The sequence below is a fragment of the Leucopleurus acutus genome, assembly GCF_964270905.1.
Source record: "Leucopleurus acutus genome assembly, chromosome: 11".
Classification (NCBI taxonomy): Eukaryota; Metazoa; Chordata; class Mammalia; order Artiodactyla; family Delphinidae; genus Leucopleurus; species Leucopleurus acutus.
This window is the reverse complement of record NC_139152.1, coordinates 14346203-14490381: the sequence shown is the minus strand read 5'-3', so window position 1 is coordinate 14490381 and position 144179 is coordinate 14346203.

Sequence of the window (144179 nt, the reverse complement as noted above, 5' to 3'; positions counted from 1 at the left end):
TCTGTCCTAACCACTCAACTCTGCTGTTGCTGTGCAAAAGCATCCACAGATAATACATAAATAAATGGGTGTGGCTGTTTTCTGATAAATGATATTTATGAAAACTGGTGACAGTTCTAATTTAACCCATGGACCAAAGTTTGTCAAAACCTGGTCTAGAGTTCCCTGTGCTGTACAGTAGGTCCTTGTTGATTATCTATTTTATATATAGTATTGTGTATATGCTAATCCAAACCTCCTTATTATCCCTCACCCCCACCTTTCCCTTTTGGTTACCATAAGTTTGTTTTCTAAATCTGTGAGTCTGTTTCTGTTTTGTACAAGTTCATTTGTATCATTTTTCTGGATTCCACATATAAATGATATCATATATTTATCTTTCTCTGACTTACTTCACTTAGTTTGATAATCTGTAGGTCCATCCATGTTGCTGCAGATAGCATTATTTCATTCTTTTTTTAGCTGAGTCGTATACCATTATATATATGTACCACATCTTCTTTTTCCATTCATCTATTGATAGACATTTAGGTTGCTTCCATGTCTTGTTTATTGTAAATAGTGCTGCAATGAACATTGGGGTACATGTATCTTTTTGAATTATGGTTTTCTCCCGGTATATGACCAGGAGTAGAATTGCTGGATCATATGGTAGTTCTATTTTTAGTTTTTTAAGTAACCTCCATACTGTTATCCATAGTGGCTGTACCAGTTTGCATTCCCACAAACAGTGTAGGAGGGTCCACTTTTCCCCACACCCTCTCCAGCATTTATTATTTGTAGACTTTTTAAAAATATTTATTTATTTATTTGGTTGTGCCGGGTCTTAGTTGCGGCAGGTGGGCTCCTTAGTTGTGGCATGCGTGTGGGATCTAGTTCCCTGACCAGGGATCGAACCCGGGTCCCCTACATTGGGAGTGTGGAGCCTTATCCACTGCGCCACCAGGGAAGTCCCTATTTGTGGACTTTTCGATGATGGCCATTCTGACTGGTGAGAAGTGATACCTAATTGTAGTTTTGAGTCCCATTTCTCTAATAATTAGTGATGTTGAGTATCTGTTCGTGTGCTTTTTGCCCATCTATATGTCTTCTTTGGAGAAAAGTCTATCTAGATCTTCTGCCCACTTTTTGATTGGGTTATTTAATTTTTTTGATATTGAGCTGCATGGGCTGTTTTTATATTTTGGAGATTAATCCATTGTCAGTCACATCATTTGCAAGTATTTTCTCTCATTCTGTGGATTGTCTTTTCATCTTGTTTGTGGTTTCCTTTGCTGTGCAAAAGCTTTTAAGTTTCATTAGGTCTCATTTGTTTATTTTTGTTTATATTTTCATTACTCTAGGAGATGGATCCAAAAAGATATTGTTACAATTTATGTCAAAGTGTTCTGCACTCTTTGTTCTACTCAATACTCTGTAATAACCTATATGGGAAAAGAATCTGAAAAAGAATAGATATATGTATATGTATAGCTAAATCACTTTGCTGTACACTTGAAGCTAACACAACGTTTTAAATCAACTTTACTCCAATATAAAATAAAATTTTTAAAAAATAAAAGGAAAAGAAAAAAACCTGGTCTAGAGCATTTGGGAGCTAAAGAGGAACAGGTTGCTATAAGAACTGTGGAATTGGTGGCTTTGATAATCATCATTGATTCATTGAAGAGAAAAAAATGACAGACTCAGATCTACTAATTAACAATTTCAATAAAAATGTCAGTGTCGAAGGGCTTCCATGGTACAATGTAAAGATACCTTTATCTCCCAGCATAGGAAAACAGACTCAGGTGATGATTAAGCCCTTGATTTAATTATGAGTGGCAAATTCACAGAAGACTAAATTCTCATTATAGGTGAGCTTCGTATATCAAAGCCAGGGGGCTGATAGGAAAGAAATGGGACCTCGAGGCTTGGAAAGGCATATCTAGATTGGTGCACGAGGGAATTTTGAATATCCTGATTCCACCAGACCTTCTGGGCACCTCGAAGTATTCTAAACCCCATTTTCTAGAAGTGAAAGCCCAATCTCCTCAGTAGGATACTCTTCAGGAACTTCAGATGAAGTGTAAATCTTGTAAGTACATGTCCATCTTCCTCAGGATCTGCCACCATTTTCTCTTTTGTTCATTAGAGCTGTAACTTCTAATGGTGTCAGCATATCCAGACTGGGTAAGTGCTAGGCTTCTAAGAAATAAAATATAAGACAATGGAGCTTATAATATAAGGATCTAGCTAATATATACCAGTAGGAACCAGGAAGCTATACTTTATCAAAGGGCAGTGTAGAATATAAAGCTGGATAAGTGGGCACTTTCCAATGATAGGACATAACACGCTGAAATGGGCACTTGGAGATGGTTTGAATTTGCTGTTTGGAAACTTGGAAAAAGCTTTACCAGAACTACCGTGGCCAACTGTGGAGGAGGGGATCAAAAGGATCAGAAAAGTGGGCATGCTAGAATGGGTCTTCTGTAGAGACTGGAAAATACATGAGATGATGATATTACAGAATACCCAAGGCACATTCTGTTTACAAAGATGTTAAGTAAGATTCTGATGATGAGATCCCCAGTATTGTTAAGAGCTCAGTAACGGCTGTCCTCTGAAGCTTGGAAGAATGCTGTTACAGAACTGCACTATCTGGTAGCAATGGAGAAGATTGACTCTTCCTGAGAGAGAGACAGAGACAGAGAGAAAGAGACAGAGACAGAGAATAAATGAGTAGGTTGAGAGCTACCTTTAGCTAACCCAGTGAAATTCACAGTCTTAATTTCCTGATTTGAATCTTTTTTCGGACCCAGACCCCATCAACTAACTGAAAATCCATTTTTCCATGAGGAAGAACCTGGAGACACCATACAAAAAAAAAATAATTACAGTAGTGATTGGTTTCCCCAATCTTTCCTTAAAGAGACATAAGACCATTTACTTTCTTGTCATATACTGGAGAAACCAGATCTATTGGAGGTTATTTGATTCAGGGCCAGAGCTTTTGCTGAAATCTGGAGACCTCAATTTTTTTTTCACCCGTCATTATAAGTAGAGATACATAGGGGGCAGGTAACAAGTGCAGTGATAGTCTAGGACTTTTTCAACAGTGGGTCTGTTAAATCTGTAAACCCATTCAGTTCATTTCCTAAACTTCTATTTGAAAAGGCATTGTTAGAAGTTTTCAAAATCCATCACATCTGTTCCTTGACCTAGAGAATAGCAGTTATTATAATAGGAAAGGCCAAAAAAAAAAAAAAAGCTCTGAAATATTTCCTAAACCTAATGGCAGAGATTCTTTCACCTCCTCTATTTATTTATATCATGGGCCACTCAATGAGCCACTCAATGTAGTAAGTGATTATATACTGCTTTTACTTGTTATCTGATTATTTTCTTCATTATACTATACATGCATATAGATTATTTCATTATTTTCCTGCCATAAATCATCACATTTTAAAATTTTCTGTCTCTTTTAACTGCAACACCATTCAGCCTAAGCCAGAAATATCGGAGTCTGTTTCACTCATTTTTCATGTTTAATTCATTCACGTGGTCCTAACAGTTCTATTACTGAAATAGTAATCACACTCCTTTTTATCCATTCTTATTGACAGTGGTCCAATTTAGGTCTCTATTATACTTCACATGACTAGTGTAAGTGCACCATTCTCCTTCCTCTTACTCTAATCCATCCTCCATATTGCAGCCAGAATTCTCCTTATAAAATGTAGGCAATTAAGTCATTCCTCCATTTGCAAACTTTCAGGAGCATTCCAAGGCCCATAGAATCAAGTATAAATGTTGAAGTAAGAATTCAAAGCTCTTTAGAACCTGGTCTCAGGATAAATTTCCAACCTTATCTCCCACTGCTTCCCTTCTATCCATTCTAATTGTTTCTGCTCTACTTTCATCCATCATTATTCAAAATACATTATTCTTTTCCTCCTCCCTTTTTTATCCATGTAAATCTTATTCAGACTTCAACCTGCAAGCTCTCATATTATCTCCATTTGAGAATATTTCTATTTCCCTCTCTCCTCCTTCACCTTTACTCTCTCTCTATTCTCCCAACCCCATCTGCCTTTTTCCACAATACATCTGTGTACCAAAAGAGAAAATCAAAGTTGATTGATTGGGTGAATTGGTTATGGATACAGTGGCTGGGGTTGGGTAGACCTTGTTGATTCTCTGCTTACATTTGTGACCAATTATATATGTGTGACCTTTAAGGAATTTCTAAGCCTCTGTGACTGTTAGTTTTCTCCTCATAGGAATATAGATTAAAATATATCCCCCTCATAAGAATATTATAAAGATTACATGAAGTAATGAAGATCAAGCAGTTTGCATTGATGCATAGAAATTGTACAATTTAGCTATTATTAATGTGTTTGTATGTTTCATACACACATATAATATTTATCATGCATGCACATATTTATGCATAGACAGAGAGAGAGTATTTATCTTCTAAACTGTGACCTTTCTGAAAGTTTCATATTTCACTCTTATTATCCCAGTTTTTAAATGCTTGGGACAAAGTAAGAACTCAATAGATATTTGGTAAAGCAATATCACTTTTTATACCACCATTATTTTTAAGGTATAGTAGGTATTTAGTAAAGCTAGTTTACTTATTGAGACATGCTTGAGCAAATGTAGGGCCAAGGTCTAATTCATGGAAGTTACATTGGGAAAGGGTGGCTACATAGTCAAACACCTATACTGAGCAAAGCAAAAAAATGAAAACAAAAGCTCTGCTTGTACAGAAATGATGGGTATAGCACATTATTTCAGATACATAGAAGTATAGAATCATGGCATTGATATATATGCCATTAAGAAGTACAAGAAGTATAAGGATGCAATGTTAATAAAATTATAATGAAAAGGAGCATGAAACATCTCTTGAAGTTTTCTGTAATTTTAAGTGCTAGCTCATTATTAGCATGTATTTCCCATAACTGATAAAAATAGAAAAAAGTTTAATTTTTGAATTATAAATCTGTCCCCAAATACTTAATAAGAGTACAAAAATTAGAAATTATTTTCAGTTTAAGTGGGAAGAAGAATGCCTTCTAATTTTAATATCAAAGAAATATATGATCTAAACATCTTAACGCTAACACTCTAATGGAAAGAGGAGACTTGATCTGATGGAGCTTGGTATGTGAGTGGATCAAAGTGTGTCGTCTTCTTTGAAAGGCCCACATGCTAAATATTTATTTTTGGAGTCTCCTGAGTGTTGCTGCGTCATCCTCTCTCTCAATCTCAAACACACTTGCAAATTGTCACATTGGTCCTCTGATGCCACTTTTCTCCTGACCTTTAGTAAATTTAACTAAAATAGGATATTTGCTTAGTTCAGTGTGACAAAAAATCTTTACGTTAGTAGTGTATGCATGATCATAAGACACTTTCACATTTTTAGAATATTGCACAAAATTTCAAGTGGGACAATATACATTTATTGAACATTTTGCAAATCACATATCTACCTTGTTACTATAAAAAAGCAGGTAAAAGTGTATCTATAAATGTAGTATTGATGGGTATTAATACTGAAAAATCTACGTAGATGACTTATTGAGGAAACACCCTAAATTGGGTAAAATTCACGTATATTTCCAAACTTGCTCTAATTTAAAGATTTTTTTGTTATAGCTAGCATAGCCCCAATGGTGATGAATCATTGAATCTTTAGAACAGTGACCAACTTCACTACACAGACACATGCACATGCACACACACAAATTGCATATATTACTCTTTCAGCAAACTTTTAAAATTTATCTTTTATTGAGGTAACATTGGTTTATAGCATTATATAAATGTCATACGCACAACAATAAATTTCTACTTCTGTATACACTACAGCTTGCTAATCACCAAACATTTAATTTCCACCCATCACCATCCACTTGATGCTCTGTACACATTTTGCCTTCCTTCACCCCTTGCCCCCTGAAATCACTACTCTGTTCACTGTATCTACATGCTTGTTTTTGTTTGATTTGGTTTGTTCATTTATTTTGTATTCTTTTTTGTTTGTTCTTTTTATATTCCACAATGAGTGAAATCATATGGTATTTGTTTTTCTACATCTATTTATTTCATTTAACATAATGCCATCAAGGTCCATCCATATTGTTGCAAATAGTAAGATTTCATCTTTTTTATGGCTGAGTCGTACTCTATTGTGTGTGGGTGTGGGTGTGTGATATACATATACAAACATCCTCTTTATCTATTTATCTGTTGATGGCACTTAAGTTCTTCCCATACCTTGGCTATTGTAAACAATTTTGTGATGAACATAGAGGTGCACATATTTTTTCAAATTAGTGTTTTCATATTATTGGGATAAACACTGAGACGTGGGATAGCTAGATCATATGGTGGTTCTACTCTTAATTGTTTGAGGAATCGCCATACTATTTTCCATAGTGGCTGCACCAGTTTACATTCCCATTCACAGTGTATGAGGGTTCTCTTTTCTCCATATCCTCACCAACATTTGTTATTTCTTGTCTGTTTGATAATAGCCATTCTAACAAGCATGAGATGCTATCTCATTGTGATTTTGACTTGTATTTCCCTAATAATTAGTGATGTTGAACATCTTTTCATGTGCCTGCCAGTCATCTGTATGTCTTCTTTGGAGAAAAAAAATGTCTATTTAGCTCCTCTGCCCATTTTTTTTTTTTTTTTTTTTTTTTTTTTTTTTGCGGTACGCGGGCCTCTCACCGCTGTGGCCTCTCCCGTTGCGGAGCACAGGCTCCGGACGCGCAGGCTCAGCGGCCATGGCTCAGGGACCGAGCCGCTCCACGGCATGTGGGATCCTCCCGGACCGGGGCACGAACCCGCGTCCCCCGCATCGGCAGGTGGACTTCCAACCACTGCGCCACCAGGGAAGCCCAGCTCCTCTGCCCATTTTTAAATCTGGTTGCATATGAGTTCTTTACATATCTTGGATAATAACCCTTATCAGATACATGATTTGCAAATATCTTCTCTCATTTGGTAGGTCGTCTTTTTACTTTGTTGATGGTTTCTTTGGTTTTTATTTTGAAGTAGTCCTATTCGTTTATTTTTGCTTTTGTTTCCCTTGCCTGAGGAGACATATCTAGAACAATATTAAGACAAAGATAGGGATTACATTGAATCTGTGAATTGCTTTAAGTAATATGGATATTTTATGCTGCTAATTATTCTATCCATGAGCACAAAATATCTTTCCAATCATTTTGTTTTCTTCAGTTTCTTTCAGCAACGTTTTATAGTTTTCACTGTATAGGTCTTTTAGCTCCTTGATTAAATTTATTAATATGTTTTATTGTTGCAATTTTAAATGAGATTGTTTTCTTAATTTCTATTTCTGCTAGATGGTTGTTAGCATATATAAATGCAACACGTTTGTGTATGTTGATTTTGTGTCCTGCAACTTTATTGTATTTATTATTTCTAATAGTTTTTTTGGTGGAATCTTTAGCATTTTATATATATATATATATAAAATTATCATCTATGAATAGTAATAGTTCTTCTTCTTTTCCAATTTACATGCCTTTTATTTCTTTTACTTGCCTAATTGCTCTGGCTAGGACTTTCAATACTATGTTGAATAACAGTGGCGAGAGTGGGCTTCCTTGCCTTTTTCCTAATTTTAGAGAGAGAGCTTTCAATTTTTTCCCTTTGAATATGATGTTAGCTATGGGTTTGTCACATATGGCCCTTACTATGTTGAGGTATGCTCCTTCTACACCCACTTTATTGAGATGTTTTATCATAATGGGTATTGAATCTTGTCAAATTATTTTTTTCTGCATCTACAGAGATGATCATATGATTTTTATCTTTCATTTTGTTAAAGTGATGTATCATGTTAAATGATTTGCAGATGTTGAACCATCCTTGAATCCTTGGAATAAATCCCACTTTATTATGGTGTATGATTCTTTTAATATACTGTTGTGTTCGGTTTCATAATACTGTGTTGAAGATTTTTGAATCTATGTTCATCAGAGATCTTGGCCTGTAATTTGCTTTTTTTAGGTTGTCTTTATCTGGTTTTGGTATCATGGTGATTTTGATCTCTTAAAATGAGTTAGGAAGTGTCTCTACCTCTTCAGTGTTTTTGGAAGAGTTTGCAAAGGATAGGTATTAAATTTTCTTTGAATATTTGGTAGGATTCATCTGTAAAGCAATCAGGTCCTGAACTTTTTTTGGTGGGGAGTTTTTGATTACTATTTCAATCTCTGTACTGATGATCAGTCTTGAGAGGTTGTATAATTCTAAGAATTCACCTTTTCTTCTAGGTTATCAAATTTGTTGGTGTTAAGCTGTTCATAATATCTTTTATAAGCTTTTACATTTCTGTGGTATCTGTTGTTATTTCTTTTCTTTCCTTTCTGATTTTATTTCAGGGCCTTCTCTCTTTTTTTCATAGTGAGTCTAGCTAAGATTTTTCAGTTTTGTTCATCTTTTCAAAGAATCACCTCTTAGTTGCATTGATCTTTTGTATTGTGTTTTTAGCCTCTATTTTATTTACTTCTGCTCTGATCTTTATTATTTCCTTTCTTCTATGGACTTTGAGCTTCATTTGTTTTTCTTCTTCTAGTATAGACTCAGTTTCTATGTCCAGAGGGCAAGGATTGTAGGCACCGCCTTCACTGTTCCTCTGGTTCTGTCTCCTTTATGTATTCCAATTCACCTACCTTTAGATGTACAGATGTGTGGAATTCTCTGGCATCCTGGTGTGTTGGGCAGAGGTACCTTTGCTGAGTTGTGGATGTTTTATTGGTTGTACATTGAAGAGGAGAGACAATGGGAGTGTCTCAAACTGCCATGATGCTGACATCACTCCTACAGATCTTTTAGCAAACATAAATTCAGCTAGTGAGTATTATTACTTACTGATCTTTAAAATCTTCATTTTAAATCACAATATGAGGGCTTCCCTGGTGGCACAGTGGTTGAGAGTCCGCCTGCCGATGCAGGGGACGTGGGCTTGTGCCCCGGTCCGGGAAGATCCCACATGCCACGGAGTGGCTGGGCCCGTGAGCCATGGCCGCTGAGCCTACGCGTCTGGAGCCTGTGCTCCGCAACGGGAGAGGCCACAACAGTGAGAGGCCCGCGTACCACACACAAAAATCAATAAATCACAATATGAAAATATTATTAAAAACACTAGACTGGTAGTAATTCAGCTATCATGATATCCTATTTAAAAATAAAACTGTATATATCATTGTAGTGAAGAAAATTCACAGTTGGGTTGAGCTGACAGTATATTATTGTCTGATTGATTTACTGGTCAGCAAGGTTCTGGTAGAAAAACTTCACACTGGTCAAAATGGTGGGCAAAGTTTATGGGAAGAGAAAGCCAGAAAAATATTTTTTTAATTTGCTTATTCGTATTATTTCTAACATTCAAAGAAATGAGTGTAACTAAACTAAACAGTGATTTGTTGAATGAAGTTATAATCCTTTTGTCAGAAGGTCATCTAAATTTAGGACTACATTGTATAGCTACCCCATCTTCAACCAGGTCTTTGAAAAAATCCTTACTATGTGTAGGCACTATTCTAGAAACCTCTCTGCCTGGCTTCTTTCTCCTTTTTCTCTCATTCTGTATGTGTATGTGTGCATATATATACATACATACATATATATGCATACATATATATGTTACATTTTATATAAATATATACCCATTACATATTTCAGAGTTTTTATGTGGGTTATGTAATATTTTTAACAGAAAAATTATAGAGTTTATAGGGATTATTTAGAGTTCCCAAAGCAATAAAATAAGTGGTGCCAGAGGGTTCAAATTCAGCAGCCAGGTGGACTCAGAGTCTAGACTCTTACCACTAATGGTGGAAATGGCTAAAATTCTAGCATTCTATTTTCAAAGGTAGATTTTTAGAAAAATCAAGATAATCTAATTAGAGCAGGAACTTGTTCCCAGGTATCACAGTGACAAACGCTAGTTGCTAGTAATGAAGCATGTCCCAGGAAAGGCAAAACAGAGCCAAATACTTTTCTCACTAATAATGAGGAGGACCTTTACAGCTCACAAAAAATAAGAGAGAAAATTGTTCACTTCTTGGAGGATTATAATATTTTGTCTCTAAGGGAAATAAATGTGTGCTAATGACAGGAAGAATGGGTTTATTTTCACAAGTAATTAATACTTATTGTTGAGGGACTGAACAGGAACAGGCACATCCACCTTCACTTTTGTACCAGATTAGAGTCCCTAAGGAGACTATGAAAATATGTTCACTATATCTTAAAGAACCACTAGGAATTTCAAAACTCATGTAGGAATCAAGGGGAAAAAATCCATGGAGAGACTAAGATGTTTTTCAAGGCAGGATGGAGTGGTCCTATCCTGCCTTAAAAGAGACTGTAGTGAGTTTGGAGGACCCAGAAGAGCAAAAGTCAAGCAGGTTCTAAGTGAATATACACAGGAGACCCCTCCTTGCAAAAGTTTACATCTATCTTTATGCAGCCCAAGGAAAAGTTTAAATTTGCATGTAAATTTTTAGTTCCATTGTGATATTGTGATGCTCTTTTGAGATTTGTTGAAGCTTCATTTAGAGCATCCTGTATCTACATCTACAGCCTAGCATATACTGATGAGATGGTGGCCGCCAGGCAAACAAGGCACTGCATCTCCTGTGAGCTTTGGCAAAATGTACTGAGAGGGTGATGGCTCTTTTCAGTGGATTAGGACATGGTATCAGTCAACTTCAGGTGAAAAATCCATTTCTTGGGAAGTGTTAGAGAAATCACATACTCACAAAAGTAAGTAAAACAATTCTTTTTGATTGCTGCCTACACCCATCTGACCCATACCCAACATATGTAATAGGGATCCCCCTTTCAACATGAAGACACCACAGGAGAGTGTTCAATCCCATTTAAAAACAAAAAAACAAACAAAAAAAATAAAAAAACCTGTTCTTTTATAGCGTAGGTTTTCATTTGTTTAGAGTAGCTTAGATGAATTAAATTTGCACAATCTGGCAATCTTTCATAGCTTCATTTAGCTCTGTGTTTCCAATACTATTTAGTAATTTTCCCAGTACTGTCAGACCAGTAAAAATCAGAAGTTATCATCTCATGCTCTCAATAACCCTTTATCATGGGATTGTAGGTTAATTTATTAGACTGAAGTGACTTTCCTTTGCAAAAAAAATAAATCTACCACATTTGTCATTTTCACACTAATTTAATAATTTCTCTTCAACTATATATCGGTGATTGGAAGAGGTGATCAAGTAGAATATTACACGCTGGAAAAAATCACAATGAAAGGAGAAGGGAACTAACCCCTGCCTAAGTGCTTCCCAACAGAGGATTCTATTTTTACTTCTCTAAACAAAGAAATGATTTTCCTACCTTCCTATGACATCTTATCCTGTGGGTAAGGGTAACTTTTATGAATGGAACTGGAAATGAAGAAATTAACAGCGCACACCATTGTTAATTGTACATGTGTATGTATGTGTTGTGTGTGTGTGTATTTGTGGGGAGATAAGAAATGGAAAGCACAAGAAAGAAGAGAGTATGAAATATATCCTGGCACTGATATGTTGACACAATAAGACTAAACAAATTGCACTTACCTTATTTTTGTTGAAAGTATTTTAACCAGTGAAGTCATTAAGACCATGGAGGTTACTCTAGTTTGTCTTTTTGCTGAAAGTCTCTGCTTTCCAAGCAGACAAATTACAATCCATATTAAAGAGTTCATGCCCCGAGTTATCCCTGTTATCTTCGACTCAAACGTCAACCCTCCATCTATGGCATAATTAAAGATTAAATATCTCTTAATCACAGCACTAACTAGTAAGATATATACAGACATAATTACATACTGAAATTGTTTAGGCTCTGCTAATTCCAATATTAAGATATTTCAAAAGAATGTGGCAAAAAACAATGTGACATTATATCTTCAATTCATTAATAAGCATGTGTTTTTATACCCACTTTTTTCATGTTGTATTAACATGTGACAGGGGTTAAGATTACATTAAATTATAGAATAAATTACTACAGTTAACAGTGCCACTTGACAGCTTTGTGGGTAACTGCTGTTCTTAAACTTGTACTGAACAAGTTCTATTTTTCAATCTATTTAAGTGTTTTTTTTTTTAATTGGGGTATAGGTGCTTTACTATGTTGTGTTAGTTTCTGCTGTACAATGAAGTGAACCAGCCATATGTATACATATATCCCCTCCCTCTTGGACCTCCCTCTCCTACCATCCCACCCACCTAGGTCACCACAGAGCACCGAGCAGAGCTCCCTGCGCTATACAGCAGGTTATAGAAAGCCCAGAGACAAACCCACACACCTATGGTCACCTAATCTATTTAAGTGCTTTTTACTTTTAATTTTTTTTTCACCTAGAAGAGCTGATTTTACCTAAAGTAAATATAATATGCTGGCATTTAGGTTGTTTAGATTGTACCACCTTGTGAAACTACAGTAATGTTAATAGAAGGGAAAGATTCTGAGTAGTGGCTTCACTAAATTCCTTGATTATAAATAAAGAGACAATTATTTAAAATATTAAGTATATTTTTATTTTAAAGATGACTTCCTAATTGTGTACCTAGAAGGGTGACTTTTACAGAGAATATTTATGCTGTATGGATGTGTGGTCCAATGTGAACTTTAGACTTTTAACAATGTTAAAACAGATATATGCCCAATGCTTGAAGTAAAATATTGAATATACAATGCTAATAATATTTAGAAGGGTCTTACTAATCTTGTTAGTATAGACTAAGACTCAAATTGAAATTTAAAATAATAGCATAATTGTATGCTACTTTGTAGAAACTAATGTATTTGTGTGTGTATATCTATATAGCTATGTTTATAAGTATACATACATATATAGATATATTAAAATAGCTATAACTGCTTTAAAATATATTAGAGGATTATCACAAAGCTCTGGATTTTCTTTGTTGTTTATATTGAACATCTGACTTGACCATTTTTCGTTTGCCATAGTTAACTGAGCACAGCTTTTGACCTTAAAAGGGTAGCATTTACATAGGAAAGCTCATCTTACCAGGATGCATAATGATATTCCCCTAAAGGAATAATACATATTGCAAATTACTACAAAAAGGTCATTATTGTATTAAGTTAAATACTGTGTTTTTTTTTTAAAATCAGATAGGTATTAGCTTCTGAGTTAGAAAACTTTAAATTATATTTTTCTAGCCTTTCCTAATCTACAGAAGTAAAGACTGCTTTAGAGCCCATTAAAAATTGAAAGTTTTATTTGCCAGAGTTTAACAATTTTGCATGTTTTTAGGTCTACATGTGTAGTATAAGGCACTCAACATGAACCTAGTGAGTTATGAGCAAAAAAATCACAGAATCTCTTTGGAAAAAGTCTAACAAATTATTCATTTTTAAAAAAGGCTTGGAAACCTTTTTTTCTTAAGGTATTATTATCATCAAATCTTATTGCTATATTTTTAAGAGCAATGAGAGATAAGCATCACTAATCATAGAGTTTAGTAGAAGTGAAATAACAAACTATGAGCAATTTTATCTAATATTGCTTTCTAATTTCTAATAAATATTCTGTAAGTATTACATGAAACCTTCCATCTACAGTTGGATTTTTCACCTTTTTTTTTGGTTAGTTTTGTGATTTTGTATATTACCAGTGTAAGAATAGAGAAGATTCAACTTTCTTATTTAGATATATATATATTTGATACACTTTTCAATAATAATGCACTCCAAAATTTTATAGTTGAATTTTATGCAATTTCCAAATTGCATAAAAGTGTAGAATATTATGCTTAAGAAAAAATAGTGGCATTTTTTAAAGCTGATAGTAGTGAAATAGCTGGGAGAAGGCATTGTAAGTTTCAGTTTTTGATTTCCTGTTCTTAAACTGAATGAAAAGCATAGACAATGGTTGGTGTTTTTTAAAATAAACATATAGTAAATTTAAATGTGAACTTCATTGATTACTTTCCTTCATTCAATAAATATTCATTAAGCAACTTCTTGTATGAAATGCTGAGTTAGAGGTTGGGAATGAGTGATAAAGTCCTCAGAAATCTCACAAACTAGTGGAGGAGTCAAACATAAAAGCAAGTTAAGATGAAACATATGTTGTAAGTGTCTTAATATGTAGATGCACCCAATAGAATGTTATTGACTAGAAAGAGTCTTACAATAATCTTCAGTGACTCTTGGACTACAATGTCAATACTGGCAAGAGTTTTCTTTTAAAAAATTTTTTTTAACCTATAACAAAAACAATAACTGGTAATAGGACAAAATCACCAGTATACTTTAAAATTCTAATTGCCACCTTGAAGGCACCATCCAAGGTTTAGACAACAGCTTATATTTTGATTCTAAACATCCAGTAACTTCTTGAGTGGAATGGTAAGGGAGACATTAGAGGAGTATTAGGTAATTATCAGATTAAATAGTGTGATTTAGAGAAAAGAAGCCATCCTCCTGGCAATTTCTAGAAAAGCAATGGATTATTTGGGAAGTTCTAACTTCATTTATTAACTGCACAGGTTAAGAAGCTGAGAATTTTCTCTGTATCACTTCCATAGACCCCACACACCTAATCCCTCCTAATCTCTGTCTCTTTGTTTTCTTCTGCCTTGTGCAATGTTGTTTTTTGCCTCTTTTAAAATGGTTTTAATAGTTTTTTTGCATTATCTTCAAATACCCAATATGAATAATTGGATTGGATTTTAAATACAAGTTTTAAGATCATAATAATTTTAAGAAAAATAAAATAATATTTCTACAATAGAAGAAACATTCAAGTTATGACTAAGATTCTGCCCATGTAAGCAGATGAGATCCTATCTACTCAATCCTCATAGCCATTGCTGATTATGTTCATCACATTTGGTTTGCAGCCAGTGATCTGAAATATCTTTAATCAATAGGCATTTTACTAGGCACAAACATCTCAATATTACTTGTTGACTTTTTGCATAAATATCTAAAGAGTAAAGTTCTGAAATTCACTTTGGTTGTCTCATGACTTAGCAACATCTATATTTTACAGCTTTCAAAAAAGTATTTTCTGTTATGGAAATAATTTTGTTCATGTCTTTGACTTATATACTTCATTGAGTTTTGACTTCTGTTATTTTCCAGATCTGTGACTCTTCTGCCATTATTTTCATCACTTTAATTATGTTTATGGGCTGCTTATATGTCTATGTTTCAGCTATGGTCTACACGAGCAAAACCAAAAACTTTTTGGTGTATCTGCATGTGGTACTATGCACAATGTAGGCATATAAACATAGCTACTCACAAACATCAAAAAGTCGATATATTGGGGCTTCCCTGGTGGCGCGGTGGTTGGGAGTCCGCCTGCCGATGCGGTGGACGCGGGTTTGTGCCCTGGTCTGGCAGGGTCCTGCATGCCGCGGAGCGGCTGGGCCCGTGGGCCATGGACCCTGGGCCTGCGTGTCCAGAGCCTGTGCTCCGCGGCAGGAGAGGCCACAATGGTGAGAGGCCCGCGTACAGGAAAAAAAAAAAAGTCGATATAAATGTAGTGCTTTGACTTGCAGGCTCAGCTTCTCATTTAGACATTAGCAGATAGATGGCTATTCTTAAACATCAGATGAAGCAGGTTGATTCAAGAGTGTGAAAAGTCACCTTGCCAGATCTGCTCTGCTGGCGAAGATGGGTAGTTACAGATTCCACTAGTTGTCTTCAAACCGTTATTTGCCTCATTACCATTTACTTGACATGTGCAGTCAGCTAAACCCTATACTTAGAACTTACCTCAAACAGCTTTAAGTCTATAACACAAAAGAATTCTAGCAGATGCCAGTATAAAATAATTTCTCATTTTTTTGTCATTTTAAATGGCAAGGAATATGGAATAAAATGTATGTGTGTATGTGTGTGTATGTATATATATATATAATTCCTTTATATAGATAGATATATATCCCTTGTTATACACACACACACAAACACACATATATATAGAAAGAGAAAGAGAGCAAGAGAGGAAGAAATGGGCAAATAAGGAGACATAGATCATTCTAAGAAGTTCTGAGAGAAACAAATGCAAAACAATTTCACCTGATCACTCAACTCCATTTCTTCTCTAACCTCCCACTCTCACCCCAAGAAAGTGAAATAAAACACTGACTTAAGTGAATAGAAGACTGCCAGTATTAGAAGTCCGGGTAAAATCAATTCCTTTCCACAGTCACTGAGATCCAGAGAAACTGTATAGGTCAGGAAATGGTAGTGCAAATACAATAAAGACTAAAAGTGAAAAAGTACACATTATTCCACTCTGGCTTGGATGCTTAAAGTTGTGCAAACTCATGACACTGTCCATTTATATAAGGTCTTTAGCTGTATTATTAGTGCACTATGAACATAAGCATGATGTAAAAGGTCTAATGCTTCAAATTATATTATTGGCCATGCATTTGTGATCAGATGCTGTTGGTCTCTGATATCAAATATGTCATATTAATCTCTATTATGATGCCTTTCTTATACATAACAAGTGTTATGTACACACATCCTCACTTAAATACACTCTAATAAGCAAAGTTATACTTGTTTTCTGAAAGAAAAATTTGATGTATTTTACAGTTTTGATGCAAAATTGCATTTCTTAATAGAACTGTATGTTAACCCGCTAAGAAAAATTTTATTCCTTTATCTCCACTATTGGTGCAGAAATCTCTGTTAAAAATGGACAATTTTTAGAAAAAAAAATTAAACTGGTATGTTTTTAATTGCATGAGAAAACTTTGTAGTTGTCTCTTGTCTTAAAAATGTCTATGCTACCATCAGTTATAAAATGTAGCATAGAAAAATGGCATTAAATTAAATGAACTAGCATTTACATTGCACCATACATGTATTACCTATAACACTTTTAATGTATACATATATAATAAAATGACACTACATATAAACTATTTATATGCATATAAAATTACAAAATGTCATGTTTTATTTGGTATCTGTTTGACTTCTGTTTGTGAAGAAGGCAACATTTTTGCATGATCTCCTCCCTGACTCCCAGAGCTGCCTGTGGATATGCCTTTGCTGCAGCCATCCTTGGTACACCCGTGTCAGTGATACAGTTTTCAACATTAGCAGTGGCAAGTGTATATGAAAGTATGTCAAACTTTAAACATTTATTTGTCTAGAACCAACCTAATGATACAATAAAACTTTTTAAAAGAAATATTTAAATGTACAAAATATTTTGTACTCTGTGAGTATGTGGTAATATAATACCTTTACAATATTTTTATTTGATTCTGTGTTATGGAAGGCAGAAATTCACTAATCATATATTTCAGAAAGCAGATTCCTTTCGGAATGGATTGATTGGATTATTTCTGTGAAAGAAGCACATTTATACCTTTTCAGCCTATAATTTTAAGGAGGGAACAAACGAAATCATGTTTAGATCAACTTGAACAACATAGTCAGAGTATCTTCATTTTTTCCCAGATTCCATATTTGTGAATTCACCTACTTGCTGAAATGTATTTGTAAAGCCAAAATCAATACTATCAGGGCTGTCATCCACCAACACGCGCAGAGCAGTGAGAAATTAAGAGTTGTGAGAAATTTGCGTTGCCTGACTGCACGTTCAACGCTGCAGTCAAAGCAACGTTCTGCCTTTTTTGTTTTAGCTCGGCTAGCTCTTATACTGAAACAAGTATCTCTTTTGCAGCTTATTTAGTGCCGCGTTCTTAACTTTTCATTGTTTGTGTGTGTGTGTGTGTGTGTGATTTAGCTCTTTTTAAGTGTCTCCAAGCATAAAGTGTTAAAGTGCTGCTTGGTGTTCCAAAGTGCAAGAAAGCTGTGATGTGCCTTACAGAGAAAATACGTATTAGATAAGCTTCATTCAGACATGAGTTATACTGCTGTGGGCCATGAGCTCGATGTTAAATAACAATATATATTAAGTGAAGTTTCTTTAAAGAGAAACTCATATAAAACAAGATTATATATTGATTGACCAATTGATGAAAATGCTGTGACCAGAGGCTCTCAGGAACTTAACCCTCTATCTTTTCTAGGAGCAATGGCTCAATATTTGCTAATTCAGTGTTTGTGGCAGCCTTGTAGAACATAACTACCAAGAATTAGGAGAAAGGACTGTAATTTATTTTCCATCCTTTTTACTAACCTGACCGGGACACAGTAACCTTCTTCCTACAAACTTAGAGCTTCCATTCTAAACTTGAGTTATCCTTAAACTCTAAAATATCATGGTTGCATAGATCAAAGATACTGTTGAGGTAATGATTAGGTGACAGTATACACATTTATGTAGTTATCCACACATGGCAATTATTTTTAATTAATAATTCAACAAATATTTTTCAAGCACTGACATGTGCACTTTATTAAACACTGATTAAGCCAAAATAGAAATCATCTTATTCTCAGAAATCTTGGGTGTATACTTCTTCTGAAATAAGTTGTAGGCATTAATCAAATAATCACACAAATGCATGTACAATTTCTACTGAATTGCATGTTTAAGAATAGATGCACAAAACAGTATAAATATTTATACTGTGATAAAAGAGAAGCTGAAAGGGTCTTTCTTGAGGAAGTGACCTGGCATGAAGTATACAAGGAGGAGTCAAAACTGGAGGTAACTGGAGGAAGAGAAGTGCAGGGTAAAAGGCACATGATATATAAAAGGCTGAGAGAAGAATGCTGTGGCTGGAGTTAAGACAGCATGGAGGAGCATGACATGTGAGGGACCTACAGAAGTACAGAAAAGCTTGAGCTTGCAGGGTCTTTAAGACATTTAAGCCATTTTGTATTTATTTCAGGAGCCATGGAAACATTTTGAAGGTTTAAATTGTTAGAGGGAATGATTAGATTTGTGGTTTGGAAAGCTTGTTTATATCACAAGATGAGGAATGGACTGGATAATGGCCAGTGTGAATATAGATCAATCAGTTTTGAGACTCAGATCGTGGTTCAGAGAAGAAATGGTCAGTGCTTGGATAAGGCTGAGTGCTGGTAGAGATGTAATGTGAAAGACTTGAGATGTTCAATTACATGATGATAGCAAATGCTCTGTGAAGCAACTATCACAATTTTGTAGTTAAAGAAATTGAGTCTCCAGAGGTTAAATGACCATTCTGAGTTTCCAGAGTCAATAAGAAAAAGAGTAAGGATTACAGCTCAGATATTGTGATTCTATCATTAGAAGGGCTCCAGATCCCTTCAGGGAGGATCCTTAAATTAGAAAGCAAACAAGAGAGCATAATTTTAATCTGCCCCATCCTACTCCCACTCCCAACCTAGAAAGACCTTACTAATCAGTATTTGGGAACAAATTAATCAAGATGCAATTCAAGACTCAAGGTTTGAATAGCCCCAGTGACCTTTGCCTGGCTGGGAAAGTTAACTGTTAAGCCATATTTTGGTTTTATTTTATTTTGGGTTTTTCTTTTTGACTGGTACTGGAAAAAAAAATGCCACTGAAACCAAGCAGGACCCTGTCATGTCCCCTGCCTCTTGTTTGTTGAAAAGCTTTAGCCTCCTAGGCCTTCCCTGAGTTGCAAAGAGCAAATTTAATCAGAGAAGTGAAAAAATGCAGAAACAAGAGAAAACAAAGTCCAAGAAATTTAGTTCCTCCTAAGGGCTATGGATAATATCCTGAGGCATATCCTTGAGCTATTTTGCATATACTAAAACCCCCTCCAGGTGAAAGAAGTTAACTGCATGCTGACCACAGGACATAGACCCCAGACCAGTTGGGACCAGAAGGTTGATGATGTTGCCTCCCGATTACCTCACCACCAACCAATCAGAAGAATGTTCATGAGCTGATCAGGTACCCTGAAACCCTCTCCCTCACCCTGTCTTTAAAAACCTTTCCCTGAAATCCATCAGGAAGATTGGGTCTTTTGCAAATTTGCTTCCCATACTCCTTGCTTGGTGCTCTGCAATAAACACTGTACTTTTTCTTCACCATAACCCAGTGTCAGTAGATTGGCTTTACAATGCATGGACAAACAGACCCACGTTTGGTTAGGGTGCCATGAGCTGAGGAAAAGTACATGAAGAAAAAAAGAGAGGTTTTACAGCTCACATGAGTGTGAAATTTTAGACAAAAAAGGAATTTTAAGTTAAAAAAAATTAGGAAGGGACAGATAATTTCATATATGTTTTTATTTAAATTTTGCCTTTACTTGAATTTTGAAATATTTTTAGACTTTCAGAAAAGTTGCAAGGGAAGTACAGAAAGTTTCCATATATCTACCCAGCTTCATCTAATGTTAATATCTTGCATTTTCATGATAATGGTAATATGTTGAATTAACAAAACTAAGAAATTAACATTGGGAAATACTATAACTAAAGTGCAGACATTGTTCAAATTGCCCAAATTTTACACTAATGTCGAGGATCTGATCCAAGATACCATATTGTACTTAACTGCCATGTCTCCTTAGTGTTCTGTGACAGAACTTGTTTTCCATATCCTTTATGCTTCTGAAAAGCACTGATTATGTATTTCATAGAATGCCCCTTGATATGGGTTTGTCTGACGTTTTTCATGATTAGAATGAGATTATGGATTGGGGGGGAGAATACTGCAGAGATGTTGCTTCTTTCCTGTCACTTGAAATCTGGGTGCATTATAGCATTATGTCTCATTACTGGTGATGTGAATGGTGATCTGTGGGTTAAGATGGTGTCTGCCAGGTTTCTCCACTGTAAAGTTACTCGTTTTTCCCTTTCCACACTCTATTCATTGAATGACTCTTAAGTCCAGTCCACATTCAAGAAAAGGGGGATTAAAAGCCACCTCTTGAAAATAAATATATAAAAGAATATGTGGACTTATGTTAAAATCACCCAAATAATGAGTAAATATTTGGGGAGAAATATTTTGGGACTTTACAAATATCCTGTCTCTTCTTAAACTTTCCCCTACTAATGTTAGTCTTCATTAGTGGATCTTGCCTGCAGCAATTATTGCTGTGGTATTCTAAAATGATTTTTAATTTCCTAGTCCTTCTGTATTTATCCATTATAATTCTGTAAGGAAAATCTTCTGTGGGAAGGTATTTTGTTGTGTGCTTTACTGTGTAAAAATTGAATCAAGATGTGTTACTCCTTCAAACAAACATTTGAAAAAAAAAGTGTACAACCTATTATTTTCTGAGTTTTACTAATGGAATCAATACAGCTACACCTTCATCCTATTGAAGTTAATGTTGGACAAGCAAAGTCCTGGTATGTAAAGATGAGCATGATCTCCAGAGTAAAACAGCCCAGGGCTTTGAGTGGAGACTCTACCCTCTAATGTGCTTCCATCTGCAGAGCTGGGCAAAAATAGCATCTCTTGGATGGATGGCAGGTACTCAGCTGCTGTTGTCTCAGCATGGGATGGCCACCATACTACTGTGGGCTGAATCACCCAAGACATTGCCTTCCTCACATTTGTTGCCATTGCATTGTAAAAGGGCACCATGTGCCCAAATGAACACTTGCAAAAAGGAACTGAAGTGGCATTAACTCCCGGAACAATTACAGTGTTTTCTAGAACAAATTTTAGTAGGCTTTACCTGGTTAATACAGGTAATAGAATTCTCAAGGGCAACAGAAAAATAAATGTCAAACCCAGGAGGAGGAGAAAGAATTGAAAGAACGTGGGTTGTTAGTAAAACAAATATACAAAAACACCACCACCAACAAATCAAAATACCTTGATGAATACATGCAATTTTCTGTTTTCATTTTTAAACAGTTTCTCTCTACCTAGTCTGAGTGAAGTTTGAAATAATTTTGTTAGAATAGCAATTTTTTCCCTATGAGGATGATGTAGTAAGATGAACATTTTTATTTACCAGAATTCTAGAAGGGCTGTTCATTTGGGGGGTGGGGAGGAGGAATCTGAGAAAAGATTAAGAAGGCCCCTGTGCAGTATGTCTAGGCTTCTATTGTGGGATAGAACATGAATACCTCTACTCAGGAGTGAATAGGCAGAGTACAGTGCAGGATGCCGGGAGAGGGGCCTATGAAGATAAAGAGACATAAAGAAGAGGAAGAGATACCTAAAGAGCAGTTACAACAAGGTTTCCTATTTGATACACTGTAAAGCTCTGTCTGTTCCTTCAAGGAACACGAAAATAAAGCTTTGCATTACTCTCTGAGACATTTGAAATTGGACTGGTGTTTCTTTGACTGTAACTTTGTTCCAAAGTCTTGTTTCAAAGAAAAAACAAGCAATCCTATTTTATGTGTGCCATACAAAGATGAGTTTTCCCGAGATCCTGATATGTTCCCCAAGAGCTCACAATAAAATGATCCCATTTCATGCATCCGCGGTCATCTTCCTCTACTTCCCAGTATGTCTCACCAATCCCAATGTGAGAATTTCCTTGGGATTCTTTTACAAATACCGTTTCCTTGTTTGAGATACTCTCTTCTGTTTTTTTGACAATTCAAGTTTTGAACATTCCTCAGAGACACTCTAAGCAACATATAAGAAGACACAGTTTTTCTTATCTTTGTATTCTCTTGGGGTGACTAAGAAAAGCTTTGCTATAGAATAGTCACAATAACTACCCTACTTTGCTTTCCTCTTGAAGCCTGTGTTTTTTAACAATAACCCATTTTGTTTCATCTCACCCTTTAAATTTGCAAGAAATTTGAGTTTGCATGACTTTTTTCTGCCCATCTAAATTTATTGATAATTGAAGATATATTTTTTATATTTCATTATAAAGTAACTAAATAGGTAAAGTATTTGGTACAGCACCTGCCACCTACTAAATATTTACTTTTAATATTTATTAATATTATGCTGAATGAGCATAATAGATTCTTAAGCAATACTTGTTTACTTGAATAGAAAAGTACACAGATATTGGCTGTGTTCAAATAGATCATACAAGAGAAACATTAAGATATCTTACTATTCAAATATCACATACCTAAGTCCTAAACCTTCTTTTCCAATAGCTCCTGTTTCTCTTTTTCTCACTTTATAGTTCCTCAATATGGCAATATTTCCTCTCCTTATATGTAGATTTCAAAATTGTTGCAACAAATTTTGTGAGTCATGAAAATTATGAGGCATGATCCCATAAATATCACTAAAGGAAAGCAGTTGTGAATGTTAGATACCTTTGCATAATACTGTGTAAAAAAACAGACCCATTTCTCTTCTTAATCCACAACATCATATTAGTCATTAACTTTGGTTAATTCTCCTTCCCTTATTTGTATAAAATTCATTTTTATCCATCCTTTCTGCTGTTTTTTTTGAAGCTCTCATTGGATTACTGAAACAGCTCTTTAACTAGATTTGCTATCTCCCTTGCCATACACATTTTTGGTTTTGGAAACAGCCTCTGCTGCCTATAAAGCAAATCAACTCATGTCACTGCCCTGATTATGTTGCCTGATGTCTACCCCTTATTCTCAAGGAAGGCCATCCTAGGTCTATGAATATAAGTTTGACATTTACTTATAGGTGGATAAAATTTGTTTGCTTATTAATGCAATAGATCTTTATTGAGCGACTACTGTATCCTGGGCACTGCCAGGCAAATTAACCCACCTGTACCAAAAGACTTGAAGTCTAATTATTTGGATCTGAATTGTGCTTACTACCACTTATGACTTACGTGATCTAGGGGAAACTTCATGAGTATTAGTTTTCCTATGGTAGCACTCACCTCATTAAGTAGTTGTGAGGATTAAATAAGAAAACCCACATGGAGTACTTACATTCCTGATACATAGGAAGTTAAAAATAAATGTTACTTGTTATTATTGATTAAGAAACTGAATCTTCCAAAATCAATTGCAAAGAATGAGGTATATATTTACATAGTAGAATTTTAATTAGTATAAAGCATTAAGAAAACTGATTAAATTCAACTATGTCCATTTCATAACCCATAAAGCAATAAAATTAATAATATAAAATATTTTAAATGCATAAGCATAATATATCTATACACATACATCTATATATGCCCTAAAGTTATGAAGCATAATTAAAACTTTGTGTTTTCATCTATAGAAATAAGAAAACAAAACAAAATGAAACAAAATGTCCTGACTTCACACACATTTGATCTTATGAAGAAATTAAAGATTTTATTTGACCCGATTTGCCATGATCCATTGCTCAGCTGACAGCCAAGATTATCAAAAATTCATAGAATCACAGTCTCAGGAGACCCCAAGAGTAATCAAGGGAATATCAGGGAAATCAGGGCCTAAAAACTGTTTCTACCATTTTTCCTACAGTAATTACTCACTCTGTCCCCATGGAGTTTGGTAGAAAAAAAGCAAGTTGAGTTCCCACCTGATGATGAGGATTCTCTTATCTTTCAAATACATTCCACCTCTTCTTTTACTTGCCACTGTTTTCCATATTAAACTCTACTTTGATGGCAGAGGAGTTTTTTAATGCCGTTTTGATTCTATCAGACACCTGCTTAAAAGCCTTCAGTGGCTTTCTACTGTCTTTGGGATGAAATCTCAAGGCCTTCTAATAGAGCATGAATCACTTACAATTTGCCTCTGATGACTCACCAGCCTCATCTCTCACCACTGCCATTTTGTATGGATGCTCAAATCTTTCCAAATGATTTGCAGGTTTCCAAACTTCCTTTGATATTTCAGACATCACTCCTCTCCTCTACTTTGTGTGCCTTTTCTGCCTGAGAAGCAAAAAACTATTCATATATCAAGAATAATCCTTTTGTACAGAGATCTCCTTTTCTGACTCCACTCCTAGTAAAAGTGACTGTGTGTCTCTAGAGTGTGAAGGGAAAATGTTTATGAATAGGTTTTATGCATTTCTTCCTATAACCATAGTTGAATTATCTCTTCATTGGGCCAAGAATAGAGGTGTGTGTACGTGTGTGTTTATGTGCATAAAAGAAGTAAACATGTAGGATTATATTCCCACATTCCCCAAAAATCTTGGGATGCACTTTCTCATTATTAACATTGGATTAAGGTGTATAAATCCATGCACAGAAAAGATTAAATGAGCTCATGCATATCAAGTGCTCAACACAGAGCTTGCAACGTATAGGCTTTTGGCCAACAGCATCTTTCTCTCCACTCAACCCTTCCATCCAATGGGGTTTTCTTGACTGATCTGAATTTAAAATAAAGGTAATTTTTAAAAAAATGAGACAATGACCAAATGGAAATGACCATTCCTAGAAGTAAAACAAAATAAATTTAGTGGATACAATTTCAACACACTTCTGCTCACATTAAAGAAAATGGGACTTTATTTCGTATAAATGATACACTTTAATCCAGTAGACCCATCCTGTGGTTAATTGTTGGTATGGTTTGGGGACAAAGATATACCTTTAACTTTAGCTGTCTGTTTCTCTTTTTCTTCAAGTTTAAATAGTCCCTTTTAGATAAATGCCACCAAGAAGGTTTCCAGATGCTTAGTCTTTATGTGGTCTAACTGTCAAGGGGAAGAGGGTCTCAACTTTCTATATTGTCCCTGTGCTTTTTCTCTGGATGTTTGCTTTCTCTGTGCCAAGGGTCATCTCTGGTCCAATCCCATTGCCTTTTACTGAGATGCAGATAATAGATGTGCAGCTTGTCTTCTTGAATCAGAGTTCAAAGGCATTTCCTTGCTTGATTAGCTTCTCTCTGGTTTTTATAGGAGCATCAGGCCTCTTAAGTCTCAGCAAAATTCGTCGAGGCTGTGTCTGGGCTGGCCACAGGTGGCCTTTGTGGTAGAATCACTTCGGCCCTTGCTGCTGTGGCCTTATGTTAGATATGCTAGCTCTTAACTCAGTTACCTTTATTTTCCCCTATGGCACTTCCACATCACGTGGGATTCTTTTCTGTCCCTAATGGGAGCCAAAGGAAGGTGAGCATGCTGGTTCTCTCTAACATACTGTAGTGTTACTTTTTCCTCTATTGCAGTTACCCGGAGTTAGCATGGAGCCACCTGCACATGAGTCTTCCCTCAGCATTCCAAATGAGGAACCCAACAAAATCCTCCTCGACTTTTGGCATTTCCAATCACCTATCAAATTACACCACACACACACACACACACGCACACACACAGTACTTGGGGATTCTGGCCTGGTGGAAGCAAGTGAGGATATTCCTATTAGAGTGTTTATTTTAAAAACTTCCATCTCTCATCCACAGGGTTATGAATCTTACTCTGTATGGCTATTAGGTAGGGTTTATTGGGTTGGATTGGGTAGGATTATATCTCTTCTTTCTGAAGTGGAAAGTGCAAGAGGAATGTGCTAGGCTTAGCTCCAATGAAGGACTAGATACAGGAGGAGAAATTGTTTTACTGATAAGGGAATATGCATTGGATGGCATTTCAAAAATATTGTCCCTATTACCTACGTGTGTAAGGTAGTGGAACAGAGTTTAACTTATACAAAGGGAATCATGGGATTGCATAGGGAGGTTTGGGATGCTAATGGTATGTAGAAATGATAGTCTTGCTATCAGTTTCATCATAAACCTTCCATCATACTTCAAGCTGCAAATATTGGCCATTTAAAAACCAACCAATCAACAAACAAGCAAACATACATACAAACACAGTCAACCTGGAGACTTAGTATTTTTCCCAATAGCTTATAGAATTCATCTTTTAGTTTATCTACCAGTGGATAAAAGAGATAGATCCACATGAAGAATTAGCCTTTGCACTATTTTATGTGCTTTTTATTATGTATGGTACACAGCTACTAAAGGTCACAAAACTAATTAGCGGCAGGTTTGTGACAAAAATCCAATGCACCTGATTCAATAACCAAGATTATTTTATCTAGGTAAATTTGTGACTCCTTTCTCTTTATTTTTTTTCAATTTTACTGTATACAAGTTAGAATTTTTCTCTTTCTTTAGTTCATTAAACAAGCATCAAAGTACTTGACTGTCTATAGACAAATATTATCTACCTGGAACTCTAGTTCCTATTAGATAAGGCCCTTACAGTGATATCCTGGAAATCTTTATTTTTGTTTCCGCACTTAAATATAGTAATACTAAATAAAGCAATGGTTATATTGTTTTATTTATATAGTGATTTAGGTATGTTTGCTTTATTAAAAAGATTTAACATAAAAAATTTAATAACCATCTACCTTTTACAAATTCAGTGACCTTTACATAGTTTTTTCATAAATATTTAGAAAGATAATAGATACTTTCTTTGCACTTAAGCCCTGGTATGGAGAACCTATTTTTAAAATTCATTTAAGAGTAAATGTTATTGTTTCAGAAAATACGTAGTATATTTATTTTGAAATTTAAAAAACAGGTTGTTTGTACATGTTTGTATGGACTGATCATTGGAATTAGAAGATAAAAATCCATATTCATGTTACCATATATGTTACCTTATGTGTACAGAGAGAAGAAAGATAAAAAGAAAGAAAAACTGATGTTGTTGAATTAAATTAGAATATAATTATTATTTCATGTCTTCACAAAAGACATTTTGTAACATTTAAAATTTCTGCTAATTGCACAAGGTACATTATCATGCAAAAGAATGTTAGTGAAGGTTGAAAAGGACAAACCAACTACTCTCGTACATCACCATAATTATGCAGCCCCATGTTCGAACAATTACATTTATGTAGACCCACTGTTAAAATCAATGTTACTTGTACAGCTAGTCCTTAATCAATGAAATCAGTCAATTTACCATGGTCACATCCTTCTTCTTAATTAAGACAGTGATATCTCTGGAGCGCAGGGTCTCAAAGAGATAAATAAGTACAGAGGTTGAGAAATGTCAAAGAGGTGACTCCCCGATTTTACTCCTGACGAACTTGGGAGGAAATAAGACAGTTCCTTCAGTTCAGGGAAGCAGCACAATCTTCTAAAGAGATGGCTTAGCATTCATTAAGAAAAGAGCAGGTAGTAGTGTCTGACAGAAATAGCACTAATGAGCAAAGAAGGTTTTCAACATGCATATCCTTCATAGTCATACTCTGAATTATGAAGGTTGTGCCACCTAAGCCAATTTTAATTAGAATGAGCATGGACCTCTTTGGACAGTTAGCCTTTCTTTCCAAAATCCATTTCAATATGGTGTCATTTTGTTGTCATAATCAAAATGGCAAAGTGATGGAATAACCTACTTAAAATGTCTGTGGTGTTAAAGCAGATATGGCAAACATCTTCTAATGACACATGTAATAAGGGTATTACCTGGAGGACATTGACAGTATGCTCCCTGTTGTCACTGGAGCAGAAATAATGATAGAGGCGACAACAGAGGTCTTCAAAGACCCAGTTCCACCTCTCTGTTCCACCAGTGAACTGTAAAAGTATCATTTATTGGAAAGGAAAGAAATAGAAGGACAAAACAGCTCTATTAAAAATAGCAAATGTAGATACATCACGTTGATTTTTTTATTTCACAAGGCATACTATCTTTGCACTTTCAGACTGGTATTAGCCATCTGCTTTTATACTGAGAGAAGCTCTTGTCAGGCTATATGAAAATAAATGAAAGAAAAATAATAAATACACAGCACTGATATATTTCCCTTATAAATAGATATGATCATTTTTATAACAAATCCAATTTAGGTTTATCTCTATAAATGAGATAATTATTCAAGTCAAAGTATGAAAAGATAATTTAAAATAAAACCTGAACTTCTTAATCCAGGCATGATTATATATATATATGAACACAAAGGAGTGATAATTTGTTCTATGTGTCTCCAGTAGCAAATAATGCATTGCAAAAATACGCAAGACAATTAATGTATAATGATGTTAACAATTTGTAACAAGTATCTTCTATCATACTTATCAGACAATATTAACTGACTATAGCTGAAAAATAGTGGGCATGACTTTTATCAGTAAATATTATAAGTTTTTCTCTTTGTCTCTTACATGTCATGCTTGATAAATGTGTACATTTTTAAAATGCATGAAATTGGTTGCTTCTAAAAAAGGAAAATGTGCTTATATCAATCACTCTTTCTATAAAACCTTTTACTTTTTAATTTTATTTTATAATTAAAAAAAGTTACTGTAGAAGTTATAAAACTTATAACAGATTTTTTCCATTTATGTTGTCGGTTTTAAACCAAACTAACTTTGAGCAAAAGTTATTTCTTAGATCATGTAAATTTTATCTGCAATTTAATTTTGTGGGATTAAATGCCAGAGAATAGATTTACTTAGGGATGCCATTTTCTCTGCTAACATCAAAAACCATTTATAGGAAAGGAGCCCCAACTAATTAGAAGGTCAGTCATCCCTCCATAAGAACAGACTTACAAACTCAAGAGGCCTTACACATAAATATCTAAGTAGTAAAAGACTGAGCAGTAGCTTGGATATTTACTTAGCAAGAACTCAAAGTCCTGAGACAACTCTGACAGAAGCTACTATGGGGCAAAGAAGGTAGGATGGATTATAATTCACTCAACTGAGTGCACTTGAATGGCAAAAAGAAAAGAAGCAAGAGAGGGAAAGAGATTTAGCAGTGTATTGTTTTTTTGTTGTTATTTTAAAAAAATTTTATTGGAGTATAGTTGATTTACAATGGTGTGTCAGTTTCAGGTGTACAGCAAAGTGAATCAGTTATACGTATATATATCCACTCTTTTTTTTTTTTTTTTAGATTATTTTCCCATATAGGCCATTACAGAGGACTGAGTAGAGTTCCCTGTGCTATATTGCAGGTTCTTATTTATTATCTATTTTTATTATCTTTTTTATCTTATTTATTATCTATTATCTATTTTATTATCTATACATAGTAGTGTGTACATGTCAGTTCCAGTCTCCCAATTCATCCCTCCCCCCTCCTTATCCCCGGTAACCATAAGTTTGTTTTCTACATCCGTGACTCTACTGTTTTGTAAGTAAGTTGAGATTTAGCAGTTTATGATTCAGTAATTAAATAACTTATAAGTTGTTTACATAGACAAAAGTAATGCTTTTTGTTATTCTAGTCTAGTTATACCTTTTTCTCATTTATGATTTTCATAGTCAAGATAAGAAGTCAATGGTAAAGTTATCCTACATTTAAATCTCTTAATCTCAGGCTGAGTCATAAAACTTTACTATCCCTCGTTATTTATATACATCAATTCGGGGCTGACTGAATGAGTAGAGCTGGTTCTAAAGACTTTTCTGAGTAGCCATCAACCATGTGGAGAGAGAGAAAAAAGATTCTAATCTTAGAGTATGCTAAGAGCTGAAAACTTAAAAGAGACAAGCAAAATAGAACTTGTGTTATATACCTATATCTATATCTAATATCTAATATCTATAACTTCTGTGTTACTCACAGCTTTAAAACTGGTGAATAACCCATCTCTACTCACTTCACCGTCTACCAGTAGAGGTAGATCCATGTTATCTACTAATTCGAAGAAGATGCTAATTGTCTGTGAGGGGAAGCATGATAACGTGTTTCTCTGCTATACAATGAAAAGCCTATTTAACTGTCTATTAGGCATATTTATGTAAGAAATAAATTCATATTTAAATAATTAGCTAAAGTGCATAGTCAAGTAGAAAGCAAATTATAAGCTTTTATAAGATATACAGACAGGCTTATATTTAAAAGCTGAATCTATTATTTTCATGTGAAGAGATGAGATAAGGTAGTTTATGTACTTCGGGCCCTACTGTGCTCAAGTAATGCAATTTCTGAACCTATTTTGAAATGTAGCCTCTGGACTCTTTTATACAGGCAGGCATTCTAACCTTCTATGATGGATTTCATTTCCAATACCAATGGAACAATCATAAAACAAATAACCAAATATATATCTGTGATATAATTGAAAACTATTTAACTTACAGTTTACTAACCAATCCCATTCACACTGGGAAAAAACTTGTTTTTAGGGCACTCAATAAATGTTTGAGGAAAGGTAAAGTCACCTTAGGCAAAAGATAGAAAGATAGACTCCACGCTTCCTCTCCACGCTACTGAATCATTTTTGCCATAGGGATGCAGCATCATGGGCAAAGCTTGTGGCTATACAGGAAGGAAATTTTATTGAGACACTGCTACCAAAGAAAGGTGCTTATATTATATAGTGTTCCAGGCTGCTGTATAAGTTCCCTAAATATTTCCCTCCACAAAAGTGACATTTCCTAGGAAAGCCATAGATATCTGGGCTGCAGCAGCTTTAGTCGGGGACAGGCAGGAAAATGTTAACTCTCTCTCCCTAAGGAGTCTGCTTAGCAGGACTCCTGCCTGGCAGGAGAAGAATAGAGCTGATTATTTCCATCCATCTCCTTTCTCTTTTTCATCCTGTTTTCTCTTTACTAAATGCACTTGAGGAATCATTGATGTTTTTATGAGTATGGAATACAGTACAATAGCATTATATCATCTGGTGCTATAATACCAAATTCACTTACATTGTATTTCTTTCTGAATAGACTCTCCTTTCCTCTGTTATTCTAATGTTGGATGCCTACATTTTTATTGGAGATCTTCATCTAAAGACAATAGGTGAGATAGAATAATCTGAGGATGATATTGAAGAAGATACTGACAATACAAAATGGTGGATTAATAAGAATGGCATGAACACTTGAGTAGTTTTTAGATCACTTACTGATTATAACTCATGGTCGCTTGAACCAATTAGACGTACAAGTAAAAGGAAGCTACTAGTTATGACTTTATCATATAAAAACTATTGTGCACCAAGAAATGACTGATTCTTGGTAGAAAAAAATAAAAACAATTCACAAGTTCAAAAGCTAATTCAACAAAAGATAAAGATGTTAGAAATGTATTTTTATGAAGCTATTGTCTCTTGTGTGAGGCCACAATATAAAAGAAGGCAAAACTACAGAAAACTTTAAGAACAATATTGATGTAAACTAAACATTGACATTTGATCCATTTTAGAGACAAGAAAATGTAAACAACTTCTTTCCAAACAACATCTACATTTAGAATACTAAAGAGATGACTTTCTGATTGTAAATTGAGAACTTAAAAGAATTAGTGCATCCTCCAAATACATCTTAATCATTAGAAGTAAGGAAAATCCACCACAATAGTTTAAACCTTCCAAATGGAATTGCATTATTGGCCTGTATCATGTTTTTCCGAGTTTCTTGATAGGCAGTATTTCCCCAGTGCTGTTATTGAAGGGTTGGTTGTTACATTGTTTCAAAAAATAAACGCAATATTCCTCCCTCCATGTAGAATTTAGAATTTTCATATTAATCCTTGATTAATTCAAATAGGAAAAAAAGATTGTAAAATTCATACATTATATATATATATATATATATATATATATATATATATATATATAACATACCCTCAGAGGTACACGGGTTATGAAATCAAAGAGACTGAGACTGAAATCAAGAGCCAGCCCCTCCTTTTCCAGCTCTACAACATCAGACTCATTTTACCAGCTCTAAGCCTCACATTCATGTCTGTGTATGGGGATAAAGCCCTGAAGATAGCTGTAAGGGTCAATGTGATAGATATCAGGAAAACTCGGGGTGTGCTAGGTGCTCAGTAAAAGGTAGAATAGCTCTGGGGGAATGTAGTAAAATCATTGTGAAAGGCTGGAGTACTGAATAAGTAAATATCATTAAGTTATTATTTTAAAATAATTAGATAGTAAATATTTATGCAATCAAAAGATCCCTTCTAACGTCTTGTGTATAGAACCTACTTCATTTATTTAATAAACAGGAAACTTCTTTTTACAGATCAACTGGAACTTCTAAATTATCATAAATTCTGAATTATGAGGAATCAATACAATACACTTGAAAACTAATTTTTCTTAGATTTTTAAGAGGATAGTGGACTAAAGTCATTGTGGAAAGGAAAGAAAAGATTAAAATGTGTTTTCAAAGCAGCACGGTGTTCAGAATGATGCCTGAGTACATTTAGCTATCTTTGCTGAAAGTGAAAAATAATACAAGTAAAACGTATAATACACTTGTTTGTATAACATTCCTCCAATGTATTAACAGGCTTCTAAAAAAAGTCAAAACTACTTTCTATCATAAAAGATAAAGAACAAAACAGACTGAATCCACTTAAAGAAGAGAAAGATTCTCTTTGAGATTCAGATTCAGTATTATGTTTAACTATTCTAAATCTATTTGCTTCGGTATTCAGAAGCTTTTGTGATAGGATCAGAAACTGTGAAATGGAAATTGTAGTGATTTAATATTTGGAAAAATTATAATAAGTGTAAAAAATAGTCATGGTATGTTTTCCCAGTGCTCTCTGCAAAGAAAGAGAATTAAGAAGAAAAGCCAAGAAAGCTTCAGGGATTAGAGAAGATATTTTCTAAGTTTGGAAGCAGATGTTGTACCATATGTGCTTACCTGTTCTCTTTCTATTCACTTTGGCTGGATCATTACCAACCTGTCTTGTTTTTAATCCAGTAGAGTCACTGACTGAATAACCAATTATTTCACCTCTTTATAATTCAGCTAACTATGACACAATGCTCCTGGAAAAGATTATAGGCAGGTGAAGGAAAAGAATGAATTTAAAAACTAAGATAAATACAATAATGAGTTCTCAATTTTATCATATTGTAAAATAATTCTAAAAACAAAAAGCACTTTGCCTTTTTTGAACTTTTCTATTTTACCTTGCAATATTAATAGATATTTATTTACATAAAAGAGCTCATACAAATATAGTCTTCTCATGTACACATTTGTGATGCATTGATAAGATTCATGCAGATAAAAACATTAAACATCCAATAAAAAGTGCTGGAAAGCAATAGACTTTCTCAGTTTTTAAAAATCATTTGTGCCAGTGAATAAACTCAGGAAATATTTATGTTACAATATCAATTTCAGATCACTTTGCCAATAGAGAAATCATTTCAAAGAAATATACACAAGAAGATGCAAACACAAGCTAAACACCCTGTAGAAAACAAATGTGAAACCATTTTCAGCTTTTTTTTTTACTAAGTATTTTTATTAAAATATAAAATATATGCATAAGATACTCAGGTAGTAAGTGAACAGCTTGATGAATGCACTTGCAACCATATCAATCAATAAATAGAACACTGCCAGCAGCCCCATAGTCACCCTGGGGCTCCTTTCCAGCTCCTATTTGCCCCTCATCCCAAGAAAATGATTATCCTGTCTTCTGTCACAAGCAGTTAATTTTGTCTTCTTTTTGAAAGTGACAGGAATGGAATCACAGATTATATACTTTTGGTATCCGAATTTTTCATTCAACATTTTTTTAAAGTTGAAGTTTTTTCATGATTCCTCCAATTGTCTCCATTTATCTATTTTTTAAGAAATTAGATTGAATCTTTAGATTTTGGATCTCTAGTAGAGTTTTGTACATAAAGAGCAAGCCTCCCTTTTTAAAAATATTTCATGGAATATAATGCAGTTTTAAATACTTTTTCAACTTAAAATACATATAAATCTTTTACATACAACATGAAAAAAGCTCATATATTTGAAAATGCAAGTATTTTAGTTTTATTTATTTATTTTTTGCGGTACACAGGCCTTCACTGTTGTGGCCTCTCCCGTTGCGGAGCACAGGCTCCGGACGCACAGGCTGAGCGGCCATGGCTCACGGGCCCAGCCGCTCTCCGGCACGTGGGATCCTCCCGGACCGGGGCACGAACCCGTGTCCCCTGCATCGGCAGGCGGACTCTCAACCACTGCACCACCAGGGAAGCCCGCAAGTATTTTTAAATATTTGGAAGAACAGAATGTAAAAGCCACATAGGAAATGTTTGAAAACATGAAATTGGCCAGCTATCAAAATTAGTTTATGATGAAAATAGGGAGAATAAAAAAACAGATATTGCTCTATCCTAATGGTTCTCAAAGTGTGGCTCATGGAACAGCGGCAGCAGCTTCATCTGGGCGTTGTTTAAAATACAGCTTCAGGCCCATCCCAGAACCATTGCATCAGAAATCGGGAAGTGGGGTATTTCTGGTACATGCTACACTTTAAGAAACGCTGCTTCCATTCTATACCTTTCAATCACCAGGTACTTCTGTTCCCATCTGTATTTTTTCTTAAAATTATTTCTAACCTACATTTCAAAAAAAAAAATGCAGAAATAATCTGTGACTATGGACTCTTTACACTGACTTTGTCATTTCACTGTTTCTCCAGTTACATCTTCAGGTATACTTGTCCTCAAGGTTTCCCTTCATTTATTTACTGAATATGTATTTCTTTTCTATAATGTGACAGTCACTATATGTACTAGTTTTCTACGGCTGCTGTAACAAAGTGCCACAAATGTAGTGGCTGAAAACAACACAAGTATGTTCTCTTAAAGTTCTGGAAGTCAGAAGTCCAAAATCAGGTTCACTGGGCTGAAGTTGAGGTGTCAGCAGGGCTGTTTTTTCCTGGAGGCCCTGAGGGGGGAATCTGCTTTTCTTGCCTTCTTTCAGGTTCTGAAGGTAGCTTGCATTTCTTAGCTCATGGATCCTTCCTTGTATCATTTCAACTGCTTGCTTCCATAGGGTCACATCTATTGCTTTAGACATTGTGGCCTCACTTGCTTCCATCGGGTCACATCTACTATTGCTTTAGACACTGTGGCCTCCCTTTTATAAGAAACGTTGTGATAACAGTGGACTATAGGACAATCCAGGATAATCTATCCATCTCTAGATCCTTAACTTAATCATATAAGTCCCTCTTGCCATATAAGGTAAGTACTCACATGTCCTGGAAATTAGGACACAGACACCTTCGTGGGGTCATTGTTCTATCTACCGCACTATGCAAGAGAGCTTATGCCCAACAGAATAAGATGGACATTGAGGGGATAAGACAAACTGTCTTCTCTGCAATTCCTTATAAAATTTTGCTAAGCAATATTGACAGATTATTTTTCATGGAGCTCAATTTTAACTAATTAAGTGACAGTCTTGATGAGAGGTAGAAAAATGAATGCATTTGTTAATTCATTTTACTAGTATGTATTTTGCAGCTACTATACACTGGATACTGTTCTTGTGATGCTTAAAGTCTAGTGAGATATACTTAGAGAAGATACAGTGAAGGTACATAAAGCAATGTATGGATTTCTATAAAGCTCGGTGTGAGGCTGGGGGAGGTGAGTGTTCAACTGAAATCTGGAACATAACTAAGTGTCATGGGATCACTCGCGTTAAGTGTCTGGCTGTGTATATGGTTATGTTATTAATCGATATAGAGAACATGGCATAAATGTATGTTATTTGTACAATTGTACTTTCAGTACTTTTTCCTTTGTACTTTCATTTTATTAATTATTGTATTTTGAAATTTGTGTACAAGTAAACTAGAATGTAAGTCTCTTGAGAGCTGTATCTATATTTAGTTCATATTTGTAATTCCACAATCCATAACATAGAATTTTATATCTAATAGACAATGAGTAAATATTTAAGTATACAATTTTATTTTCATGACCAAATGCTATATGGAGTCAAATAACTGTATTCGAGGGAACAATTAGACTTTGCTTGTCCTCACGTTGATTCACATCCAGTTGGACAGGTTTGCTTCTAGAACAAGCAGTCACAGAGACTATTTTTGAACACTGAAAGTGTCTGAAATTATTTGGAAAGTTTCAAGATAGTTTTATTTCTTACTGTGACATCATCTTAATTAGTATTTTATGTTTTATATTTGAGATATAATCTTAGCCTAGAGACATTTGCAACTTAAATATTTTCTAATTTCAGTTTTGAATGAAACATTCAACACAAAGGAATCAACATATTCCTTATCTTTACACTTCATTGACTGGTTCACGTAGGGGAAGGATCATACACTCTGAAGCGAGACAGAACTAGGTTTAAATACTACTTTCCTGCTTATTAATAATGTGACCTTGAGTGAGTTCCCTTATCTTTTGCACCTGTTTCTCCACCTGAAAGATGAAAGTAATAATATATATCTCATTGGGTTGTTATGAAGATTGAAAGTAAAAAATATGAAATTCCTAGATTGATCTATCATAGACATCAATAAAAGTAATTTATTATAATACACATATATCAATATTTTTCAGTACTTGATACTCCCTCCCCCGCCAAAAAAAAGTAATAATAACTTTTCTCAGATTAATCTTTGGAATGAAGGAAAATTTTGGCACAAAATAGATTTAAATCTACAAAACTTGAACTGGATTCTAATTTCCAATTATTTGTTTATTCTTCCTTGAATATATAATCTAATGAAAATTGTGGCACTACTGCCTATGCTATCTTATTGCTAAAATCTTTAAAAAAGGAATAATCTGCTGTTTAAATAAAACATCAGACTTAGGAGAAAAATAACAATATAGGAAGTCATTTAACAAATCTATCAGGGTATAATTCTTAAAATTTTAACTAACTTTGCTTCTCTCACTCAAATAGGTTATAATGTTCAAGGCTATACTGTGATCTATTGCTGAGTTAGTAATGACAGTCAAGTTTGCCAACACAATCACTGCATCTAAGTCATTGCTCTGTAAAGTGCTTTGGGATACCTTGAGTAGGAAGGGCCATATATCAAGTGTATTATATTTTATTCCATATGGTACCTGAGTTTTGGCAATGCATATTCAATAAGCTGAATAAAAAGACTTCTAGATGTACTTTATTAGTGTTTGTATGCATTCGCCATAAGTAACTATAGGTAACTATAAGTAACTATAGTAACTCAGCTCTCAACTTGAGCTAAAGAAAAGAAACTATGTTTGAGAGAGAGGGAGAGAGAGATGGGGGGAGAAGAAGGATCTCTATCTTGAAGGTAGAAACCCCAACTAAATATGCATCCCCTTAGCATACCTGACCTCAAAATTTACCTGTCTCTCACCTGTCATTCAGAAACCTAAATTGGTTTCCTTTCCATGAAAGAGTGATGTATGAGAGTAAGAAGCACATCAATATCATTCACCATTTTACCCTCAGATCCTAACACTGTGAGTGAATGAATGAGTGAATGAATGAATGAATTCTGCTGGATTATATCCTTACTAGACTTTTCACTGACATATTTTTAAAGTAGCATTTTAAATTTTGATAAACGATTTTTCCGTAATTTAAGAATGTTCTCAGACTTTATCATGGTAACAGTTTTGCAAAGAGGAAACATCACAGAGCATGGTTATACAGCATTTAGTGTTGTCAACTCTCATTATAGAATTGTCTTTCAGGAAACGTGACATTTTATTGTGCTACATAGATATATTAAAATATATCCTTAACCTGCAGAAATGCTATTTTTATGAAGGATTGTATAGCAAGATATATACAAACATACATACATGCCTACCCAGAAACATATAAACGTGCAATAAAATAAATTGGCATATGTAACTTAGAAAGTTAAAAAATATTTCTTTTATCTTTATGTTTTGATTTTGACACATTTATCTTTCTTTTTTATGAGTGAAGTATCTGGAAAATGGGGTTTTCCGTTTATTTATGCATTACAAAGATATTTCTTTAGTATCTGCTATGTGCAAGCCTCTGTGAATACACAAGTATTATCAATGCTTAACTAATTTAGTAAATGCCCAGAAACAAAGAAAAAAGAAACTAACAATAAACTCAGTTTAAAAATGTAATGCTCTTTTTAGTTCATCAGGTGGAATAATAAAATGTAGTTTCAGAGTAGAAAAGTATTTGTTTATTCTGAAAAGAATAAACAATTTAAAAGTTTCTAATATGCTAAGCAGTATATACTAAACGATTTCTTCTCTGACCACTTTCAGCCATCATCAGTGCTGATGACATACTCAGAAAAACACAAGTTATAAGACATTACCATTCCCTTCTTAAGCTTACTATCTAATTGTGGAAATAAGTTGTCTTGATTTTGTCTAAATTGGCACTGGACTGAAGATTTAAAAGAATGATCTTTTCAATGGCAAGCATGTGTTGATCCATTAAAAAAAATGAATCTTGACTCTAACCTTAAACCATGCAGAAAAAGTACTCCACATAATTTTATAACTAAATGTGAATTGTAAAAATTAAATTGTAAAACATTAGAACTTTTTTTTTCCGGACACTATTCAACTCACCACAGATGGGAAAGAGTTACTTAGAGGTATAAAAAAGTGGAGCTCAGTACTGATAAAAATAATCTAAAAATGAAGGAACAGATATAGGAATATCTGGGCAGTAAAGATGTGTTAATGAATATAAGATAAAAGATTAAATGAGGGATAAGAGACACCTGTAATTCTTTCACTATGATTGTGTAATAAGAGAAGCAATAAAGACAATTAATCTGATTGCTTTTATTTATATTCTTTTAAAAAAAAGATTATGTAGCTGAACAAAAGGAAGGAGAAAAGAAGTATCTCCGACTGAGTAATGAGTTATAATTACAAGTAGAATGCAGCAAATGCAACTGGTTATTTAATTGGGGGGGTGGTCTGTGTAGAGAAGTGAGAAACTAAAAATGAGGAGAATCAGCAAGGAACTGACTCTTTGCATGAGAAAGACTATTTTGTACGTATTTTGTACCACAGACAACCTGATCCTAATGACAAAGTCTAGGATATTTTGAAAATAGTTTCTCTTCTTCATACACTCCCTCCCCACCACCAGCACCCCTCTCCAAGAATAACAAGGAGAACAAGCAACCTGTGTTCCCTCTGTTATCATTGCTGTGTGGTCTCAGGATAGATGGTCTTCTAATCCAAGTAAAACTGGTGACACTATTGCATTGGCCACCAAACTATTTGGGAGGTAATGTACTGAAGAATGAAGACAGAGTGCTAAGTAGTTAGTAGACAGTGAACTGCACTTTCCAAAGCCAGAATAATTCCTCTATTCCTCTTATTCATTCCTTAAGTGTATGATTCAAAAAAAATGCATGAATATCCATCGGCCTTCATTCATTCATCTGTTCAACAGTATTTATTAAGTATTGCTGAGTACAAAGGAATTGTGTTAGATGTTTGGAAAGATAAAAAATAAATTGGAAATAATAATACAGTTGACCCTTGAACAATTCAGGGGTTAAAGGCACTGACCTTCCATGCAGTGGAAAATCCAAGTATAACTTTGCAGCCAGCCCTCCATATCTGTGGTTCTGCATCCGTGGATTTAACCAACTGCAGATAGTATAGCAATGTAGTACATATTTACTGAAAAAAAAATGTGCATATGTGTGGATGAACCCTCACAGTTCAAACTGGTATTATTCAAGGGTCAACTATAATATTAACTAGCAATTACAGAGCACTACGTTGTAGGTATATTTAATCCACACAACAAGCCTATGAAGTGGGCAAAATTATTGTCCTCAAATCACAGACGAGGAAACACAGAACACAGTCATGTAACTAGAATATGGCAGAGATAGGATTTGTATGTTCATAATTTGGCTCCATATCTGAGATTTTAACCGCTACACTGATTGTGCTATGTTGGGTGGTATAGAATTTTATTTCAATAACAAATCTAACATTATCCCACTTTATAGAAAACATTGTGCTAGATGCTGAAGATGAGGGGAAGGAAGAAAATCTTCACAGTCTATGTGGGTGGGAAAAGGGAAAAACAGACAGACAATCAGGAACAAAACTAAAACAAATATTCAAGTTGTCACTTTATTGCCTCTCAGGTTCAAATCCTCATTTCATTGACTTTGCAAAAATGGACCTGGACCATTTAAATAGTTTTCTTTTACAGCTGGAACTAAGTTTCGTTTTGTACTATGCAAAGAACTAACACTGATGGAAGAAAGGTTTTTTTTTCTAGTTCTAGTGTGCTTTGGTTTTCTTCTTGCTCCTCCTGAGTGGCTGTCAGCAACGCATATGAGGGGTGTCCAATGGTACCCGGCACTGTGAATGCCTTCCCATCATATAGTGGTCAATAGTCCACTGCAGGCATATTCCCAGGGAGCCTTGCAGGCCCCCCAGTAGCCTCAGCTTCCAGCACTCAGTAGGTGTGTTTCCTACTTGCCAATCCCAACCATGGTTAACTGTGTACTTGCACCCCAGAAAAGTATTTCCTGTCTTGGCTGGTCACTGTGGCTGACAGTCTTGGTTTACCTACACTACTGAGTGGCATTTATAGCTTGCCCGGTGATTCTGCACCAGCTGTTGTCCAGGCAACACAGAAAACTTCTCCATCATGAGATGGGCTGCAACCACACTTTCTCCAACAAGATCTGAATCCTAGGTTTAGGAAGACTCCCCTTCCAAATCGGTTCTTCCTTGGATATTCTCTCTCAGCCCCAGTCATTAGGGTTCTCTTTACTCCTTTATAGATAGTCTCATCTTATAGTTAATAATTCTTTGTATTAAATGCTCCCTTTTCAAATTACTATGTGTTTTCTATATTCTGATTGGACCCTGACTGATAAAAGAGGATAAATAAAAAGGACAGGATAGTGATGATTATTGACTCAGTAGGAAAGGAGAGGTACATTTTTGTAGACCACTCTTAAATCCCAACCAAAGTGGATAGCTAGCAGTCTTGCCTAGGTTTGAGAGTAGGAGAGCAGATCTGCTACTCTAAATTCTGTCTAGAGATGTGTTAAAAGGTAGACTCTTATCCAAGTTTGATAGCAAGGAGTATTCTGAAAATGAAACAGGGCACCCTGGCTCTACAAGGTTTCTCAACCTTTTCCCACTACAAGGCATGCCATCAACAGAGATGGCTCACAGTGGCAAGGAGTTTCAACCTAAGGTAATGAATGGTAGTGGAGGTAGTAGAGGAAGATCGTAGAGGTAACTCAGGTTAGCGCCTCTCAAAGGTCATGCCCCTCACTCCTCATGAATCACTAGAACGGGGTAGTATGATAAACAAAATTCAAATAATGCAAACTTATAGAAGTTCATTAAAACATATGAACATGGGCTTCAACTCAGAGTATATTCACAAGTACATCTTCCAAATTATGTTTTTCAAGAGTGAAAATATAAAAACATATTGATATTTTATTTTGTAGACTTTACTCCAACTCTCTTCCTAACCTACATATTCCTCCTACTATAAGCTCTTTTTTAAGTACAGTATTTAAAAAATTTTTAAGGTAAAAGTAGAACCCATGAAAAGTGGCATTCTGTTTTCTGTGCTACCATTTTTTTTCAGTAATATGTCTCCTAACTGTATCTTATATAAATGTTAATTTTGAACAAATTTTACAAATTGTGTATAAATTTTTATTTTATATTAAGTTCCAAATGACCTCTATGTGTTTGTGTTTATTTCAAAATTATGTGCTTTATGAACACAAATTCACAGTCACAACCAAATAACTCTTTCCAGAATTTTTCTTTTCTTTCATACTTTATACTGATTTCTTAAGAATGAGCAGACAAAAAAACAAAAAATGTCTTCACCACCCTCACCATTATCATTAACTGCATAATATGAATCTCTTAGGATAGATTTTAGGTCTGTACTATAAATTTAGAAACTAGGCCTTCAAAATCAGCAACAGGGAATCAAACCAGATAACTATATCCTTATCAGTGATAAGCACATATCCATTGAGTTGTGAGTCCATATTTATTGTTCTAATATAACTTGTTGATTATGAATATTTTTCTTGGAAATATTAATAAATCTTTCTTCAACCTGCCTGCTGTGAGTGATGCCAGATATAGGTCAATTGGTAAAGTCTGGCAATGATCCCCAAACAAAAAAATTGGGTAGGCCCTGTCAGTATATGTATTAGCATTAATTAAAAGACATATTTTCTATAATATTAATATATTTGTATAGCAATATAAGTTGAAAAAGTAAATATGAATAGAAATCCTGGAATTTTTTTATTGTGCTTTCTGGGTCACATTTTTCCCCATTTTGAAGATCACTGACCTATAGGATTGCAAGATTATAAGGTAACCTAATTTTCAGAGTACTCCTAGGATATTCTATATGATTCAGGTTTATCTTTAGTGATATACCTCCTTTCTCAACCTGTTTTTATCAGTCCCTTTTCTCCTCTATCCATATACATACTCAAACATGTAATCTGAAGTTTGTAGTTCTGATAGCTACTTCAGGGTAAGTCTACCTAGTTGAGATACCCCAGAGAGAAGTGATTATAGCCAAGAATAAGCACCTTGAGAGAAATGCATTGTATTAGCTCAGATATAAATTATAGATTCATCTTAGTAATGGTTCAGATTAACAAATGCTATATATTTACAAATTTGCACTGAATTAAAGTTGAGCCATAGAGAAATACATATATATGTATATAGCTGAAATATATATGATTTATGCATCAGTTATAATTAATAATAAAACCTATTTTGGTGTACATTTGTTCATGTCTTTGGTGCATTCCCATCGGATCTTATTTTAGGTTCAGTCAGATATTGTACCAGGAAAAGTCAGACATCGATCTGTGCTGCATTAATTGTAAGTTGAGCTGTTGGCTGCACATCTTCAGTATACTTTTTTTAATGTCACGGGTGTCATCTCTCTTTCTAGCTTTTTGGTTTTTTTCTGTAATTTTCTTGAAATGCGAAAGATATAGTTCTGCTGTGATAAATGAGATGGGGAACCCATAGCTCAGTCACTAGTTTGTTCATAGATTGACCATTGAATGTAAAGTATGTGATGCTAAGAACAATTTTGATGAGATCCATTGTTGAATGTGCAATGATTCATTCTTCTTTGTGAAGTTGCTACCTTTATGTCTTAGTTCTGTATCATTTTTCATGTTTCTCCTTTAATAAGTATCTGGAAGGACAGAAATCTTCCCAAAATATAGCCTAGACTAAATTGAATGCAAGTGAGTGATATCCACTAAGCATAGCAACAATACATATATGATTATATAGTTTAATTTCTCATTTCTTATAAAAATGTATAATTTGACTTTTGTACAGAAACAACTCTGTGTTTAACTTCTGTCCTCTTTTGCTAAATCTTTCATGCCTGTACTTAGAGAATTCCTTATCTTTGACAAACAATATGAAATACAAAATTCAGATATTATCTGGTTTATTGTGATTCCATGCAAAAGGCACACTTTTTCTAGATTGAAATATACATTTATTAGTTTATTTGAAAAGTTAACTTCTTTCCAAAGATCAAGGTAACTTTCTATTCTCTAATTGACCTTCTTTAACAAATCTAACCTATTGATAAGAGCCATCAATGCCAAGTTCTACTGTCAGAAAGAAGAAAAGAAAATGGCCTCCCTCAATCAGCTCATAAAATGAAAAGTATATTTTTTTCTTTTATACAGCATTGAGGCAACCAGTATAGTTTAGAAGCAAATGAAAAAAAAATCCAAAAAAATAGGGAAAAATTAGGAGTTATAAGGAGATTCTCTCTACAGAGTTGCACCAAGGGAAAGTTATCAGGGAATAAGATGTCAGGATCTCTTACCCAGCAGATATACAAAGGAGATGCAAGCTATGGTTATGTAGAGATGAAAGGAGCAGCAATTATAAATTGGGAAAGACTATGTAATTTGTATGTTCAATGTTAATGAGCAATGCTTGATTTACCCAAGAAATAAACAAAAAAATTCACTCAAACATCCATGCAGATTGTTTTATTTGAAAACATGAACACTTGCATTATTAAAATTTCAATGGATTTGTATGAAAATATGAATCATGTGAAAATTTTAATAAACTAATTTTATGGAGAATCAGATAGTCTCCAAAAAATGATAATCTCTGTGATAAATAGAAAAGCAAGAGTGTCCAGGATATTTCCTTTCATAATCCTATTCAGTATTCTCACCAATATCTTACTTCCTTTTCAGTACCCAAGGTGCCCTGGGAGATCAGAGAATTTCTGTAGGTCCTGCTTACTATTCTTTTCTTACTATAATTCTGTACTTCGATTTCTTTCTTTTTTCCCCCTTAATGTTTGCTTTATTTGAAGCTTCTTTTACTAGTTGAGCCATTCTTATTTATAGCTGGAGACCTGATTACCTATTTAAATTATGTTTCTAAGAAATATGTTACTGGGCATATGTTAGCCTAGAGTGTATATGGGCATGTTTTTTGTGGTGTGCAAATTCTCCTTGAAAAGTTAACATCCAATGGGTCATCTGGATGCTCAAATTATAACCTACTGTTGTAACCCAATTCTTAACTAGAGTTTGTGTTAGGTTTAGACTCAAAAGCCATTAGATTTTAATACAGTGCTTCTTAATCATGAAGGTCTGTAGATCTGCTGGCATTCTGTGAGTTCACCATTTTGAGAAACATCAATATAATGGTAATTATAGGAAGAATACTTATAAACACAGACACACTCTCAAAAGAGGAATACTATCACATTTCAAACATGATATAACCAAGTTCCTTTTACAGGAGCATTTCACATATAGAATCTCACTTTTTATTGTGATATAATTGACATGTAACATTGTGCAAGTTTAAGGTGTACAATGAGTTCATTTGATAAATTTATATATTGCAATGACATTATTGTCATAGTGTTAGCTAACACCTCCATCAAGTCACATACTTACTGCTTTTTTGTGGGGAGAACATTTGAGATCTATTCCCTTAGCAACTTTGAAGTATACAATACAGTATTGTTGACTATAATCACAGTGTACAAATCAGATCTCCAGAACTTAGTCATCTTCTAACTGCAAATGTGTACATTTCGACTAACATCTTCTCATTTCCCCCACTTCCAGCTCCTGGTAACCACCATTCCATTCTCTGTTTTTATGAGTTTTGATTTTTAAGATTCCACATATATATGATATTATACAGTATTTGTCTTTCTCTGTCTGACTTACCTCATTTAGCGTAATGAGCTCAAGGGCCATCCATGGTGTCTCAAATTGAATGATTTTCTTCTTTCTCATTGTTGAATAATATACACTCACACCACATCTTCTTTATCCATTCATCCACTGATGGACATATAGGTTGTTTCCATATCTTGGCTACTGTGAATAAAGCTGCAATAAACACAGAGGCACAGATATAGTTTCAACATCCTGTCATCATTTCTTTTGAATATATACCCAGAAGTAGGATTGCTAGATCATATGGTAGTTCTATCTTTAATTTTTTGAGGAACTCCATACTGTTTTTCATGGTGCTGAACCAATATACCACCAACAGTTCAAAGTGTTGTCTATTCCTCACATCTTTGCTAGCACTATTTCTTGCCTTTTTTTTTTTTTTTACGACACCCTAATGGGTGTGAGGTAATATCTCATTGTGGTTTTGTTTGTTTGTTTTGTTTTGTTTTGTTTGCGGTACGCGGGCCTCTCACTGCCGTGGCGTCTCCCGACGCGGAGCACAGGCTCCAGACGCACAGGCCCAGAGGCCATGGCTCACGGGCCCAGCCACTCCGTGGCACGCAGGACCCTCCTGGACCAGGGCACGAACCCGGGTCCCCTTCATCGGCAGGCGGACTACTCTCAACCACTGCGCCACCAGGGAAGCCCTCACTGTGGTTTTGATTTGGATTTCCCTGCTGATTAGTAATGTAGAGCATCTTTTTATGCACCTTGGCCATTTGGATGTCTTCTTTGGAAAAAATGTCTATTTGGTTCCTCTGCCCATTTTAAAATTGGATTTTTTGTCATGTTAGTTGAGTTGCATGAGTTCTTTAAATATTTTGTTTATAAACCCCTACCCAATATATGGTTTGCAAATATTTTATCCCATTTTGTACATTGCTTTTTCATTTTGTTGATTATTTCTTTTGTAGTGCAGAAGATTTTAAGCTTGATGTAGTCCCACTTGTTGATTTTCACTTTTGTTTTTGGTGCTTTTGGTGTCATAATCCAAAAAAAGTCGCCAAAATCTATGTCAAAGAGTGTTTTGCCTATTTTTCTTTTTCTTGTAGAGTTTTATGGTCACAGTCTTAGGTTTAAGCCTTTAATATATTTCAAGTTAATTTTTATGAGTGGTGTAAGGTATGGGTCCAACTTCATTTTTCTGCATGTGGTTATCCAGATTTCCCAGCACCATTTATTAAGGAGGCTCTTATTTTCCACAGAGTGCTCTTGGCTTCCTTGTCAAATATTAGTTGATCATATATGTGGAGGTTGATTTCTGGGCTCTCGATTCTATTCTGTTGGTCTATGTGCCTATTTTTACGCCAGTAACATACCATTTGATTACTATAGCCATAATGAAGTTTAAAATCATTTGTGTGATGCCTCCAGCTTTGTTCACCTTTCTCAATATTGTTTTGGATCTCCGGGTCTTTTGTTGTTCTAATCCTAATGAATTTTAGGATCGATTTTTCTATTTCTGTAAAAAATGCCATTAAATTGCGATAGGAATTGCATTGAATCTGTATATCACTTTTGTTAGTATGTTCATTTTAACAATATTAACTCTTTCGATAGGATATCTGCTTCTTTCATCAAAATCTTGTAGTTTTCATTGTACAGATCATTCACTTCCTTAAAGTTATTCCTAAGTATTTTTATTATTGTTGCTGTTTTAAATGAGATTGTTTTCTTTATTTCTTTTCAAACATTTTATTGTTAGTGTATAGCAATGCAACTGGTTTCTGTATGTTGATTTTGTATCCTGCAACTTTACTGAATTTTTTGGATTAGTTGCAACAATTTTTTAGTTTAGCCTTTAGAATTTTCTATATAATAGAACATATTATCTGCAAATAATGACAATTTTTCTTCTTTTCCAATTTGGATACCTCTTACTTATCTTACCTGATTGCTCTTATTTCTTTATCATACCTGATTGCTCTAGTACTATGTTGAATAAGAGTGGTGAGACTGGACATGCTTATCTTGTTCTTGATCTTAGAGGAAATGCTTTTACAGTTTCACTGTTGAATATGATATTTGGTGTGGGTTTGTTGTACATGGTCTTTATTATGTTGAGGTATATACCTTCTATACACAATTTGTTGAGGGTTTTTATCATGAAAGGCTGTTACACTTTGTCAAATGCTTTTCTGCATCAATTAAGATGGTTGTATCATTTTTATCTTTCACACTGCTAAATTTGTTATATCATATAATTAATTCTTGTATGCTATACCGTTCTTGTCCCAGGGATAAATCCCACTTAAACGTGGTGAATAATCCTTTAAATGTGTTGTTTAATTTGGTTTGCTTATATTTTGTTGAGAATTTTTACATCTATATTCATCAGGGATATTTGTCTGTAGTTTTCTTGTCTTATCTGACTTTGGTATCAGGGAAATGTCAATCTTGTAAGTGAGTTTGAGAATAATCACTTCTCTTCAATGTTCTGGAAAAGTTTGAAAAGAATTGACATTAATTCTTCTTTAAATTGTTGGAAGAATCACTAGTGAAGCCATCTGGTCCTGGGCTTTTCTGTTTGGGGAAATTTTGATTACTGATTCAATCTCCTTACTCATTATTCGTCTGTTCATATTTTCTATTTCTTCATGATTCAACTTTGGTAGGTTTTACATTTCTAGGAATTTATCCTTTTATTCTAGGTTATCAATTTTTTGTGTATAACTGTTAATTGTAATCTCTTTTAATCCTTTAAATTTCTCTGGTATCGGTTGTAATGTCTCCTTTTTCATTCCTGATTATATTTATTTGAGTCATTTTTTAAAATTTAGTCTAGCTAAAGGTCACCAATTTGGTTTATTTTTTCAAAAACATCTCTTAGTTTCACTGATAGTTTCTACTGTTTCCTTGGCCTTAAGGTGAGAGATCCTTTTGTTGGTCCTGCTTATATCTAAAGCTTTCCAGGGAGAGGTATGGATACACCTGGTCCATGCTTCCTGCTCCTTATTATAGCAGAATTTCTTAAGCTTTCATGTCTTCTCTTGTCCTTATAACTCATCAGTCCAGTTGCTGAAAATCTTCTTTTTTTTTTTTTTTTGCCTGAAGGTGCTCTAGCACTCAAATTTGTAGTCTCCTTTGGCCACAGACTGTGACCTGTTCTTTGCATAGCGTCCCTATCTAACTGAGCTTGCTCTTGCTGATGCCCTCAGGAATGTGCACAAGAAGCCACATGTGGGTTTGGCACTCAAGGCATTGAAAGTGCCCACAGTACAATTGAGGGGATCCTTGAGTGAGGTTTGTCCAGTAGTTCATAGGCAGGCTTCCTGCTAGAGTCCTGAATGCAGCCAGGAAGAACTGTGTCCCTCTAATGTCCTGATAGTCTTATCTTCCTCTTTTCCAAACTCCTTTCTCCCTCCAGTAAGAGATCCCACCTCAATACTCTGGGTATTATGGGAGAGAAACAGGTTTCTCCAGAAATGTGCTGAGCAATTGGGGAAACTGGGTATTCGCTCACTACTCTCACTTTCCCTTTGTGGGGGAGGTTACCATGGACTAATTCAGCCCCATGCTGAGGGGGGAGGTGGCACTGACAAATTTCTTCGTATCCTCTCCAATGTGTCCAAACTCTTTTTTTTCTCTAATAGAATGCTGGAATCTTTCCTTAGGAAACCTGGACTTCTACAAAGGTTCTCTGATCTGTGGCTATCTGCCCAAATCAGCATAATCCAGGTACTCCCAACCATGGTCAAGAGGGGCTGAAACCAGTTCATAGGTTCCTGCCATTTCCACAGCCCATACCAAGGTCTGTCTGCCTATTATCTGATTTATGAGTAGATGAGACTCCTCCCAGGTCCCCTGGCATATGGTACCAGATCTTACAACTCCTACAGCGTTTTTTCTTTGATGGATGCTGGATTTTAGTTGTTAAAAGTGGGACAAAAAGGAAGGATGTCTTATGCTACATGATGCTGACATCACTCCTGTTATCCAAGTTTCTTGATAAGATTGATGGGTAGGCTGGAATTGTAGAGCAGCAATTCTCAGCTTTGGCGTTTTGACATATTCAATTGTTAATGATAAGAGCTCATGAAGGATCAAGATAACAGAAAACTTACAGGCTCTTGTATCTGTTTTTGACTCTGCTTCTTTACCACCATGCTTCAAATAGTCAGTTACTCCGTCCACCTCAAATATCCACTCTCATGGTTAGACTCTAGGTCTTATTACCTAAGTTATATGTTATACTGAATATTTAAGGACTATCATAACATGAACCATAACTATACTCTTCCATAATCTCTACTTCTAGTACCAAGTCTCAAACCATCACTTCTATACCTCACTCCCTAAAATATGACCACACCAGGTTATCATTATTATTACCGCTTGTATGATATATTTTTTCATGCTTTTGCTATCAACTGATAGTCTTTGAATCTAAAGTGTCTTTCTTGTAGACAGCATTGGAGTTATTGGATCATGTTATTGGATCATGAATTTTTAACTCATTTTGACAATCTTGTCTTTTAGTTGGAATGTTTAATTCATTTAAATTTACTGTAATTACTGATGAGGTAGGATTTATATCTGATATTTTACTACTTATTTTCTATATGTCTTCTGTCATTTTTGTTTCTTTATTTCTTAATTACTCCTTTTTTGAAAGGAATTAAATACACATTATCTAGTTACCTTTTAATCAATTTTTCTTTTTCTTTTTTTTTTTTTTGCTATATTTTCTTGAGTTATTTTTAGTGGTTGCCCTAGGAATAATAACATCTCAATGTAAAACAGTTTAGGATTAAATACCAATTTAATCTCAATAGTATACAAAAACTTTGTCTGTATTTACCCATCTTCTTTGTACTATGTCATAAAATTACTTCTTTATACATTATAATCTGATACATAGTTTTATAGCTATTACTTAATGCACCGATAGTTTTTTAAAATAATATGGGAGAAGAAAAGTTTACAAACAAAAATACATTTATATTGTCCTTTATATTTACCTGTATAGGTACCTTTGCTGGTGCTCTTTATTTCTTCATGTGGATTCAGGTCACTCTCTGATGAACTATAATTTCAACTCATGGGACTCAGTTTAGTATTGCTATAGGGCAGGTTTGCTAGCCACAAATTCTCTCAGCCTTTGTCTCAGACTGTCTCAATTTCTCCTTAATTTTTGAAGGAGAGACTTGCTGGATAAAGAATTCTTTGTGGATAGTCTTTTTCTTTTAGTGCTTTGATTATACTGTCCCAGTGTCTTCCAACTTCCATTGTTTATGATAAGAAATCTGATCTTAATCTTATTGGGGTTCCCTTGTAAGTGATAATTTTTCTCTTGTTGCTTTCAAGATTCTCTCATTGTATCTGATTTTCAACAGCTTGACTAATATGTGTCTAATTCTTGAATCTGTACATTAATGTTTATAATCAAATTTGAAACATTTTCTATTTCTTCAAATTTTCTTTTTGCCCATTTATCTTTCTTCAGAGATTTCATTATGCATATGTTGGTATGTTTGATGGTATCCTACAGGTCTTTGAGGTTCTGTTAATTTTTCTTCATTCTTCTTTCTGTTCCTTGGACTGAATCATTCCAACTGATGTATCTTTAAGTTTACTGCTTCTTTTTCTATGTGCTGGTATACATATACATGTGTACATATACATATCTTTATATATATATATATATATATCTTTGTTGATATTCTCTGTAGTGAGAAATCAGTCTCACATTTTCTTTTAATTATTTGGACCTAGTTTCTTTAGTTCTTTGAACATATTTGTAATAGCTGACTAAAAGCCTTTTTTTTTTGTAAGTGCAACATCTGTGCTTCCTCAGGGAATGTATCTTCTTTGTTTTTACATGTCATAATTTTCTCTTTGTGTATCTTATAACTGTTTTATGAGAAGTGTACCTTTTGAATTATATAATGCGGTGACTGTGGAAATCAGATTCCCCCACTCCCACCCAGGGTTGTGTTGTTGCTGGTTTTTATTGTTGTCAGTGTGGCTGTTTGTTTGTTTAGTGACTTTCTTGAACTATTTCTCTACTCATTCCATGTTGTGTGAAGCCATTAAAGTCTCTTCTTTGTTAGCTTAGTTGTCAGCTAATGATTGGACAGAGAGATCCTTAAATGTTTTAATCACTATACCTCCCACTCTTTACTGTGCAGATCTATGTGTGTGGAGCCATGTCTTCAGTGTTCCAGCAACTGTGGAACAACTATGCCTTAGCCTTCACTTTCTCATTGTAAGAGTCTCAAAATCAGTCAGAGGTGATACTTTAGAATTTTCTTAAGGCTTTCCTGGGCATATGCACAGCCCTGCACAAAAGTGTGGCCTTCTAGATTTCCCGAAACATGTTGGTGTTTTACAAAGGCCCTTACAGACATTTCATTCCCCATATTTTCCTCTTAAGTTTTTGACCTGTATCTTGCTTACCCCAACTTGTATCAGCTCCTCAGACAGCTGTGAAGTTAAATAATCACCACTGATCGTTTCACAAAAAGTCCAGGTGATGAGGTTATTACTTCTTGAGCACTGAATCAGGTCAAATAACACAAATCCTGTGAATGAAGTTTTTCAGGGAGCTACTAAATGAGGTTCAAAAGTAACAGTCTTTAGTATATAGGGCTTTGGGGAAAACACAAAGCCTTCAGCTTTCTTCAGTGGTTGTTAGGTTCTAGTTTTCACAGCTACTATGTTTACAATGCTGCTGGTCTTGAAGGTCACCACGTCACTTGAGAAAAGAGGTATAGGAATGGGGCAAGTTAAAATGCCACCAATCTTGCTGTTCTTGCCTATATTCAGGAGGCTTTTCTTAAATAATAGCACCTCAAATTGCTGAAACACTTTGACTAATCTCAGAGTTCTGAAAAGTTGATTTTCACAATTTTTACAAGCTTTCTCATTGCTTTTATGGAATGTGAGTTTTTCAAGGTCCTTGTTCCACCATTCTTTAAGTGTTCCTCTTTTACAAAGAAATTTGTAAATTTCTTAATCCTAAATTTAGGAACATTAATATATACATTGAAATGCACAACAAATATTAATAATTTGATAAAATCTTTTTTCTCCAGTGATTATATGATGACTTCCAAGTCACTGAAGCCCATTATTGAAAGTCAGTCTACTTTGCTGCAATTTACCTATTATTTAAATAACTTGTAAAGTATATCAATATTATTTTCTAATTGACCTTCTATACTGAGCTCAAATATTATCTCCCTAGATCTCAACTTTTTGTTTTAACTCATAACTTAAAACTTTGCCATTGTGTATATATAAATGTGGTTCATATAAATACATTATTTGTAAGAACATACATCATTTTCAATTTCTTAAAATACAGTAAGGCAGCACATTTTTTGGGGGGGTTATAGTTGTTTTACAATGTTGTGTTAGTGTCTACTGTACAGCGCAGTAGAATTCCCTGTGCTATACAGCAGGTTCTCATTAGTTACCTATTTTATACATATTAGTGTATCTATGTCAATCCCAATCTCCCAATTCATCCCATCCCCCCTTCCCCCCCTTGGTATTCATACATTTGTTCTCTACATCTGTGTCTCTGTTTCTAAGGCAGCACATTTTTTCTTAATTTTCAATATATTTTACTGATTTTTTTATTTATACATATGACAATTATGATAGACAATAAACCAACTTTGTTAAACCTGTATATTTAGCTTGATACCTTTGATTATGACTGGATAGGTTAATTGAAATATATTAGTTACATGAACATTAAGAGATTTGAGACCTCTGGCAGCACTGTGTGTGTGTGTATATATATATAGAGAGAGAGAGAGACAGAGAGACAGAGAGACAGAGAGAGAGAGAGAGACAGAGAGAGAGAGAGAGAGAGAAATTAGAAATTTATCTCCATGTCGTCTCTTCTACTATTTCTAAGCAACTAAAATTATAGTAAAAATAGTTTGGGGTGGTAGAAAAGAAGAAGAAAATTCATATACTTTAAGTGTTGACTATAAGGTAAATATGGTGGCATGAACTTTCATAAAGATTACCTTATATATCTGATCCATCATTTTATAGTATCTTCAGTCTATAAGAGAGACTATAGGATATAATCATTTTTTAAATGACTTAACCTATACCTTTTTAATTGAAATTTCTCTCATTAACCTTAGAGAACATGTATTTATTTTCCCTCCTTTGAAAACTTTCCATCCATTATTTGGCTTATTTCCACTCCTTCAGCTTCTCCTTCTTAAAGTGAACAATCCTGACACTTTAAATCTATTTATGCATATAATGTTGCCTAGATTGATAATCATTTCATGGCTCTTTAGTTTCAAATAATTAACTACTCATTCACCAATATAACTATTGGATGCTGGTATTATAAAAAATTGTGACTACCATTAACAGTCATTAATTTTTGTCAGTAAACTCTTTACTGATTATTATATTACTTTTTATTCAATATTTCTTACTATTTACAAGTTTAACAAGGTCAAACTATTGTTTGGGATATGACAAACAATAATGTGGTGTTATATTTTATTCTCTCTGATACAGTGTATATGTCCAATGCATTACATATTATTTGTTGCTGAGTTGAAGACACGATTATTTCCAAATTATTTGTCTTCAGAGTCAATAGAATATATGAGGTCACTGATACATGCAATTAGAATAACATCAATATTATTGAAAACGTAACCTGACTAAAGTATAAGTTTAACTGAGTAATAGAGAAGTGGCATTATGTGTCAAGTACAAAGAACTGCTTCTTGGATTCACTCAATAGTAATTGTTGATAAAACAGATGGTAATTTGAGATCTGCATGCATCCAAAGTTGCTAAAGGAAAATATCCAAAGAGAATATTCTCATCTGCCAACTTAAACAGAAATAATGGGAGGAATGGCAGGCGTGAAGTGGTTCTCTAAATTGGATGCTATAGTCACATTCTGGCAAAAAAGCCTTAAATAATGGAAGTACAAGAACACACACTGTAAACACACTGTTCAGGCAGCATAGATCCTTGAGATGTCCATTTCATGTTCACTCTTCAAAAAAACAGGTACACCAGATCTTCTAACAAATAGCAAACAAAATTCTAGAGTAGTAATGAACAATAGAAAAATACATAAAATATATTAAAAATTTACAGTTTTAAATATACTTGCTGAAATCAATCAGTTTGAGAGACAGAAATGTTTCCCACAAAAACTAATAAAGTCATTCTCAAAGACATGAAAAAGCAATGGGATCCATGGAATTGAAATTTTTAAAAATTAGAAATTGAATTCAAATAAATTGGAAAACCAACAATGCCTGAAATTTGAAAGTCATAAACACATGCATGTGAATGCCCACATGCACATATAACTCTCATAAAGGAGCATCAAAACTTTATACATATCCTCTATGTATGTGTACTATGAAAGACTTCTTTAATATCCAAGGAAAGTATTTTAGTTTCAAAAGGTACAACATTTAGATATATAAATATTAACACAAATAAAAAAGTAAAATAGTTCATGTGCAAACGTTGTTGAGCACTATGGTAAATTCATTTGTAGTTAATATGGAACACTGTATTTGCACCCCTTCAAATATTTCTATTTGAATAGAAATATAGACCAGGGTCAAAGTTCATAAACAGATATTCAGTCATATAAATCCCTCAGAACCACTAAGTTTGGCTTGAATCTACCAGATTAATCTTTTGCTTTAGTAGAAATAAGTCCAGATACTTTATATCATGTCTCAAATCATTAAAACCAAAATAGCAGAGTACTTTTAAAATATGGTAGGCTCTCATAAAAACTATCCAGGGGGCACAATTTGGAATTAATAGTATCACATACTAATTTTGTGATAATTAACTATTATTTAAAATGTCAGTTTTTACATCTGTAAAATGGTGTTAAAGTAAAGTCTTCACACTACCAACTTTCTTGTTAATATTAATTTAAATGATTCCTTTAAAAGACTATGGATTGTCTTATAAATATCAATTAAATCTGGTGTATTGTGTCATTTAAAGCTTGTGTTTCCTTATTAATTTTCTGTGTGGATGATATGTCCATTGGTGTAAGTGAGGTGTTAAAGTCCCCAACTATTACTGTGTTACTGTTGATTTCCTCTTTTATAGATGTTAGCAGTTGCCTTATGTAATGAGGCTCTCCTATGTTGGGTGCATATATATTTATAATTGTTTAATCTTCTTCTTGGATTGATCCCTTGATCATTATGTAGTGTCCTTCCTTGTCTCTTGTAACATTCTTTATTTTAAAGTCTATTTTATCTGATATGAGTATTGCTACTCCAGCTTTCTTTTGATTTCCATTTTCATGGAATATCTTCTTCTATCCCCTCACTTTCAGTCTGTGTGTGTCCCTAGGTCTGAAGTGGGTCTCTTGCAGACAGCATATATATGGGTCTTGTTTTTGTATACATTCAGTGAACCTGTGTCTTCTGGTTGGAGCATTTAATCCATTCACGTTTAGGTAATTATCAATATGTATGTTCCTATTACCATTTTCTTAGTTGTTTTGGGTTTGTTTCTGTAGGTCCTTTTCTTCTCTTGTATTTCCCACTTAGAGAAGTTCCCTTAGCATTTGATGTAGAGCTGGTTTGGTGGTGCTGAATTCTCTTAGCTTTTGCTTGACTGTAAAGTTTTTGATTTCTCCATCAAATCTGAATGAGATCCTTGCCAGGTAGAGTAATATTGGTTGTAGGTTCTTCCCTTTCATCACTTTAAATATATCATGCCACTCCCTTCTGGCTTGTAGAGTTTCTGCTGAGAAGTCAGCTGTTAACCTCATGGGAGTTCCCTTGTATATTATTTGTCATTTTTCTCTTGTTGTTTTTAGTAATTTTTCTTTGCCTTATTTTTTGTCAGTTTTATTACTATGTGTCTTGGCATTGTTTCTCCTTGGGTTTATCCTGCCTGGGACTCTGTGCTTCCTGGACTTGGGTGGCTATTTCCTTTACTATGTTAGGGAAGTTTTCAACTGTAATCTCTTCAAATATTTTCTCAGGTCCTTTCTCTCTCTCTTCTCCTTCTGGAACTCCTATAATGTGAATGTTGTAGCGTTTAATGTTGTCCCAGAGGTCTCTAAGGCTGTCTTCATTTCTGTTCATTCTTTTTTCTTTATTCTGTTCCTTGGCAGTGAATTCCACCATTCTGTCTTCCAGGTCCGTTATCTGTTCTTCTGCCTCAGTTATTCTGTTATTTGTTCCTTCTAGTGCATTTTTCATTTCAGTTATTTTATTGTTCATCTGTTTGTTCTTTCATTCTTCTAGGTCTTTGTTAAACATTTCTTGCATCTTCTTGATCTTTGCCTCCATTCTCTTTCCAAGGTCCTGGATCATCTTCCCAAGGTCCTGGATCATCTTCCCTGTCATTATTCTGAATTATTTTTCAGGAAGGTTGCTTGTCTCAACTTTATTTAGTTGTTTTTCTGGGGTTTTGTCTCATTCCTTCGTCTGGTACATAGCTCTCTGCCTTTTCATCTGGTGTATTTTTCTGTGAATGTGGTTTTTGTTCCACAGGCTGCAAGATTTTAGTTCTTCTTGCTTCTGCTGTCTGCCCTTTGGTAGATGAGGTTATCTCAGAAAAAATGTATATTTGTACAATATGCTCCCATTGTAAATCCTGCACTTTTTTGTTTATTCCTGCACATTTTGGTTTAATCAAGCCTTGAACCAAAGAGTTCCAATGGTGCTAGAAATAAGGAGGATAGATAATGGTAACACTGCATATGCTGAGTCAACCATACTCAGCAATTCATGGACTATAGTAAAGAAGAAAGATGAAGTAGAGTTTGGCTGAGGTATTGAGACTTTGAGAATGATGGCATAATAGAACAATAAAAGGAATATACTAATTTGGATAAGTAGGAGGTTTTAATATAGAAAAGATGAATTGGTCAGCTCCTGAGACATTAAGAAAGGGATGGCAATAAGATATAAAACCAGAAATTAGGATAAAAGTTGTCATTACATCACAGAACTGCATTTGAGAGTTATTCTTATAGGTGTGTGAACTGAACAGAATAGTAAGGTCAGAATTTTCAGATGCACATTTTGGGGACTAAGTTGACATTATCAAGATAATATTGGGAAATAAACTGTTTTCAAAAACAGACACTCTCTTATTCATTACTCAAAAATATGTGTGAATAAATAATGAAATATTTTCAATACTTACAGCCCAGAATTAAATCCTCACATATATGGCCAACTAATATTTGATAAGGGAGCCAGAAATATCCAATGGGGAAAGGATAGATTCTTCAACAAATAGCATTGCAGAAACTAGATAACCACATGCAGAAAAATGAGATTGGACCCCTATCTTATACTATGCACAAAAATTAACTTGAAATACATCAAATAGATCAAATAATTAAACAGAAACCTGAAACCATAAAACTGGAAGAAAACATAGGGAAGAAGCTCCTTGACATTGGCCTTGGCAATTGATTTTTTGGATATAACACCAAAAGTACAAACAGCAACAAAATCAACAAGTTGGACTACAACAAAATTAAAAATTTCTGCACTGCAACAAACGATCAACAAAATGAAAAAGCAATGTACAAGATGTGAGAAAATATTTGCAAACTATGCATTAGGTACGGGGTTAATACCCAAAATTTATAAAGAACTCATGCAACTCAGTAACAAACAAAAAAAACCCCACAAGAATCTGATTTAAAAATGGGCAGAGGAACTAAAAAGACACCTCTCAAGAAGACGTCAAAATAGCCAACAAGTACATGAAAAGATGCTCAACATCACTAATCATCAGGGAAATGCAAATAGAAACCACAATGAGATATCACTTCACACTTGTAAGAGTAGCTATCATCAAGAAGACAAGGGATAATAAGTGTTGGCAAGGATGCAGAGAAAAGGGAACACTTACGTACCATTGGTCGGATTGGAAACCAGTTCATCCCCTATGGAGAATACAGAGGTGCCTTGCAAAATAAAAAATAGAAATTTCTTACAATTTAGCAATCCCACTTCTAGGTATTTATCCAAATGAAGTGAAAACAGGTTATTGAACCAATATCTACACTCCCATATTTATTGCAGAAAAATACACTCCCATATTTATTGCAGAAGTTATTTCCATATACGGAAATAACTTAAATATCTGTCAATGGATGAATGGCTGAAGAAGGGTGGTATATATATTCAATGCAATACTATTCAGTCATTAGAAAAAAGGAAATTATGTCATTTGCAACAACATGGATGGATCTTGAGGGTATTATGCTATGTGAGCTATCAGATAAAGACAAATAATATGTGATATCTCTTCTGTGTAGAATCTTAAAAAACTAAACTCAGTAAAAACAGAAAGTAAAATAGTGGTTACCAGGGACTGGAGGTGGGGGAATAGGAGAGATGTTGTTTAAAGGTAAACAACTAGTAGATAAATAAGTCCTGGAGACCTAGTACATAGTACAGTGATTATAAACAAAACTGTCTTAAACATTAAGCTTGCTAAAAGATTAAATATTAATTGTTCTCAAAACTAGAAGAAATGATAATTATGTGGTGCAACAGAGATGCTAGCTAATACTACAGTGGACTCATCTTGCAATGTAAATGTATCAAATCAATATGTTGCACACCCTAAACTTTCACGATGTTGTGTATCAAATACATCTTAATAGAAATTTTTTAAAATTAAAAAATAAAATAAAATGGTACTTGGACAAAGCAGGGATTGAGAAGCCAAGGGAAAAAAGCACAAGGAGGGTCAGAGTTGTGAATGGAAAATCTAGAAAATTTATTGAGTTTCAGGCATTACTCACTCCTTACACATTTTGGTCATATGATGAATGCATTCCAAATTATTAGAGAAGAATAGGTAGATGTGGACTGGCAGAGCTCAGTCTCAGAATTAGACACCTGTGAGTAACAAGTTAACACTTTCCCTTTTTATCATAAAACACATCTTTAAAAAAAATAAATTCGAATTAAATAAACAATAAAAAATGTGGCCAATACTGCATAGGAGTTTAATACAATGGTAAGTTAAAAAAAAGTTTATTTACATCTAAAATTGAGTTCTATGTATCTATACTTCCTCAGAGGTAGGGAATTGGATGAATGCCCAAGGTTAAATGTTAATAGCATTTTCTAAAAATCATTCTTATGTAGTGTAAACTTAACAGGAATTAGAGATTTGAAAACTATTTTGAGTTCTATTATAGTAGGAATTTTAAAATGTGTGCTCTTTTATAGTGAGGCTCTACTAATTTGGGGACCTTTAAATTCACCCCCAAAAGATAAAGTCATTTTCTTTAATATATAGAATATTATTCTAAGGAGGCAAATGAGCTAGAATAATTAATAGCATTATGGAAAAGAAAAAGAAAGTTGGAGGAAAAAAGTTGCCCATTTTTTAAACTTATTACAAAGCTACCATAGTCAAGACAGTGTAGCACTGGGGAAGGAATAGATATTTAGATTAATAAAACAGAACAAAGTCCGGAAATTGATTCAAACAAATATGACCAATTAATATCTGCAAATAATACAAATTCAAGAGAAAAAGGAGAGTCTTTTCAACAAATTTTTTGAAGCAATAAGACACCCAAATAGAAATAAAATAAGATTTAAAAGAACTTCAACTTTAACCTTAAACATAATTTAATAAGAAACTCAAAAGGTCATAGATCTAAATATGAAACATAAAACTATGAAATTTCTAGTTGAAAACTAATACAATCAAACAAGAAAAGAAAATTAAAGGGACACAGATTGGGATGGAAGAAATAAAACTTTGTTCACAGATGACATGATTGTCTATATTGAAATCTAAAATATTTTTACAAATAAGAAAAAAGAACTCTAGGAACTAATGAGAGATTATAGCAAAGTTGCAGAATACAAGGTTAATATAGAAAAGTTAATTGCTTTCCAATATAACAGCAATCAGTGAGCAGAATTCAAAATTCAAAATATAATACTGTTTACATTACACACAAATTAAAAAACTACTTGGGTATAAAGCTAACATGATATGTTCAAGACATAAATGAGGCAAATTTAAAAACTCTGATGAATGAAATTAAAGAGGAACTAAATAAATGGAGAGATATTCCATGTAAATTGATAGGAAGACTCAATATTGTCAAGATGTCACTTCTTCCCAAGCTGATATAGAGATTAACACAATCTCAATCAAATAATAACAAATGGTTTTATGGATATTAACAAACTGATTTTAAAGCTTATATGGAGAGACAAAAGATCCAGAATACCCAACATCATACTGAAGGTGAAGAACAAAGTTGGAGTATGGATGTTACCCAATTTCCTTATTTTTTTTTTGAATTTATTTATTTAACATCTTTATTGGAGTATAATTGCTTTACAATGGTGTGTTAGTTTCTGCTTTATAACAAAGTGAGTCAGCTATACATATACATATATCCCCATGTCTCCTCCTTTTGTCTTACTTATAAAGCCATAATAATCAAGACAGTGTGGTATTGGTAAAAATAGATTAATAAATCTCTGGAACAGAATAGAGAATCTAGAAACAGACTCACATAAATGTAGTAACCTGTTTGACAAAATAGCAAAGGCAATACAATGGAGCAAAGATAGTCTTTTCAACAAATGGTGCTAAAACGACTGGACAAACACATGCAAAAAATTTGATCCAGATACAGACTGCATCCTTCACAATAAAATAATGCAAAATGAATAACAGACTTAAATATAAAACCCAAAACTATAAAACTTGTAGACGATAACATAGAAGAAAACCTAGTTGACTTTGGGTACAGCAATAACCTTTTAGACAGAGTACCAAAAGCATGGCCCATGAAAGAAATGGTTGATAAACTGGACTTCATTAAAATGAAAATCTTCTGTTTTGTAAAAGACTATGTCAAGAGAATTAAAAAACAAGGCCACAGAATGGAAAAAAAAATATTTGTCAATGACACATCTGATAAAGGACAATTATTCAAAATATGCAAAGAACACTTTAACTCAACAAGAAACCAAAAAAACCTGATTAAAAAATGAGCCCAAGACTTTAACAGACAACTGGACAAAGGAGATATGCAGATGAAAAATATGTATATGAAAATATGTACCACCTTATATGTCATCAGGCAAATACAAATGAAAACAAAACAACGATGAGATACCACCATACACCTATTAGAATGGCCAAAACTTAGGACACTTGCAACACCAAATGCTGGTGAGGGCATGGAAGGACACAAATTATCATTTATTGCTGGTGGGAATGCAAAATGGAACAGCCATTCTTGAAGACAGTTGGGTGGCTTCTTACAAAACTAAACATTCTCTTACTGTATGATCCAACAACCATACACATTGGTATTTACCCAAAGGTGTTGAAAACTCATTTTCACATAGAAACCCACACATTGATGTGTATAACAACTTTATTCCTAATTGCCAAAACTTGGAAGCAACCAAGATGTCATTCAGTAGGTGAATGAATAAATAAACTTTGATATAGCCAGACAATGGTATATTATTCAGTACTAAAAAAAAAGCTATCAAACCAAAAGACATAAAGGAAACATATGCATATTACTAAGTGAAAGAAGCCAATCTGAAAAGGCTACACACTGTATAATTCCAACTATATGGAATTCTGTAAAAGGCAAAACTGTGGAGAGAGTAAAAACATCAGTGGTAAACAGGGATTGGGGTGGGGAAGAGGGATGAAAAGGTGGAGAAAAGAGGATGTTTAGGGTAGTGAGAATACTCTGTATGATACCAAAATGATAAACACATGTCATTACATATTTTTACAAATACATGGAATGTAAAACATCAGGAGTAAATCCTAATGTAAATTATGGACTTTGGGTGATTATGATGTTTCGATATAGGTTCATCAATTGTAACATATGTATTCCACTGGTGGGAAATACTAATTATAAGCAAGACTATGCGTATGTAGAAGCAGGGAGTACATGGGAAGTCTTGTTAACTTCCTCTCCATTTATCTGTGACCCTAAAACTGCTCTAAAAATAGTTAATAATAATAAAAAAACAAGTTATCAAGTGGAATAAAATATTTGCAAGAGTTGCCTCTAACAAAGGACTTAATATCCCTAATATATAGAGAACTCTAAAAAAATTCAACCATAAAAAAGCAAATAATCCAATTAGAAAATGGGTAAAAGACATGAACCAGCAATTCAGTGAAGAGGATATACAGATGACAAACAAATGAAAGGATGCTTGACATCATTATCTATTAGGAAAATATTGTTAAAACCATGATAAGATACCACTACATGTTTGTTAGAATAGACAGTTTTAGAAATTCTGACAGCACCAAATGCTGGTGAGGATTCAAACAACTGGATCACTCTCACATTTCTGGTGTAAATGCAAAATAAAACAGTCACTCTAGAAATTGATTTGGCAGTTTCTTATAAAGTTAAATATACACATACAATATGGCTCACCATCTCTCTTTGGTGACTTACCCTAGGAAAATGAAAATTTATTTTTTTAAAAATCCTGCACATGAATGTTTATAAAAAGTGCCATTCATAATTGCCCCAAACTGAAACAGCCCAAGTGCCCTTTAGCAGATGAATGAACAAACTGTGGTATATCCAGATAATGGAATACCACTCAGAAAATCAAAGTGAACATACTGTTGGTACACACAACAACTTGGATGAATCTCAAAGAAATTATGTTAAGTAAGAGGAAACCAAACTTAAAAACTTACATGTGGTATGACTCAGTTTATGTGTCATTCTCAAAAAGACAAATCTATAGGGATTGAAAGTATATCAGCTATTGCCAGAGACAGAGGGTGTAACTGTAAAGGGATAGCATGAGGAGTTTTGGGGGATGATAAAACTTTGCTATGTCCTGATTAGGAGAGTAGGTATACAAACTTGTACATGTGATGAAGTTCTCAAGGCTGTATGTGCAAAGAAAGAGATAGCAAATTCTACTGTATGTAAAATATGTATGCAAAGACACTGTAAGGGATTATAAAAGGCATCTAGTTTAAACTTTTCTTTGTATATGACCAAACCAAAGCCTTGATAGTATAGCTAGAATTATACAATCATATAAAAGTAAAACTGAGACTTTCTTTAAATTTCTGATGGATCTTAAATGCTAGAAGAAGCATGAGACTTCCTGACACTAGATCAAATTATATTTTCCCTGGGCTATGTTACTTTAGATAATGAAAAAGAGTAGTCAATTCTCTACTAAATAATTCTTTTAAAAGATTTGCTATAAATGGTATGTCCTCAGATAATCTTTAAGCTATCAGATAAATTAAATTTATCTTAAGTGATATTTTTCTTCCACCTTGGTATCTCAACTATCACCCAAAACATACTATCAGATTTTTCAACTTGTTTCATATCAATGAGCTGTGAAAAAAGATGAGCCTTTCCATGAAGTTCTGATTGACCATAAATGCTGGAACAATCTAAGGAAAGTAGACAAATGAGACAATTGGAAATACCTCAACATCTCTAGAATTTGCCAAATGCTGAGTCAAAGTTTCATGAGGGAAGAAATCATTTGCTTCCTGCTCATGATTTGAGTCATCTCCTGCTCACTCAGCCATTTTGAAGAAAGAATTGCAATAACTAAAGCCACAGAGCAGTTGGAAGTCACAGTTTATCTTTGGGTGTTTAAAAATCAATTGTAGTGAAAGAGAAACAAGGACAAATAGAAAGCACTGACCTGGCCAAATAGCAACAGCAAATAACAGTTTTGAAATGTTGTTGGCAAAGAAAGAAAAAAATACAAAGAAGACAGTGAGGACTATTGAAAAGCAGAAATAGAGGTAGAGAAAATAAAAATAAATCAAAAATTAAAAGATTTAATTATAGCTTAATAGCAAATGTCCTGGCAGGCCTCCTGCGAAGAGAGAACAAAAACATATTGTTTACGTTCAGAAGTGCTTGGATTTAGGAAAATATCAGATTTTAAAAGAAAGCAAATCTAAACTATTTCATCAAATTATTTTAGCAGTTTTAAAGTAAAAAAACAAACAAACAAGCATGAAGCAAGCTAAATTAACCAATTTAATTATACTATGAATGAGAGCAGCTTGGAACCTTCACATGATTGTCTACTCCAACAAAACTGAAAATAAAAAATAGCAATAGGTAAAAAAAAGCTATTTGCAATTTTCAAAGTAGCACTTAGTATAGTTAATGTGTTTCCCTGAAGATCAGTCTACCTACCTAGGTGTATTATCTTAGAGAATCTAGTTTTTGAAAAATAGAAAGTAAGCTAGAATGTAAACTCCGTAAGCATAGGGATATTTCTTCTGTTCATTGATATATCCCACATATCTAAAAAAATCCCTGGCACACAGTATGTATTTAAAAAATAGTTGATGGGAAGGTATATCTGGTGAACAATAGATGTTCTAAGGATGCATTGCACAGTAATTAAGAATACTAGCTTAAATGCCACTTCTTCTTCTGGTAATGTAGCAGTAAGGTCTCCTAATGAAGATAACTAAAAATGGTAGATAAAATATTTTTAAACATTCTTAAAATTATTGAGGAGCATCTATAATAGTAAGAAATTAATTAGCCAATATCTAATTGAAGACAGAAATTCAGAAGGATAAATAGAACACTGTAGACTCTTTTGCCTTGAAAGCATTTGCAACTCATACCAATAAGATCTTAAATTTAATGATTACCAGTGTTACAAAAGGCTGAAAACAAAGTCAAGGGAAAGTGAATAGGAAACTCTTTCTCCACTAAGTTGGGACTCTGAAGGACTCTCATGTTAGGGAGAATTTGAAGTAAATTCATGTTTACTCATCTAATAGTCCAGTGTAGAGCTTATGAATGATACCAATTGACATACTAAAGGACTCAAACGAATCCCAAACAAGAAGAAAAACAGTGAAAGGGAGAGAGGGAGAGAGGAAGGGAAGGAGAGAGGGAGAGAAAGAAAGAAATGGAGGGAGAGAGGGAGGGAAGGAGGGAGGGAGGAATTTTCACCTAGACACATCACAGAGAAATTGCAGGATAACAAAGAATAACAGAAGATGTAGTTATCAGCCAGAGAGTAAAGAAAGAAAAACCTTTCATGGAGTAATAAGTAGATGGACACTAACACATTAAATATAGCATATGAAATATGAAAACTTTTCAATTATATTTTTATTAAATTGGGCTGAATCTCAGGAATTCAAGATTCACTTAACATTTGAAATCAATGAAAATCACCCCATTAACAAATTAAAGGAGAAAAAACTATAAGGTCATTTTAATAAATACAGAAAAAGCACTTGATATGTCTGGTGGAACATGGATACTTGTTTTATAATTAGCCTTTATATACTTCAATATGAATTTTGTTTCTTACAAAATAATTGAAATAACCAGGTGCACCTGGGTTGATGTTCTGGTCTTGCAATTAACTATCTCTGCTATTGTAGTAACAGTAAACCCTTGTATGCTACTTGACATATGCTCTCTCTTAGGCACTTTCAGTATATTAATTAATAGCCTCCCCAAATATGAGATAAATATATTATATAGCATTTACAGATGAAAGATCTGAGTTACAGACAGTTTATGTATGTGGTGCATTTTACAGAGGTAAGTGGTAAAGTTCAGATACATACTCATCCTACATAGCTCTAGCACTGTACTATGTAATTCACCTTCCTGATCAGTTAATGTGAGATATTAATACCCACCCCTAGAGTTATACTAGAGGATTAAATAAAATAATATTAGTAAAGCATACCGCACACTGTCTAATAAACATAATAACCACTAAATAAGTAAACACTTGAGATATACAGAATTACTGGCCCAATCCATGACACTGATTCTCAGCACTTGCCTTGTAGTTGAAATTCCATATTAATATACATGATATAATTAGCAAACAAAATAGTTATTTTCTGTTAAAATGGATGGCAGTCACAGAATCATAATAGTGATAAAGTTTTAAAATAAATGTATGCCTCTATTTTTAGTTTTTTAAGGTACCTCCATACTGTTCTCCATAGTGGCTGTACCAATTTACATTCTACCAGCAGTGTAGGAGGGTTCCCTTTTCTCCACACCATCTCCAGCATTTATTGTTTATAGAGTTTTTGATAATGACCATTCTGACAGGCGTGAGGTGATACCTCATTGTAGTTTTGATTTGCATTTCTCTAATAATTAGTGATGTTGAGCATCTTTTCATGTACCTCTTAGCCATCTGTGTCTTCTTTGGAGAAATGTCTATTTAGGTCTTCTGCCCATTTTTTGATTGGGTTGTTTGTTTTTTGATATTAAGTGAATGAGCTGTTTGTAAATTTTGGAGACGAATCCATCATCAGTTGCATCGTTTGCAAATATTTTCTCCCACTCTGTGTGTTATCTTTATGCTTTGTTTATGGTTTCCTTTGCTGTGCAAAAGCTTTTAAGTTTAATTAGGTCCCATTTGTTTATTTTTGTTTTTATTTCCATTACTCTAGGAGACGGCTTGAAAAAGACATTCTGAGATTTATGTCAAAGTATGTTCTGCCTGTGGTTTCCTCTAAGAGCTTTAGAGTATTCAGTCTTACATTTAGGTTTTTTATCCATTTTGAGTTTATTTTTGTGTATGGTGACAAACAACTAAAAATAGAGCTACCATATGATCCAGCAATCCCACTCCTGGGCATATTTCCAGAGAAAAACATGGTTTGAAAGGATATATGCACCCCAATGTTCATTGCAGTGCTGTTTATAATAGCACCCCAATGTTCATTGCAGAGCTGTTTACAATAGCCAAGACACGGAAGCAACCTAAATGTCCATTGACAGATGAGTGGATAAAGAAGATGTGGTACATATATACAATAGAATATTACTCAAGCATTAAAAAGAATGAAATAATGCATTTGCAGCAACATGGATGGACATGGAGATTATCATACTAAGTCAAGTAAGTCAGACAAAGACAAATATCATATAATATCACTTCTATGCAAAATCTAAAAAAATGATACAAATGAACTTATTTACAAAACAGAAACAGACTCACAGACTTAGAGAATGAACTTATGGTTACCAGGGGAGAAGGGTGGTGGGGAGGGATAGATTGGGAGTTTGGGATTGACATGTAAACACTGCTATATTTAAAATAGATAACCAACAAGGACCTACTGTATAGCACAGGGAACTCTGCTCAATATTCTGTAATAACCTAAATGGGAAAAAAATTTGAAGAAGAATAGACATATGTATATGTATAACTGAATCACTTTGCTGTACATCTGAAACTAACACAACATTGTTAGTCAACTTCCTCCAATATAAAATAAAATAAAAATAATCTCTTTCCATATCACCTACATGTGGAATCTAAAAAATACAACAAACTAGTGAATATAACAAACAAACAAAAAAAGCAGACTTGCAGATGTAGAGAACAAACTAGTAGTTACCAGTAGGGAGAGGGAAGGGGGGAGGGGCAATATAGGGGTATGGGAGCAAAAGGTACAAACTAATATTATGTATAAAATAAGCTACAAGGATATATTGTACAACACGGGGAATATAGGCAATATTTTATAACAACTATACATGGAGTATAAACTTTAAAAATTGTGAATCACTGTATTACACACTTGTAACATATAATATTGTATGGCAACTATACTTCAATTTTAAAAAATTAAAATAAATGTGTGCCTATTCTCCTATTCAGTTCACATAATACTACATACTGCTTCTTTGACACTCATTCTTTTCTACTTCATATTTTTAATTATATATCAAAATACCTGATTTTCTTTGTGACATTTTAAGCTCTTTAACAATTCTAAAAGTGAGCTGGTGGTGATATCTAATCAGTCTTAGAATTTCCAATGATTTCTAGAGAAATTACCTACAAATAATAAGTGCAAGTATATTGTAATTGACTAAAATATGAATCAATCAAGACTAGCACAGTAAGAAAACCAGGATTGAAGTTTTTTGTTTCTTGGTTTTTTTTGTTTTTTTTTCTTCGCGGTATGCAGGGCTCTCACTCTTGTGGCCTCTACCGTTGCGGAGCACAGGCTCCGGACGCGCAGTCTCAGCTGCCATGGCTCACGGGCCCAGCCACTCCGTGGCATGTGGGATCTTCCCAGACTGGGGCACGAACCCGTGTCCCCTGCATCGGCAGGCGGACTCTCAACCACTGCGCCACCAGGGAAGCCCAGGATTGAAGTTTTAACTGATATTTTCAAACTTTAGCTAGGCAGAAAGAAAATGAAAGTCTTCTCCTTTTTTTATTCTGAGCTTTTATGCCAAAAATGTCATGAAGACAAGGTAGGGTATTTGAATTCTTGCCATAACAGGTAAGCTGTAAACAGGCTTCCATAAACCTTTTAAATGTCTCAGTCTTTATATTCTTCTAAACTGATTATAAATTGAATGTTGTGTCTTTATATATAAATAGACCATGATTTTAGTGGTCTATTTTTGTATCATTAATGGAAAGAAAAAAGATACAGTTACAAAGTGTTTTGAATATGGAAGAATAACCTAAGTGGAAACTATCCTTTGGCTTAAATCAAATGGATTGGAGTTCCCTGAGAATTTAAACATTCATTTTAAAAATGCCTAACTGCAGTCTTTAAAGCAATGTTGCACCTGCTAATGTCACACTGAATACCATATGCATATTCAAGCTCTCTCTTTAGGGTTCTCTTCTAAAATTGGGATATTCTACCCTAGAGATAGAAAATGCTAGGGAAATATACCAAGAATAAGACTTTCTTTTTTAAAAAGCAGATGTGCTCTTTAAAGATAGTTTCTTTCTCACCATGCCTATGGCTAAGCAATTAAATAAATCTGGGGTATGTTAAGAACATACACATTACAGACACCAAAAGTATTTTAGATAACTGTCAGTCTTACAGAAGTACAGCTACAGACCTCAGTAGTCTTTGTACAGAAAGCTAGAAAATGATCTCCCAGGACTTGGCAATAGAGTCAAACTCTGAGGATGAAATCAACATGAATCAATATGTAATTTAAAAATTTTAATGATATGCAGAAGTAATACACCCTGTGAAATGGTTGCACTGTTTGTGTGAGATTGAGGAAACCTAAGAAATAGCCAAGTCCAACTAATGTAGTTTTATAAGTTTCTATAATCAATGAACCAAGACAGTTCTTTGCTTTGCAGCACCAAAGAACTTACATTTACAAAACTATTAAAATGAATAACTAACTTCACAAATAATAACTTTAAGAATATTATTGTGCATCCTTTGTGAAGTGAACTCATCTCTTGTGCCTTAGGGCACAAAAGGAGCTGGAACTATACCACAAGTTGTTTGCCATCTAGAATGAGAGAAAAATTCACTTAAAAACAACTCAGTCTTTTAAGTTTCAAACTTGGTAGTAAAGGCCAGTAAGTAGAAAATAAGTTAGTATATAATCAAATTAATCAAATATAATGGCAAGGAAAAAAGAAGAAAATAGCGGAGAGAAAAAAATTAGGGCAAAATCTATCAAAAAATAAGCAAAATTTTCTGACATATATTATCTCAGAAGCAAAGATATTTTCTTTCCTTGTAAAGATGGGCCTTCATCTTTACAACTTGATCCCATCACTTTATACTGCCTCCATTACAACTCTCTTAAATTTGGTCTACATTATTATCATTATCATCATTCTTATTATTTTTAATATTATTCCTTTTTAATGTCTAAAGCATATTACAATGATGAATGCACTGGAGATAAATGTAAACTTCAAAAAGCATGAGGGGAAAAAGTGAGATGTGATTTGAAAGAAACTGACTAGTATGCAGAAATAAATAAAGATTATGAATTTTGGTGGAATGTTAAATCAGTACCAGTCTTCACTGAGCTGAGGTTCTGAAGGATGCTAACAGATGTCCCAAATAAAGATGCTGATATAAAGGTAAGATTAATGGTGGGGTATAAGGAGTTGAAAGTTATCTGAAAATAAATGGTTCAATATGAATATGAAGACATATTCCTGTCCAAATGAAAATATTGAGGTTTATATCCATTATGTATTTTTGTGGGTTTACATTTTATCAATATAGGATGAATATTCATGCTCTATTTAATTTTATATTAAATTATAATTTTAAAATTTTAATATCAACAAATAGATATTTCTTTGTTTTACTTTGATATGAATTGACCAACTTAGTTTTTATTCACTATTCTCAGGTGAATATATACTATGTACTTTTGCAAAAAACATGGATATCCTTGATTTTTTTCATGATTCAAGAATTTAGCCCTTTTACAATATTATACAAATGCTGAATATATTACCTCTTACTAATTTTGTATTTTCTTACCTTTTCTTGCCTTTGCCTCTGTAGAGCTCTTTATTTTTTCATCTTCAAGTAATAAAGTAAACTTTTAAAGCACTTCTTATATTTTTGTAGTAACCTAAAAAACTTCTTAAGTTATATTACAATTTACATTCTAATTTTCAAAATCTAGAATCCCCTTTGATGATCACTGAGGAAATTAGCACAAGTTCCTTTTTATCCCTTAATAAATAATAACAATAATTATTGTTATAAATAATAACAATAAACTCAAAATTAATTATAGAAATGGATAGAGCATTAACCAACATGTCCTAACTTGCTATATAATGGATATAACAAAAATCATGTATTTTTAAAATTATTTATCAATTCTCCCCCTTCTTTGCCATTGTATACAGGAATGCATTGTTTGTGGTTCATCTTAGTATTTATCTCATTAATTACAGAATATCTGTATGAAATCATGAAAGATAAATCAAAAGTATATCAATTAAAGAGCTCAGAATCTGATGTACAGATATTGAAGAGACATGGAGTTCTCTGTGGAAAAGAGGGATTTTAAAATAAATGAATCATAAATAAAGACATATTTTCCTCTCTTGATAATGCACTTTGGTAGATTTTGCCAATCTTCTTTGCCATCCAATATCTGAACCTCTCAATTTCTCTCCTGCTATCTTAAAGCATGCACCATCTTCTGATGCAAAATTCTTATCCCATCATAGAAGCTAAAATCACATCTTTTAAATCTAAAATGTGGTTCTAAAATTTATTATTAATTATATAAACCTGCTCTAGACTTTTATGTGAAGCAATAGGGATCATAAAGAATTAATTCCAGTGAGGGTCACAGAAGTTGAAGAAGTAACATCTATTTCTGGAGAAATCAGTGGTTGCAGATCTAACAGCAGTATTTAATGAATAGTTGCATTCAATAATGTGTCTATTGCATTGTCGTTGGGGTAAAACTGGAGGATCTGTCTTTTGTAACAACAGCACTAATGTATTCCCTAGACAATATGCTTGGTGCCTTTAAAAGCAAAAGCTAGGGACTGCCCTGGCAGTCAACTGGTTAAGACTCCATGCTTCTAGTGCAGGGGGCACAGGTTCTATCCCTGGTTGGGGAACTAAGATCCCACATGCTGAGTGGTGCAGCCAAAAAAAAAAAGTTTTTTTTTAGTTTAAAAATATATTTAAAAAAATAAATGCAGAAGCTAAAACAAATATAAACAAAGCATGTTAATCAATCTACCAAAAGAGAAGAAAAGTTAAAACATATAGAAATTTATAACAAATATAAAATTCAAAAAAATTACATCAAGAATAAAACAAATTATTTCCATTTTTCCAATGATATAAATGAGGCAATTCAAAACATTAAGAGATAGAGACCATTGGATTGGTTTAACTAAGCAAAACAAACAAAAGAAAATCCAGGTATATCATTTAAGACAGATTTGGAACAAGTATGGAAGATGTAAATTTTACTTTAAAATGAATTTTATTAAGGTGACATATGTATTATTTTTATTCAGTTTATCTCTCACCCTCTGGCAGGCATTTGATATTTATAAGAAATGTAGGATACCTTCTATTTCACAAACACCTAGCATTATCATCATCTAACATTCAGAAAATGGGCCAGTTTTTATCCTGTTCCATGAAAAGATATCAAGATGAACACAGTGTATATGATAATATAGAACTCAGAAATGATAGACCTCAGTTCAGATAATGAAAGTGTATTTCTGTGCCTGTCTGGTGAAAGACAATGGCTCCTTTAGTTTTCCTGCTTTTTTGAAATACAGAGGAAAATCCCTTGAGAGCTGAAGAGCTGAATAATAGGTGTCAGAGATTTTTGTTGCTGTTGTTTTGTTTTGTTTTGTTTTTCTTTGTTGTTTCCTCTACTAAAGTGGCCATATCTGGCACAACAACCAAAGAGTTGGATTCAACAGGTAATTTAACTTGTAATAATTTGCTGTCATTTTTCAAGATCCAGATGGATTCTAGGCTAGCCAAAGATATTTTTTCTTTTTAATTCAACATACACATTATTTCAAGCTCTGTTCTAAGACTGTAATTGTATTTCATTTAGTCCTTACATGAGCTCTAGCAAGTAAATAGATGGTATTCTTTTTGCATTTGCAGATAATGAAAGGGAGTCACAGAAAAGAAAATAACAATCTGTCCTAGAAAATGGACATAGTAAGTGGTAGACTTAGGATTTGAAGTAAGATGTCTGTCTCTAACAACTATGCTCTTAACCTCCCAACGATGCCTCTAAGTATCATGAGGATGTGCCAAAAATTCATCAAACCCTGAATAATTGTATTAATGCTTTTTATTTCCTCAGAATGTGAGAAAATGTTGGTTTGCTATAAAGAGAGGGCCTCATGTACCTCAATTTGACACATCTTGTTATAATATCTTACATTTCCTTACTTACAGAAATCAATGTAATACTACATTTCGTAACTGTATCTCCTCCCACTAAATACACAGGAGCTGGTTAATAAAATACCAGATCTTTTGAGGTTTCTTAAGCCATATAATTATACAATAGCTTTCCCTCCCAATATAGTGCCCGAATGCTTTCAAATGCATGCTCTTAGCATTATATAAATGATGCTAACGTCTCAGCGAAAAATTGCTGTCATATTTGGAAAAACAGAGACAAAAATTCTAAGTTTCATTTTACCTGACCCTGCAAGAAATAACAGATTCCTTTCTTCCAAATCTCTAAACATATATTGAGCCAAGGATTTTGAGCTTTTATTTATTTCTTCAGTGCAATTAGAATCCACAACTTCATCACACAGTCTTCCAATTCTTTACGTCCATCACACTGTTTAGCACCAGTGGCTACTGGATGTCTTAAAGTTTTGCCTTAAATGGGCTCTTTATTACTCTTGATCAAATGCACTAATTTTATGACTGCTTTTTCTTCTGAACACTGTAGGCTGCTTGAGCCACATCATTTTCTACTATTAGTTTCAAAATTACTGATAGATTCCCATTTATTGTTGCCTTAACCAGACACCAAACACTGTATCAGTTTTTATAACTTTAACAACATAATTCACACTAGTTTAATAATAAAAGAAATTTGTTGAAGGATATTCCACAAATATCTGTTATGGTCAGAGAGTTAAACTAAAAATCTTATCCAGTGAACATACTACTACTATTTATGGACAAAACAACTCAAATCAATAAGGCAAAAACCTTTGTGACTTCTGTCTTCAAAAAGCCCCCACTGTCAGTGATGTCAGCATCATGGTTGTGTGATCCTCCGTTTGTTGTTTCCCTTCAATCTACAACCAGTAAAACATAATTTGACAAAGTTGCCTTTGCCCAACACACCAGGATGCCAGAGAATTCCACACGTCTGTACATCTAAAGGTAGGTGGACTGGAATTACATAGGGGAGGCAGAACCAGAGAACAGTGAAAAGGTTGCCTATGATCCTGGACCCCTGGCCATGGCAGCTGAGCCTGCAGCCCCAGAGAGTCTGGTAGCATCAGGGAAGGCAGCACACTAGCCTCCTGGCTGCAGCAATGCCCATGGCCACAGGGTAACAGACAGCAGCAGCACGGCCTACAAACTTGTACCTCTAGCCACGAAGATGCCCATGACTCCACACACCTAGCCTGCAGCAAAGTGCCTGTGAACTCAACAACTCTGGTCACAGCAGAAACACCCATGACTCTGGCACACTCTTCCCCCTTCCTGCCACAGAAGTGGAGCTTGCCACATAGCAACAGAGGCATCCACAACCCTGGTGCCCCAAACAAAGATGCCAGCAACACTGGCAGCAGCAAGTCATCAATGACCCCAGAGGCACAAGCAGTAACAAGTGCACAAGGCAACACTTCTAACCAAGGCAAGGAAAGGTGGAAAGTGCTGACTCTCAAATATAACCAAAGGCAGCTCATGTAAGAGAAACTGAAAACTTGCGCTACATCGCCACCTACTGAAAAGCAAAAGTCCCCCAACTTCTAATCTGTTGAATCCTTAGAATCAAGTAGAAAAAGAAATAAATGTCTTTACCTGGAGAAGAACAGTGTCCACTACTTCAATTCACCAAGCACCATGAAAAACCACAGTAACATGGTATCACAAAAAGAAAATGACAGTTCTCCAGAAACCAAACTTAATGTCATGGAATATTCTATTTATTTATAGCTATTTTGATAGAGAATTTAAAATAGCTGTCATGAATGAATTAAATGAGCTAAAAGAGAATACATAAAGACAGCTCAATGAGCAGAGGAATAAAATTAATGAACAGAAGGAAGACCTTACCAATGAGATTGAAACTCTAAAAAAACCAAGCTAAATTCTGGAGCTAAGGAACTCAATAAATGAGAAGAAGAATGCATTAGAAATTATTAGAAATAGAGCAGACCATTTGGAAGAGAGAATTAGCAAGCTTGAAGTTAGAAATCTAGAAATGATACAGGTAGAAAAGGAGAGAATTATTAAGATCCAAAAAATAAAGAAAGAAATTCTAAAGACACACCTGACTCTACTAGGAAGGGCAACATTAAGATAGTGGGTATACCAGAAAAACAGAGGGAGAAGGGAACAGACAGTTTGTTTAAAGAAAGAAATAAACTTCCTAAACCTGGGGAAGGAACTGGATATACAACTGCACAGAGCTAAAAGAACACCTAATTACTTCATGGAAAAGGGGCTTCACCAGGACATATCATATTGAAACTGTCAAAACTCAATGACAAAGAAAGAATTTTAAAGGCAGCCAGGGAAAAATGAAAGTAACCTACAAGGGAACACCTGTTAGGCTATTAGCAGATTTCTTAGCATAAACTCTATAGAACATGAGAGAGTAGAATGACATACTGAAAATTCTGAAAGATAAAAACTGTCACCCAAGAATACTTTATACAGCAAATTTATCATTCAGATATACAGGAGAAATAAAGGATTTCCAAGACAAACAAAAGCTTGAAGGAGTTCATCAACACTAGACCTGCCTTACAAGAAATGTTGAAAGGAGCTCTTATACCTAAAATGAAAAAAAGAAAAGTATGCAAAACTTTGAGGTAGGTGATAAATAGCAGGCAGAATTAGAAAATTGCAACTCAACATCAGAATAGCCTGTTCAACACTTAATTATAGAATAAAAGTTAAAGGGAAAAAAGTAGTAAAAATAACCATAGCTACTTCAATTTGCTGACCAATTCAAAACATAAAAAGAGATAATTGAGACAATAACATAAAAAAGGAAAAGGACAAAACCTAAATTGACAAATGAAGAAAAGATGCTATAAGCAAAAAAAGGACTATTTTATCTTTGAGAAATTTACACAAATCTCATGGAAACCACAAAACATAAATCTGGAGCAGAGACAAAAAACAGAAAAAAGAAGAAACTGGGAAAATCATCACAGAAAACCATCAAACTAAAGATGGTCTGACACAGGCAGGAAGGCAGAGACACAAGGAAAAAGAAACAATGGCAATATAAAGCAAACAGAAAACAAAAGCTAAAATGGCAGTACTAACTCCTCATATGCCAATAATCACCCTAAATGTAAATGGACTGAACTCACTAATCAAAAGACACCGAGTGGCTGGATGGATAGAAAAAGAAGACCCAAGTATATGCTGCCTTCAGGAGACACACCTCAACTCTGAAGACAAACATAGACTCAGAGAAAAGGATGGGAGATGATACTTCAAGCAAATGGCAGCCAAAAGAAAGCAGGTATAGCCATACTCATATGAGACAAAATAGACTTCTAGCCAAAACAGGTAATAAGAGACAAAGATGAACATTATATAATGATAAAGAGGACAATTCATCAAGAAGACATAATAATTATTTATATATATATATATATGCACCTAACATAGGAGCACCAAAATATATAATGCAACTATTAAAAGAACTGAAGAGAGAAATTGGCAATACAATAGTAGGGAATTTTAACTCCGCACTTACATCAACAGATATATCATATAGACAGAAAATCAATAAGGAAACATCAACCTTAAATAAAACATTAGGCTAGATGTAAATGATAGATTTACATAAAACTTTCTATCTAAATGCAGCAGAATACACATTCTTCTCAAATACACATGAAACATTCTCAAGGATAGACTACAAGTTGGGACACAAAACAAGTCTCAATAAATTTAGAAGATTGAACTCATATCAAGCATCTAAGCATCCTTTTTAATCACAGTGGTATTAAACCAGAAATCAACTACAAGAAGAAAGCTGGGAAAATCACAAATATGTGGAGACTGAATAACATGCTAATGAACAACTATTGGGTCAGTGAAGAAATCAAAGTAGAAATAAAAAAAAAAATACCTGAAGACAAGTGAAAATGAAAACGCAACATACCAAAATCTATAGGATGCAGCAAAAGTGGTACAAAGAGGGAAATTTATAGGTAGTACAGGCCTACCTCCATAAACAAGAAAAATCTCAAATAAACATTATAACCCTACACCTAAAAGAAATAGAAACAGAAGAACAAGTAATGCCCAAATACAGTAGAAGAAAGGAAATAATAAATATCAGAGCAGAAATAAATTATATAGAGACTAAAAAGGTGATAGAAAAGATTAACAAAACTAAGAACTAGTTCTTTGAAAAGCTAAACAAAATTGACAAACCTTTAGCTAGATTCACAAAGAAAAAAAAAAAGGCTCTGATAAAATCAGAAAAGAAAGAGAAGAAATAACAACGAGTACCACAGAAATACAAAGGATTATAAGAGATATTATAAACAGCTATATACCAACAAATTTGATAACCTGAAGGAAATGGACAAATTCTTAGAATTATACAACCTTCCAAGACTGAATTATGAAGAAATAGAGAATCATAATAGGCTGATCACCACTAAGGAGATTAAAAGAGTAATCAAATACCTCCCCCAAAACAAAAGTCCAGGACCAGATGTCTCCACTGATGAATTTACCAAACATTAAAAATCATTTAATACCTGTCTTCTCACACTCTTTCAAAATATTGAAGAGGAAAGAAATCTTTTATACTTATTCTGTGAGAACAACATTACCCTATTACCAAAACCAGACAAGGACAAAACACACAAAAAAATGATAGGCCAATATCTCTGATGAGCATAGATGGAAAAATCCTCAACCAAGTATTAGGAAAACTGAATAGTACAATACATTAAAAGGATAATACATCCTGATCAAATGTAATTTATTCTAGGGAAGCAAGATTGTTCAATATCTACAAATCAATCAATTTGATATACCACATTAACAAACAAAGATAAAAATCATATGACCTAAATCACAGCAAGATACTTTTTGACCCACCTCCTAGACAAATGGAAATAAAAACAAAAATAAACAAATTGGACCTAATGAAACTTAAAAGCTTTTGCACAGCAAAGGAAACCATAAACAAGACCAAAAGACAACCTTCAGAACGGGAGAAGTTATTTGCAAATGAAGCAACTGACAAAGGATTAATCTCCAAAATTTACAAGCAGCTCATGCAGCTCAGTATCAAAAAAACAAACAACTCAATCCAAAATTGGGCAGAAGACCTATATAGACATTTCTCCAAAGAAGATATACAGATTGCCAACAAACACATGAAAGAATGTTCAACATCATTAATCGTTAGAGAAATGCAAATCAAAACTACAATGAGATATCATCTCACACCAGTCAGAATGGCCATCATCAAAAAATCTACAAACAATAAATGCTGGAGAGGGTGTGGAGAAAAGGGAACCCTCTTGCACTGTTGGTTGGAATGTAAACTGATACAGCCACTATGGAGAACAGTATGGAGATTCCTTAAAAAACTAAAAATAGAACTACCATATGACCCAGCAATCCCACTACTGGGCATATACCCTGTGAAAACCATAATTCAAAAAGAGTCATGTACCACAATGTTCATTGCAGATCTATTTACAATAGCCAGGACATGGAAACAACCTAAGTGTCCATCAACAGATGAATGGATAAAGAAGATATGGCACATATATACAATGGAATATTACTCAGCCATAAAAAGAAATGAAATTGAGTTATTTGTACTGAGGTGGATGGACCTAGATTCTGTCATACAGAGTGAAGTAAGTCAGAAAGAGAAAAACAAATGCTGTATACTAACACATATATATGGAATCTAAAAAACAAAACAAAAAAGTGGTCATGAAGAACCTAGGGGCAAGACAGGAATAAAGACGCAGACCTACTAGAGAATGGACTTGAGGATATGGGGAGGGGGAAGGGTAAGCTGGCACAAAGTGAGAGAGGGGCATGGACATATATACACTACCAAACATAAAATAGATAGCTACTGGGAAGCAGCTGCATAACACAGGGAGAACAACTTGGTGCTTTGTGACCACCTAGAGGTGTGGGATAGGGAGGGTGGGAGGGAGGGAGATGCAAGAGGGAAGAAATATGGGGATATATGTATATGTATAACTGATTCACTTTGTTATAAAGCAGAAACTAACACACCATTGTAAAGCAATTATACTCCAATAAAGATGTTAAAAAAAAAGGAACCTAGGGGCAGGACAGGAATAAAGACGGTGATGTAGAGAATGGACTTGTGGATACGGGGCAGTCGAAGGGTAAGCTGGGACGAAGTGAGAAAGTGGCATGGACATATATACACTACCAAATGTTAAACAGATAGCTACTGGAAGCAGATGCATAGCACAGGGAAATCTGCTTGTTGCTTTGTGTCCACCTAGAGGGGTGGCATAGGGAGGGTGGGAGGGAGACACAAAAGGGAGGAGATATGGGGATATATGTATACGTATAGCTGATTCACTTTGTTTTACGGCAGAAACTAACACACCATTGTAAAGCAATTATACTCCAATAAAGATGTTAAAAAAATCATATGATCTTCTCAACAGCTGCAGAAAAAGCATCTGACAAGATTCAAAACTAATTATTGATTAAAAAAAACTCTCAACAAAATGGGAACAGAGGGAATGTACCTCAGCATAATAAAGACCATATGTGACAAACCCATAGCTAACATCATACTCCTCCTGAAAAACTGAATGATATCCCTCTAAGATGAAGAACAAGACAAGAAAGCCCACTCTTGCCACTCTTATTCAACATAGTATTGGAAGTCCTAGCCAGAGCATTCAGGCAAGAAAAAGAAATAAAAGTCATCCAAATTGGAAAGGAATAAGTAAAACAGTCACTATTTGCAAATAATATACTATATCTAGAAAACCCTAAAGACTCCACCAAAAATATTAGAAATAAGAAATACAGCAAAGTTGCTGAGTATAAAATTAATAAATGAAAATCTGTTGTAATTCTATATACTAACAACAAATTAGCAGAGAGAATAATGAAGAAAACAATCTAATTTACAATCATAAAAAATAATAAAATACATAGGAATAAATTTAACCAAGTAGGTGAAATGCCTGTACATTGAAAACTATAAAACATTGTTGAAAGAAATTGACGATTAAACAAATAATGAAAAAGTTCTGTTCTCGTGGACTGGAAGGATTCATATTGTTAAAATGACTATATGACCTAAAGCAATCTATAGATTCAATGCAATTCCAATGAAATGTTTCACAGAAATAGAACAAAAAATCCTAAAATTTATAGGGAACACAAATAGCCAAGGTATTTATAGGGACCCTTGAATATCTAAGGCAATCTTGAGAAAGAAGAACAAAGGTGGAGGTATCACACTACCTGATTTGAAACTATATACAAGCTACAGTAATCAAAACGGCTTGGTACTGGAACAAAAACAGACTCATAAGTCAATGGAATAGAATTGAAAGCCCAGAAAAAAACCCCACACATTTATGGATAATTGATTTATGACAAAGGATTAAGGAACACAGAATGGAGAAAGGATTGTCTTTGTCTTCAATAAATGATGTCAGGAAAACTGTACAGCCACATGCAAACTAATGAAACTAGACTATTGTCTCACACTATACATAAAAATCAACACAAATTGGATTAAAGATTTGAATGTAAGTCCTGAAACCATAAAACTGCTGGAAGAAAACATAGGCAGTACTCTCTTTGACAGTGGTCTTAGCAATATCTTTCTGGATATGTCTCCTCAGGAAGGGAAAGAAAAGCAAAAATAAACAAATGGGACTACATCAAATTAAAAGGCTCCTGTACAGCAAAGGAATCCATCAACAAAAGGAAAAGGCAATTTATTGAATGGGAGAAGTTATTTACAAATGATATATTCTATAAGGAGTTCATATCCAAAATATATAAAGAACCCATCCAACTCAACTCCAAAAAATAAATGACTTGATTATAAAATGCGCAGAGGAGCTAAAAAGACATTTTTCCAAGGAAGATATACAGATGGTCAACATTCACATGAAAAGATCTTCAACATCACTAGTTTTTCAGGGAAATGCAAATCAAAACCAAAATGAGATATTACCTTAGGCCTGTTAGAATGACTATTAACAAAAAGCAAGAAATTACAAGTGTTGGAGATGATGTTGAAAACGGGGAACCCTCATAAACTGTTGGTGGGAATGTAAATTGGTGCAGTCACTACTCTATGATCCAGCTATTTCACTTCTGGGTGTTTATCTGAAGAATACAAAAATAGTACTTTGAAAATATACATGCAGCCACATGTTCACTGTGACATTATTTACAATAGTTAAAATATGGAAGCTATCTAAGTGCCCCAAAATGGAGAAATGGATAAAGAAGATATGGTATATATATATACAATGGAATATTATTCAGCCATAAAAAATGATAAAATCTTGACATTTGCAGCAATATGGATGGGTCTCTGGAGTATTATGTCAAGTAAAATAAGTCAGATGGAGAAAGACAAATACCGTATGATTCCACTCACATGTGGATTATAAATAAACAATACAAAACAAATTTAAAAAGTAAACAAACCACACCAAACAAAAACAAACATATACAGAGAACAGAGTAGTGTTTACCAAAGGGGAAGGGGGTAGAGGGAGGATAAAATGGGTAAAGGGGAATCAATTGTATGGTGATGGATGGAAACTAAATCTTTGCTGGTGAACACCCTGTAGTGTATACAGAAGTTGAAATATAATATTGCACACATAAAAACTTATGTGATGCTATATACCAATAAAACAATAAAAAACTATATGCTGAAACATAGCCCCCACTGCCACATCCCAAGATTGAGCATTTTCAGTGTCTTCTATCTCACATTGCTCATTTATGAATTAAAATATCAATGGCTCAAGAGCCCAGAAATAGACTCCCATAAATAGAGTTACCTGATCTTTGACAAAGAAGCAAAGGCAATACAATACAGCAAAGAGAGTCTTTTCAACAAATGGTGCTGGAACAACTAGACATTCACATGCAAAAGATTAACCTAGACACAGACCTTACACCCTTCAGAAAAATAACTCAAAATGGATCACAGCCACCTAGAGGGGTGGGATAGGGAGGGTGGGAGGGAGGGAGACGCAAGAGGGAAGAGATATGGGAACATATGTATATGTATAACTGATTCACTTTGTTATAAAGCAGAAATTAACACACCATTGTAAAGCAATTATACTCCAATAAAGATGTTTAAAAAAAAAATGGATCACAGACCTAAATATAAAACCCCAAAACTCTGAAACTCATAGATGATAACACAAAAGAAAACCTAGTTGACTTTGGGCATGGCAATAAACTTTAGACACAATATCAAAAACATAATCCATGAAAATAATGGTTGATAAGCTGGACTTCATTAAAATGAAAAACTTCTGTAAAAGACTATGTCGAGAATTTTTTTAAAAGGCCACAGACTGGGAAAAAATATTTGTCAAAGACACATCTGATAAAGGACAATTATTCAAAATATGCAAAAAATATTATAAGCTCAACAATAAGAAACCAAACAATCTGATGAAAAAAGGGCCAAAGACTTCAACAGATAACTGGCCAAAGAAGATATGCAGATGGAAAATAAGCATATGAAAAGATGTTCTACATCACATGTCATCAGGTAAATACAAATGAAAACAAAAGAACAATGAGATACCACTATACACCTAGTAGCATGGCCAAAACTTAGAACCCTAACAATGCAAATTGCTGGTGAGGACATGGAGCAACACGAATGATCATTTATTGCTGGTGGGAATGCAAAATGGAACAGCCACTTTGGAAGACAGTTGGGTGGCTTCTTAAAATGCTAAACATTCTCTTACTGTATGATCCAACAATCAAACTCATTGGTATTTACCCAAAGGAGCTGATAACTTATTTTCACATAAAAATCTGCATATGGAAGTTTACAGCAGCTTTATTCATAATTGCCAAAACTTGGAAGCAACCAAGATGTCCTTCAGTAGGTGAATGGATAAATAAACTTTGATACATCCAGACAATAGACTATTGTTCAGCACTAAAAGGAAATGAGCTGGCAAGCCAGCAAAAGACATGGAAGAACCATAAATGCATACTACTAAGTGAAAGAAACCAATTTGAAAAGGCTACATAATGTATGATTCCAACTATATGGTATTCTGGAAAAGGCAAAACTATTGAGATAGTAAACATTTCAGTGGTTGAAAAGTGTTATGGGGGAGCCGTTGAAAGGATGACAGGGCATAGCACAGGGGATTTTTAGGATGGTACAAGTACTCTGTATGGTACGAATGTGGTTATTACATGGCATTACACATTTGTCCAAACACACAGAATGTATAACACCAAGAATGAACCCTAAGGTTAACTATGGACTATGGATGATTGTGATGTGTCAATGTAGTTTTATCAATTGTAACAAAGGTACCACTCTGATAGGGATGTCGCAACTGGGGGAGGCTAAGTGTGTGGACAGCAGAGGGTATATGAAAAATTTTGCTGTGAACCTAAAACAGGTCTAAAAAATTGTGTTAAAAATGCATATTAAAATAAGTACACTAGTGGCTTCCCTGGTGGTGCAGTGGTTAAGAATCCGCCTGCCAATGCAGGGGACACGGGTTCAAGCCCTGGTCGGGGAAGATCCCACATGCTGTAGAGCAACTAAGCCCGTGTGCCACAACTACTGAGGCTGCGCTCTACAGCCCGCAAGCCACAACTACTGAGCCTGTACGCCACAACTACTGAAGCCTGCGCACCTAGAGCCTGTGCTCCGCAACAAAGAAAAGGCACCACAATGAGAAGCCCATGCACCACGACAAAGAGTAGCCCCTGCTTGCCGCAACTAGGCAACTAGAGAAAGCCCGCACACAGCAATGAAGACACAATGCAGCCAAAAATAAATAAATTTATCAAAAAAATAAATAAATAAGTACACTAAAGATCTACCACATAAATTTGAAGGAGCCAAATGGAGTTTAAATGTTACAATGTTACCTTGTTGAAGACATGGTAAAAGTAACATGTTGAGTTCTTACCTGAGACTGTGACTAGTAAGTAGTATGAACCTATTGCAATCATTAGATTCCCATTAAATGAATATAAATATATATCAAATAAAGAAAATAATAAAATAAGAGATAAATTAAAAATAAGTAATTCACTCAAAGAAGTAATAAAAGAGGAAAGGGGGAAATAGAAGTGGTGAGTCAAACATAATAATATAATATGTTACTTAAAATATATCAGTAAATTAATATAATGTACTAAATACAATTTAAAAAGCAAAGGTATATTTTTTTACATATGTATATAAAGCTATAAGTAAAGTGGCTTAAATATAAGCATATAAGGAAACTAAAGCAGAGAATGAATAGTTAATTTATGTAAATATTATAAAAAGAAAGTGGGCTTAGCTCTACTAATATCAGGCTGCATAGAATATAAAGAAGGAAGCATATTAGAAACAATTTTTAAGGTATAAATTCAGTAAAATGATATAAAATTTAAAATATATATACTTCTATCACCTAAATATAAAATAAACATCAGTAAAATAGATATTAAAAAATATAGAAATCAATAAGCATAGGGGAAATATTTTAAAAACAATTCTCTTAGTAAAGATATAAAATATTTCATGGCACATTTAACAAACACAACCTAACAGATATAGAACTGCATCCAAGAACCTCAGAAGACACATACTTTTTCAACAGTGTATGGAATATATATATATATATATATATATATATATATATATATATATAAATATATGTATGTATACATGTAGATATACTTGTAGGCATGTATGTATACTTCATATATATATTGTATACATGTGTATAAATATATATTTCATATACATACCACATATATATTTGGCCATATTCTTGGCTATTAAATAATTTTCAACAAATTTCAAAGGATCAGTATATTGAAAAATATTATTTCTGATTACAGTGGAATTGAGCTAGAAATCAATAGCTAAAAGACATCTTTAAAATCTCTATAAGTTGGAAATTAAGCAATATACTTTTTATACAGCACGTTAGGAAAAAATAATCCAAATCCTTTGTAAACTCCTTCGAAGCATATAAAAAGAGGAAATAGTCCTAATTTATTTTATAAGATCAAAATGATCCTGATTACAAAAATCTGGTTAGATCATTACCAAAATATTAACTTACAGACTACTCCTAAATGACATATTGCTACTCAAACCCATATATTAAAAAGAGTTATAACTATTTTAAGCTTATTTCAGGATTACAAGGACAATTTAACATTTGAATGATGTGTGTACATTTTTACCACTTATTACAGAAAAAAATATACACATGACAATCTCAATAGATACAACAAAAGCATTCAATAAAATTTAATAATTGTTAATATTAAAAACTCATAGCAAAAACAATAAAACTAACTTTTTTTAAATCTTATATAGTTTACCTACAAGAATACACACATACACAAAACACCATAATAATCATTATACTTCATGGTAAAATGTTGAAAGCAACTTTCCTTGAGATCATGAACAAGACAGCTTTCATCATCTAAAGTATGGGTTTTAGCCATTGCAAAAAGCAAGGAAATAAGGTGTGACAATTGTAAATAAATATATATGTCTTCATTTGCAGATGACATAAACAAGGATGTAGAAAATCTCCAAATATCTTTATATATACTATTTACTTTGAATCAATCAATTTCATAATATTGTTGGATACAAGTCAGCACACACACACACACACACACACACACACACACACACAATTACTTTCAATATGCCAGAAAAAGAAAACTGAAAGGATACTATTCTCAATAACAAAAAATTCAATTCTTTAGAATAATCTAAGAAAAGGTGTGCAAATCTCTCTATAGAAAACTATAACACTGAAAGAAAGCCAAGTAAACCTGAAGAAAAGATGGCAATAACATGTCAATTCTCCCCACACTGATTTACGGTTTCAGTGCAATACCAATCAATATCAGGTCCAAGTGCCAGGAGCAGCATCTCTGCACACGGTACACATTCACCATCCTGAATTGAGGAGAAGCACAGTGCTTCTCCAAGGTGCCAGGTTGGGGTGTCTGGCACAGCAGTTCTGTGCTGGGAACTCTAGTCCAAAGTGTTAGGTGCAAGGCCTCTACACATGGCCCCCTACAGGCAAGTGAATTGAGACTAAGAACAAAAGAAAAGGATAGACCTTATCACTTAGATTCCATCTTATTTTTCCCAGGGGATCCCAGTGGCCTTTGCTGGTGATTGTTTCTTTAGTATTCTTACTTTATGAACATTTGTTGAGCTGTGTACTTATGATTTGTACATTTATTGTATATTTCAATTAAAAAATTTAAGCATAAGAAATCTGTGATACTTAATGAAATATAGGTGCGAAAAAGTTAGTAAAAGGAGTATGTTATTGTACTATGTTTTGACGTATCTGGAACTAATTTCAAAAGGTAAGTCTTGATTTGAGGCTTGAAAAATGAATGATAATTCACCAGGTTAACTTGATGGAAGAACTTTCCAGGGGAAAGTTAATATTTATCCTCATTTTGCATTGCACAATATATTTAAAGATCTCTTTTTCTTAAAACCAGGTTTTACTCAAAACTATGTTTATAGAATTTTATTAGTCCAAATAAACTCTATTTCATTAAACATAAATTCTGATTTAGTAGAGTGAAATTTGTCAAGATCCTTTTATTCTTAGATTTGAAGCAGATTTCATTAAGTTGATATTTTGGTCAATGTCACATAATGAGAGAAATTGTATTACTTGTTATTTTAAAATGAATTATTCTTTGAAATCTGCCAGTAATGTAGATTTTAAGAAAATTATTCTCATCTGTTATGCTTATGAAAGAGTAGCTATTATGATACCTGCCTTCCCGAATCATACTATGAATTAGTTGATTCTGATTCATACTCCTTACACTTTGTTCAAAAATTAAGAAATTACAATAGTGACTTCTAGAGTGCAGATTGATCATCTAGAATTCTTAAAATGGGCACCTATAAAGACGATTTTCATAGAAAAGCATTCTAGATATTATGCACATTGGGCTTCAGAAGATACACAAAGTTTTATAAAGAAACAGTTTCTTGGAGTCTTATTTTTAAAGAAAATTAAGTATTTATAGTGAATTTATGGAGACTTTTATTAAGCAACTTGCACTCCCAAACAAGAACAATCTTTCTGAAGTCGTGATCTGATAGGTTCAGGGCTAGAATCTTATTTACAAAGAATAAGTTTTGCTATAGCAAAGATTATATAGCCTTATGTTATTTAGTTTATGCATATGTGAAGGTCATGTTTTATATTTACTATTATTTTTGATGAATCCAAGGAATGTTTATCCATTTTTTACAGTTGTTTATTCCCAGAGATAAAATATGTACATCCAAGAAATTTTTATCTGTGCCAGAAAGCATCAGATTTGTTTCTCAATCACAATAAAAGTGCCAAAGTAAAGGCACTGTTTTCATGACTGTGCTATTTATTATCTCAATTATCTCAATTATTTATTATTTATTTATTATCTCAATTATTATTACATTATCATTATGACCATACATATGACCATTAACTACAAAATGCTGATATGCTAATAAAAATGAACATGGAAATTTAAAAATGATAACTCATGTTGATTTTTCTTATATTAAGTAAAGCTTTCTTTGGTAAATATTTTTTTGCTTTTAATTATATCTTAACAAGTAGTGATTATGATGTGTAACTCCTTTTGGAAAATAAATGACTTAAATTGACCTACTTTAATTTTATTCATTATCTCTAACTGTTATTAAAACTTGTATTTGACATATGTGAATATTATTTGATCTTTTCAAACCACATTCATTCTCATTAAGAAAGCCCCAAGACATTTTCTTTCAGAATATTTTTCAGATATTCTGAGATTTTACTAGTTATGTGAAATGTGACAGCACTTTCAAGTTCTTTATTATGGTTTCTTTCTACAGCAAGAACCAATTATTCCACATATATTAGCGCCTGGTTTTGAACTTAATATTTAAGCAATTAGTATCTGTATCTATAAATTAATACATTTATATTCCTAATGTAGTTTTAATCATACAAAATGAATGGAAACTGTCTTTTGGGTGCATTAGTGTTAAAGGTAAAAACTGTTTATTTGATGTTAAAGCTCAATTAAACTACAGTTTGAGGGAAGAGGAGGTAATTTTTTGACACTCTTCTGGCTGATTCTAATTTCTAGTTCTTCATGAAAGAGGACAACTAAAGAAACATTCATATTATCTTTCAAAATAAAATGTCTATTTTAGACAAATCGTACTTGTTTTCATATTTTCATACCCAGTAATTGCTGACAAAGATGTTCACGTAATGACACCTAATCCACTAAAATTATTTGAACTTTAGTATAAGCCCTTTAACTTTGAATTAAGTAGTATACTCAGCTGTGAGAAATGTTTTTAAGTACTGACAAATATATTTATATCTATCAGTATAGATATTCATATCCTTCTGATTATGTTATGATTGATATAGAGATTATCATTTTAAAATAAATTTGTCTGATATCTTAGCGTTATCAGGAAAGTACCTGTGCTATGCCTTGAGATATTTATACCAGTTGAAAAGTAAGTGCTATTACAATTTTAAGTCTATGAAACAGCTTTGATGAAAATTAAAATGTATTTATTCAGATTGTTTTCTACCTGGTTGGCTCCCATGAGTAATACAACTGCATTACATAAATCCAAAGTCATTACTCCTTTATGCTGCTTATGAACAATTGGGTAGATCCACTAACAAATTTCATACTAAATGAAAGTACACATGCTGATGATTGAAGCTTAATAGCCAGAAAAGATGAAGGGGCCTGCTGGAAAGCATGCCACACTTTGCACATTTTCTCCAAGTAAGATACTGCTCACAGGACAGGCCATCATAGCTTGACTCCAATGATCTAATAATGCTGTTCAGACCCATTGTGGAAGGCAACACGTCTCTTCAGGGAGTACTAAACTCTTCTGACCCATACAGCATTGCAAGGGAAATGGATGAGTGTGAAAATTCACAGGTATATCCTTGGAAGAGTGAGCCCATGGTGAAACAGACCTGAAGCAAAACTTCACTGATTAAAAACAAATCAACAAACAAAAATCCTTCATTGATCACATAACTCCCATAAACCCCTATTCTGACTGGTAAACCATAGTGATACTTTGGGCCTACAAGTTCAATGTTCAATAATCCCTGAGAATTCTTATGATTTTCCCTTTCCTAATCTACAGTTTGCAGGTCTACTTAGGAATGATTGGGAGGATGATTAATGATATAAATTTTTGGAAGAGTTGCAAGACTCAAAGGTACCAGGCTTCTCTTATACTGAACGGACTCTGGGACTGTGAACTAGAACCTCCTCATAAATCTATTTATTGCAACAATAGTAAATGGCCTGCCCCTCTCAAGATGGCTCATCAAATCTTACTTGATATACTTTCTTTAGCATTCCAATCTTCCTAAATCTGTTGATACCACCTTCTATAATACACAAAGGAAGTTTGGGCATTTCAACTTCATAGATGATTGTTGAGCCCATATTCCAGTTAACTGATCAAGCAAACTGTTAGAGATACTCTTTGTTCATCAAGCTAAAACACTGAATCCAGAATCTTTGCTTTAGAAGGCTAACATCAACAAATCTACTTTATATATCCTTCTACCTTGATCCTACAATCATAACATTCATTTCCACACATATTCTCAAGTATTCTATCTATATAAATTGACTAGATCATGCAACTATTTTGGTGTATATCGTACCTTATATGGGTCTTACTTTGAACTTCACGCTTTAGTGCCTGCTGGGCCTTGAGTCTGGGAATAGTTGTAAAATTGAGGTCTGTGAACTATAGCACATAAACTAAAACTTGATTTTGTAAATAAAGTTCTATAGGAATATACTCACACCCATTTGCTTATATATTGTCTATGATTGCTTTTTGTACTACAACAGCAGAGCTGGATAGTTAAGACAGATATCATATGACCTGCAAGCATAAAATATGTACTATCTGTCCTTTTAAGAACATGCAAAGAGCTTGGTAGTTGTTGCTTATGTGGAGCAGAAGCTACTAAGCCAGAACGTGGTAGGAATACTTAACTGGTAATTATAAAGAACTGATGGAGTCTAAGTGTAGACAAGTTTGAGAGTGAGAAAGCCTTAAAGAGAGAGGCACAATCTTTGGGGGGCCCCATACTTTCCAGGGCTTTGTTTTTAGGAACCATTCTGACAGGGGCAGGAAAAGAGTAGATATCATAAAATGTGTCCAGAATATTTTTCATACAAAAGTCTAATCTTCAGGAGAAAAGGCATTGCCAGAATCTTATACCAGCTTGGGACAGGGCATTACATCTCCCCCAGCCCTCTTTAGCCTTCTTGTCTAACCAAAAGTGTAGGTTGGTGGGGAGGTGGCAGGTGTCATAGTAAACAGAAGTTAGGGCTTCAAGGAAATAAACTGGGGAAAATGCTGCCAAAAAAGGAAGTAGAAGGGAGAGGAGGAAGAAAGCTATGCCACTAGAGAAACATGGGGTCCTAGACCCACTAAACAATGAGAATTAATTGTAAGATTATGGACTGCTCCTTCTGCCCCAGATCTTAACAAAACTCAAACAGGAGACAGATGATAACAGTGGACTATTGCTGAAAGACCTGCTAGACACGTACTCTTTCTCTGAGGAGGAGAATTTATGGAAGTCCAAATCAACAGAGGTTAAAAAAAAAACAAAAAGCAAGAAAAGCCAAGAATTTTTAAGCCTCTAAAACATGTAGTTGCAGCAAATCTTAAACACAGATCAACTCCTAAATATTTTAATATAAATTTTCATATAACATCACATTTGCCTCAGTTCCTATTACCCAAAACATTTCTGCCTTTCAACAAAAAACTGCAAGACATGTCAAAAGGCAACAACAACAATCTAATGAGACAACATAAGAATTATAACCAGACTCAGATGTGACACAAATGTTGAAAATATCATACAAGATATTACAATTACCTGTGGTTAATATGTTACTGTCACTACCTTTATCTGCCATCCATCATTACCAAGAGCCTCATGATTTACCTATCCACTTCCATACTTAACCCCTCTTATATGTGTTTTTAGAAAGATAATACCTGTTTGTTTGTTTGTTTGTTTTGAGAAGGAAGAAAATCATAGGACAATATTTATGCCTCTAAAACTTTAGGCTTCATAAGTAATTTTCTACTTACAGATGTAATATTGTTTTATTTCAGAAGATATTAGTTTAGGAGATGAATTAAGCTAGGGAATGTAGATTTATGATGTTAATGTAGGTAAAACATTAAACAGTTGATCTTCATTACCAGCCAAGATATAAATCAGTTTCTGCTTCTTTAAACGGTTGGTACAGATTGTGTCCCTTTAATATATAAAGATCTTGATTTTGGCAATTTTCTCTGGAATAGTGTCTAATCTCAACTACCCAATCTTGTGGCACTCAGTTTTGAATATAATAGGATACATAGTATATAGCAATAGCAACAGATGACAGTAAAAAAAAAGGAAAGAGGTGAGGGAGATGAGTGACAAAACAATAGTAATGACAATGAAGCAACAACAAACTATAATTTTGAAACTAATTATAACCCCAGACCCAAAGGGCAGCCTTATAGACAGACAGACCACAAAAATAACTAAACCAGACCACTAAACAGACCACTAAAATAACTAAACACAGTTTTAGTTAAAGTGATGACTATTCCCAAATGTATTATAAATATTTATCTTTACATATCAACCATCAAAAAGAAGAAAATGTATCTTATATGAACAATATGAAATAGGAAATGTTCTTTTAGCTAAAATTTAACGCAGCACTAACCTAGCAAGCATAAAGCACATTTTAAGTCAAATTCAAAACCACAGCTTTGTAAATCCAGTCACTGGGGGATTCATGTGGCATGCTTATGAACCTCCAACTAGAAATCCTTTAGCATTCCATTAAAGACTGCTGTAAGATTCATATAATGGTCCCTAGGATGGAGCAAATTTTTTTTCCCTTTTAAGTCTTCATTTTGCTTTTTCCTTTTTATGTTCATTTAAAAAATGTCTTTATATTCTGATTAGAATTCACTGAGAATTTGATATAGTTGATCATTTTCATGTCTTTTTCTGTGATATACCATTTTTCTTCTAAATAATCTATCATTATTTAGTTAGCAGCAATGATGCATTTACATTTTCTATGTCTCAGGGTTTTTTTGAGATTCATTTTGCAGTCCTCAAACTTCAAATTAAAATATCCTGCTATTTTGGTGCATGAAAAAAAACACTTACACTGTTTCATAGTATTTTGAAAGTTTTCATAAAAGACTCTAGAGGTTTCATCATCATCATTTGCACAGAAAATTTCCTTTCAGCCAGCAAAAATAAGCTTTTTCATTTTATGTTGCATTGTAAAATATTTAATATATAATTCTTTAAAAGTAATTTCTTATTCAGTGAATTTTTCAATGCATAAATAAAGATGCCCTAAAAAAGTGTGCATATATCTGTGTTCGGGAAAGAAAGCGACATGAAAGATAGGTTGTTTTTGTTCATTTGTTTTTATTTTTCCTCTCAATTTATGACAAGTGAAGCTACCTTTTGTGATAATCTCTGAAAAATATAAATATGAAGGAAGACCTTCAAGATTTTCCTCTTGCTTCTTTACCTTGTTGCTCCTATTTTCCAGGACAATTCTCATTAAACCATCCCTTATCTAGCATCTCAAAACCTTCAAATATAAAAATAATGATGATAACAATAAAAGGTACTGATCCTGACATCTGTCCAATATTAAGTACCATATATTTTGAAAACCTAGTAGATAGCCACTGGAAATAAGTTCTTTATACACAATGAGTTATTATTATTACTATTACCCCTTTCTAGCTGTTAGCTTTAGACTATTTTTATCTGTTACCTTAGCCCACAAGTAGAAAGTTGTATAAAATAATAAAAGATAAATGATTTTCAACTTCTCAACTAACCAGTAAGCAGCCTGCAATGGTCTAAAAATAAAATATGATTTTATACCTACAGTGCACATGTCATCTACCTGAAATGTTGTCAGTTGACAACTTAGAACATGCATTTTGTGTTTCATTATTTAAATTTGAAGTTTTTGACTTCCATTTGTACTTTTTGACACAAATTGCACTAAATGCCATTCCTTGTAACCATATAACATTCTTTAAGATTTTCCTTTTTTTAACTTAAAAGTAACTGATTAGCCAAAACAAAGCAAAACAAAAGCAAAAATTTTATTTGTATGTCATCTTGTAAAATGTGGTCATTTTAACATAAATGTCATTGTCCATTCAAATGTTTGCAACATATTTCAAATTTTATAATAGAAATTCCACAATCCAATAAATCAAAACTATTCACAAGTATTCATATATATCTCAGAGATCCAGCCTCTTCATATCAGTTATAAGAATATGGGAACCGAGAGGCTCCCCATGCAACAGAGGATGGATCCACGGAGAGATTCAGTCACTTATTCAGGTTCTAACATATGATAATTGTTATATATAAAACCATAATGATATTTCTAAGTTTTTTTGTTGTTATTTTAAGATAAGTGTGGATCCACAAGCTTTGTAAGAAACAATACAGAGAAATCCCAGGTACCCTTGTCCCAATTTTCCCCTATTGGTAACATTTTGCAAAACTATAGTACAACATCACAACTAGTATGTTGAAACTAGTATGTTGATACTGATACAGTCAAGATACATTTCCATCAGCACAAGGAGCCTGCATGTTGCTCTTTTACAGCCACCCCAACTTCCCTAACACCCTCAACCCTTCCTTAGCTTCTGACAACTATCTTCTTATTCTCAATTTCTATAATTTTATCATTTCAAGAACGTTATGTAAGTGAAATCAAACAGAATTTAACTTTGGGGATTTTTTTTTTTTTCATTCAACATGATCCCCTGGAAATTCATGCAGGTTGTCACGAGTATTTGTTCCTTTTTTTTTTTTTTTGGTTCCTTTTTGATTAATAGGATTCAATGGTATAGATGACCATAGTTTGTTTAGCCATTTACCCGTTGAAAGACATTTAAATTGTTTCCAGTTTTTGAGTGTTATGAATAAAGCTGTTGTAAAATTTCATGTACAGATTTCTGTGTAAACATGTCTTCATTTCTCCAGGATACATCCTTAGAAGTACAATTGCTGGATTGTGTGGTAGTTACCTATCTAGTTTATCAAGAAACTGCCAAACTGTTTTGCAGAATGTCTGTACCATTTCACATTTCAATTGGCAATATATGAGTAACCCAGCTTCTCTGTGTCCTCATCAGCACTTGGTATTGTCACTATTTTTTATTTTAGTCATTCTAAAAGATATGCAGTAATATTCATTGTGATTTTAATTTGAATCTATAATAGCTAATATGCTGAATATCTTTTTATGTGCTTATTTGTCATTCTTATATCCTCCACAGTGATATGTGCCTGTGTCTTTTATCCATTTTCTAATTAGATATTTTTGGTTTTCTACTGTTGAGTGTTGAAAGTTCTTTATATATTCTAGGTGCTATCTTTTGTTGAATGTATGGTTTGCAACATTTTCTCCCAGTGTGTAGCTTGTATTTTCATATCCTTCATAGACTCTTTGAAGAACAAACATTTTTAATTTTGATGAAGTCCAACTTATCCATTTTCCTTTTTATGAATCATGCTTTTGGTATCAAGTCTAAGAATTCTTTGCCTGAAGATTTTTCTCCCGAGTTTATTTCTATTACAGATTTACAACTTACATTTAAGCCTCTGACTCACTTTGAGTTAATTTTTGTATAAAGCATAAGGTTTACTATCTTCTAGACTTTTGAACATGTTGTTTCATCTGTCCGTATCACTCCCTTGACTTTATTCCTCTCTAATTTCTACTTGTCTTTCAGGAATCAATTTTGGCAGCCATTTCTTCGAAGAGCCTTCCATGAATTTCTAAATCAGGATTAAACACTACTTATGTGTGTTTTACATTCTCCATTAGTCTTCCTGTCATAGCTTATATTACACGATATTAAATTATTATCCAGTTTACATGTTTTCTTTATTGTGTTTCAAGATCTTTGAGGAAATGAAACATTTCTACCTTGTTCACTTATCCCCATTGCTTGACCCAAAGTACCATTCAGGAAATATTTGTTGAATGAATAGCTAAATAAAGATTCCTGCTTCTTACACAAATCAGAGTGCGAGTAAATGTTGATGGCTGCCTGCTAGTCCAACCTTCATCAGATAAACCCAAAATCTTGTTTGATCTTCACTACTAAAATCATTTCAAAATGCTTCAAAGGATGTGCATAAATGACCTGGAGCCATCAGTAATAATACAGTATATCTTTAACATCAACTGCTAAATTAAACTCTAAAGTATTTCTAGGTTACCCTACTGCCCTTTCTTAACTTTACTTAGGTAGCAGCAGAAGTGGAGAATGAATTTGATAGCCATTGTATTACTTCTCTTTTATCTTTTGTCTTTCCTTCAAAAGTAAATTATCTTTAGTATAAAAAGTCAAAGCTATTTTGACATTTTGACTGCAACTCCCCTGAATCTCTCTCTTTCAAAGGAGTTTGAAGAAGTTAGTTAAACTTCTGACCAGCTTCAATAGAATACCTATATATATCAGGAAGTCATTATTTTCCTACTTTATGGCCATTCAGATACATAGTAGAACATATAATTTGCAGTATCTTGAATTAAATAATCTCTGTTTTCCACATTTCACCATTAAATTAGTGTATTAGAGCTCTTTTCGGTTGCAAGTGGCAGAAATCCTACTCAACAAGCTTAAACAAAAATGGAATTAGTTGGTAAATACAACTGGAACATTGAAAGACTGTCACTGGCTTTATGAATTGGTGGTCCAGAGAGTCAAATGATAACACTGGCTGTCCCACCACCCTCTCTTTCTCCCAATCCTCTCTCTTTCTCTCTCTGTCTCTCTCTCAATGGCTTACCCAAGCTCATTTCCACCTCTTAAACTGCTTTTCTCTATGTGCTTTATTTTTAGACACATTCTGCCTATAATACACCAAGATGAATCTCAGAAATTATAGACTACATGATTCTCATATTCCAGACATAGAGTTCTCTCTCTCACCATCCTTACAGCAGATTGCATGAAATATTTCTTATGCACTACTGGTAGTGTTTGGTATGGTTAGCTGTCGCATGATCAGCCAATCTGGAGCCTCATGATTTTCTTAGTGATCCAAGCTATGCATTATAACAGTTAGACATTGTAAATATTTCACCAGACCCAAGTAATTAAAAAGGGGAAATTTCTAAACAGGAAAAGATGTGTTGAGACACAAGAAGGAAATGAGTCTAACACAGCATGTTCTCTCATCAAATTCATATTTCACTAAATTTGATCAACATTTTTATACTTAAATAAGTATTCATTCTTAAATCGATATATACGTCTGAGCCCTGAATTAAAAAAAAATCCGCAACAGCAAAATGTTTCAACAGATACATATAAAGACTGACATTAAAGAAAATTTTGAGCTGCATGTTTATCCACAAGCAATTCGTTATCTTTAAGTAGTGTATTGTTATTCTTAGTACTTTGGTAAAAACAACTATTGATAGAACATAAAGCAAAATTAGGTTCTACTTTTCAACATGCTGAATTATGCCATATTTTTAGAATAGAAATTAAATAAATAAACCTTTTTAGAATAGAATTTAAATGAATAGACCTATCAGTCTAATTTATACTGCTGTTCATTTAATTGAAAAGAAAATTGTCATCTCCAAAATTGCACATCAAATTGGAAATACATATCCTTTAATTTATCTATATTAATACTATAGACTACATAGAATTCCCATTCCTATTACCTCAAATATTGATTAATTTATGTAATATATATTTCTCACCAGTTGCATGTAGGCCAGCAAACTGCTAAAGATGCAAGTAAAATACATGCCAGAGTAAACTATTTCAACAATTCAGAAAGGCAACCTTAAGACATTTAATATTTTCAAAATGTTTTTTAATTTAGCCAACATATTTTTTCTATGCTATGCCACACATAAAATTGATGGGCCTCATTTTCAACTCACTCCCTCCATTAAGGTAATCAGTTGTACAACACAATATCATTAAAATGAGAGACCCCAAATCCAAGCCATAAACCTAAGAAAGCCTCAGGTGCTGAGAGATTTCCCATCAATTCTTATAAAACCTGATTGTGGCAATTATCACTAACAACAGAGAGTCTTTTCAGAATTTTTTAAGACCAGAATTATGTCTCAAGACATGAAAACTCCCTTGATCCCATAATCCTTAAAAACCTGACAACATAAGGAACAATTGGAGGATTTTCATCCTCTTTTACTCTCCTGAATAGAGAGTACAAGATTGTTTCCAAGGTTTTAGCTACACACCTCAATGATATCATTCCTGCCCTCAGACACTAAGATTAGGAAGGATTCACCCTGGGTAGCTCTAAGAAGATAATACCTGAAAAATATTTCCACATAATCCATCAGTCACATCTCCCAAAAGTCATCATGCTGATGAATCAGTAACAGATTTTTAAAGGAAATAAATAAACTTAATAAAAAGCCATTGGGTACTCTTGTCCACCCCATTAAGTTGATCTGCTCATAGAAAAGATTTAAATCTCTAATTTGCTCATTATGCTTCAATGCTCATCTTACTTCCAGCCAAATTACCACAGCTCTCCTGCCATCTGGTCATCATTCAACTGTTGTTTTTCTGGTGTCAGGGAAATTTTAAACACGTAGAAAAAAGGCCCTAAGGGATTTTGGAATGGTTAGTGTTCATGCAAAACTCATATTTCTTAGCTTAAAAAAAAAAAAGTGGGGTGGGAAGATTTGGAGTGCTGACCACTATAATCCTTTTTATCATGAAGATCTATGATATCATTTTAACCTGCAGTTTGGGTCAGAATTATTTACACACTAATACCTGTATCATGAATAAAATATATTGATTAAAAAACACTAATCAAATACCCAGTATTCAGTCATTTAATAGTTTTTTAATTTAATAACTAATTCTATACTGTTTAGCATGTCACAGAGTAAGCCACTGGAGATAAAAAGATGAAGCACGACTGTGCTTATGAACTAGTGAGGGAGATAAGCACAGATTTAAGCCATTACAACTAAATTAAAGTAGGTGACAATTAAGCCCATCATTCCATGAGAAGAGTACTTTTCATACCTGTTCCCTCAAAAGTGAATGCCCTGAACCCCAGTCATCCATCTGCTTGGTTAATATGGAATCAGAAAACCACATGTAGAAAAACACTGGCTGAGGTAAATTCATTTCAAAACTCACTCATCCACAATCCATATGTCTGACAGAGCTGACACTTTTATAGCTTCATAACAGTCATTGTCTCAACCTGGTTTTGGTTTATATAGAGAACACACCTTTCTCTGAGCAGATCCACTGAGGTATCTCTAACACAGACTTACCTGCCTGGCTTACAAAACTTCATTTATTTAGAAAACATGTGTGTTTATTAGGTTTTATAACCATTTCTTTCCTACCCCATGCTTCCTCTACCACAGTGAACAGTGAATCAAGACCCCTGAGGAAAATAAGATTTAGAAAAAAGACAAAGAACTAGAGTCACAATTGAAACGTTTGTATTAGAGACAAGGCCAAACATTTAGTAGTTTTTAGGAGAGATATATGCAAAATTTGGTGACCAAAAAAATGTGGCAACAGACTATTTGGGCTCTGAGCTCACCGAAGAAATTTTTTTTTATATATCTTTGAAACATGCTCAAACAGTCTGTTGAAACACAAGGATTTATTTATTTTTCTTTATTCTGTTGACATCAACAACTTTATCTCTAGGCAAACTACATTTCTAAGTTCCGAATTGTCAATTCTGATTTCTTAGCATTGAAATTTAGTGTCCAAAACTGAACTCAGAATTATCTCCCCTGATGTCCTCTTCCCCAATTCCTCTCCAAATACATCTACTTGCCATAGAATTTTTCTGTTGGTTTTTTTTTTTTTTTTACGTATTTCTTGGAGTATAATTGCTTTACAATGGTGTGTTAGTTTCTGCTTTATAACAAAGTGACAGTTATACATATACATATGTTCCCATATCTCTTCCCCCTTGCGTCTGCCTCCCTCCCACCCTCCCTATCCCACCCCTCTAGGTGGTCACAAAGCACAGAGCTGATCTCCCTGTGCCATGCGGCTGCTTCCCACTAGCTATCTATTTTACATTTGGTAGTGTATATATGTCCATGCCACTTTCTCACTTTGTCACAGCTTATCCTTCCCCCTCCCCATATCCTCAAGTCCATTCTCTAGTAGGTCTGTGTCTATTCCTGTCTTACCCCTGGGTTCTTCATGACATTTTTTTTTTAATTCCATATATATGTGTTAGCATATGGTATTTGTCTTTCTCTTTCTGACTTACTTAACTCTGTATGACAGACTTTAGGTCCATCCACCTCATTACAAATAGTTCAATTTCGCTTCTTTTTATGGCTGAGTAATATTACATTGTATATATGTGCCACATCTTCTTTATTCATCTGATGATGGACACTTAGGTTGCTTCCATCTCTGGGCTACTGTAAATAGAGCTGCAATGAACATTTTGGTACATGACTCTTCTTGAATTATGGTTTTCTCAGGGTATATGCCCAGTAGTGGGATTGCTGGATCATATGGTAATTCTATTTGTAGTATTTTAAGGAACCTCCATACTGTTCTCCATAGTGGCTCTACCAATTCACATTCCCACCAGCAGTGCAAGAGTGTTCCCTTTTCTCCACACCCTCTCCAGCATTTATTGTTTCTAGATTTTTTGATGATGGCCATTCTGACCAGTGTGAGATGATATCTCATTGTAGTTTTGATTTGCATTTCTCTAATGATTAATGATGTTGAGCATTCTTTCATGTGTTTGTTGGCAGTCTGTATATCTTCTTTGGAGAAATGTCTATTTAGGTCTTCTGCCCATTTTTGGATTGGGTTGTTTGTTTTTTTGTTATTGAGCTGCATGGGCTGCTTATAAATTTTGGGGATTAATCCTTTGTCAGTTGCTTCATTTGCAAATATTTTCTCCCATTCTGAGGGTTGTCTTTTGGTCTTGTTTATGGTTTCCTTTGCTGTGCAAAAGCTTTGAAGTTTCATTAGGTCCCATTTGTTTATTTTTGTTTTTATTTCCATTTCTCCAGGAGGTGGGTCAGAAAGGATCTTGCTGTGATTTATGTCATAGAGTGTTCTTCCTATGTTTTCCTCTAAGAGTTTGATAGTTTCTGGCCTTACATTTAGGTCTTTAATCCATTTTGAGCTTATTTTTGTGTATGGTGTTAGGCAGTGTTCTAATCTCATACTTTTACATGTATCTGTCCAGTTGTCCCAGCACCACTTATTGAAGAGGCTGTCCTTTCTCCACTGTACATTCCTGCCTCCTTTATCAAAGCTAAGGTGACCATATGTATGTGGGTTTATCTCTGGGCTTTCTATCCTGTTCCATTGATCTATATTTTTGTTTTTGTGCCAGTACCATACTGTCTTGATTACTGTAGCTTTGTAGTATAGTCTGAAGTCAGGGAGCCTGATTACTCCAGCTCCACTTTTCAGTCTCCAGATTGCTTTGGCTATGCAGAGTCTTTTGTGTTTCCATACAAATTGTGAAATTTTTTGTTTTAGTTCTGTGAAAAATGCCAGTGGTAGTTTGATAGGGATTGCATTGAATCTGTAGATTGCTTTGGGTAGTAGAGTCATTTTCACAATGTTGATTCTTCCAATCCAAGAACATGGTATATCTCTCCATCTATTTGTATCATCTTTAATTTCTTTCATCAGTGTCATAATTTTCTGCATACAGGTCTTTTATCTCCTTAGGTAGGTTTATTCCTAGATATTTTATTCTTTTTGTTGCAATGGTAAATGGGAGTGTTTTCTTGATTTCACTTTCAGATTTTTCATCATTAGTGTATAGGAATGCCAGAGATTTTTGTGCATTAATTTTGTATCCTGCTACTTTACCAAATTCATCGCTTAGCTCTAGTAGTTTTCCGGTAGCATCTTTAGGATTCTCTATGTATAGTATCATGTCATCTGCAAACAGTGACAGCTTTACTTCTTCTTTTCTGATTTGGATTCCTTTTATTTCCTTTTCTTCTCTGATTGCTGTTGCTAAAACTTCCAAAGCTATGTTGAATAAGAGTGGTGAGAGTGGGCAACTTGTCTTGTTGCTGATCTTAGTGGAAATGCTTTCAGTTTTTCACCATTGAGGATGATGTTGGCTGTGGGTTTGTCATATATACCCTTTATTATGTTGAGGAAAGTTCCCTCTATGCCTACTTTCTGCAAGGTTTTTATCATAAATGCGTGTTGAATTTTGTCGAAAGCTTTCTCTGCATCTATTGAGATGATCATATGGTTTTTCTCCTTCAATTTGTTAATATGGCGTATCACGTTGATTGATTTGCATAAATTGAAGAATCCTTGCATTCCTGGAATAAACCCCACTTGATCATGGTGTATGATCCTTTTAATGTGCTGTTGGATTCTTAAAAGTCTTAACAGGATCCTATTGAAAAATTCAGTAGATCATCCAAGGAACAGAGAGCAACAGAAAGAGTAACCACATGGGTAAATTTCAAGGAATATTGGCAGTACAGAAAAATAAAATACCTATGTGAATTAAAATACATGATGGTACTAGAAAATAATTTGAAGGTGGGGATAAAAAAGTTAATGTTTTTTAAGATCTATGAATTTTATTCAAATTATTAAAAATATAATTGTATTACACATTAAAAGCCCAATGATACATGTCATATTATCTACAATAAGCTTAAAATATGGTAAGAGAATTGATAACTAGCAAGGTAATAGGGAAAAAAAAGACATAAAATATTTAATCCTACAGAAAGGAGATTAAAGGAAATTCAAGAGAGCTCAGAAAAATAGAAAACAAATAGTAAGATGATAGATTTAAAGAAAAAATAAAACTGGGACTTCCCAGGTGGCACAGTGGTTGAGAATCCACCTGCCAATGCAGGGGACACAGGTTTGATCCCTGGTCTGGGAAGATCCCTTCTGCCATGGAGCAACAAAGTCCATGTGCCACAACTACTGAGCTTGCACTCTAGAGCCTGCGTGCCACAACTAGTGAAGCCCGTGCAGTAGAGCCTGTGCTCCACAACAAGAGAAGCCACCACAATGAGAAGCCCATGCACCACAAAGAAGAGAAGCTCCTGCTCGCAGCAACTAGAGAAAGCCTGCCTGCAGCAATGAAGACCCAATGCAGCCAAAAATAAATAAATTAAATAAATAAATAAATAAATAAATAAAACAGACAAAGCAATCCAATTAACAACAAAGATTATCATACCAAATAAACAAATTAAATGCAACTATGCATTTCTTAAAATAGACTCATCTTAAGTAAAAGGCAAAGAATATGGAAGCAAAATGATGGGAAGATTTTATACAATACATATAGTAAGCAACAAAAGTTATGTAACTAAACTTATAAGTGACAAAATAGACTTTAAGGCTGGAAGCATTACTACAAATTAAGAAGGAATGTTTATTATAGGAAAAAAATCTTCCCACCGAAAAGTATAAAAATTCCTAAAAATGTACAATATCTAATAGTATAGCCCCAATTTATAAAGTAATACTAAAAGGGAAAATAGACACATCCACAGTTAATACAGTAAAGACTTTTAACATATCTTTCTTAGTAACTGGTTAAAAAAAAACATGCAAAAAATTGAAGATTTTAGAAATACAATTTTAAAAGTTGGTATATATGGAAACTGTAATCAAATTTATTTTTTAAATAAAAAAGAAAATGTACATCTTTTCAAGTTTAAGCACTGTGTTTACCAAAATAGACATTTTCTGGAACCTACCAAATATAAAAAAAGACTGAATTAATATATGTAATGTTTATAGGCCACATTAAATTAAAGCCAAAAATTAATAAGTAAATGACATATAGAAAAATCCTGAATGTTTGGAAATTAAGAATTTAAACTAAAAATTCATGGGTCAGAAAGAAATTAAAATGGAACTAAAAAATGACTGAACTAAATTTAAGAACAATAAAGCATATAAAAACATGAGATACAACTATAACAGTGCTTATAAAGAAATTAATAGCCATAAATAAATATATTAGAAATGTTTTAATAAATTTAGATTAAAGATGTAAGCATCTTTCAGAAAGTTAGAATTTCAATCTAAACTAAAGGAAATAAGATGGAGGGAAATAATAAACATAAGACAATAAACTAAATAGGAAAATTGTAACAGAGAAAATCAATGAGTTGATTTTTTTAAAGACTAATAAATCTGACACATTCTTCTCAAGACTGACCAAAAAGAAAATAAGAGAGTCAAAGAGAGAAAATGAGGAACAAGTATAAAATATCACAAATGGAAAAGTGAGTATCAATACAAATATTATAGACATTATAGAAATAAATGTATAAGAGGATTTTATAAAATTTATTTATATAATTTGAAAATTTAGATAAAATATACAAATTTCTATGCAAAACAAGACTTCTGAAAAAAGAAGACATCTGAATGATTCTATAACAAAATATTAAAGAATATGAATGAAAATTTTTAAATTTCCATCAATGTAATCTCCAGACTCAGTTGATTTAACAATGAATTCTTCATCTAATGAAGCAATCATACCAAAGAAATATAAGGTCTTCTAGGGAAAAGAAGAAGAAGAAACACTTTCAAAATCATTTTATGAAGCCAGGATGATCTTGCTACCAACTTACAAGGATATTAAGAAAAAGGAAAATTTCAAGCTAATGACTCTAATACTAGCACATTAATCTAATGATGTATAAAAAAGCTTAAAATATATAATGACCATATTGAGGAATGTTAGGTTGGCTTAACAATTGAAAAAAACAGTATGATTTGCTATGTCAACAATAAAGAGAAATAAAATTATGATCATCTTAATTGGTGTTGAAAATGCAATTGAAAAAAATTTAATATCTATTCATAATAAATTTTACGGCAAAGAAGGGATAAAGGAAAATTTCATTAATTTGATATATTACTTCTACAAAACTTCTACAACAAATATATTACTTAGTAGTAAAATCTTGTAAAATTATACTCTGAACTTGAGAAAAATTCATGTATGCCCATTGCCACTATTTTAACAGTCTGCTAAAGGCTTTTGATTATAAGGAAAAATTAAATGAATAAATACATTAGATATTTAGATAGATTAGATATAAATAGATGATAAGTAATATCATAGATTAGATAGATTAGATATAGATAGATAGATATAGATAGGTCAGCTATAGATAGATGATAAGTAAATGAATATATAGATAAATGAGACAGAATTTAAAGAAGAAAACAAAAGTAAAACTCTCATTATAGGCAAGAACATACCCAAGGACACACAACTATTTACTTTATAGGAAAAGAATTCAAAAGTATCAGGGAGATGTGAATTAATTCAAACATCATTATGGAATATTACTTAATTAATTGTAAATAAGTGAAGTTAGTGCTGCACCTCACATTTGAGGAGATAAATTCCAGATGGATTGGTAACTTAAAATGTTTAAAAGCTATCATGAGAGTCCAATTTTCTGTTCCACTGGTAAGAAGCTTAGACATCACCACTCCATCATAACTACAATTAAAAAGCTGAAAAATCAACAAATCTTCTTGGTTCCAGAATAGAAAAGAAGACACAAGACAAGCTGCTGCTCCCAAGATTGGAGAGACAGACAGGGATTCACCAGAGTAGAGAGACCCACAAGCATAAAACACCACAGGAGCCAATGCGAGGTAGGAAAATCTGAACGGTAATTGAAATGAATTACAGAAGCCTCAGTGTGGAGAAGACTAAGAGTTAAAAATTCCATGGGGACACAGTCAGAAGGGGGTTCCCCACAATATTATGATATTTACCTATAGGATCTCAATCGGTTCCCACACTAAATATTTGAGAAAAATCCTCTTGTGCTTTCAGTAGGGAAAGAAAAAAAGGAACCACTTTGAAATAAACAAAATCACTCTGTTCTTCTTAACAAGCCTGCCATCAGGGGAAACTAGTTAACCTGGCACTAACTTGTTGGGGTAAGAGCCTAAACGACCCAGAAGAAGGAAAATACCTAACTCCAGCCCACTCTAGCCAAACTGTCCCACCTAATACGGGACAGAAAAAAGTGAAAAACACATGTAAAGTTAACATTTCAGAGAAATAGGCTCACTAAAAGACTGAGACCTAAACATAGGACTATAAAACACTACCCCTCCCCACACACCTCACCACCATATTACTAAAGGTCTACTTACAACAGCTCCTTTTACCCAGTACCTCACGTCCAGCTATCAAGAAAAAAACTAGAAAGCTTGCCAAAAAGGAAATAACAAAATTTGAAGACACACAACAAACATCAGAAAAAGACATGTCAGGAATGTTGGAATTCTCAGACTGGGAATTTAAACAATTATTAAAATGCTAAGGTCTCTATTAGATAAAGTAGGCAGGCAAAAAATAGATGGGCAATGTAAGCAGAGATGTGGAAATCCTAAGAAAGATCCAAAAAGAAATGCTAGAGATCAAAACACTGTAACAGAAATAAAGAATGCATTTAATGTACTCAACACAGCTGAGGAAAAAAATGAGCTAGAGAAAATATCAACAAAATATTTGAAAACCAAAATGTAAAGAGAACAAGATATTAAAAAAAAAAAAAAAAGGGCTTGCCTGGTGGCGCAGTGGTTGAGAGTCCGCCTGCCAATGCAGGGGACACGGGTTCTTGCCCCGGTGTGGGAAGATCCCACATGCCGCGGAGCAACTGGGCCCGTGAGCCATGGCCGCTGAGCCTGCGTGTCCGGAGCCTGTGCTCCGCAACGGGAGAGGCCACAACAGTGAGAGGCCCGCGTACCACAAAAAAAAAAAAAGAAATGAATATACAAGGACGTTGGGAAAATTATGAAACGTGTACATGTATGGGCATACAAGAGGAGAAGAAAGAAAGAAAGGAAAATAAGAAATATTTGACACAATAATGACTGAATTTCTCCCTGAGTTATTGTCAGACTTGAAATCACAGATATATAAAGCTCAGCAAATATAAAACAGGAAAAATGCCAAGAAACTACACCTACCCATATCATTTCCAAACTACAGAAAATCAAAGGTAAAGAAAATATTTTGAAACAAGCCAGAGGGAAAACAACTCAATTATAGAGGATCAAAAATAATGTTTACATCTGACTTCTCAGTAACCATGCAGCAAGAAGAAAATGAAGTTAAAAAATTAAAATGTTGAGAGAAAAAACCCCCACCAACCTAGAATTCTTTACCCTGTGAAATTATCCTTCAAAAGTGAAGGAGAAACAAAGACTTTCTCGACAAAAAAAAAAAAAAAAAATTCAGGAAATTTGTTGTCAGGAGACATGACTTGAAAAAAATTAAAAGAAATTCTTAAAAAAGAAAAAAAATAATACAGATCAGAACCTCAGATCCACAAAAAGAAAGGAAGATCATTGAAGAAGGAATAAATGAAGGTTAAATAAGGTTAAATTAAAAAATTAATCTTATTAATTGAATAGGTAACTGTTCAAAATTATATATATATATATACATATATATGAAATGAGAGACAGCCATGTTATAAGGGATAGGATTAGGATTATTACAAAGGAGGAATCAGGATTACTTTGTTATTGTAAGGTACCCACACTAGTCATGAAGTAGTATAATATACAAACTACCAGTTATAAAAAGTCACAGGGATGTAATGTACAGCACAGAGAATATAAACAATATTTTATACTTACTTTTTATGGTGATTAATCTACAAAAGTATTTAATCACTATGTTGTACACCTGAAATGAATATAATATTTTAAGTCAACTATACTTCAGTTAAAAAAAAGAAAGAAAGCAGACTTCGATTATATGTAAATGCATAGTGCAAACTCTAGGGCAACCACTAAAAAAGTTTAAAAAAAGAATATAACTGATATGCTAAGGAGAGAAAAGGAAATCACATAAAACCGCAATTAAAGTCATATAAAACCTCAGCTAAAATCACAAAGGCAGAAACAGTGGTAGACAAAATAGGAACGAAGAACAAAGGCAACAAGTAGAAAACAGTAATAAATATGGTAGATAGTAATCCAACTATATCAATGATTATCAATGATCTAAATGCATCAATTCAAAGACAAAGATGGTCAGAGTGGGGCTTCCCTGGCGACACAGTGGTTGAGAGTCCACCTGCCAATGCAGGGGACATGGGTTCGTGCCCCAGTCCGGGAAGATCCCACATGCCGTGGAGTGGCTGCGCCCATGAGCCATGGCCACTGAGTCTGTGCGTCCAGAGCCTGTGCTCCGCAACGGGAGAGGCCACAAGAGTGAGAGGCCCGCGTACCACAAAAAAAAAAAAAGATGGTCAGAGTGGATCAAAAAACAAGGCCCAACTCAATATCATCTACAAGAAACCCACTTTAAATATAAAGGCACTTAACAGCTTAAAAGTAAACAGATGTATTTGTAGTGAGGTGGATGGACCTAGAGTCTGTCATACAGAGTGAAGTAAGTCAGAAAGATAAAAACAAATACCGTATGCTAACACATATATATGGAATCTAAAAAAAAAATGGTTCTGAAGAACCTAGGGGCAGGACAGGAATAAAGACGCAGACGTAGAGAATGGACTTGAGGATACAGGGAGTGGGAAGGGTAAGCTGGGATGATGTGACAGAGTGGCACGGACATATATACACTACCAAATGTAAAATAGATAGCTAGTGGGAAGCAGCCGCATAGCACAGGGAGAACAGCTCGGTGCTTTTTGACCACCTAGAGGGGTGGGATAGGGAGGGTGGGAGGGAGATGCAAGAGGGAGGAGATATGGAGATATATGTATAGCTGGTTCACTTTGTTATAAAGCAGAAACTAACACACCATTGTAAAGCAATTATACTCCAATAAAGATGTTTAAAAAAAAAGTAAACAGATGGAGAAAGATATTACATACTAACACTACTCAAAAAGAAGCAGGAGTAGCCATATTAATTTCACACAGAGCAAAAACAATTTATCAGTGATAAAGATGGGCATCATGTAATGATAAAGGGTTCAATTGCCTGAGAAGATATAACATTCATTAACGTTTATACATCTAACACATCATCAAACTATGTGAGGCAAAAACTAGTAGAATTACAAAGAAAATAGATAAATCCACTATTTAACGTCCCTCTATCAGAAATGGACAGATACAGCAGGCAGAAAATCACTAAAGGCATAGGTGAACTCAACAACACCATCAACCAACTCTATATAATAGACATCTATAGACTACTTCAGCCAACAGCAGCAGAATACATATTTTTATCAAGTAGTCATGGAACATTCACCAAGATAGATTACATTCTGGGCCGTGAAACACCTTAACAAATCTAAAAAAAAATAAAAACCATACAACATCTCCTCTCAGACCATAATGGAATTAAACCAGCAATCAGTAACATAAAGATAATTGGAAAATCACAAAATATATGGAGATTAAACAACATGCTTCTAAATAGCACATGGATCAAAGGAGAAATCCCAAGAGAAATTTTGAAATATTTTGAACTAAATGATAATGAAAATACAACTTACTGGAATTTGTCAGATGAAGGGAAAGCAGTGCTTAGAGAGCAATTTATAGCATTGAATGTATATATTAGAAAAGAATAAACATAAAATCAATCATCTAAGTTCCCACCTTAGGAAATTAGAAAAAGAAAAGCAAATTGAATCCAAAGCAGAAGGCAATAAGTAATAAGAATTAGAGCAGAAATCAGTAAAATTGAAAACAGGAAAGCAATGAAGAAAAATCAATGAAACCAAAAAATTCTTTATAAAGATCAATAAAATCAGTAAGCCAGGCTACCTTAGAACAAAAGAAGAGGACACACATTACTAATATCAGAAATAAAAGAGGGGGCATCACTATGGACTCTTTAGACATTAATGCGGTAATAATGTAATACTGTGAACTACTCTATGCCCACAAATTTGATAACCTAGATGAAATAGACCAATTACTTAAAAGACATATTTCTGCCAAAACTCACACAAGAAAAAATAGATAACCTGATTTGGCCTATTAATATAGGTATATTAAATAAATCAATAATTATTAATCTTCCAAACAGAAAGCACCAGGCCCAACTGGGTCCACTGGTGAATTCTACCAAACATTTAAGGAAGAAATTACACCAATTCTCTACAATCTGTTTTATAGTATAGTAGCAGAGAGAATACTTCCTAACTCATTCTATGAGGCCAGCATTATGCTAGTACCCAAACCAAAGACAGTACAAAAAAGGAAAACTGAAGAACAGTATATACAAACATTCTCAACAAAATATTAGCAAATCAAATCCAACAATATATAAAGTATAAAATTTATCCTAGGTTTACAAGCCTGGTTCAACATTTGAAATTCAATTAATGTAATCCATTACATCAGAGACTGAAAAAAGGAAAATCACAAGATTATATCTATAGATTATATCTATAGAGGTAGAACAAGCATTAGACTAAATCCAGCATGCATTTATAATAAAACTCTCAACCCATCTAGTGAAATAAGTCAGAGAAAGTTAAAAAAATACTGTATGTTTTTACTTATATAGAATCTAAAACTAAAACAAACAAATGAATATAACAAAAAAGAAACAGACTCATAGGTACATAGGTATATGTAACTATACTTCGATTTTAAAAGAAGTCTCAACACTAGGAATAGAGAGAGACTTTCTCAACTTGATAAAGAATATCTACAAAAATCCAACAGCTAAAGTCATACTTAATGGAGAGAAACTCATAATTTTCCCATTAGCATCAGATACAAGAAAAGGATATCCTTTTCCACCACTCCTTTTTACATTCATACAGGAGATACTAGCTCAATGCAATAAGAAAAAGAAATAAAAGGTATACAGATGGGAAGAAAGAAATAAAATTGTCTTTGCTCTCAGATGACATCATTCTCTGTTTTAAAAAATCCACAAAGAAATTGACAAAAATCCCCCTAGGACTAATAAGCAATTATAGCAAGATTGCATGACACGGGGTTAAAATACAAAAGTCAATAGCTTTCCTATATAACAAAAGTGAACAAGTGGAATTTGAAATTAAATACATAATACCATTTACATTAACACACCCCCAAGAATGAAATACATAAGTATAAAGGTAACAGAATATGTACAAGATCTATATGAGGGGACCTCCCTGGTGGTGCATTGGATAAGACTACATGCTCTCAATGCAGGGGCCCTGGGTTCAATCCCTGGTCAGGGAACTAGATCCCACATGCAAGCTGCAACTAAGAGTTCACATGCCACAAGTAAGGAACTGGCAAGCCGCAACTAAGGAGCCGGTGAGCCGCAACTAAGAAGCCCTGGAGCCACAACTAGGGAGCCCATGTGCTGCAACTAAGGAGCTGGTGGGCTGCAACTGGGGAGCCCGCCTGCCTAAGACCCAGTGCAACCAAATTAATGAATTAATTAAAAATAAATAAAGTTAAAAAAGAATCTATATGAGGAAAATTAAGAACTTTGATTAATGGAATCAAAGGAGAACTAAATAAATGGAGACATTCCATGTTTATGGAATCAATATGGTCACTGTGTCAGTTCTTCCCAAACTGATCAATAGATTCAATGCAATCTCAATCAAACCACCAAGTTATTTTGTGGATATTGACAAACTGATTCTAAAGTTTATACGGAGAGGCAAATGACCTAAAATAACCACACAATACTGAAGGAGAAGAACAAAGTTGTAGAACTGACACTACCCAACTTCAAGACATACTAAAAAGCTACAGTAATCAAGACTGTGATACTGTTGAAAGAATAAACAAATAGATCAATGGAACAGAATAGAGAGTCCAAAAGTAGACCCACATAAATAGACACCTGATCTTTGACTAGGAGCAAAGGTAATACATTGGAGCAAAGACAGACTTTTTAATAAATGGTATAGGAACAACTGGACATTCATATGCAAAAAAATATTAATCTAGACACAGGTCTTCCACTGGTCACAAAAAGTAATCCAAAATAAATTGCAGACCTAAATTTAATACACAAAACTATACAATTCCTACAGATGAGAAAACCTAGACGACCCTGGGTATAGCAATGACTTTTTAGACACAAAACCAAAGGCATGATCCATGAAAGACATGATGGATAAGCTGGAGTTCATTAAAATTAAAATTTTCCCTTCTGTGAAAGACAGTGAATGTCAAGAGAATGAGAAAACAGGCCACAAATTGGGAGAAAATATTTGCAAAAGATACATCTGATAAAGAACTGTTATACAAAATATACAAAGAGTTTTTGATGTAAAACAATAAGAAAAACAACACCCAATATAAAAATGGACCAAAGAATTTAACAGACACCTCACCAAAGAAGATATACACGGCAAATAAGCATATTAATAGATGTTACATATCATGTATCATCAGGGAAATGCAAATTAAAACAACAGTAGGATATCATCACTATTTGAATGGCCAAAATCCAGAACACTGACAACACCAAATGTTGGCAAGAATGTGGAGAAATGAGAAACTTGCATTCATTCCTGGTGGGAATGCAAAATGGTTCTGCCACTTTGGAGGACAGTTTGATGCTTTCTTAGAAAACTAAACACACACTTGCCATACAATCCAGCAATCAGTCTCCTTGGCATATATCCAAAGGATTTGAAAAGTTATGTTTGCACAAAAACCTTTGTGCATGATGTTTATAGTAGATTTATTCATACTTGCCAAAACTGGAAGCAAACAAGACGTCTACAATAGATGAATGGATAAATAAACTGTGGTACATCCAGCAATGGAATATTATCCAGAACTAAAAGAAAATGAGATATCAAGCCATGATATAACACAGATAACCTTAAATGCGTATTACCAAGCAAAAGAAGCCAATCTGAAAAGGCTACATACTGTATAATACCAACTATATGACATTCTGGAAAAGGCAAAACTATAAAGAGAGTAAAAATATCAGAGGTTGACAGTGATTGGGGTCAGAGAAAAAAATATAATGGTGGAGCAAAGAGGATTTCAGGGCAGTGATAGTACTCTGCATGACACCATAATTATGGTTACACGTTATTATATATTTGTCCAACTCCTAAGATGTATAACACCAAGAGTGAACCCTAAAGTAAACAATGTACTTTGGGTGATTATGATGTGTCAGTGGAGTTTCATCAGTCGTAACACATGTACCACTCTGGTGGAGGATGTGGATAATTATTGCTGAGTATTTTTCTTTTTTATTATCTCCTTTAAACATTTCCGTATTATTCAGCTGTTTTTTAATGAATTTATATTACTATTTCTATATAATTAACATGTAATCTAAGTAACACTTTTATGTTTTTAAAATTCAACTATTTTAAAAGGTTGTAATGAAACATCACTCCGTCTACCACACTTCCTTACCACGGCCTCTTTCAGGCTCTAATACTCTTCAACTTAGTCTTCACTATTTGTATTGCTTCATGTATATCTAAATAACATAGCTATTCTTTTCTTACAAATTTTAATCCCAGATGTTTTGAAATAATATCCAAATGAGTACAGAATTTAAGTTTTATATCTATGCAGTTTCTTCCCTAAATCTTCTCAATATTAAAGAAAATTACTATTTTTGTTCAATTAGTATTTAAACTTTATATAATTAAGATTATTCACTACTGTTCAGCCACAATATTTTATATATATATATATATATACACACATATATATATTTATATTTAGCTTTTCCTGAAATTAAAAATCATTCTCCAGTGCTTTGCTGAGTCAAGGCTATGGGAGGTTATACTCTTTTTAAATTCATCATGTCTGAAAATATCTTTACGTTAATCTCACATTTGAGTGATTGTTTATAGAAATTTATACTGAAGATTGTTTTCTGTTAATGTACTATTATAACCTAGCTTGCAGAGTTACGTTGAAAAGTCTGATGCAACTCAGATTCTTACCCCTTTTAATCTTATGCTACCTTGTTTTTCCTTTATTTTTTGTTTGTAAGAGGAGGCTGGGAGTCTTATCATTCACTGTAGAGGATCCCTCTGTTTCCAGTACAGGGTCTAACTATTGCTATTCACTGTGCCTGTTGACCTCAAATCTCCTTCAATTGCTCAAGAAAAACAAACATCCTTTCTCTTGTTTGATTATACAATGGATAATCACCTATTTGCATATAATGAGGAGGGAAAATTTGTGATTTTAATGGCTCTCTACATTCTACCCAGTTTTCAATCTTTTTAAAACAAATTCTGTGCCTCTTCTCTCCTGGAGACAATGTGGATTGACCACTTAATATCATAACATCCTCCTGCTAGGGTTCTCTACATGAATTAGGGTACAGAAATTAGATGCATATAGTTTGGAAAGTAGAAGTGAGTCAGAGGTCATTTTTCTGATCCCTTTTGGCAGTTTCTTCCAACATGCAAGTTATGGAAAAGGAGAGTTCTGTGAAGTAGCATCCCATTGCCTGTTCTCCAGCTTCCTAAATCCAAGGTAGTTGTGGCGAGATGACAATAAGCAATACAGTTATGTTCTTGAACTCACGACTCCACAGCTACTTCCGATGTAATTCCTTGGAGTTTCTGCCTTTTAGTGCTCTGGCAGTCTTTCCTGGAGGGCCAGTCTAAAATCGGATTCACCACCCCTTCCAATAAGTATGTAAGAAACTAATTTCCTGTATTAAGTCTTTTCCTGCATAAATGCCTCATTCCGTAAATGAGACCCTGTTTGACTATCTACCCATCTACCTTCCACAGAACATGGTGCCTTCAACTCCTAAACTCTTTTAGAGATCCATGGACTAAATCTGCATGGCTTCTGTTGGTGTCTACCTCTTGCACATACTTTGGTTTCACTTACTTTGACTATTTTTTCCCATCTTCTAAAAAATTGCTGCTATCTCCCAACTTCTGACTTCTACTCATTATTTTTGTTGTCCTTTTAGGTTTATATCATTCTTATTATTTCAATATTTTCTGAGAGGAGTAGGGAAGTTTGAGGAAGAAATGGAAATATACATTATCATCCAGTCTACCATTTTAAATATGATTTGTTCATGAATTGATTTATAATAAGTAATCAATTAATGGAAGAAGACTGGAAGAAAAAAGAATGTTTGTTTGCTGTATATAAATTGTATCCTGAATTCTTGCATTTTCTATGGCATTCCATTATAGAAAAATAAAATAGGAGACTCAATAGTCAGAGAAGAGGGGGACATGAAAAATGTTCTTAAAAGAAATAGAGGTTGGACTCTCAAAATAAGGTGACAAGTAGAGTCTAAGTAGAAACATATTCAAACCTGGTATGGGGATGGTTAAAATACACAAAATGTCTAATATTTAATTTTTAATTATCTCCTTCTGCTAATTTTTCTGTGTCATGCAGTGATATCATTTCATGATATTTTAGGGAATGAAACTGAATGAAAAAGAAAACATAGGTTTATAAGTGGAATGAACAGGACCATTGTTTTAAAAGATGAGTTGCTATGTGAAAAATTAAATAGGGAGCAGAAATTCTGAGGCAGAAAGGACATTTATGCTTGCCTTTCCCCAATTCATCATATCTTAAGGAAACTGAGACATACTGGGAATGGAAATGGACTTCCCTGAGTACTTGGGATGATCATTTAAACCATTTTTTTTAATATTTAAGTAAAAACTTTATCTTTTTATTTTGAAGACAAACCACCTGACTTGAAGATGGTATTAAGCATAAAATTACTGCAATTGAATTCTGTATACGTCCAAATAATATGCACAGCTTATTAGCATAAGGGTCTTTGGTAAGTCAACTCTTCATCAATTTCTGAGTACTTTAATATTATAATGAAATGGTTAAGTTGCTCAAGGATTTATCAAAGCTACCTATTTTGTAACATGGGTCCTATGTAACAAATTCTAGAGTAAACATACGCAGGTGGCCCAGACCAAAACCGTTATCCATTTTTTTCTGGTTGTACAGTGATGTTATAATCAATCATATGACTGTTTGCTAGAAATCAGCATAGGCTAGACAGTCATTTACACAGCAGTGATACCCCAAGTCAGTAATCACAGCTGGAGAATATCAGTGGGCAGGAGTGCTCATCCATGGGGAAGTTGTGCAGCTGCAGCTGGCATTCTGCATTTATGGTGAGCCTTAAAGTGTAAAGGATTTTCCCATAATTCCAAATTCTGAGGAGCTGATTGGGGGTGGGGATCCAGTGAGCCTCTGCAGTTTTGGAATTGTGGAATATCATATATGGAATCCATATTAATCCCACCATGTTGCTGTTCAGAGTAAGTATTTTCATTGTGCTGTTGAACCAAAGAGGATGAATGATTTAAACCATTTTATTCGTGTATTTATAAAATTGCCAGAGAACCTTACTGTGTCAAAACTAGTATCTATCTCTGACATGACAAATTTAATTCTGGCATAAATTTCTATATCTGGGAAGTAGACTGAAAGATAGCTCTACCCAGCTATGTGTTTTAAGAAAGATGCATGAGAGGGAGGAACACTCCCAAACTCATTATATGAGGCCACCATCACCCTGATACCAAAACCAGACAAGGATGTCACAAAGAAAGAAAACTACAGACCAATATCACTGATGAACATAGATGCAAAAATCGTCAAAAAAGTACTAGCAAACAGAATCCAACAGCACATTAAAAGCATCACACACCATGATCAAGTGGGATTTATCCCAGGAATGCAAGGATTCTTCAATATACGCAAATCAATCAACGTGATACACCATATTAACAAATTGAAGGAGAAAAACCATATGATCATCTCAATAGATACAGAGAAAGCTTTCGACAAAATTCAACACGCATTTATGATAAAAAACCTTGCAGAAAGTAGGCATAGAGGGAACTTTCCTCAACATAATAAAGGGTATATATGACAAACCCACAGCCAACATCGTCCTCAATGGTGAAAAACTGAAAGCATTTCCACTAAGAACAGGAACAAGACAAGGTTGCGCACTCTCACTTATTCTCTTATTCAACATAGTTTTGGAAGTTTTAGCCACAGCAATCAGAGAACAAAAAGAAATAAAAGGAATCCAAATCGGAAAAGAAGTAAAGCTGTCACTGTTTGCAGATGACATGATACTATACATAGAGAATCCCAAAGATGCTACCAGAAAACTACTAGAGCTAATCAATTTTGGTAAAGTAGCAGGATACAAAATTAATGCACAGAAATCTCTGGCATTCCTATACACTAATGATGAAAAATCTGAAAGTGAAATCAAGAAAACACTCCCATTTACTATTGCAACAAAAAGAATAAAATATCTAGGAATAAACCTACCTAAGGAGACAAAAGACCTGTATGCAGAAATTATAAGACACTGATGAAAGAAATTAAAGATGATACAAATAGATGGAGAGATATACCATGTTCTTGGATTGGAAGAATCAACATTGTGAAAATGACTCTACTACCCAAAGCAATCTACAGATTCAATGCAATCCCTATCAAACTACCACTGGCATTTTTCACAGAACTAGAACAAAAAAATTCACAATTTGTATGGAAACACAAAAGACCCCAAATAGCCAAAGCAATCTTGAGAACGAAAAATGGAGCTGGAGGAATCAGGCTCCCTGACTTCAGACTATACTACAAAGCTACAGTAATCAAGACAGTATGGTACTGGCACAAAAACAGAAATATAGATCAATGGAACAGGATAGAAAGCCCAGAGATAAACCCACACACATACGGTCACCTTATCTTTGATAAAGGAGGCAAGAATATACAGTGGAGAAAAGACAGCCTCTTCAATAAGTGGTGGTGGGACAACTGGACAGATACATGTAAAAGTATGAGATTAGAACACTGCCTAACACCATACACAAAAATAAGCTCAAAATGGATTAAAGACCTAAATGTAAGGCCAGAAACTATCAAACTCTTAGAGGAAAACATAGGAAGAACACTCTATGACATAAATCACAGCAAGATCCTTTTTGACCCAGCTCCTAGAGAAATGGAAATAAAAACAAAAATAAACAAATGGGACCTAATGAAACTTCAAAGCTTTTGCACAGCAAAGGAAACCATAAACAAGACCAAAAGACAACCCTCAGAATGGGAGAAAATATTTGCAAATGAAGCAACTGACTGGATTAATCTCCAAAATTTACAAGCAGCTCATGCAGCTCAATAACAAAAAAACAAACAACCCAATCCAAAAATGGGCAGAAGACCTAAATATACAGACTGTCAACAAACACATGAAAGAATGCTCAACATCATTAATCATTAGAGAAATGCAAATCAAAACTACAATGAGATATCATCTCACACCAGTCAGAATGGCCGTCATCAAAAAATCTAGAAACAATAAATGCTGGAGAGGGTGTGGAGAAAAGGGAACACTCTTGCACTGCTGGTGGGAATGTGAATTGGTACAGCCACTATGGAGAACAGTATGGAGGTTCCTTAAAATACTACAAATAGAAATACCATATGACCCAGCAATCCCACTACTGGGCGTATACCCTGAGAAAACCATAATTCAAAGAGTCATGTACCAAAATGTTCATTGCAGCTCTATTTACAATAGCCAGGAGATGGAAGCAACCTAAGTGTCCATCATCAGATGAATGGATAAAGAAGATATGGCACATATATACAATGGAATATTACTCAGCTATAAAAAGAAACAAAATTGAGTTATTTGTAGTGAGGTGGATGGACCTAGAGTCTGTCATTCAGCGTGAAGTAAGTCAGAAAGAGAAAAACAAATACCGTATGCTAACACATATATATGGAATCTAAGGAGGAAAAAAAAAAAGTCATGAAGAACCTAGGGGTAAGACAGGAATAAAGACACAGACCTACTAGATAATGGACTTGAGGATATGGGGAGGGGGAAGGGTAAACTGGGACAAAGTGAGAGAGTGGCATGGACATATATACACTACCAAACATAAAATAGATAGCTAGTGGGAAGCAGCCGCATGGCACAGGGAGATCAGCTCGGTGCTTTGCGACCATTTAGAGGGGTGGGATAGGGAGGGTAGGAGGGAGTGAGACGCAAGAGGGAAGAGACATGGGAACATATGTATATGTATAACTGATTCACTTTGTTATAAAGCAGAAACTAACATACCATTGTAAAGCAATTATACTCCAATAAAGATGTTTAAAAAAAAAAAGACAGAAAGATGCATGTATAAACCAACAAAATTTTGTAGATATCTGTTCCTAACAAGTGGACATGTAACAACCTTCCTTGAGAGACTGTTTTTTTATCACTCTGACAGTCAAGAAATCTATTTTAATTTAAGATAATTGGGTTTTTGGTATGGGAAAATAGTGTTATGTAGTGAAAAGGGCTGTGGGCTTTGAACACAACAAATCTGGTTTCAGATTTCATCTAGGTAGTGCTTGAGACCATCTGAAAAATTTGCTGAACCTCCCTTAGTCTCACCACACATCCATAAATTGGCAAGAATATCACATATCTTGCATACATATTGTCAGAAATAATTTATGTTAAGGATATACTTCAGAACGTGGTATGTAACAAGAGTCAATCAATGTTTTTGTTACCATTCTTTTTTTTTAAAGCATTTCTTATTTTTTAAAATTTATTTATTTTATTTATTTTTGGCTGCACTGGGTCTTTGTTGCTGTGCACGGGCTTTCTCTAGTTGCAGCAAGTGAGGGGTACTCTTCATTGCAGCGCGCAGGCTTCTCACTGCAGTGGCTTCTCTTGTTGCGGAGCACGGGCTCTAGGTGCATGGGCTCCTGTAGTTGTGGCACGGGGGCTCAGTAGTTGTGGCTTGCGGGTTCTAGAGTGCACACTCAGTAGTTGTGGCACATGGACTTAGTTGCTCTGCGACATGTGGGATCTTCCAGGACAAGGGCTCGAACCATTGTCCCCTGTATTGGCAGGCGGATTCTCAACCGCCACTAGTGAAGACCCTTTGTTACTGTTCTTAAAGGTGTAGTTGATAGTGCCTAAACTAAATGGATCATCTGGTGATAAATGCTGTAATCTTAATATGCCCATACCCAAAAAGTGAGATAAGGAGTGAAAGATGTCTAGAGGAGGGAATTCTGTGCAGTAAGGCATTGAACTGGGAATGAAAAGGCTGCATTCCAACTTCAGTTTTATACAGTAACAGGAACTCTGTGCTCCTCTGCAAACAAGTTACTTCCCTGAGGTATCAGCTATCTAGCCTGAGTAACAAAGAAACACAAGCAGAGGAAACAGACAGGATTTGGGTTACATGATCATTAAGGTCCCTCCTTGCTCTAAGACACTAATTTTACTTACTTATTATTTCTAAAGGCTCATATCATACCTAAGAAAGCAAGGCTTCAGAGACAGCAGCCTAAATTCTGAGACCCCTTTCTTAACCATGAATCACAGTCAGGAATATATTTTCTAGGAGTAAAGATGACTCTAGGAACATAAATTCCTGAGTAGGTGTATTGAATTTTCTTTCACTCTGCTTTCAAATAGCAATGGTCCCAGTTTAACAGTTGCATAGGTGTTTTTAAACAATTCATCTCTCTCTCCCTTTAATTACACATGCACTCTCTCTAGTCCCCATACTTGTAAAACTGTAGTTTGCAATTTGACAGGATGATATTATAGTATTGAGCAATATGTGAATTGGTTTAAAAGTAACCGGAGTTGAAGCATACATCAATCACCACAAGTGCAAACGCAGGTCACTAAAGCTGTCAATTTCAATCAGGTCTGTAATTAAATACATCACCAATATGGATTTTGTGTAAGAATGTCACTTGTTCTTCAGATGTCTGCTATGAGGACAAATCACACTTCAGTGTCTCTGCACAGGCATGCTAAATATAGTATTTTTAAAAGCAGGACATCTTCATCCATCTTTCTCTGATTTGTTAAGTAGAAATCCATTTACTAAAGTGTAGTCTAAAAGCTATGTTTTTAAATATATATTTGAACTGCTTTCTATTTAATTAAAATATTGTAAATCTCAGTTGGCATTTTAAACTCATCTTTCACACGTTGAATAGCATTTGTTATGAAATAAATAGATAATGAATAATAATCATCTTTTAAAAGGCTGAACAATTTGTAATTATGGATAATTTGCAATTAGATATTCTTTATTATGTGTTCAAAAAGCAGAAGATGCTTTTGGTTGTGAAGAAATAAATTATTCATTTTGATTTCAGCAGGAGAACAAAACTATCTCACATTTAGAAATATTTTAACTTTTCTTCTTAAACAGCTATAAAGTATCATCTTCCAAAACACTTACCACTACATGGGAAAAACCTGCAACAAAGCCATATTACCAAATATATATTGCCTGCCATTTGAATTAATCTTCAAATAAGCTCCAGGAAGCAGGTCCCTGGACAGTTAATCTTTAGTTTTGTAGCCCATGCACAATTTCAATAAGGTTACTAGGGAATTAGGCCCAGTAGGGAGAGGAAAAGCATATTGTCTTATTCCACAGGCAGCTGTTGTGAGCCCTGTTAGCAAATTATAACTTCCTTAATTATGAAATACTGTATTAGTAGAATCTCCATCATCATGTCTATGCTCGTCAAAGAAAGTCATTGTAAATCTTTAGTATAAAGTTCCAAACAATTTTTTAAAATTCTCTTGGCTAATAACAAATCTCCTATAATGTTTCTCATCACAAGTATCATCAAAAAACAAAGCCCAGTTAGATAATTTAAAATATTAAAGAACAGAGACAATAGTTAGGACCTTAATAAAGATAATGATCAAAATAAAACACTTGAGGAAAGGTGTTATATAAATAAAAAGTGATAGTAACTGTTCATTTTAGATTGTGTTGCTGTCCTCATCAATAATACACACACACCTTTTTTCAAGCATCTTTTACAATTGTTCCTATTTAAACAATAGCATCAAAAACCAACAAATTGTTTGATAAACAAAAAACATGAATCATCTGGAAAAATATCATAAAAGCTTAATATAATTCTGATAGCCATCCAGAAAAAAAAAATTAAAAAGTTAGAGGAACATAAAGCAAGGGGACATTAACCACAAGTTGCTGACTTGAGGTTTTTTGGGGTTTTTTTATTTTTCTTTGCAGTTAACAGTAGCATGCAATAACTCAGGAGCAATTTTCTGTGGATTACTGTACCTACTCAATTTATTTTGGAGCAATCTTTGTAAGTTAAGTCTCCACTTATATAAACATACATGTTACCTTCAGATAGACCTTAAACAGTGTAAGAACACTCTCATCTAATTTGTTTTAGTTCCTCTGATCTTCATGTTTAGCCTCACCCACTGTTCCTGAAATGCATGAATAGCAAGGAATAATCTTTTACAGACCAAATACTAAATAAATAGGAGATAATGTGAAATTGAGTTTTAAAAAATGAAACAGTGAAGCCAATCAAATTTGCATTGACTTTCTGGAGATCTGTGGCCTGCTAGTTCTGAGAAAGACCTTTTTACCTCCTCTGAAACTAAAATACAGCCACTCCCTGGATGCTTTTCTGAGCTTTCTCTGGGTCCCCAGTTAAGCACTTCTCACATAACCCCAGCAGCTATTTCAATTATTTTGCCAGTTTCCTCAGTCCTCTGTTCCATATCTTTCAACATCCCATGCAGCAGTGCTTGTCTCCTACTTCGGAGAAAACCAAACAAATGAGTAAATAATAAAGGTCAACAGGCAGAAAATCTCACTCCAAGCCATCAACATCCACCATTCCTTTTCACTTTCATGGACAAATTAGCTTTTTCATGTATGAAAGTTAACCTTTCTACCATTGCTTGGGATTATCTTCTCTGCTATTCACAACCACCTCCCTCCATTAATTGCCTCCCTTACTCCTGCCTTTTGTGTCCCTTCTTTTTAATGGACTCTTTCCCTCTACATATAAAAATTCCAAGTTTCCTCCTTATTTAAAGCTACAATGCCCTCTTAACCCTATATCGCTCTCTAACTACTGAAAATCTTCCTCTTTTCCTAGCGGATAAAACACAGTTCTGAATAGTATACACATGCTCTAATACTTTTTCATCTCCCATTCTTTCGTCCACTGACTGTCAAGTAGCTTCTGCCACGATTCCTCTCTTGCCAGACACTAATAAACTTCTTGTGGTTAAAGTCGATGGTCATTTTTATTTAATATAGTTAGTATATTATTTCCTCTCTTTATCCTTTGACATTATTGACCTTTATCTGCTTCCTAGAAAGCAACTCTTCATCCCTTGCAGTGAGACTTTTCCACTATTGACTTTCTGTGGAAAGGCGGTGCCCCCAGTTTCAGTCTTAATCTTATACTCATGGGTACTGGTATCACTCCATACTCCATTTAATGACACTAGACAAATTTTGCTTCTGAGTTCTGGATATATAACAAGTTCATTTTTGATGCCCAATGTCACCTCCACACTCTGTCCCTAATTGGTCCCACTCTATTCTTATTTTTCACCATTTTGGGAAAGGTCCTCTCTTCCCAGAGCAAATAAAATGTATTGCTTACATGAAAAAAAACTAGGTTTTTTGCTTGTTTGTTTGCTTTTAAAGTTCTGTGTTCCTGTGACAGTTATTAACTGGTTAGCTTTGTATGAAAATGATTAAAAACAAACAAACAAAAAACAAACCGTATTTTCTTAATAATAGTCTTTGTTTCAAGTAAATGCATTTATTGTATTAATATCAACAAAGATAATAAAACTGATGATATTGTAAGGGAGGAAAAATAATTTTACCTCTATCTTCTGAGGTCTTAAATGAGACCCTTGTAATAAAAGATAGATGAACAAGAGAAAAACAAACAAAAGTTTATTAACATGCATGCCTCATGTACACATTGGAGACAACCAAGGAAAAATGAGTAACATCCGAGATGGCTTAGAATTTAGGCTTAAATACATCTCAGCAGGGGAAGGGGAGGAAGGATATAAACTTCCAAAGGGAGAGTAAGTGATTTTTTAGGAAAGATGAATGGGTCCTTAGAAGAACAGATGGGAGGTATGATAGTTTCTTAAAAAGTTTGTCTGGGTGTAGGGTTAACTTCTAGATTTCTCTCCTGGGATGAGTCGATTAAATATCTTTTGGAGGAACTATCTTTAGGCAAAGAGGAGTTTAGAGGAAGCCTTCCCCCACCCCCAGCATTTGTTAATTTTCAAATGCATACAGCTCAAAGTAATCAATATGCCAAAGTGGTATATAGTCGTCCCTCTGTATCCACAGTGAATTGGTTCCAGGATCCCCAGCAGATACCAACATCCATGGATGCTCAAGCCCCTTATATAAAATGGTGTAGTATTTGCATATCACCTATGCACATCCTCCTGTATACTTTAAATCATCTTCAGATTACTTATATGGGAACATATGTATATATATAACTGATTCACTTTGTTGTAAAGCGGAAACTAACACACCATTGTAAAGCAATTTATACTCCAATAAAGATTAAAAAAAACTAATATAATTGCTATGTAAATATTTGTAAATACAATGTAAAGATATGTAAATAGCTGCTGCTGACCCATGGCAAGTTCAAGTTTTTCTTTCTGAAAATTTCTGGAATTTTTTTCCCAAATATTTTTCATCTGAGGTTGGCTGAATCTGCATATGCAGATCTTGTGAAAACAGAGGGCCAACTGTATTTTGGGTTTGCATATTCCACTATCCTTCAAAATCAAAATCTGCTTAATTTTCTTGAGAATATACACAAATATTAAATTAACACTGGAATTCTAGTATAAGAATAAATTCTATAGTTAATATCTTTTAAAAGACAGATATGACATGATTATTTTATTTTTATTTTCTAGCTTCTTAAAATAGTACTGCTTTGTGGAAAAGAATCAACCATCTACCTTTGTAATTGGTTTCAATCATTGGTAAAATAACACCAAACAGCAGTAACTACTTATTAAAAGATGGTAATACACAGGAAAATTTAAGTTAAATTGTACATTACATAATGGAAATCTACATAAGGTAGATCAAACATTCTTAATGCATCCTGTTAATAAATTGATTTATATATAACATGGGGTCCAATAAGATAATATACTGTTTCCAGATTCTTTATTTTTCAGAATAAATCTATAATTGAGACCCTAAAGGCCAAGTGCAAGTAAAAATATCATATTGTCAGTCTCTTAACAGCTCTAAAGAAATTAGAAATAATGAGAGTGGTATTACAGAAAAAAAGAAGTAAAATAGAATATTTTAAAATCATGAATACGTAATCTATTATTGTTTATGAATTTTAAATTAATTTTAAAAACTAATAAGGAAATGGGTTTAAAAGCTTTATAAATACTTAGGAAAATATAGAAAAAAATTGCACCAAAGTAAATTAGGAGATTTCAGGGACATTATTATATTTTACCTATTATGAACTTAAGACACATTAAAATATTATGCATAGATAATATACAATGGTCTGTTTGAAAAGAAGTAGTTGTTTGCTTCTACAGGTCTATGTTCCCTTGCGAATTACTGGCTGGCTAGCTGTGGATTAAAATGATCTAGTGGTCTACTGGGACAAGAAGGCCTTGGGCAACCACTCACCTTACAATGTAAAACCCTTTCTTACAAAATTAAACACAGAATGAGTTGCATTGAACTCTGCTCACTTTTGCTTTGTTTCTTTTATCTTATCTCTTTGAAACTCAAGAAGCAATGTTATATGAAAGCATTAAGGTTGATTTCATTTGTGATTTGAAGACTATCCATATTACAGATTATTAAATTAATAGCAATCTAACCTTGAAAGCACCTCTATCTGCTGAAAGAGCAACACTTCATCACCTGTTTTGATTCATTAATGTATCATTTAACTTGGTATGACACATGTTCAGCAGTTATAATTACATTATGGTCTTCCTAGTACATCAGCTCTGCTCCAAGTTTCTGTCACCACAAGTCCAATTTTCAACATAGAGCAATCCACTGCACTCTTTCCTTATTAGTGTCATCTTTAATGTAGCAGAGAGGCTGAACCATTACTTGGCACTGAGAGTTTAACAGCAATTAACCCCTGCTCTATCCCCAGGGATAAGTACATCAGCAACTTGCCAAAACACTGTAAACAAGCTGGCCAAGATCAATGTGCAACCATGCTGGCTGCAGAGCACCTAGTGTATTAATTTAGCATTGATATATAGGGAAAGAAGGAGGAAATGGTCTGCATGAAATTAACCTGAGTCACTTCCCTACCCTAAACTGGATATATTTCTTCCATGGATAGATATAGGACTTTAAAAAAAAAGAAAAAGAAAAAGGAAGAAAATCATGCTTAGAGTTAGCAAATATACTACATGTTTATTCAGCTTTATAGCCATAAGAAAATAATTATTGAATTGATTATTTCACAGGATGGTTTTTGAGGATAGGAAATGAAATGCATAAACAATGTATTCATATAATTTAAAGGTCAAATTCAAAGAGCAAATGACAAAGCAAACTCAATTTTGAGATAGTCTTTGGTTGTTCTAACATACAAATGACTGGCAAGGGGAGCCATATATGGTTCTCCATAAATTTCAACTTAGGAAATTCTTAGCATGACGAAGTATGTAGTTCTGAGAGTTGATGGTACAAACTCTAAAAGAGTATAGAGACAATGCCCAGAGCAGAATGTGTGGTCGGATATTTTCTAGACTCATTCTGCCATAATTTGTAACTTGGACACTCAGTACAAAGCTGGATGCTTTAATACTGCAGTCTACTGAAAGTGGGAGGTGCATAATGTTAAGACCGTAAGTGTCTGCTACAGATAGACATAAGAAATGTTAAAGTATTTGGAGGAGGTCTATGGACCTAGATCAAAGATTTAGCTTGTTACTTTATTTCAGTGCATTAAAAAGAAAAAAGGTCATAACTCTAAAGTGCCTAATTATTTTTCTGTTGTTACTTGAGTCACTGTCACTTGTTTATACTATGTATTTTCACATTACCATGCCAAGACTGGCACCACACATCACCACTTTTAAAATAATAGCAACTGTACCTCCTGCTGAATGGTACCCTAACTTCACTTTGGAGTGAAACAATCAGCTCTTGAAGATACAAAATTTCTTTTGTATGCAAATACTAATTATTCATTTGTCTGTACTTCTTTTCTCTCCATATTTCTTTGCAGAGATGGCAGTCTAGAATAAATAGAATTATACCACTCCCTTGCTAAAAACTCTTTAATGATTTCCTATTACATTTAGAGTACATACACACACACTAAGTTAATAATTAAGTCCAAATTCTTCTCCAAAATTATGAGGCCCTACGTGATTTGTCCTGGCTGTATAACTTTTTCTTCTGCTTTATCTTTCTAGGTAAGACCTACTTCAACTCCTACTATTCTGTCTGTTGTTCACCAATCTTCAGTCACAATGAACTATTTTTTCCTAAATAAGCTATGCCCTATGCTTTTCCCCCACCCCCATGGGCTTCACATTTTCTTTTCTTTCTTTTTTTCTTCTTTCTGGAATACCTTTCTCTAAGCAATATCTTCTCGTGTCTAATTATTTAGTATGATTCACTTCTGTTTCTCACATGGCCCGATGGCAATGCCACATATACACAAAGGCTCTTTCTGAACATCCTTCTACAATCTCTCATTCTCTCTCTGACTCTCTGTCTCTCTATATACACATATTTAGACATTTAGACACTTATATTTAGATATTAAATATTTATCCTCCTGTCAACACTATGTTAACTCCAGGAACCCAAATACTTTTATTTTCTTCATAATACCCTATGTTCCTCTTATCTATTGTTACATGTTTTAAAAATCACAACATCTGAAATTAACTTAGCTATTTGCTTGCTGGTCTATCTCTCCCTTGGACTCTGTAACATTCACCACTGGTGCCTAAGAAATCATTCAGAAGATAACTAATACTCAAATTACTTTTGAGTATGAATAATGTAGACAGTACCTGTCACAGAAATAAGAGTGCATTGTTTCTAACCTAGAACATGAATGGTCTCATAATTCAAATAGATATAGAAGTCTCTAAACTCTGTATATGTCCAAAGAAAAATGCTTTCTCAAACTATTGGGTTGGCCAAAAATTTTGTTCGGGTTTTCTGTAACATCTTATGGAAAAACCTGAATGAAATTTTTGGCCAATCCAATAGATTGACTATAATCATTTTCTTCAAAAATACAGTTTGGAAGTTGTTGGGAATTCTTGAATGAAAGAGCTATATAATATGGAAAATTAAATGAAATAAATGTATTTACAGAGAGGTGTCTGATACACATGATTGGATTTATCTTAATTTGTGGCATCACTCAGTAGGTATTTTCAATCTAACTTGTAAATATATGTAAGAATTTAAAAGTTATATGCCTATTGGAAATTGTTTTTAAATTATTTAAGAAATTTTCCTCTGCTGCCAATTTGGTTATCAATAAAAAACAATATCAATATCCCCCTTTCTCAAGATGCAGAATTGTGATTTTATGATAGGACAATTGCCCTAAATCAAACCTGATATTCTGAGTTGATCTCAGCCCATCATCTTAAGGCACTGCAACACTAAACTGTGTCTCATATAGCCACTTCTAACTGATATAGAGTCTGTGAGATTGTTTTAGTCAATCTCCATGTGCTTTAAGTCAATTCAGATCCTACTGGGCCTCCCAGGATAGTGGATAAAAGTCCTTGAGTATTCATTTAATTTATATTCCAAGTACAGTTAGGAGCCTCTAAGTGGGCTTAGGGGTGAGAAAAGGGTAACCAAAGTCAGGTGTTTGAAACCCTTGGTAGGCAGAGAATGAAGCATCATTTTACCTCTGCACACTGCTTTTCTCTCCTGCCCCTTCTGGACAGCTCATTCAACAAATTTTTGTTGAACACTTATTATACATCAGGTACTGCTCTAGAAATTGATGATACACAATGTGCAAATCTAAAACTGCTGATCTCATAAATCTTATACTTAAGTGAGATGAAATTCACAATAAAAAATAAGGACAAAAAATATATAGTCATTAGGTGAGGATAAGTGCTAAAGGAGAAAAACAAAGCAGGGGGAAATATTGGAAATTCGGGGAGGGGATAATTTCAAGTTAATTGGTCAGTGAAAGCTATATTAGAAAGAGACATTTGAACAAGGACTTGAGCCATTCAGGTAACAGATGTCAGAAGCTCAGCTGTGCTGGAGAAAACTGAATTATCAGGTATTACAATAGCTGAACGAGCAACAAGCCAAAAACGAAAGTAACAATCAAGCCTTTAATCATTTACTGCAATAGTATAAACAAGAGGTTAAAATCAGAGAAAGCTCCAACTCCCCCCATTTCATTTTTCCCCATGAGCTGGTTCACTAGTGGAACATCAGATGGATTAGTACACACATAGGAGTCCTCTCAGTCTTGAAGGAGCCCCCCCTTTCACACACACACCCCCCACCAAAGTCTCCTTTATTTTTATCAACCTGAGGGCTGGGAAAAGGTGTTGGAGGGCTAGGAGTGTAAAGTACCAAGTACTAATTCACAGCGGTAAAAAGTATTTTCTAGGTTCCCTTTCTCCCCAGTAAGGAGTTATCAGCAGAGGCGCTTAAGGTCTTGATTTGAGGGTCCCAGATAAAGAGACCTAGTGATAAAGGTGGCTATAATAGGACAGCAAATATGTATAAGAGCATGGCTGGCCAGAGGGGCCTGAGTCCTTGACTGTAACTTCCTTTAGAGACTAATGCACTAGCCATGCGCCAACTCCAGTGTGGGAAGGGCAGTTTTCCCCCATGACACCTGCCAGAAAAAGTTTTGTAATTGCTATGGTCAGGCCTGAAAAATTACATGCAAGTTTTCTGGCCAGGAGTCAAACTCCTCAATAGGACGGAGGGGCATGAAAGAGTGAGGAAACAGCAGGTGAGAAATTCCTGAGAGGGAATCATGGCTGGAATATCAGAAAAACAGCAAAGAGGTAAGAAAAGCTATTTAAATAGCTGTAGAAGAAAGATATTAGGTGATGAAGTCAGAAGACTTCCCAATTGGACAGAGCCTTGGAAACCCCTGGAAGAACTCTGTTTTTTACTCTGAGCGGGAGGTGGGGGTGGGTGGGAAATGACTGGATGATTTTGGTAAAAACAAAAATGCCATGATCCAACTTTTTTTTTTAAAGAATTATTCTGCCTTCTAAGTTTAGGATAAAGTGTTGAAGAGAGGAGTGCAGAGGCAGAGATACCAGTTAAAAAGCTAATGAAATGATCCAGGATGATACATGATGGAGGTCTGGACTGGGGTGAGAGAGTAGATGTAGTGAAAAGTGATGGGATTCTTAATATATTTTGAAGATAGAACTGGAGAATTTGCTGATGGATTAGATGTGGGGTGTGAGAAAAAGAAAGGAGTCAAGCCTGTGCCAAGATGTTTAGCCTAAGCAAGTACAAGAATGGAATTCCTAGTTACTGAAATGAGAAAAATTGTCAGAAAGCAGGTTCATGTGTGTGGTTGGGAGTAGAGGGGGGTTGGATTTTTGATATCTAGTAGATATTCTACTGATTATCATGTGGGTTAATGATTTAATGACTATAAGAGAGCCTTAAGATCTTTAGATCCTAAGATCATCCTTTAGATGCAGGGAAACAATTCAGGTTAAAGATCTAAATGTAGGAGTTTTCAGCACATAACTGGAATTCAACACAAGATAAATGAGATCATGGAGTATGTGTGTGAAGAGAGAGAACAGGTCCAAAGATTAATCCCAGGGGCACATCAATGCAAGAGGTCCTGAAGATAAGTAGGCACATGCAAAGGAGACTGATAAGGAGTAGAATGATAAGTAGGGTAGGAAGAAATCCAGAAGAGTGAGGTGGTGTCTTAAATGCCAGTGGAGACAGCATTTCCAAGAAATGAAGGGGATCAGTTTGATCACATGCTATTGAGAAGTCAGCGTTTAACTTCCCTGGACAAGAGCAGTTTATGTTGGGAGGAATGTCTTATTTAAGTGTGCTCAACAGTATATTGGGGGAGAGGAATCAGAGCTTAGACCACTTACTCAAGGAGCTTTGCTGTTAATATAGAGAAATAAAAATATACTAGAATAGAAAGGAGTGGGTCTTTCATCCTTTTCTTGTTTCTTGTAATAGGAGAAATGACAGCCCATTGGTGTGCCAATGGGGATGATTAAGTAGATAATAAAACATCAACAATTCAAGAAAAAGAAGGTAGAATTCCTAGAGCAATGTCCTTGGATAGGTGAAAGAGATGGATCTAGAACACAAGTGGTGGGACTGTCCTTAGACTGAAGCATGAATAGTTCATCCAAATTGATACGAGGGAAGTCAAATATGAGGGCAGAGACACAAAGTGTGATGGGTACCTGCAATGGTGGGAACCTGTGGAAATCCTTTTCTGACTGCTGTTTCTATTTTCTGAGTGACTTGGAAAGTAAGATTGTTAGTACAAGTGAACAAGGAAGGAAAGGTGTTGAAGGATTGAGAAAAGAAAAGAAAATTTGCAGAAGTCATTTCTGACTATCAGTTGGACAAATGAAATGTAATAGAAATGCCAGTTAACACTAAGTACTGCCAAAATTTAATGGTAATGAATATTAAGTGAAATAAGCAAGAATGATCTAATTTTCTCTCTGGCTGTGACTAGCTGTGTGGCTGCAGACAAGAAACAAGTGGAGTGCTGCATTTAAACAGAGTTTAAGTTTTGCTACATCAGTATGACAAAATAAGAATGATATTTTTGGTGATCTGCTCCCCTAATCTGCTTTCCTATTTTTCCTCTCTCACTCCTAAAACTGAGAGTTTAATGTCTTTTAGATAATTTGGCTTGGAAAATGCAGATTAATTTCCTAGTAGATAACTTCAGATTATCCAGTCTATTTAAAGCAACACCAGGGAAGAAAATGCTTCTTCTTTGAAGACATCTTATTATATCTAACAAAACGTAATAACGAGAAATGTTAAATAGCCTTCCCTTAAAACTTATGCTGAGATATTAAGCCTCCTCTTAACTTCCCACCTCGACCTGCAATTCAAATTTCCATCATTGCAGTTATCACTGGTCAGACAAACCAATCTGGGGAGGGGGAAAACACATTGCTGTTTTGATTTCGTACATGTGTACACACACACACACACACACACACACACACACACACACACACACACCTTGGCAATTGAATAAAGTTCTGCCTAGTCTTTTAGCTAACTATCTCCAAGTCACAAGCCATAGATGCAAAGGGCTGCTGCTATGCCAAGTTAATTACCTGACAATGAGAACCTGAGTTTGGGCCAAGTGGAGCTTCATTAGCACTGAGCATCACTGACCAATAAGGAAGCCAAAATTAAGGGAGGAGAGATGACAAAAAGTAAAGAAATGAAAACATTTTCTTTTTTTTTCTTAATGGAAAACCATGTAAATATTAACTTTACAGAGTTTGGTCCATTACCCCGAAAAAAATGTTTTTATAGGGGGAAATAGAAAGCATCCATTGTATTTAGTCTTTCCTTGGGAATGGTATTCAGATACTGGCATATTTTTTTGGTTTCATTGCTTTCCTGTGAGCCAAAGTCAAGGTCAAATTCCCACTGGGCCAATAAGTCATCCCTGGGCTTCCTCCATTACCATCTTCTGGTAGATAAGAGAAGTGGCTTATATGCCCAGGTCAGGTAAACATATCTTTATTATTATAAGGAAAGGTAGGAGCAGATAAAGGTTAAATTACTACCAAGTTGACTTGAATTAACACTAACACCTATTTCCTTCAACTTCAGTTTTAAAACTTAAGCACACTGTATATAGGTATAAGCGTGTGTTCATGTACTTAGAATAATTTTTTCAGAGATGAAGCAAAAATAGAAAAATGTGGGACTTCCCTGTTGGCATAGTGGTTAAGAATTCTCCTGCCAATGCAGGGGACACGGGTTCGAGCCCTGGTCCGGGAAGATCCCACATGCCATGGAGCAACTAAGCCCGTGTGCCACAACTACTGAGCCTGCGCTCTAGAGCCCATGAGCCACAACTATTGAGCCTGTGAGCCACAACTAGTAAAGTCCACGTGCCTAGAGCCCATGCTCCGCAACAAGAGAAGCCACTGCAATGAGAAGCCTATGCACCACAATGAAGAGTAGCCCCCGCTTGCCGCAATTAGAGAGCCCACGCGCAGCAACGAAGACCCAATGCAGCCAAAAATAAATAGATTAATTAATTTTTAAAAAAATTTAAAAAAGAAAAGAAAAATGTCTTAGCTAAAATTTCCTTGAAGTACTTAGCAGAAATAGGGGAAAGGGTTTTATTTCAGCCTAATAATTGATGAACAAACAAAAGCTGAACAAACACAGAATGCTATGTCATTGTTAAAGGACTCAGCCTTTAATAATTGATGGTTTGGACCCTTGTTACTAGAAAATAAATTTTTTAAAAAAGAATGAAAAATATGAAATATATAACACATTACACTGTTTAAATAAAAATCTTATTTTTAATTGGAAATTGGCACCTTGCCACTAACTAAACTTGACTTCAAAAGCAACAGCTGGGAAAGCATCTTTTTAGTTCTTAATTACTGTAGTACGTAAACCAACTTCTTTTTCCTCATCATAAGACACTTGTCTAGCTGAGGATGAGATCAAAGTACAAGATGTGGGAAAAGAAATTATGACCTAGACTATAACATGAGGATCTAATAAAGTACCACAAGGAGTCTCAAGAATAAACTTACACCAGACTCCTTTCATTATATAAAGTCAGATTGTTGAGACTCAAGCTGAACAATTAGAGTGAAACTGGGGACACCTTTGCTCAAACATATGTTTTCTTCTAAAAGACTATTACAAAATGGGAAAAGGAAAATGATGTAATATGAGCTCAATTCTATTCTGAGTACCAGAGTCCATAAAGCATGGGGAAGTGGGGGAAAAGGGAGAAGACTCCATCTCACTTCTCTGGTGTTGGGCATTGGGACTGCCTCTTACTCTTCTCAATCTGTTATTTGTGATTCTCATCTTCAATATTTCCCTCTACAATCCTAAGGAACCTCATAAGAAATAATACAGGGCAAAACGAGGAACTTATTACTCTGTTCTGTGTAAGATGGAGTAGCTTTGAGAGTCATTTCTTTTCCAAAATGGGAATGGGGTTGCTAACCAAGAAAAAGAAAAGGAATATTTTTTGTTTTATAAAAAGTTAGAGGGCTATCCCTTGATGCTTTGCATGTTTGCAATACTTAGGGCTAACAAAGAAACTGGGAAATCAGACATATGTATTTTTTTCTTTATTCCACCTGACCCAACCTCAGGCACTTTTCCCAATGACTGCATTCTTATTAGTCAGTTAACTAGCACATTAATATATAATTATCTTACTTCAAGTTAAATAAAACCATATTTTAAAACACCATATTTAAAAATCAATAGAATAATTTCTTAGCTGATAATACTTTTTCTCCTTTATGAATAATCTTGACACTGCATATAACACAATGAAAGAAAACCCACTCTGGAACATTCTAACATGGAAACATTAGTGAAAGCATTTGCAATACAAATCCCTAGCATGCTGACAGTGTTTTGAGAGGCACCCTCGTGAAATGTTTGTGCAGGAGGCTGGAAGTAACACTGTATAGAGGGTAATAAATGGAACATCATACTGTGGGAAAGAGAAAAAAGCCCTCCATTTTTCCTTTAAATCAAAGTACCAATGTAACCCGGCACAGCTAAAACTAGTACCCAACTACTTCTGATGTGCCTGCAAGTCTTAGCACAGTGAAAAGGACTTACGTGTGAGGAAGGTGTGCTGTGTTATTGACAATTCCCTAGTAATTCAGTCATCTTAACTCAGGTCAGATATTAAGATAGCCAGGATTTGGAAATATGGCAGAAGGGAAGAGTTACAGGTTTCTATAATGACCAAGGTTTATTATAAGTACTAATATGGCTCTGTTTTTTTGGTTTGTTTTTGGTTTTTTAATTTTTTTTTAGATTTTCACAGAAGGCGTATAAAAAGGGAGAAATACCAATTCTTATATAAACATACTGGCAAGTGTTATATGAAGAAACAAGAATAATTCAAGCTAACACATCCATTCATTTAAAAATGTGGAGACATGTAATGTAGTATGTTTGCCATAATTCCTGTATAACTTGGGCAAACTGCATTATGTTTCAGTGACATCATCTTTAGAGTTGGGATTTGAATTAAGTGATAGCTGTATACTTTCAGTACATTTCTTACTTACGTACTTTTCTTCACCTGGATAACACAATCTTTCCAATCCAATGAAAAATTGGGTGAACCCCAAGAAAGAAAACTTTTGGAGATGATATAGATAAAACATGTAGAAAGACGTATTTTTACTAATTAAATTTTCATAGACTTCAACATTCCTTTGAGTCATCTAGTTAGAATATAACCAGTGATATCTGATTTTGTGTTGTTGTTGTTGTTGTTTTGTATTACTTGGTATTTGTTACCTATTGATCCGGTAATGGATTTATTTGTAAGTAGTATGGTAAAATAGGGGGAGAAAAATACAATAAAACTGTGACTCTGGATCCAGGGAAAATTCTACTTGAACTTGAAAACTCTATTTGAATTTGAATTCCTCTGCTGCTTCTTACCAGCCAAATGGCTTCAGACAAATAATTCATCATATATGTACGATATATGTCATTAATATATCTGAGCTATATATGTTAAACTATATCTCAGATATATTAATGACATCATAGAGTTACTGACATGTTAAATTAGATATGTGAAAATGATTTAGCATATAATAGTTAAGGCTTATTATATGCTATTTCTCTTCCTCATCCCAACCTTTATAAACATAAATAATGTTATATATGTTGTCAACATATTAGCAGCAATCCATGATACTTATGCGGATTTAAATATCAGTACTGCACATTTAAAATTTTCCATCTCGTTTCTACTTTCTTACTGCAAGCAGGTTAAAAAGTCATTCAGTTATAGGTGCTAAGGGTTCATTGTCTAAAATGTTGCTTCAAGAAAACTAATTAATATGAGTGCAGAAAAGCAGAAACACAAGCCAAAAGAAAAATTTTTCTTAATTTGATTAGATGTTCAAATATCAGATAATTTAAGTTTAGGATTTTTTCTTCTTTTCTGAATGACAGAACTACTTGATTCTAGAGAATTCTGCTTAATAATCATTCAAATGATTGTTAATCCAAACAGGGATGATCCAGGGGCTTATGTGTTAAGTCGGCATTATAAAGCGAGAAGATATTATGGATAAGACCCTCCTAGAGGAATTGCTTTATACTACCTACAGGTACCTGTTAAGTGTTTCTGCAAAGCAGTGCTTAAATATTAGCATTTTTTCACTTGAGGGAAAATGAACACACTGGGAAGAGAAAAGCATTCTGAAGATTCTGGTGTTTGTTTTCAAACTGTGTACACCCTGAAAAACTGGATGGAGATGCTTTCTGATTATTGTGCAAATAGATAACCAATACACCCTCCTAAGTAAGTCAGATGAGTAGGTAAATATGTAAGACTGATGATGAGAGTTTGTATCCCTAACACATTCTTCCCCCAGGTTAACTTGCTAGGTTAATTCATCCCTAGATACTCATTCTTAAACTTCCTTTAATTGGCAATTGAGAGGTGTTTCAGCAGATAGGCGTGCTGCAGATACCCTAAAGCCAACAAAAGGGGAAGAGTTAACAAGGGGTTCTGAGGCACTGCGACAAGGGTGACAAGGTTTGTTAAGCACGAATAAAGGGGACAAGCATTGCAGGAGGTATTATGGATTGGCAGCCTTTTCAGAAAGGTCAGCAGCTTCCTTTTATAATTGCTTCCATTCATTTCAATACAGTTTGCTAGAACACTCTAAGGCCAGAAGCTGTCTAATGGCACACTTATAACTACCCTTTTCTTTGCAGTGTCTCTTTCATTCAAAATAACTTTTGTTTTAGCATGCTTAAAAAAAAATCATATGTAAGGAAACCATATTTTTAAAACTTGGGTTAAAATTCTCTTATAAATCTCTAGTAATTTTGTATGATTCATTTGAGAAAAATAGGAAATGACTTTGGCTCAAAGTGAAAATTCACTTTTATTTTTTAAAATGTCATTAAGCACCTAAACATTTTTGGTTCAGCAGGACAAATATCTTGGCTTTTGCAACATAAATTATTCCAAATATTAGAGAGCAAGATTTCAAAAATATATGTAATTCCCTCCTGATTTTTCTTTTCAAATTCTGCTTGATCTTTCTGTTTTTTTCCATACTTAGCAAACTTAATCCAACTTAAGCTAACCTGTCTGAGCTACTGAGAACAATTTCTAATGCACACATTCTTAAATTTTCAAATACACTTGGGATATTTCTTTGAAATGTGTTTTTCTAATCTCACCATCCTAAATTCAGAATCAGTGGTTTTAAGATGGAAAACAAGAATCCCATTTCCCAGGTGATTTTGATGCAGAACTTTCCTAGGCAATTATAGAAACAACATATAAAGCCACTAGACATCCAAAGAAAAAATAATTTCAAAGGAACAACATTATTTATTAGATTTTTGTAAATCCATGAAGCTAATGATATTTAGGCATAAGTTTTATTTTATTTTTGGTAAATCATTTTCTAAGTCATTATGGTATCAGTTGGATAATCCTAGTAGTCCTGGGCAACGTCCTTTGGCAACTGAGACCTGTCATGGATGCTTAAAATGAATAAATACATATATATAGTTTTATACAAAATAGACTTAAAAACAAAAACAGACATCTGGAATATAAAACTATTTTCTTTAGTAGTTTTGTTTTAAAAAATAGGAAAAAATAAGTAGACAGCATCTTTATAAATCATGTTTATGAGTACTTCTGAGTAGCGTAAATTTTGCTTTTTTAATTTTTAGGAAACATTTTTGGTCCTGTCTCCCACTGAGTCACTCTTTCCTATTTCACCTGCTATACCAACATAGCAATCATGGGAATTTCATAATTTGTGCATTCGCATTTGACTGGAAATTGCTGAGACTCATCCTCCTACAGCAAATGACCATAAGCTGTCCGTTCTGCTGGAGGAAGTAAAGCAGGGTCTGCCTCTTTTCCACTCACAGATACAGCCAGAAGTTGGGCACGTGACCTTATCTCAGCCAATCAGAAACCCTGAAAAGTTGGATGTTTTGCTAGTGGCAGAGGGAACATTTGGAGTTCAGATTTCCAGCAGCAGCGTAGGTAGTGTGCAAACCATACGGTTTCTGATGCATGTTCCTGGTGTGGTTTCTGCTGTCCTTTGATTTCTGCCAATTTTCCAACCTTGGTTTGTCAGATTTTTACTGATTTTCTGAGTCTAAGCTTGCTTGCAATGATTCTCTTATTGTTTAAAAATATCTTTTTTCCCATCCTGTTGCTTTTCACCAAGAACCCTGGATGAAGCCCTTTATTTTTTTTCATTGGCAAAGGCATGTCTGGTAATGAACACAGACAGATTTGTGTACAATTCAGAGATTATTCACATCATCAGTGATAGGCTATGAAGGCATCAGGAGTCCAACTCAATCATTATACAGGAAATGTGAAAGGAAGTAATCAGGAACATATAAAAATAATACAGTATGAATTTCAGAACACACAACTGTATCAGGGAAACATTCCACTGATTTGGGCTCGTATGGATTTCTGGTTTACCATATTTTTAAAAAGTGGTTGAAAGCTAAGCAAAGTGAGAAACCATAAATTATCTGGAACTCAATTGTGCAGATATGTCAGGGAATGAAACTTGAGAAGGACTCGCTAAGACCAAATTTTAAGGTTGCATGAAGAAAGCTCTCGAATGTATGCAAAAACAAGGACTGAGAAAAACTGAAGATATGTACATATGTATATACATAATTACTTTTCAAACATATGGGCTGTCATGTATTGAGTGCTTTACAAAGGGAAACCTAAAATCTAAATGCACAAATGAGAAACAGAAGATCTCAACTCCAGCTAAAGTGTCCCCATTTACTCAACAAATTTATAAAGGTGATGCAGTGTAGCTAGAATTGGAGGGATAGCTAGTTAAAATAGCTAAGTTATTATTTATTTACTATGATTGAATAAGCAAAGAGAAGTCCCATCCCCATTCTAAAATCTTCATTCGACTATGTTTAATATCATGTCATGGGAAATTTTTTAATTTTACAGGATGCCATGTTTGTAATGGGCCCATCAGTGGCACTCACACTGGCTATTCTATAATGGTGAGTATTGGAAGAATAATACTAATGGCAATTAAACAAGACTCCATCACAGTGAAAGGAGGACACTTTGATAGATATGGTAAGGAAAGGTAATTGAACACAAAAGTGTTAGACCCTTTTTAACTGATTTTAAAAAATGGTTACATACTTTCCTGTGTCTCTTGAATTCTTCCAAGAGAAGGAGAACTTGCAAGCAAATGTACCCACTACAGTATGCCGAATACATGCTTGAATAAATGAACCTGTGAAATGGAAAGAAAAATATTTACCTCCTTGGGTATAATAGTAGTTATTAGTGTATTCATAAAATATTTCTAAGCATCCCCCTTTCCAAGCAATTGTTAAAATTTCATTTCCCCTTTGGGATTAGATGTGTCCATATGACTCATTTTGGCCAATGAAATATGAAAGGATATGTCACTTCTGGATGGAAACTTTCAAGTTCAGCGCACAGTACACTATCTTTTAATTATTACTATTGCTGTGGAAATTGCAGATTAACATATTGAGATGAAGGCTTATTCAACCCAAATTCCTGAGTGCAATAGTCGAGAGCAAAACCTCTAGCTTATCCACAGTAAACATATATAACAAGCAAGAAATAAGACATGTGATTTTAGGTATTGTTATTGTAGCATGACCTAGCTCTCCTCACTGGTACATAGGATAACTGTGAGGGTTAAATAAAATAATCAAGGTGAAAATGCATTAGTAAAGTTTAATTAGTAAGACTAACTAAACTAATTAATTGGTCAATAGTAAAGTTTTATATATATGCTATTTTTATTTTATTTCCATAATGACTTTCTTAGCATTTGTGAACATAGACATTTAATAACAAAAATGACCCATATAATTTAACAGAACTCACTCTGAAAGAAATCAAGAGACAGGCCAAGAAATAACTAAATATATGACATAAATTTCCCCAAGGAAATGGTGATTTATAAATTCAAATTCAAATGCTGATGAGAATTATTTTATCATTAGTGAATGGTCAATATTTTCTCTCTAAGAATCGTGGCAGAGGAATAAAGCCATGTATTCTGGTGTGTTGGATTCAAGGTTATTGGAGGGAAAAACTGTGCAGTAGGCAAAATGGTTTTTAAGTCTTCTGTTCTTTTGATGTTTTCCCCATTTCCTACTACAAATGTTAAATTCCCTACTCCCCTCAAGTTTCCATAAGGTTTCTTCCTCTCCCCATTATTAAAACATACTCTCAAGAGTACAACCAAAAATCTTAAAGAGTTTGGTGGCAATTGGATAATAACTGTTCTCCACCATCATCAAAATTTGAAATTGAAAATTCAAAAATTTTATTTGAATCCCAGCAAGGAACAAATGGGTGAGCTGAGGGAGCTATCTGAGAGTGAATACCTTCCATAGAATATCTGAAATCATAGAATGTTCTCATTTTTTTTTCAATAGTTTCAACATAGTAGAAAGGCAAAAAAAGTGAAACTTTTTATGCCTTTACTTATAATTTTAAGAGAAGATTTATTCAAATAAACATAATTAAAATGTCCTAAATATTTAGCAGTGTAACCTGAAGCGTGTTCCAATAGGTCTTTCCACTGTCCATTATCCAATGTCTTCCAACAAGTCAAAAGAGGTTACATATAACCATTCTCATTCATGTCTTCTTATCATGCTGGATACATTTTATAGAGATGTAAGTAACTGAACCAAAAGACACACCATAGCAAAAAGAAAAAAATCCAGAAATTTTTGAAAAATAGTATTCTCTATGCGCATGTATTCCCTCAGCACCATGAACGTTTGAGAAAGAAAATGTAAAAAATCTATTTTAATTATTTCAGTTGTGGTTTTATTATTTTATACTGTCAACATACTTCTAAATTCAGTGTTAGACTAAAATCAACTCCTCTACTGACTCTATTTCTTTAAAATGCTACTTTAAGCTACTTCTTGTTCAGTTTAAATTTGAATGTGTGCAAAAAATAGGTTACTTATGGCACTCACCCATTTAGATGTCAGAAGAAGTTCTATATGTCCACTAAATTACAACATCCTAATCATCGGCTGTCAAGCCTTGGAGAACTTGGCACTGTCTCATATTTCTGTTTATGACAGCTCACAGAAGGCATGCTGTGAACTGCTTTTTTTCCTGCTTAGGACCCAATTAGGGGTGACAAATGCAGGCATTTCAATATCCCAAATACAAATATGTGATATTGTGTATATCTAGAGGTGAGGTCACTGACTTATTTGCCGATGTTCAACATTCTGAAACAGGAAAGTTAAGGTTTGCTTTGCCACTGTTAAGAGTCTAGATCTAGAAGTCAAAATATTGCCAAGTACAAATGGGTCCTAGAAAGTGGAATTGCATGAAGGTGGCAAGAGTATGATTGACTCCTAGGAAGAAAAAAATAAACATGGAGAAAATCTCTGAGAACACTGCAGAAAGATAATAAATATTTAGTAGCCCAAGAAGGTATAATTTATAAAAGGGGCAGAGTTTTATTTGATGGTTACTGGAGGATTTGCTAGCAGATATGTAAAAAACGATTATAGAAAACACAGATTGAAAGAAAGCTAAGAGGAAGACATAGCAGGTGTTTCTATTTCCTGCCATTAAGTAACCAACTCTTCCTTACTAAGAAGTATTATAGAATTTTGTGATAGAGCAAGAAAAAAATAATTAAAGACATGATCCTCAATTAGGAGTGATATTAAAAATAACTGTGATAAACTGTGGACACAAGCAATATAATTATAGGTGAATGTGCTTCTTTATCAGGCCATAGTGCTGTCATTGAACCCAAATATCCATCTTCTTACAAGTCTTCCCTGTGTCTCCAAGGAAATAATCTGTAACTTCAGGCAGTTAAGGAAAAAAAAATAGTTTCGAGAAGATCAAAACAATTCACATTGTCACATATTGTGTATCTTAAATTTTGTGATTGGTGGATTTTATAAGCAGTTATAAAATCATGATGATATATATGTGCCCCTTAAGCTGTTTTGTAAACCTGGAGACTTTATATAATATAAGCAAAGGCATTTTAGAGATGATCTAAATGCTCCAGTTCGAACACCCTGGACCTTTTGCAATGAAGCCTGATATCATCATTGCAGTATAAATTCTGTAAAAATCATGGACTTCCCTCTAGCTATAAAGATGGTAGTTCTCTTTCTTGTCACTAAGCCTCTGAGAATACTGACTACTGAGTTTATTACAGTACTTACTTAAGTGTTATCTTTTCAGTCAGCTCTGTTATTCATGAGCTGATTATCTAGGTGGTGAATTACCTCTGTTCCTCCTTTTCTTCCTGTTTTCCTCTACTCCCTGCCCATTGGCTATTCCCATGCTTGTTAACATTTCCACCAGTAGGTGAGCAACAGAATGAAAGGGGGATGAAACACCAATCAGTCAATTTTATTACTTGTTAGCAAACCCTTATAAAGGTTTGGTAGAAGAGGAAAATTTAACATAGTTGTTAAAATTAGGTTTGGGGGATTATCTGTGGCTTTTATTTATTCATGTTCTTTCTCTTGTCTATTAGCATAATCTATGACTATTGCATTTAACAATTATATTTTGAATATAAATGTGCTCTTAGTAGAGATAGCCACATTTTATTAATAAAACTGTGTATAGTCTTTAAAACACATTGGGAGCTTTCATTATAGTGGTATAAATATAAGTGTAAAATACTATGATTAAAAGTGACTACTTAAATAATGTTGGTAGTATTTAATAATTGATATTTACAACATGGAGAAAGAAGCATCCAATGAAATATGCAATATTTAAAGTTTCCACCTGCAGGTTTTCATATTCTCTAGTTTCTAGTACTTCGCAAGCATTCAAATTACTATGATTTTCAGTTTATTCAGCTTAAGACACTAGTGATATCATCATGTCCCTTTTCCACAGAAATTTCAACATAATGGTTACTTACAGATGGTACAATTCTGTAATGCCAGTTTCATTCTTTGCATCATTATTTGCCTCTTGCTCCTCAATTGGTAGAGTATCCCTGCCTAGGTTCTTTTAAAAAGTGCCAGCATATAATATGATGAAATATCCTACTGCAGTGAAAAATAAACAACCTTCCTTAGAAGTTTCTAAAGTTTGACAGGTGCCTATTTTTCTTCTCTAAGAATCCAAACTCCTGGAGGTATTACCTCAGCAATCTCTCATTCCACATCTAGCGATGTAGCAAAATAATCATTAGTGTAATCTTGATAGAGAAGGAAAATATATGACAGAAAATTTACAGATAGCCTAAATACTAATTCATATTAAACTTTTAAGGATTCTTATCCTAAACATTTCTTAAGGAAGTCAGTACACAGGTCATCTTCCTGGGAGAGAAGCCTTGAACTTTTTGAGTATGTGCTGAGTACAAGATTTTCACCTCATTTGGAATTACTTTGATGGCCTCTATAATGCTATTTTTCTCAATAATAGTTATCACAGAACAAATACTAGTAAGTAATAATTTGCCTGAATCCTTCTGAATCTCTTTTCACCTGGCTGAGAATATAAATTAAAATGAGGAAATGCTACCCAAGGCAATTGCAAGCATGACAATGGTGTGTTTTGATATTAACCACAATGCCAGTAGAAGTTCAAATTTCAGTCATCATGTAAATGCATTCTGGTCTAAAAATTTTCTGAGAAGAAGATGGGGTCTAGAGTATTTGTAGGCCTGTTATACCAGGGAGATAGATAAGATAAAGTGGATTCTCATGAATGGAGGAAAAGTTGTGAAGCCATCAGGTGAGTGATTTTCATTCCACTGAATGACTCCATGTAACATTTCTCCCAATTTTGGCAAAGGCAGATGATCTATACACTGGAAAGAAAGCTGTGTGGTAGTTCTCTCTGAAATATACCACAAAACCAACACCATTCCCAAAACCCTACCAAAACCTACACCTGAACATCTTAGCATCAGTCAGGAAAAATATTGTGCTGCTCCTTAGCTCAATATAGTGTATCTTGCAGAAAACTGTATAGCCTTTCCAAGAACTAATGTACTATGTACCATTGGGGAAGTAATGCTTATATCAGGCTATGGCTCTGAGGGTCATGAGTAAAACAGAGTGTAGTTAATGGTAGGCAAATTCTTCAGTGCCAAGATTGGAGAACTGTTCCCATTGTCTGATTGAAGCTTTCTTCCAGGACCCAATCAATAGATCTCTGACTTCCTTTTTTCTTTAGATATATACTTGTTAGTTGGCATGCAGGTATGCAGGCATTTGAAAATTTCATTCAGAAAGTAACATAAAATAAGGAATAATAAAGATCATTCAGTTCCTGAATGTCTGCTAAAGTGGAACTTTTATATGAACTGAATAATGGTGGCTGAAATGGATGGCACAGGATATTAAGTGTGCCTTCTTGGCCAGAGTGCTCACCACCTCTAAAGTGA